Source organism: Macrosteles quadrilineatus, unplaced genomic scaffold, assembly GCF_028750875.1.
Source record: "Macrosteles quadrilineatus isolate MER2022 unplaced genomic scaffold, UCM_ALF_1.0 Scaffold_6__1_contigs__length_79288215, whole genome shotgun sequence".
Taxonomy (NCBI): domain Eukaryota; kingdom Metazoa; phylum Arthropoda; class Insecta; order Hemiptera; family Cicadellidae; genus Macrosteles; species Macrosteles quadrilineatus.
The window spans coordinates 63,227,305-63,371,483 of NW_026542599.1; the positions used below are offsets into that span (position 1 = coordinate 63,227,305).

Here is a 144,179-nt window from a genome sequence, read left to right on the forward strand (position 1 = left end):
GTCCGTTAGCACGATAACTCGAGCAAAAATGATCCGAATTTGATGAAATTTGGTATAAACGTGTAAACGTACATTTATTCATACGAGTTCGCGAACCAGCATGATCGGACCTTGGGAACGGGGTTTTATAAGGTAAAAATTGGTTTTGCTAATTTTTGGCCAAAAAAAAACATAAAATTTAGCAATTTCTTTCCAAACTATTTTGTAGAGCTTAAAAAAACAAATAATTTAGTATATTGAAGGGTTATTATGCGCCTAATGGTTATGGAGAAAATTACAAAAAATGTAAATTTTAAATTCCTATGTTATTCTTATGGAGAATAAGTCAACTGTTTGCTTGTTTATGAGCATATTTTGATCACAAAAATGCATTTATTTCGTACTAAACTATTACATTTTACAAAAAAAAACTTATTTACCCTCCCCGTTGCAGCAAACCTAGAGTACTCGTCAAACTAATGCTATCTAAACAGATAATAAATGTGAAATTTTTAAGGAGACTTTTTAGTGTATATATCCAATTAGGCAAATGGAAATTTGCTTAGTCTGCAGGTTTGCTGTGGTGGGGGTATAGTTAAATAAATTTTTAGTTTCACAAACTGAATGTTATGGCTATTGAACCGGACTATCTCAATTATATATTCCAAGAATAATGTTGAAATGTAATCAATTGAGAGGCCAGAATAATTGATTAGCAGGAATTCCTCAGCGTGGGTTAGAAGCAGTTGCCCAAAATAAGTTAGTAGTTTAAGGGGGAGTAGCGTTTAAAGTATAACTTGTTTAGAGTGTTATTCAAATTGATACTAGACTTCCCATCTCTTGTTCAGGAATGTAATTTATAGTTAACTAAACATATGTTAAAACATCAAAATTTTATTCTAATCAGGGATCGAAAACGTAGCTTGATCAGACTATGAAGATTATGCCATCATGTACTTTGTAGTGCAATTTATTTGATTCACATTAAAAGTCATAAATGAAAATGAAGTTATACCAAATTGAGCTCGAGTATGGTGCTTAACAATCTAAGTCTGATTTTCATGATACCAACCGAGCCATCGACACAACAAGATCACTTAAATAATAAGGAACTTGCCATAATCCAGAATTATGTCTTAAGATTTTTAATGCTTATCCTGATAATTATACCAATTCTTATATACCAAAGGCAAAAATGTGGTTATAAACTGTAGGTCCTTTAGTTGCCATTAGCTGTATGGGCTATTAATTAACAGCTGTGTCTAAGGAATATGTCGGCCTTAGTCACTAACAAGATTATAAGATCGCGCCACTCATCCTACACTCATATTCATTCATACGTGGCTTAAAATACCTACTTTGTATGGTCGCCATTTCATTGTAAAGTAAAAGTATGAAAAGTAAAGTAACGGATTGAAACTCGACTCATCTGTCTTGAACCTATCTTGTAATGAATTGTCCTGGCTAAAGAAACAGCTGATTATTTTAGTTAGTAACAAAGCTATCTTCACATAAATTTAACTGGGTAGGTATATGTTCAACGCTAACACTCATCTTTCACCCATAAAATATGTAACCTGGTGTTGTCGTTGTATAAATCAAATGAAATCTACAAGAAAATCCTTCAAGTTATCTGAGTGTTAGGACCAGCTCACTCGCTTCTGCTTATTTTCCAGGATTGGCAAGTCCACATGTCTTCTTTTGAAGTTCTGTGCGGAGGAACTCTGTTCTCCTCTTACCGTTATTTTCAACAAATCCCTCTCTCAGGCATCTGTCCCATCCAAAATGAAAATTGCCAAAGTGAACCCCCTCCACAAGAAAGGCTCCAAGGATGACATGGGCAACTTTAGGCCAATATCTTTGGTCCCTACATTTTCAAAGTTATTGTAGAAGGTTGTCTTAACACGGCTTATGGATCACCTGAAATACAACAACCTCCTTCCAAAGGGGCTTTTTGACGGGCAGATCTACCATCACAGCAGTTACAGAAATTGTTGAGCATATCATTGATCATTTGGAGGATGGCGACACTGTTGGAGGCACCTTCTTAGATCTAAGCAAAGCGTTCGACTGCCTGGACCACCAGCTCATCTTGAAGAGGCTCGAGACATTTGGCATTTGCAAAGCCGCACAAGCCTGGTTTAAATCCGACCTTTGTGGAAGACAACAGCTGGTGGAGATCAAGCAGGCCACAAAAGGTAGAGAAAATTCTGTCAGGTCAGAGGCTGCTAAATGTAGAAAGAGGCGTCCCGCAGGGTTCCGTATTGTGCCCCCTTATTTTTGCCCTATTTGTTGCCGATCTACCTTCATTTATGGAGCCCCACTGCCACACAGTCATGTTTGCAGATGACTCTGTTCTCTTGGCCAGCAGGGAGCATCCTGAGTGTCTGGAAGTTGAAAACTTTATCGCAATCAATCAAGCTATGGATTACTGCGCAAATAACGACTTAGTCTTCAACGAGAGTAAAACTCAGCAACTCTTCTTAGGAAAATTCAAAGATGTCGTTTCAAATCCTCCAACTATCCAAGTGGCTGACACCACCAAACATCTTGGACCCATTCTAGATAACGACCTTTGTTGGAATGCCCACATCAATTCCATTTGCCAGCGGCTCAACTCATCGCTATTTGCGTTCAGACGTCTCCACAAAGTTACCTCTCCAGCCACAACACGTGTAGCATACCATGCACTTTTTGAGACGCTTTTCAGGTATGGAATAGTGCTTTGGAGGAAATCTTCCAAGCAGAATGTCCAGCGTGTCCTGAAATTGCAAAAGCGTGCCGTAAAAATTCTTGGTGGCCTCCAGCAAGACGATAGCTGCAGGGATGTCTTCAGAATGCTGAAAATTCCAACTGTAATCGCCATATACATCTCTGAGGTCGTAAATTTTTCCCTCAACCAAGGCACTCCTAGAAATGCAAATATACACTACTTGCATTACACAAGGAACGCTGCAAATTTCAACTTGCCCCCACACAGAACTGCCAGATAAGCAAAGAAGCCATCTTACGCAGGAGCCAGGCTCTACAATCTTCTTCCGACAACAATCAAGACCGGCAATGCAAAGACATTGAAAAAAAGACTACTTACCTGGCTGATAGATAATCCCATCTACACCATGGAAGAGTTCTACACCCTCTGTGAAAAAAGACTGATGAAATCCATTTTTTTTGTAACATTTATGTATATTTCCAGATTTGAATTTGTTTGTTGACACCATTTCTAAGCTCTACACTTATGTAATAAAGATTCTCTCTCTCTCTCTTTAAGTTTAATTTATTTTGCGAGAATTTTTAGAGCACTAATATTGGAATTTGGCTGACTTAAATCAACGTTTAATATAGGAAGAATGGTTTATGGGGGCTTTCATGGGGTAAACATTGGTTTACCCCAATTTCGACTATAAACATAACATTTTGCAATTTCATTCCAAACCATTTTTTAGAGATTTAAAAAACAAATTTAGTTAGTATATTGAAGTTGTTTTGTTATAAGAAAATATTCTATTAACAATAACATTAAAAAAACTCTAATTACAATCTCTGAAGCACAAACCAGTACTCTTCTTAAGTAAACCCTAAGTAATATGCCTACTTATTGTTGTAATAAATAATATGCAATTTTTACTTTCTCCCCCATATGGAGAAAGTATTGTTTTTGTCAAAATGGAGATATTAGTTTTGAGTCTCCCTGGACCCAAAAAAGTAATTTCCAAGTGATGTATCTGTGTAGGGACAGAGCTACAGACTACACCTGTAATATCTCCAGGTTTTATTTGTTATTTTTCGAAAATGTAGATTCGGAAATGTAATGGTGATTTTCCCATAAAATAACCGGAAAATAAGATATTAATACAAAAATCTCACACTATTTTGATTGAAATAAGTATGCTATAGTCCATTTAAGTCTAAAATGAAATGATACAACCACCAATGTTGTAAAAATCACAGTTCTAAAGGTATTGCAACTTTTGTATGGTTTTTCCACAAAAGTATCATAACTACCACGACTTGGTCGTGGGTTGCTGATACCGTTGCTTATAACAATGTTTTACTTGTTTCAGAACTCAACTTGTATGGAGTCTTGCATTTCTTCAAAGCTCAAACTTCCAACCAACAAAGGTAAACCATCTAGTGGATAGTATTAACAATATATATACTTTAATAGTCACAAATTACTGGGTAAAATTAGTTAAATCCATTTCAATTTGGCCTTTTACCAATTTACTCTAGGAATGCATACACAAATGTTTCAAAGCAACCTCATAAGGCCTTCCCACACACAAACTCCACAATACTTAACCTTTTGCAAAACAATGTTATCACTTTCACACTGACACTCCATGTCAAATTTGAATGATCTCAAAGTTTATATATTAAGTACCTACTCGGCAAAGAATGTGTAACATAGAGCACAAAGGTTTAGGTTTTTAGGTTTTTTTTCCAATAGCAGGCTGGCCTGAATGGGAAAGAGTCCAAACTGGCACAAGAAAAAAAAACTTTACACTATACACAAACACAAAAAATTAGGATATTCACTTTCACTTACAGCATTTTCAACTAACGATGAGAGAGTTTTCTTTAGGTCTAATATGGTGGCCAGTGAGTTGTTGACAGTGTTGCCAATAGTATAAATTGAAATAAAACACAGGTTCAGTTGATCTTATAGTAGAACCTCGCTAATTTGAACCTCTATAATTTGAAAACCTCTATAATTAGTAATGTTCGTCTTTTCACCTCAGAAACCTCAAAAATAATATACCGATAATTCAAAGTGATTTTTACGTTTAATGCAGCCTCTACAATTCAAATTTCCACATACTCAAGCCTCTACAGTTCGAATTTGGTTGTCGTAATTCGAACTGTTACCTCCAAAATTTTAAGTCCACCTCTACAATTCAAACTGTGTTACCGCAAGCCTCTGTAATTCGAATCCAGGACAAAAATAGGCCTGTTGAAACATCTAAGCTTACTTGTTGGGTTGGATGTTGAAGTGGAGTTGGTTGGATGAAAGGTTTGGATCCAAGGTTAAGGTTTGGGGGTTGTCTAGACTTTGTAAACCATTGGTAAGATAACTCCCTTCTTCGCGGTTGTGACTGGTTACATTGAGGAGGCAGGGATCTGACTCAGGAAAGGGATGATTTTAAAATTCCCTTACAAAACAATTTACTTTATTTAACTATAAATTTAACTTACAAAAACAGAAACTAATAAACTTCCCATGGCTTCTCAGGCTTGACCAGCTGTGTGGGTCTGGGATGTTCGTATTCCTCAGGTTCACTCAATGTAACACCCTCCTTTTCAAGCTCTTGTAGAAAAGCCTCCACCTACAACACAACAGTCATATACCAGGCTTAATTATTTATGTTCATAATGAATCTGTATCTGTGTGTGCTGTGCCTAATGTTGTATTTTTTTGTATTGAATATTGATGATGTCATTGCTTATTGCTAACTAATAATTGTATTTGGAGACAAAAAGCCTGCAAATGAAACTCATGTTTGATAACTAACTACCTGTTATACTAAATTATAATAGTTGAGGTAAAAGGGGTAAAACTTAAGTCATATAAATCTAGGAGGTAATGATGAATACAATTTTTCCCTACACTGAAAAAGCCTTCCAGGCACGTTTGGCAGCTTGGTAAGGTTTCACACAATCAGATTGAATCGAGGGTATGTCTACTGAAAAATTAAAATTGAACACAGAAAAATGGCCTGACACCTACATCCCTGGCTTTTATACTTTATTTCAGCGATATCTCCATTATTCTTGAAATAACAACTATTTTTGATTGCATTCAGTAGGCTAATTTAAATTTTTTTCATAAATACAGCACTGCCAAAGTCCCAAACATGCTGGATTAGCAATTTCCAATTTTTCTAGTGGATTTGCTTTACTTAAATGACAATTTTCCCTGAGATTCAAGCATTTGCTAGACCTAACATGTCCTCAATAAAAAACCGTCTTATAGGTCCATAGACTACTTAAAAAAAGAAAACACCTGGAAAAACCCAATACCGGTAATCAAAATTCGAGAAACTGTACCCATTGGACACCATTTACCTAGGTTGGGTAAAAGATTTCATACAACCTTTGTGTACAACTTTTAGCAGGGTTAGGAGAAAATTGACTGTTCAAGTTAAATGAACCGACCTTCTCAAACTAAAAACTATTTGATCCTTTCCACAGGGGAGTGAGCTGGTGTAGTGGTAGAGCACAGCTTCGGTCCTGTGTCCAAATCCACCAAATTAACAAAGGATTTTATCGAAGCGATAACACCACAACCCCTAGATTTAGCCTGAAGTAATGAGAAAACGATCCTGAGCTAGGGCCTGGCGTCTTAGGACAAAAAAACCCATACGTCATGCAACCACTTTGGCCTGGGGCCACTTGTCTAGTTTTCCATTAGACAAGCCTAGTTCATACCTTAGTGTCAGGTTTGCGCTCTATAAAGCAAGCCACTTCAGAGATTCCGGTTTCATGACATCTCTGAGCCAGGACTCGAGCCAAGTTAACATATGCAGCTGTGTCACCCAAGCTGTAACAGTGTACTGATCTTTAGGTACATTTGTTTTAAACTACTAACTTGGTGCATTAGTCTCATATTACTGCTAAACTCAATAAATTTGTCAACGTCAACCAATTAAGTAGGAGTGACAATTTAGTAGCCAATATTTTCCCTTGTTTACTTTTAATTGGAATAGCGACAATACCAATGTATTCTCATTCTAAGCCAACAATAAACTCTCAATAACCCAACAATCATTGGACCAGGGGTGGGGGTTATCAAATGAAATCTTTGTATAAAAAGACTGAAAATAAGTAGCCTACCAACCAATAAGCTAAGAAAAGTCAACTTATAGGCTAGCAATTTATTATCTGCTTTTTTACTGGCAAGGGGTTAAAATTAATCAGTTTTTTTTTTACAAAAATCTCTTTAAACTACAAGCCAGTAGAGTTTAAATTACATCTGTGTAATCTTAAGAGATCTGCGGTAAATATAGGCTAAATGTTGTTCTTCAAAATAAAACTGGGCCAACCGATATCAAGTTTAAACATGAAGAAGTCTGCCATTATCTTTTTTCATCTTTGAATTACCACAGTGTTTTCTTAAACGGCTTTTAATACCAAAATGCTATTGCGCTTGAATTGCAGTCCAACTCTTGCACCATCAAGGAATCAGTGGATTGGCCATCGTTGCTCTGATAACTACCAGTTTATTTGTTTGCTTCAGCCTTAATAATTATGTTGTCCTCAAGGCTAGAAGTGACTTAATTTACGATCAGTGATCTGTTTGTCTGGAAAATCACAACTGGGAAGATTTGAGACTCTTATTGTGATAGATCAAATTATACTTTAGGCCAGAGGCATCAATTATTGATAATTCGTTGCCTATTCAATTATCAAGGGCCATAAGTACCCACTTTTCTGAAACTACAATGGCTACTGGTACACGTACACACCTGTACAACTGCTTGGCCAGGGCCCATTCCTTGGTTGAGGCTGAGACTACAACAGTGCCTGAGTTGTGGACTACTTCTCCCGTCACACTGCGAGCACTTCGGTTTGTCTTTACCACTAACCTGGAAGTAATCAAGCATTGTAAAACAGATATTGCGGAGTATAAGGAAATTTTAGTTGGTAAAAGCTCTTACATGACGGAACCTCCTTAATGTTTTGCTGATTCTAAAGAATAAGTTTTTTATAAATGGCGTTTATATATTTTAAAACTATTTACTATTTCAATAAGCAAGTGCAATGTTAGCATGTGATCAAAATCGATATTTCTGTAGGCTAAATAATATTTTGTATCCCCATCACATATTACACTTGTATACTAGTGGTATGTCTAAGTGAGAGTAACAAAATAACTTAATCGGGACACGAAAAGTGATCCGATTACACCAGGAGGAAAAAGGGATTAAGAAAAGTAATAAACTCATTTACATTTGTGATATTTAGACATTCATGTACGACCAAAAGAAATTTGAAAGATAAATTAAACATGTGACAAAAATATGTGGAATGAAAACTGATCAAATTAGGGTCAGAAGCAAAATAAATGGCGGTATACAATTAAGTTAGATATCAAAATGGAGGCTTGTATGTTGGTTTTTCAAAGATGAACTTTTTAGATAATGCTACTTAAAATTATAAGTCAGGCTAAATTTTTTTTGGATCCAACATTATTGTGTGGATAAAGTAAAGTAGACTAATTAATAATACGTAAGTGTAGACTCTGGAAATATTTAATGTATGCTCGTTACAAGAAAAATATGATCTTACTAACTTGTTCCAATATGTCTTCCCAGGTTTCTCAAGAAACCATCCAACTGGTTTGTGGGCTATTCTAAGTTTTTCAAGGTTTCTTGGGTTTCTATTGTAACAGTAAAATGTGGAACTGGCATCAGCAGCGGTCGAGGCAGATCTTGAGAAGTGTTTACTAAATTTTATCATTGTCTTAAAGGAACTCATGGTAGCAAACGAATCAACTGCTTCTGTTCTGAAAAAACAATGTACCGTATTGGATAAAATGAACAAAGGACTTCACAAGGCCTTAATTGAAACTAATAAATAAGCTCAAGGTAAAACATAGACCTTTATTGGTTGTGTACATGCATTCCTGGTCAACAACCAACGTAATGAGAAGTTTAAACGAAAATAACCATCTTTTCACAATTTGCTCAGTGGTCAGGCACTTGTTAGCTGTGTTTGATCAACTCTGTCGTGTTGGCACTGAACTGGCTGACTTGTTAACACAGAAGCAAGAGACATCAAATCACAAAAAGTTCTGTCAGTGCCCTTCAAGTGGTAGTCTCTTAGCAAAAACATTGAAAGAAAAAACACCCCTTCAGTAGCAAAGCTGCAGAATTTCAATTTTCCTGATTGAATTTTCACTTGAATAAGCTATGTCCTAAAATATGTCAGATTTATTAGGTACCCTAAAGCCTCGTTCACACGGGGCGAGTTTACACGCTACTCGCCGGCGTGTAGAAAGACGCCGGCGAGTCGGCAAGTGCGCTTGTAGTCGTTCACACGATGCTTTTTCCACTCGCTCAGTAGCTGGCTTGAACCAAATCCTCCAACATCTTTGAGTAACAAGCGCACAAGCACAAGCAACTGTGTTCACACTGGGCTACTTTACACGCCTACTCGCTCAAAAGCTGGCGAGTTGGCGTGTAAAGTAGCGGCAGCGTCAACTTTTTCCAGAGCTTTTTTACAAGCAGCTTTTGAGCGAGTACGTCGTTCACACTGAGCTATTTTACTAGCTGCGTGTAAAAAAGCCGGCGTGTAGCTTGTAAACTCGCCCCGTGTGAACGGGGCTATAAAGTCAAATTAGATTTTACGAGTAGCCTACTTAGCTTTTCTGCTGCAGGGAAGGTTAATCATTCAAGTGGTTTTAGTGAAATTATTATAGCTTAGTGTAAGGCAAACTACAACCGTTAATTTAATCACCATAAGATAACATTGGAATCCAAAAAACAATGTTTTTTTTATACAGTTTTTTTTCTGTAGGGTATTCTTTAACTGTGCAACAACACTACACTTAGGTACACATTTTTGTTAGCTGTACAAAAAAGGTTTGGAAAGAAATTGAAAAATTGTATTTAAATTACTACTAAAACCCCGTTCCCATAACCTTTAGGTAGAACCGTAAATCTTTTTTTTTCTTTTGAGGGAAAGCTGGGAAAATGTGTTTACGCAGACGGGTGGCTAGCCTGTAGTCAAGGAATCAAACAGGTTAAGGATCCAAAGACTGCCCACTAAAAACTTCCTCTACTCTTCGGGCATTAGCCTAGAAACACTTGTCGCACTTAAGTTAGTCACAACTAGGCAGTAGGGCTTGCTCCATGTCTAGCCGTTCATTTCTCACACGACCTAGACTGCAATCTGATCTAGTTCATTCTTTTTTACTTTAGATGACTAGGCCTATCCAGGTAAGAGCGATCCGCACAGCAGTCCCAGTTGTTCTCACCCTCCATCTATATCTCACAAAACAAATCAAATGACAGTACCCCAAGATGTAGAATGGCCTCCCAACGGACGTATCCCATCAAATAGACACCGTTTCTACCACGAGGCTAAGCTAATAGTAGGTCTAGGTTTATAAAATAACTTTTTTTAAACATTAACTACGTCCAATGAAAATAAGTTTAGGCAATTCTTTTACAATTTTGAACTGACGTAAGTTGCTGTAAGGTTGTTTTGTAGTAGCTGGGAATTACATTCTATTCCAGTCTAGAAGTGACCTAATTTACAATCAATGATCTGTTTATTCATGGACAGAAAATCACAACTGGAAAGATTTGTGAGTGAAGAGCCTTTTTAACCCTGATAAAAAATAAAACAAAAAAGCTTAAGTTGTATTAGTCCAAGTTTTATCACAATTTGATCTTAATCAAACGCCAAACTTTCTATAGGCCTATAAAATCCATGATGCAATGAAGTCTGATATCAAATTTTTGCAAAATGTTCTAGTAAGTTAGGCCTATGTTGATGGCTGGTGGGACAGTTTTATTTTATTACCTAACAAGAAACTGTACATAATATGAATTTTGTAAAATTATAATAGGTAAATCGTTGCCGGAATAGAAAACAAGAATTTGGCATGATATTTTTAGTGCTGTGTATAATGCAAATGCTTTGGTTAAGTCTAGACTAGGGGATATCAGGTTATGTGACTTTATAAAACCTTTATAAAACTAAGACAATAGGTACCTACATAATTATGATTACACTTCTCTTTTCCGTGATAGTCCTATATTTTACTTACGTTAAATATTATGTCGGTAAAAAATATTTGAGGGGTTTAAACATTCCCTAGTTGAGTACAGCTACAGCTGAGCAGACACTAGACAGCCAGCAGACGACGATATCAACATTTCAATTTCAACAACTGAAGCGAACTAGCGAAGCGAAGCAACCAGATGCTGCGAAACTCGAATTCAGCTCCAGCTGACAAGTAAGAAAAACACCGAATAATTGAGTCGACAGTGACAGACAGACAGCGAAAAGCCAAAGAGATTTAACTTTTCAATATTCAGCGGCGCGGCGCTAGTGCTGCCAACAACGACGGGGCTTAAGCGAACCACTACACTAGACTAGAGCATGCACCAGCGACAGCAAAGATCGTGCATTATTGATATTGATCTTTGAGAGGTGCGCCGACGCCGCATCTAAAGTGCTAAATGGGTTCCAAAATACAGTACAGACATAAAGCTTAGCAGATATTTTATAAGCAATGACTTGATCGGAAATGGTTGCGGTATTTGTAAACAACTTAATCATTTGTTTTGTTTATAGGGATCCCAAAAACACTTAAATAGATAGGTCATTAATAAATAAGTCACTCATTCTCTTTTCTGAATCTCACGTTCCACTTCCAACTGTAATAATACAGTTGCCATACTTACCAATGGCAATAATAAGTCGATGGTTGTAAATATTTATAAATTACAGCGTAACCGGATTGGGATATGATAATAATTTATTTTGAGCAAAGCTTGGTACCAACTTCTATACTGCTACATACACTTTTTCTAATTTTAAACACCGGATATATGTAACAATTATTAAATTACTACTGCTACTTAACTCAGGATATTGAGCTCAAATATACTCAAACTGTTTGTCATAATCCTTTATCGCATAAATCAAATAAATGTTAGGTTACTGATTAAATGAACGTATCAATGAGTATAGCATTACACATAGTATTAATAAGTCAACCCTATGTATGCCATTATTATCCAAATCCTGAATTTGTGTGTCACAAGCTTAATGTTTACATCTGTTATGTTAAGCAAAAGGTTTTATACGAAAAGCTAGTTTAGAATGTTAGCGTCGGCTGCTAGACTTTTTTAAATTTTAAACTAAATTTCTAAATACCCCCGCCGCAGCAAACCTGCAGACTTAGCGAATTTCCATCTGCCTGATTAGATTTAAACTAAATTGTCTCCTTAAAAATATCACATTTATTCCCTATTTAAACAGAATTAGTTTAATGAGTACTTAGGTTTGCTGCAACAGGGAGAGTAAAAAAGTTTTTTTTTATGTAAAATATTAAAAGGTACTATGGTTTAGTAAGAAATTAATGTATTTTCCAAATTTGATCAAAATATGTTCATAAACAAGCAAACTACAACAGTTGACTTATTCTCCGTAAGAATAACATGGGAATTTTAAAATTACAATTTTTGTTTTTATTTTCTCCGTAACAATTAGGCGCATAATAACGCTTCAATATACTAAATTATTTTTTTTTTAAGCTCTACAAAATGGTTTAAAAAGAAATTGTGAAATTTTGTGTTTTTAGGGTCAAAAATGGGAAAAACCTATTTTTACCCCATAAAACCCCCCATAAACCCCCGTTCCCATAGTCCGATCATGCTGGTTCGCGAACTCATTCAAGTTTATCCTGCCTTACACCTTCAAACCAAATTTTATCAAAATCGGACAAAAATTACTCAAGTTATCGTGCGGATGGACACACACATATATATATATATATATATATATCTATATATAGATATATAAAAATTTGAACGAATGGTGTTTTTGGCCTCTGGGGACATCAAAATGAAAAAGTAAATCGGTCCCGGGCTTAGGTCTTACCATGAGACCTACGGTAATAGCTACTTCCCTATAGGGAAATTCGCTAAAAAAAAACTGGGATTCTAAACTAAAATTATAGCTTCGACATTCCCTAGTTCTCAAAATTATCTTTCTTTCAACACAAAAATCGTGAAAATCCGTCAAGTGGTTGATTCAGAATCGTGAAATAAAAAACCCTGTCACGTTTTAATATTATAGATGATATGATGATGATGATAAAAGGCTTGATGACTTCATTACTTGGCACGCAATATACGCTTCTTCTAGTAGTATATTGCTGATCTGCAAAATTCACCGTATGCAGGAGCTTTTGGACGTCGTGCATCAGCGCTGAGCTATATTGGACGTCGTGCAACAGCCAAATATTTATTGGACATAGTGGCACTTGGACGTCGTGCAACTGGCAGAGGCTTTGGACGTCGTGCAAATGATAATATTTTACAATTCTATAGTGCGCTGTTTCACGACGTCCAATCTCATGACGTCCAAAGCTTGTAGAAAGACTATATTTTTTGCAGTTACTGTACTTTTGGACCTCGTGGCACTTGGACGTCGTGCAACAGTCAAATATTTTATATTGGACGTCGTGCAACAGCTGAAAAATTATTCTTTGGACGTAGTGGCACTGAATAATCTTATTGGACGTCGTGGCACTTGGACGTCGTGCAATGCATCCCTCCTAAACACGTAGGTTTATAGCGAAAATGCAAAGAGTAAATAAGTCTAGTAAGTCTTAAAATTGCATCCACATTCCAAAAAGACCATAAAATACACAGTTTTTCACTTTTTAAGTTTGCCGCCATTTTTCAATAATAGAATTAATATTTTTAACGAATTTTATGGTCTTTTTGGAATATGGATGCAATTTTAAGACTTATTTGACCTTTTATACTCTTTGCATTTTCGCTATAAACCTACTTGTTTAGGAGCTACATGATGTAAAATGTACACCGGAAGTCATTTTTTCATAGGCTGTAACTCCTAAACGAGTGGGTCTATCGAAAAAAATTTCAAGAATAAAAAAGTTTTTAAAAATTGGATGATCTATCCGAAAACATGATAAAATATAGGGTGTTCCATAAGAAATTTCAAAGTTGGCCGCCATTTTGGAAAATGGCGGATGAATTTTGAAAAAATAAAATCTTATTTTTAACTGCCACAAAAAATAAAGGAATGTCCCCCATTTAAAGTTTTTTCTAATTCTGCCGTTTTCGATATCCCAATGGTGGCCTCCTTGAGTTGATCACCTGTATAATAACTTTATAAAGTAGGTACGGTACAGTACCTATATGTTAAAGGACGCTATGATATACATAAGGCTGTGGTGTCCGGTTCGCTATTTTTGTAACTCAACACATGTTAGACTGAACTCAAGATGCTGTAATAAACTACTTCAATGCTTAAGCATGGTGTCTTATTTTAAATCCAAGTGAATCTTGATTAATTATAAATATTACCTAAGTAATATTGAACATTAAATGTATTCATTTGTGAAAGCCAAAGTTCTAATGCCATCAATATTTTTTTTGTAAAAGATGAAGATAATGGTGATAGGTATAAGGCAATTACAGACATCATATGCTCCTTTATTCATTGTTCACATTTTATGAAACTTGTTCAATAGGCCTACATGTTTGTTAAACTAGTTCACATGAATTAAATTTAACTAATTTTATGTACAGAATATAGTAATACGATTCATCCAACTTATTGTATACTTGTTTACAGGAGAGTTATTAAAAAGAAAGAGGAGAGGAAGCAACAACTTAGAGTTGCTCTGTCATGGTACAGATAGGATAGCTTTCAAATGGTGTGAAACTCCAGAACTTGAATACATAGTGCAGTATTCATTAGTCAAGGACACCACTTGGACCAGCACAGATCGAGTGAGTTCTTTAAGAAGAGCATGTAGTTTATTATAAAATAGTGTTCCTCATTATGTTTTTTTTCAGTGGCCAAATAACTCCCAGCTTAATATATTTTCATTCGAGGTCCCCTCATCCATCAATTTGCACATGAGGTAACATGGGCGGTTCCAGGGGGTTTTTTTGGGGGGGGGGCGGCATTCTTTCGGGGGTGTGGGGGGTATTCTAGTACTGGGCCAGCATGGCCACGACTACCAGGGGGTTTTGGAATACCCCCCATGTTGCGGGAGGGGGGTCCAGGGTCCTCCCCCGGAAATTTGTGAAAAATTATACTTGCAAAGTCAACATTTTTAGCACTCTTGACGAAGAAAAAGTTTAATCTCTTGTAATCTGAAAAGGAGAGTTTAAGTGCAAAACTTCCTTTTTTCAGTGATACAACTTTTTCTGTTCTTACCGGCCCTGTAATTTAACCTATCTATTTTTAAATGTTTTGTTTCGTAATGTCGACACGCATTGTATTCCTTCAACAATTATTTTTTTCAGAAAATAAAATAGTTCCTTGCTTACTACATTTTTGAGGTTTTTAGTGGTGTTAAAAACCATCAATTTTAATTTGCTTAGATAAACTACAAAAAAATATGTTAAGGTTCAAACTATAAACTACACAGTAATAAGCACTGTCTGTTATAAAAAATATATAAATTTCAAATCTTTATGTTAACAAATAAGTGTAGCAGAGCAGGTTGAGAGAATATGTTTGTGTAAAAGAGAGAGGTTCATACGACCTGCCGGCCTCAGTATCCCACCATTTCGAATGGTGGGCACGGCCCGCGTTTTTCCACCACACAGCGCGCCAGTATCCAGGGGAGTATTAACAAAGATTAAGCATAGTACTCCGTATTAAGTTATAACATAGATGGTATCTGTACGACATTTCCCAGCTGGGCGGGTGAGCGTGCGACACTGCGACGTTGTTGATGTATACACTTGAACGCACATATGTCTACCTGAGTGAATACTCTGTAGAAATGTCAGTGTGGTGTGATAGTAGATAGTCAGGTAGACATCGCCACCGTCACACTCGTAGTACTGTAATGGGTTGCTCAATCTTGAGTCTACACTAACCTAACTTAGAAAACGGCAAAGCAAAGCTTAAGCCTTATACGCTTCCATTACTTACCATTATAATTTTGTCATATGCTTGTGCTTAAGTGGAGGGATGATGCACATAGGTTCAATCTTGTAAAACTTTGTTACTAACTAAAAAACCGCAACAAAACAAATAATCAACTGACTACTGAGCCAGTGGGTAGAGCACGTGCGTTTCTTTATGAAGCCTGGGGGTATGTGGTTGGAGTGGCTCTGAACCGGTTTTGTAGGGGTGGGGGTACGCCGAAAATCAGTCTGCGCTCTTGACCTGTCTGAGTAACATCGCCGATGCTTTTTTTCAAAAACATTCGGGATGCCAGTTTATCTTAAAACTTAATTTGTTTATTTTTATGTTTACAGTGGTGTGAAAATACAATTTTTTTTAGGTACTTTTAAGTGATAGTTTCGTATAATAGTAATGCATTTTTTGTAGGTACTTTTTTTGCCACAAAAAATCTCTGGCTCACTAACGAGTAAATTTTGGAGTATATTAAAAAAGCCTACTCTAAATTTTTATATGTAGAATTTTATAAAATATGCTATCCTTCCTTCATATAAATATTTTCATATTCCTCTTAATGAGTTAAACAAAATTAGATATTAATTGAAAATACTCATCACACAACTGTCGTGAGAACAACCTGAACCGCCTCCTCACCGCGGTCCGAACCATGGCTCCTATGGCCCCCTCTCTAGATACTGCCACTGTGAGGTAACTAGTAGCTCATTCTCAATTTGCAAATGATTTATTACTGCTCCTTAACTAAACCTTCTTGATACCTATTAGACAATTATTTTAGTTTTGAAGCCTATAAATAGTAGCAAAAATGCAACAGCAGTCATAAAATAAGTTTAAAGGAGACATGATAAGAAACTGTGTGTGATTGAGAACTTGTGATAAAGAAACTTGATTCAGAGATTTTACGGAGCAGATAAAAATGTTAAAATAACTGATTAACGCCAAAGAAATACCGAATACCATTGATTGGGATATAACATGAATAGAAACTGAAACTGTAATTTTATTGTGAAAGACGAGGTATTTGGTCCAACTAATTTTTGTTTAACTTATTTTTTTAAGATAAATGATTGTGTTTGACATTTTAAACGCTAATAAAATTGATCTTGTGCTGTTACAGATGGACAAATGTTCCTTTTTGTTGGATGGTCTCAAGTCAAATAGTGAGTATAGAATTACTCTGAAAATAATTTTGGATCATCATACTGAAGAGGAAATATCACATCAGTTTAGAACACTTCCAGGTAATTTTTCATGTAACAAAGTGCTTATAATAAGTACCCTTTTATTTACCAATACATTCACTATAGAACAAAATAATTTAAAATATTTGATTTCAGAAACTTCTCTGTCCAAAAACATGTTTGATTTTATTTTTTATTGCTAATAATTTATTAATTCTTTGTAATGCACTGCTATGGGTGATGTTGTTTGCCCATCAGAAGGTGTAGTGCTGACACCAGTAGATGTCGTACAGCTGCAAGATGTCTGGGCTGATTCCCCTGCTTCAGCATCTGCCGAACTCTCGTGGAGCTTTGCGCCGGGTGAGTCTCTATTTACTGTCAACATGCAGACTTAAGGGATGCAATCTTTCTCTGCGCTGATGTACCTCAAAGCACAGAAAACGTACTACTATAACCCAGAATGCCAACCGCATGGTAAAAAGCATTAAGCGGTTTGAGAGAGCTTTGCCTGTCAATCTATAGGCAGCGCCACTAGCGTTGACATGCACTCAGCATAGCAACGCTGGTGGCGCTGCCTACGGATTGACAGGCAAAGCTCTCTCAAAACTCTTAATGCTTTTTACCATGCGGTTGGCATTCTGGGTTATAGTAGTACGTTTTCTGTGCTCAAAGTGGGCATGCAGTCTCTTACTCCGTACTGTAAATGTAGAATTAGCTTTACCCTCACAATCAGCAAACGGAGAAGTATAATCAACGTACGTAATATATTGCATTATAAAAAACATTTTACAAAAACACACATGGGTCATGGGTCTCCTACAAGGTCCTGGTTCCACCAAGCAAGCTGGTTCAAATCCATCACCCGTTCATTACTTCTTCCCATTATAATAATTATAGCCAACCACAACCCCTATCGTAGCTGGTAAAGATGTGGGGAATAGATTATCCTCTCAAGTATGAGTCATATTCTGTGATTAGATTGTACAGGGGTTTAATCTTATAATGGTCTTATAACTTGTTTTACAGACAGTTAAACCCCACCATTATTTTATGAAAATCCTGTATTTATGCACAATAAAGCAGAATGTAAAAATCTTTGTTTTTTTCACTAAGGTACCAACCATATGCTACGGCTTTACAAATCGTTGGTTTTTTGGATGTTATTGATAGGCTAAAAATTAAAAAGATACTTTGTTTGTACCACAGGTTTCCCATGTCACTATGGACTGGTTCTGTGGAAAACTGCTGCCATCTCTCATGCGAACATGTCTCAAGTCAAATATGTAAGAAAACATTGTCTCATCCAATCTTCAGCTTCTATTTTTTTGTGTTCATCTGTGATCTAGTTTGAAACTTTCCAATAATTTTTTGTTTCATTAAAACCATTTCAATCTCATAGTTTGCAATTAGACTGAAATATTCATAAATAATAGGTGTAATATGTTTTCATTCATCTTGTTACTTCTGAATGATTCACAAATTGTTAAAACAATTTAAAAGGGATTTTTCAGCTATTCAAATATAAGGTGCATCTTAAGTGCCACTATAGTTTCAGATCCTACGCTCAGGCCCTACCTGTATTTATCTTCTTTGCACAGGCTTTTTTATATCAATTATTTGCAATCAGATTGTTTTAGATACCCATGTGGAAAAAAATTTTCTGGGCCAGTAAAAAAATTTTCTGGCCCAGGTTCTGGGCACTTCCAAAATTGGCAAGAACTGGCCAGTACTGGCCAGAACCTGGGAAGTACTGGGCCAGAACCTGGGAAGTACTGGGCCAGAACCTGGGCAGTACTGGCCAGAACCTGGGCAGTACTGGGCCAGAACCTGGGCAGTACTGGGCCAGAACCTGGGCAGTACTGGGCCAGAACCTGGGTAGTACTGGGCCAGAACCTGGGAAGGACTGGACCAGAACCTGGGCATTACTGGACCAGAACCTGGGCAGTACTGGGCCAGAACCTGGCCAATACTGGACCAGTATCTGGATCATACAATAGTGAGAATTGAACCAATATGGAAGATGAATTAATAAGACACCTTTAGCAATAAACAATTTGTATTTGAAAATTACATATGCTAAAATACAAATTATGTTAACAAAAATCAAGGTTAGGTAATAAATTATTTTTTTGCAAAATTACAATAAAAGTTGTATGAAAAAGTAAAATCACCAAAAAGAATACTATTGATAATACCCTACAATACTAAATTTAATTTTATATTGAAAATGTAAAAAATTAAACAATCAAAATATCCAATGAATCTAATTTGTCGGGGTTATAATTATTAATCAAATTAATAATGTCAGATTTATAGTATTAACACAATGGTCTTTAGAATATAAATGTAGTACAGTAGTTGTCATAAAGTTTTTTTACCTGAAACAGACAAGTTACAACTATAAAAAATGGTGAGCTGATGTAAGTATATTTAAGTATCTCCAGAGCTCAGCTTGGCCTTTATGTTGGGTTGTCTTTAAGTTTGGGCTAATTCGCTTTCAATGTACATGTGCAGACTTGAACAACTCCATTATTTTTAATGTATAGCCGCATAAGCTGCACAGTTCTTAATGCGGGCTAGGCTATATTTATACTGAATTGAAATGAGATTGTACATATCTCAATAATTGAATTAAAACTTGATTTTGTAAAATAACCTGGCAATAGGCCTACACAATTTAGAATCAATATAGGACCTAATAGGTAATCTAGTTTTATCCCAATTCAGGTTTAACTTAAGCGGCCATCTTAAAATTTTACTGTAATAGGCTACGTTACTTATATAAGTATAATGAAAAATCATTTCAAAGGCCATAAATAAAGTTAAATAGGTAGGCCTACTTAAATACTCAGTTATAGGGACTTAAAATAAAAAGACTCAAAAAAAAATGTTATAGCCTATCTTTCTTGTTACCGTACTTTTTTCATGTTGGCACTTCCAAGGGTGCAGTTCCGTAGAGAACCTACTATATTCTGTAGTTATATTGTATCGGATGAGTTTGCTTTCATGTAAATATCCATTGTAACAATTGTATCAATATTGTTGTTTCAAGAAGACTTTTTCCACACATTCTGCGGCGGTTAGGTTGTTTTAGTTTAGTTTATGATAGTAGCAATCAAAGTAAAATTGTTGGTAGGTATTAGAGTTGATATTACTTTGGTTTGTTTAACAGATTACAATCACAAAGACATCAATTTGTAGGCCTATTCATATAGTTTTTTAATAAGTTTCATAAACTAAACTAGGTAGGTAACCTAACCTAAACGCCATAACTTACTGTAAACGAAAATCAATATTGAAATTCAATATTTATATCGATTGAAACATGTATTATGTATTATGTATGTCGATAGTTAGGCCTAAGTTATATCGAAGTAGACTATTTTAATATTTAATCCGTTAATGTAACCCATAATGGGTTCTCTGCCTTAGGCCTACCTTAGCACTTAAGCTAAGACCTATTTATCATATTATTTACATAATCAGGGCTAACTTAGTAGGCTTCTTATTATAAAATACAACAGCAAACATAACCAAACATCAAGTTAAGTTAAGTTAGTCCGGCCTAAGATAACTTACTTAACGAAACAATCTGTGAATAAAAATAGCCGCCCATTCAAATGAAAAACAATGTTTTTGTGTAGGCTCTAACTTATTCATTAGGTAGTTTTGCATTTTGATGTTTAAGCCTAAGTTACTTTTGATCTAGGCATAAGTTAAGTAGGCGGGTACAGTTTCTTAACTGGGTTATGCTAATATTGATTGAAACTATCGATTCGATTAGTAAGCCTTCATGCGATTTTTTCACCATCAGCAAGTTTGGTTGGTTAGGTTAGGTCATGATAGTTTAATTATAAAATAGGCCTAGATATATTTCAAAATCGATTATTAATCAATATTTTCCATTTGATAGTTTCAATCGGAAACTGTACCCAAATGTAGCCCCAAACGGAACCTACGCTGAACAAAAGTTAGGCTACCGGTACTAAAAATTGACTTAATTGCAATCGAATCTCATCATTAATTTACAAATCCAATCAAGGTTTGCTTTACTTGTAGGCCTAGTCATAGGCCTAGGCTATTAAGGCCTAAACTTACCGTACCGTACACAATTTGTGAGATCAAATAATGAAGTAACATACTGACTAAATACTTCACAACTCCAAATTTAACACTTCAATGAGTAGAAAATCGTTAAAATTGGAACTAGGCCTAGGCTAGTTTATTTTGTTGCACTGAATAAGGTAGGCCTAAGTTAAAGTTTACCTAGGCCTATACTAGGTACTGGACACATAAAAACTAAACCTAACAGCCACCTCAACATTAAGGCATATTATGAGTTTAATATGACAACTTAATAATATGACACTTATGCAAACCTGTGGTGCATTACTTACAACTTTTTGCTAAAATGAGGCCTGTGAACTCAGTTGTCTATAAACCTGATGGTTTGCCAAGTTCGACCTGATTCTTTGTCGATAATCCATTCTGATTCCACACGAATAGATATTTTTCACAGCAAATTAGGTAGAACGTTGTTCTACGATTAATATTAAGATATAACTAAGACAAGAACACCTTAGTTAGAAATTAACTGTTAATAAAGATGTCGAGACCAAAACTGAACTGACCAACTGACAGGTTGAGATTTGAGGTTAGTTAGTAACAACTCCGCTCCGCTCCGGCGTGCGTCACGTTGGATTGGATCGGATTTGATTTTGGAATGGAATGGAACTCGTACAAAAAAAAAATAGTTACCTTCGTCTTTGCTCTTCTCACTTCTGTCTTGTCCTCGTCTTAATTATTGTCCTCTTGTGTTAGATTTTTGTTGGCAATGCGTTGAGCTTAAAAAAACGTTAAATTGTGTATTCGTATTCATTGGTCAAAGGTCAAAGCCATTGCCAAACCCAAACCTTCAATTGGACTAACTGGACTGGATCCAAATCCAGAGAGGTTTAAAACCATGGTGGGGGGGGGGAGCGAGTTCAAGTTGAGTCGATATTATTGATGGTAACAGTTTTTACCCTTGAAAATTATCTTAACATGTAGGCCTATAAATTTTGTCTTGCTTTAAACTTAATTTTTCAATAAATATAGGTTTAACTAATTGTCGTAACCTAACGTTACGCTAGAAAAGTGGACAGTAATTATAAAGAACCACTTACGATCGCTGTTGGACATAGAAGAAGGAGCCGTGACGAATCATCCCACTTCAGGGCTCAGTGCACAGTGCAGCCACCCCGCAAAACATAATAACTCTTCCGTTACTAATAATTATAACTGTTCATATATGAAACTATAATGACTTCTACTACACTCGTCTTCCCCATAAAAAAAAGTCAATATCATAAATTCAAAATTAACTCAACTTTCAAAATAAAATAAATTCACTTTCAATAAAATGCAACCAAAATTTCTTCTTCCCATTATTCAGTAATAATTTTACAAGTCCAGCCTGTGAGGCTTTCGCACAGTCCGTGCAGACTTCCTCAGCGAGGGTGGTGGGCTGCACTGTGCTAGCGGCGACGCAGGAGTTGGCTGAGGCTGGGCTTGCCCTAGGCTCTCCCTGGGACTGGTCGTAGGCCTAGGTACAGGTGACATCATCATGGGACTGGTTGGTCGATCCTCCGGCGGGGGTGAATTCTTGGGTACTTGGGGTGATACAACGGGGTCCTTGGGTGATACAAAAATCTCCTCCTCTTCTGCATACCGAGCTCTCAAGTGATCCGCATGACAAAATCGGGGTTTTCCACCAATAACACTCACCAGATAGGTGACCGGACTTCTCTTTAGAATTATTTTGCCCGGAACCCAAGATATCTTTTCATTTCGGACAGTTTTGACATAGACTGCCTGACCTTCTGAGAAAAATCTGCTTCTTCCCCTAAGCCTATCAGCTGCATCTTTTTGTTCCCTGTGTTTTTGATCAATGGATGACTGGAGATTGGGTTTTAACATAACCAACTGAGTACGAGGCTTCCAAGACAGGAACATTTCTGCAGGGGTTAAGCCAGTAACTGTATTTGGAGTGTTGCGGTACGCAAACAAGAAATTATCTAATTTCATTTGAAGAGTGGTACGCTGAGAACGCTGATGTTCCTCAATCACTTGACGCAAAAGGTTTTTCTTGACCTCCTGAACACTTCTCTCTGCAGATCCATTTGAAGCCGCATGATACGGGGGAGTTAATGTGAACTTCACATTGTTGTTATGCAAAAAGGTCTTGAACTCTTGACTAGTAAAAGATCTTCCGTTGTCCGACACCAGTTCAACAGGCAATCCATACGATGAAAACAAGGTACGGAGTTTCTCGATAACCTTGGAAGAATTCATGGAACTCATGATAAATACCTCTAACCATTTAGAGTATGTGTCAATCAAAACTAAAAGTTGCTGTCTCGACTCTGGATCCTCCGCAAAGTCAATGTGTATCCTCTGCCATCGAGTTGATGTTGTAGGCCATTGCTGCAACGGTACTTTAGGTACCGAATTCCTAGTTAACTGACACGCAGAACAAGAGGCCACCACGTCTTCAATCGACTTCTCCATGCCTGGCCACCAGACATAACTTCTCGCCAGCATCTTCATGCGTGTAACTCCCGGGTGTTGATCATGCAACATTTGAAGCACAGATGAATACAGTTTCTTTGGAATCACTACACGAGAACCCCACAGCAAACAACCTTGTTCCACGGACAACTCGTCCTTCTTCCTTAGAAAAATAGCTAGTTCTGGCTCAACCGAGCTCGTCCAGCCGTACATCACAAAATCTCGGACCTTCGAAAGAATCGGATCCTTATCCGTCATTTTACCTATATGCAAGGCAGTAATAGGTGCAATGTCCTTGACAACACAGAAATTGTTCATCACTTCTGTACACACATCTACATGTGAAACAAAATTAGCATCCAGCTCTATAGGTTCCGCTTCTGCTAAGGGTAACCTAGACAACGCATCAGCGTGAGGGACATCCACTCCCTTCCGGTACCTAACCTCCAAATCATATGCTGATAGAATCAAGGCCCATCTCTGCAGCCTAGCTGCCGCCATACTAGGAACGCCCTTTTTAGAGCCAAAAATAGCCGTCAACGGCTGATGATCAGTCTGTAGAATACAGTGTCTTCCATATATATACTTATGAAACTTTTTGACTCCAAAGATCAAAGCCAGAGCCTCCCGATGTAACTGAGAATAATTCCGTTCACTGGAACTTAGCGTTTTCGATGCGAAGGCAATTGGCCTTTCCTGACCATCGATAAGATGAGATAGAACAGCAGCCACCCCTCTGGGACTCGCATCACACGTCAGAACTATGGGCTTTTTAACATCATAGTGAACTAACAAACTTGAGTCCAACACCCATGATTTACTCTCCTGAAAAGTCTTAGAACACACCTCCGACCACACCCATGGATGATCCTTATGTAATAAGTCATAAAAACAGCTTATTCTAGCAGACAGGTTAGGTATAAATGCATGATAATAATTTATTAGACCAATATAGGCTCGTAACTCTTCCTTAGTACTAGGCTCAGGCGCTTTACGCAGCGCAGTTAACAAACTTTCTTGTGGACGGAGACCATCTCGAGTAATCACATGTCCTAAATACTCGATTGAAGATTGCAAAAACTTACACTTTTGTTGGTTTACTCGAACACCAAACTCATCAAGGCGTTGCAGCACCTGCGCCAGACGGGCAAGCCCCTCTTCCTTAGAGCGAGCCGCCACTAAGACGTCATCTAAGTACGCCACCGTTCCTGGAAGACCTGTTAAAATTTGGTCGATGGCTGACTGAAAAATTGCAGGAGCTGAAGACAAACCATATGGTAGCCTTTTTAAACGATACAGACCCTTATGGGTAGCTAGGGTCAACAGATGTTGCGATTCATCCGCTACCGCCAATTGCTGATACGCATTTGAAAGATCAAGGCAGCTAAAAACTGAGCAACCGCCTAGAGTTGCAAAAATATCTTGAGCCTGTGGAAGCGGATAATGTTCCATTTCAATACACTGATTAAGAGTAATCTTATAATCGGCACAAAGCCTAACACCATTAGGCTTAGGGACAACCACAAGTGGAGTGCTCCACTGTGAATTAGTAACTCTGTACGCAACATCCTCTTGAACCATGCGGTCCAACTCACTCTCAACTTTCTCCCTTAACGCAAAAGGCACTGGTCTCGCCTTACAAAACTTAGGGACTGTCCCCTCCTTTAAGACAATATGAGCCTTAACACCCTTAATTTCGCCCGTTCCAGGCTGAAAAACTGACTTAAATTTACTCTTCAATTTAGCAATGTCCAAATCAGAACTGTGATCCACAGTGGCTTTACATGAAAACACATTTTGCCAATCTAACCTCAACTGGCCTAACCAGTTTCGCCCCAACAGAATCGGCTGACTCTTACTTTCTAAACTAACTACTGTCAAAGGCAAACTCGCCTGCTGATTATTATATTTAACATTGACATTCACTTGTCCCAGAACAGGTACATCATGACCTGAATAAGTAGTAAGTTTCACATTTGCTGGCCTAAGTTTGAGGTTAGAAAATTTTTCATAAAATATCTCAGAAGGACATATAGTCAAGGCACTGCCTGTATCTAGAATCATTTCTAAATATACATCATTAGCCACTAGGCCTACCTTATAGCCGTTGTCTGATCCTGATTTAAGGTTGTACAAACCTATCTCTGCCATTGGAACTTCTAGGCCTAGGCCTACCTCTTCCTCCACTTGATGGACCCCCATCCTAGGTGTCGACTTTTTACCATGGAAACTAGAAGATTTCTTGGCTTTACACACTTTCTTGAGATGACCTACTCTCTGACAACCGTGACACTTGCAACTGGCGAACGCACACGCACTAGGCCAATGACCCGCAGAACCACACCTCCAGCAAGAGTTTCTAGAATTTTGATTTTCACTACTCCTATGTATGAAAGTTTTAGGCCTATTTTGACTTTTCACCTTGATTTTCGCAATGTCCCCACGAGGTTGCACAAATAGGCTTGACTGCGATTCGGCCTGTTCCAGCCTGAGCGCTGACGCATAAGCTTCGTCAAAGTCCAATTCCTCCGACAACAATTTCTGCCGGATAGTTTCATTAGAAATGCCGGAAATCACTTTGTCCCTCAAAGCGTCTTTCAAAAAGGTACCAAATTTGCACGAACTAGCCAAATGTTTTATTGAAACCACAAACTCCGCTATGCTTTCGCCCGGCTTTTGCACACGAGAGTAGAATACATATCGCTCCGCCACAACCAACTTCTTGGGCGCATAATGTAATTTCAACAACGCTGCAAGTTCATCATAGGTCTTAGAATCTACCTCTACCGGTGATAATAAATCGGATAGGACCGATAAAACCCTGGGACCAATAACTGTAATTAAAACCGACACCTCGTTTTCCTTCTTGACATTGTTCGCTTTGAAAAAATGTTTCAGGCGCAACAAATAGGGCACAATGTCCTCCTCACTTGGATTAAATTCAGAAATCCTGCCAACACTAATACTCGCCATTTTTAATCATCTCAACTATAATACGCACTAAAACAACAACTGTTATCGCGTACTACCCTAACTATGATAAAAAGGTTTATTACCGACTGCGCCAAAATGTCGTAACCTAACGTTACGCTAGAAAAGTGGACAGTAATTATAAAGAACCACTTACGATCGCTGTTGGACATAGAAGAAGGAGCCGTGACGAATCATCCCACTTCAGGGCTCAGTGCACAGTGCAGCCACCCCGCAAAACATAATACTAATTGACTAGTTTTTACTTCAAATATCTGTATTTTATTACCTTAACCTCGGTTCCTTTATTTACATACTGTACTCTGTCAAGATTGATTATTGGTCTAGAATCTACAAGTACTAGCCAGTTACTGGTAAGTTCTGGCCAGTACTGGCAAGTTCTGGCCAGTACTGGTGAGTTCTGGCCAGTACTGGTGAGTTCTGGCCAGTACTGGCCGGTTCTGGTCCAGGTTCTAACCAGTACTGGCCAGGACCTGGACATTACTGGCCAGAACCTGGGAAGTACTGGCCAGAACCTGGGCAGTACTGGCCAGAACCTGGGAAGTACTGGGCCAGAACCTGGGCAGTACTGGCCAGAACCTGGGCAGTACTGGACAGAACCTGGGTATTACTGGCCAGTACTGTAGCAGTACTGGCCAGTACTGTACCAGTACTGGCCAGAACCTGGGCCAGAATTAGATTTCTACATGGGTAGTCTGTAATAGCATAGACAAACAGAATTAAATATAGTCCGACAGCAGTGCTGCAGTTAGCATAAGTTCTGGCGACCAACACTGGGAGTGCCTTGTAGTTAAGGCGCACCCGCTACGTAACTACATGGCGCTCATAGTAGTAGACGCCAGAACATATGCTAACCGCAGCACTGCTGTCGTTATACATTTAATTCTATTTGTCTATGGTAGTAGTAAGTATAGTAAAGAAGAGTATGATTTCTTCAACTACCCAAGTTCGTTCAGGTTACTTCTTCATGACTTAGCTGAAACTTATTCTGTGTGTCCGTCCCTCTTCGGTGTTATATGTTTACTAAGAAACTTGTTTTGATGAGGGTCCACAATGCTTCAAGAAACACAAAAACTCAAGCTTTACACTATACATATAAGTTAGAATATTTCACAGTCACTGACAATATTGTCAACCAAGGATTGAAGGTTTGAGCTGAGAAGATGATTGTTAGATCTTAACACGTTCGCTGCTACGGACGTTCTGGAATGTCAAACGGGCTACGGCGCCAGGAGCTAGGAACGTTCCGGAACGTCACCGTTCATTGATGTTTAACGTTACCATGGATCAGCCAGCTCGTCTCGAGCGTCCTATATATTTATTTGCAGCTCGTGGGGACGTACTTTTCTGACAATAAAAAATATAGTTTCCCAAAATCACCACCAGGGTCGTATAGAACAGGGCTTTTAATTGTCCCACCTCTTTCCTGCTAGATAGCGACACTAATTTACCGACTACAACCTGGGCAGTGCTGCTATCTATCAGAATCACTTAGTACTATGTCCAAAACCAGTTTTATTGCAGAACATTGCCATCCTGTACAACTACTGTTGTTTTTACTGTAATTCAGTGTATCAGCAGCAATGTTTACGTAGCGGCGAGCGTTAGTTCAGCTCCTGGCGCCGTCCCGGCATCTAACGGTCAGCAGCGAACGTGTTAAGACATCTCTCTTGCCAACTTAATTCTTACCTCCCTTGTAACTGCTGCTATAGTGACAGTGAATTATTCTAAATTTTGTATAGTGTAACTTGTTTGGGTTTTGTATGCTGGAATAAACTATTTTTCATTCAGATTAGTCCACCCAACAAAAATCATACAGCTAAAAAGTTTTTTTGGTAAGTTGAAATTCTGAATGTAAAACCCATGTCTATCTTTCTCTTGGTTATAGCCAGAACCCTTGGACCACATCCTAGTGTCCAATCTAGAGCTGGGCACCAGTTACAAGTTTGGAGTCCGAGCTCTACCAGGCCCTGACCTAGAGCAAGAGAGTGAGGTGACGTGGCTCTACTTTGATGTACCTCCTTGTCTCTACTTCTACCCTGGGAACCTCACAGTCTGCAGTGAGTGTCAACTAGACTGATAATGTACTAGATAACAATGAGATCAAATAAACATACAAGGGTCATTTTTAAGGCCTATTATTTCGTACCTTCGTAGTTTGTGTTTATGCTGACACGAGGCTCCTTGCCGCTTACTGGCATCATTTGTGAATAGAATGAAACCATGTGCAGCTGACGTAGGTTTTTTGTGTTTAAATTTTTTTACATGATTAAATACTGTAACTGTTGTTGCAAGCGAGAAAAGGTAAGTGATACATAATTTTACTACAAGAAACATCCGATGCCGACATTGATCGCTAGATGACTGAATAAGGTTATACCCTGAGGCCCTAAGTTAGATGGCCTGTGAATGCCTAAGGTTAGACACTTAGGTGACACCTAAGGTTAGATTTTGCCTTGGTCGCAGGTGTCGATAATGATATCTCCGTTATTGTGGCCAAAAGGAAATGTTCACGATTTTGCCGCGATCACTGGTGACAGTGATGATGTTCCTGTGATTTCGGCTCACAGGATATGTTCACGATTTTGCCGCGGTTGCGGGTGTCGATGATGATGTCCCCAAGATTTTGGTCCAGGGCAGACAAAATCCGTTTTTGTTAAGGCGAACTTAGGACCTCGAGGTCCTTTCTTACAGTTAACCTTGCATCTTACAGTTAACGTCATTCACGAGTCTTTTACTACGATCACTCGGAATTTTGATGGGGTGGGGGCCGCTTGAGTACAGGTACCCGAAATCCGGCACTGCACAGAAGACTAAACGGAAAAAGATTTTCACGGACATTCATCTGTAATTCATCTGGCGATGAATGTCAGTATTGGATATGTTTCTTATGGTCAAAAAACCTATGACTGGCCTTATCTTGCATGTGCATGCAACGGTATGGATGTAATAGTTAAATCAATTTTCTAAACACATGAAGGGTACACATCATCTACATAGCTGCAAATGGTTCCATTCAGTTTATAGATGATACCAATGAGCTGTGAGTAGTCTCATGTTGGCGTACACACGAACTACGGAGCTATAGCAATACAAAATAATGGCCCTTACTTAAAAAACAAACTTCGTATATTGTCTAGGGTTCAACCCAAAACACTGCAGTGGATTGTATTGTTCAACCAGAGATTTGATTAGTAATTTACAGAATTCACTTTTAATCAGAATTCAGTTTTAATTTATGAACTCCTTAAGGAGTTCATAAATTAAAATTGTTATTCAAAATGAGTTATGTAATCAGAAATAAATGCACGGAAAAACAATGAGAGCACTAAACAAATCCAACTATTGTACAGGACATTCTAAAAGAACTGCAAACTAAAGATGTAGCTACCAGTGATCACTGATGATGAAATAAAATGGCAACTTGTTATACCAACCAATATGCAATGCTAAGGTGTATATGATTTTTTTACTTTCAACCTGTGCTTACTACAGGAAAGACTGATTAATGAACAACTTAAGATTTACTCAACGCTGCTTTACCCAATCAAAAACATACAAAGTCTACAATTACGGAAGCGCTAAAACCATAGGATTGATACACAAGGCATGGCCATACTCTCAATGTAGAATTCATGGTGACGTAGCTGGATGTAGGTACTCCAATGATTTAAAAGACAAATATCATATTTTACTAATCTATGAGTGCTTTGTTTAGATTTAATAGGTACTAACGACGACCAGCGTTATCTTGTCTCATATGATTTATTTTACTTCACTAACAACTCCTGTTCCAGGACCTCAGGCTCCCACTGAGCTGACTGCTGAAGACCATCTGTCAGACTCTGGTGATTGTGAGCTCCATGTGCAGTGGCAACCTCCAGCAGACATACCTTACAGCTACAACCTCACCGTAACACAGTACGACCCCAAGGATACTGATTACCACTCTGTCTCTTACACTGTCTGTGGGGTGAGATGTTTCACTACTATAATTTATTATCTACCAATTAGGATAAGCATGCAGCTAGTGTATTTTCTATGAGTGAAGGATGAACTTAGGATGGAATAAGGTGCGTTGTGTTTAAACTTCTACAACATGCAGTTTCGTAGGCAAGCACTTGTTTCTAGGATTAAGGGAGTATTGTACATGAGTGCTCAGTTGTTAGTGCTTGCCGAGTAATCAAAAGGTCTCTGGTTCAATTCTGAGAAAAAGTGTGTAGTTTTTTGATGATTCAAAACTGGATCAGCTGTCCTTGATCACTGGGCTTTTAATAAATGGTCCTGACTAATGAAACAGCTGGCCATAGTAACAAAGCTACACAATGCACACACTTCATTCTACACTTATCCTTCACCTTCACCTTCACCCATACTGTATTTGGGTTAAAATACACACATAGATAGAACATCCCCATCTGAAACAATAAAATAATGATAAATTATTAAAAAATGTTTGTTTTCACCCCAGATTCATTTTTAAATAGAGGACAACAACACTTAAGGAGAAAAGGTCCAATCAAAATCCCTCAAATTATTCAATCCCTGTCTTTAAAGTGTTTGTCATTCCTTATTTCAAATTAAGCTGGCAAAGAACATACAAAAAATAAGGCAGATAGAACAATATGTGACTTTCTTGCCTAAAATGTGTAGATTTTATGAAACTGAAACTGTTCATCCAAGCTAGATATTTATATTAAACTAGCTGTAACCCGCGGGCTTTGCCCCGTTTAACTTCTTAATTTTCAAGATGATCTCGTTTGCATGGCTCAATCACGTCCTGGTTGAAGTTCGTTCGCTACGCTCACTCACCTTTAGATTGGAGCTCGTTCGCTGCGCTCACTTGCCTTAAGGTTAGCTCGTTCGCTACGCTCACTTGCCTTCAGGTTAGCTCGTTCGCTACGCTAACTCGCCTCCAGGTTGAAGTTCGTTCGCTACGCTCACTCACCTTTTGGTTGCAAATTGGCAGTTGTCATAAATGTAAAAGAAATAATAGTGCTGCACCCTGTTGGCAATCCTTCTAACTTTAAAGCTATTGAACATCATAGAACAGAACCAACTTGTTTAATTGAAACAGCTGTTAAGATTCATTAATTCCATTTCTCATAAGGTTAACATGGGAAGCTCCAGAGCCACTGGGGCGGAGCCGATTGGACGTATCACGAAATTGATGGTGTATAAACCTATTCCATGACATTCTACACGTATGTACCAAGTTTCGTGGCAATCGGTTCAGCGGTGTCCGAGTTTATCACCCCCAAACAAACAAACAAACAAATATATATACAAACATCCTCTTTTATACTTATAGATTTAATGTTTGTTACCGATACACTAGGTTAGTCATCTGAAACTAAGGCTTGCAAAAGCTGTATATACTCTTAAGTTTCAGTACGATATGTTTCTTATAAATGTGTCTAAATAGAGGTATGTCACTTCATGATTCAAAAGTCAATAATTTCTGTTGCAGAACTGCTCAGAAATGGTTTTGTCCAGTCTAGACCAGCTATCTGATGTGTTGCTGGCGTTGTATGCTGAGTCTCCAGCAGGTGCTAGTGAAGTTGAAGCATTGCATCTTACAGACATCTGCAACAACCAGTACATGGGTAAGGGTTATGTTAGTTGCTTGTGTTGTTGTGTTGTATGCTGAGTCTCCAGCAGGTGCTAGTGAAGTTGAAGCAATGCATCTTACAGACATCTGCAACAATCAGTACATGGGTAAGGGTTATGTAAGTTGTTTCATAAGTTCACAGAATCAAAATGAACTAATTGTAACTTAAAAGCAGGTCTGACTACTATACATGTAGAATGTCTGACTATTAACCACATGTTGATTTTTCAGGGTTTTGGCACTACAGTGTGAAGGAAGGTGTCTTCTCTGCCAGGATTGCTGGGCTTTTGTCAATCTTCTGCTTTCTGTTGATACTTTTTGCCACACTGTTATTTGTTTTCTTCAGGCAAAAGACACAGATAATGAATAAAAGAAGCGAACATGTTAAGGTAATGGAGTGAAAATGTTGTAACGTACGTTTTCAGGAAAAGCACTTTAAAAACTTGTTGTTCCATTTTTTGAAACTTTTATTATTTTTTTATTTCATTAACATTTGAAGTTTCATAAAATGTCCATGGTAACGCAATATCTATTGTGGTTTTTTTTATTAATAGAGCATCTTTGATGGAAAAACAAGAAATTTTGTCACGACCATCACGGACATAAAACTGAATATTAAAAATAGTTACCGTAATATTATTTTTATAACCATGTTTTGCTATAAATTAATTTACTTTTAGGGCCATTATTCAATAAAAGGCTCACTAAGCTTTTGGTATATTTGATCTTTCTACAAAAAAATGAAAAAACTCAAAAAATTGAAAAAAGCCAATAAAAATCTTTTTAAGTTTTTATAACTCCGAAAAACCTTACCTGAGACCCGAAAAATCTTTATGCTTTTATAGAGGTGTGCTTCTTTTGTGTATAAAATATTGAAATAAGATGATATTTTAATTTTTGAAATGTATATGATAGAAATCATAAACGTGATGGTCAGGGACAAGCGGTTTGGTCATGAATTGTCCGGAATAATCTAAATCTTTCTAAACAATCCTTAAACTATACTGTTAGTTATAATAAAAATATGTGTTTCAATTGAACTAAACTGTTCAATTTACAATGATATTTAAGTTATTGTCACGACCAAACACAGTATAATCCATAAGGCTGGATTGGTCGTGAAAAAAACCTGCGATGGTCGTGAAACGTTGGTCGTGACATTACGTGTTATTTGGCTCTGTTCTGGCGGTAGCCCTGCACCTCATGTTCGAGGATACAAAGTGGACTTCTAGGTTATACTAGCAATTGAAATATCTTATAAACAAAAATTAACACCATGTCTACTTCATCGAATGACTACTTACGGTCATGGACACACCAAAATTACAACAAACACAAATTTGCCTTTATTAATCTTGTAATTCCTCCTTTCAACTTGAAACGACCGGCACTACAATCCTGAAGTACACCCCGATAGTCTCTAAAACCAACTGACTCCATCGACGCCAGGCTTGCCACTGTCGTGCTCCAAAGTTGCAAATTTTTCCCTAATGGTAGTGACGTCAAATCGAGGGACAGACCTATTATTTAGTCATGGTAGTCATTTTACAATGAAAACAAAGTTATCATATGCTCCTTTTTCGTAAGTTTAATAACTATTGATGTAATAAAAATATGATATTATATATTTCGGCATGAATAATTATTCTAAAAACAGCATGAACGTTGCAAAATGTACCCTAGGGACACGTGACGGTCGTGAGTTTCAAAACTTTAATAAATACAAAAAAAAAAAAAAAAAAATACCTGGAACCTATTTAAAGCCAAATAATTGTGTGTAACATGTTGCCCCCATCCCAAAAAATATTAAAACACATCATGTCAAACTATATATTCAATACGAAATAAAAGGCCAGGGACATAAAAATGTATGTTTCAAAATTTTCACTCAATGACAGATTAGGAACAACAACAGTTGAAGTTTATGAATATGTATATTCTTAACACGAACAAAAACACGTTCAACTCTCTTCTTTGTGAGTTTGTGAAATTTTTATAACCCTACTGATGAACCCTTCCCCCCCTTCTTGACCACCCTACCCCGCCCTTCTTGACCACCCTACCACCAAAAGGGGAGGGGGGGTTTGGGGGTTCTTTTCTTCCCCTGATGTACCCTTCTAGGTACTGAATTTGGGACCTATATGAGAGTATAAACCTGTTTTAAGGAGAAGATTTCTTTGGTAAACAAATGTAATGATGGATTTTCGAAGTTGATAAACATATAGCAAAACAGGTTATTGCATAGTAGTGTACATAAAAAATTACAAAAACTACCCCTGTTGCTGCTCAAATGAGTATAATTAATTACACACAGTAGGCTATATTCATTTTCAGTAACATAGTTACTTAACTCCTTCCTATGGAATTATAGTTTACACTGAATTAAAGCAAACCACAAAGCATAACTAGTAACATCAAGGAAATGTTTATCTTCCCAGAGTCAATTTATACCAAATTGATACATTTCAGCCAATGAAAAAGACATCAAGAAGCAGTGAAGATAGTTGCGATGTTCCACCTTTTGAAGGGGACGAATATGAGATTCCCAAGGACAGTTTGCTGATCTGTGACATGATTGGAGAAGGTGCTTTCGGTGTTGTACATAAAGGCCTGCTCAGCAGACCTTCAGGGGCTCCTCTGGAAGTAGCAGTCAAAATGTTACGAGGTATGAAACAGTGATATTTTACTTATCTTGGGTTAGTCTCTGGTGAGATGGCCTTAAAGAGCCGTGATGTCACAGTTTCAGCTAATTTATAACTTTATCATATGTGATCTGATCAGTGCTGTGATGTTTAGATTGTTTTTATTAAAGGCCATCTCCTTATTTTAAGATGGCTTATACCTTCCGCAAAGATTCGTGGCGGCTGAGGGATTAGGACGGTCGGGTGGTGTCCCAGCCCCTAAATTAGCCCTCGCTCGACTGCTCTGGGTTTTGACCATGAGTCACCCACTAGGCTCAATGCATAGTTGGAAGAATTTTATTTTTTCACCATAAAGTGTATTAAATAACCCCTTTTTTGTAACCTGCGTAAAATAACAAGAACATTGAGCCCAAACACAAAATAATTACGACGATATTAAGTATACATTTGGTTTCGGTTTTGGTGTCGTGGTATGCTTAATATCATTGCAATTATTTCGTGCTTCCCTAGTAGCACAAATATGTATTTTATAAATATTTTATATATTTAAAGTTGTATTTGATAGAACCTCGAATAAAATATAAATATAATATATCTTTAATAATAGTTTGATATATTCAAATATATATTTAAAATATTACCAAAAAGCAATGCAAAATATAAATTAAATATAAGTTTTGAATATATAAAATATATTCATAATATATATTGATAAAACAAGTATAGAATCTATAATATACATATTTTATATGTATATTTTTCCTATTAAATATTTAAAAAAATTATGTGTTGAGAATATTTTAAATATATATATAAAATATTTTTGAAACTATTACATATTTAAATTATTTATAAATATATTTTGAAACACGTCAGATATTTTTTATTAATAAAATAATATTATATTTGTAGAATATATATCCTATAATCTTTTATAATTAACAAATAAATAATTTGCACCTTTTTGTTTTTCATAGTGTCTATCAATTTATACATGCATTTTTTGTATGATAATTGCTATTGTGAAAGCGTTAAAATTAAGTTAATAATAATAAGTACTCTGAATGGTGTCACTCTATCATACACGTAAAGAAAAAAATAGCATATAGTTAAGAGGCAGTATACATGTTTGACAGCTACATTCGGGTCAAACGAAAAAAGCGTTGATGGGGGTTTTTTTTTTATTGCAATATGTGACAATGAATGTGATCATAGAAATCTCGAATGATTGGCTAGAAAAGGGTGCTAGTGACTGGCGACCTTTTAAGAAACTAACTACGGTTGTAGATGACGTTCTAAAAATAATTATTTGATTTACATATGCCATAAATTACATAATATTTGTCATAGTACTTAAATTAATTTTTGTAGTTTACTGTATTTGTATTCGTGGAGACTACTCACTATTCACTACAGCACTATTCAACTCAACTACTTGATGCCAAAACATATTAACAGAATCATATTATACTGTAGTATCAAAAATATTTCAAGTATTGCAACCATTGCAACTGAGGGCCACTCTTTCACCATTTGAAAACTAAGGCTAACAACAGTCACAAGTAGCTCAGAGGTAAGGTAGGAGGCTCATAAGTTGGAGGACCCAGGTTCGAGACCCACCCGGGATGAAAAAATTTTATCCAGTAATTTTTTCAAAATTTGTTTTTATAAACTATTTAATCAATTAACTCAACTGATAATTGTGTTTTTCATACTAAATCTTTATTATTTTGTGTTTTTATGTTTAGGCCCCATGGGATGTTTGGAAGAGATATTAAATAAATTTTTTATTTAAATATTATTCACTAAAATATATTATTGGAACATATTTTTTAAATATTTAATAGATTCAAAAACATATTTTTTATATATTTAATATATTTTAAATATTATATAAAATTGACATTAATACACACTTGAGATATATAAAATAGATTTTAAATACATTTATTCATATGTATTTAATATATATTTGTGCTACTAGGGTTGGGCTCAATGTTCTTGTTATTTGATACAGGTTACAAAAATGACGTTATTTAATACACATTACGGTGATATACAAACATTTTACCGTACAGTACTGAGGGCAGTTTGTAGAACAATTTGATTCCCAATGAGTTATGATAGTTATTAGTTAAACTTAACATATTTTTTTGGAATTTTCAGTTTGCATTTGTATGTAGACTATATAAGTTGGTTGATAATTGAAATTACATTCATGGATTCAAGTAATTACTAACAGTAATTAAAACAAAAATGTGCTGATGAATGGCTCAAGTATTCAGATCTAAACATCTAATTTTAAACAAAAAGTGTTATATGAGAGATTATCACTGACTTTTTTTGCATCAAAAAGGTTTTAAATTGAAAACGCTCTAAAGCATGTTTAAGAATTTGAATTAAAACAGTTTTTACTTGGTCTTAGCATAGACAAAATAATTAAATAGAGACTGAAAGAAGGATCAAAGATGTGCCCGTAAGATCGTGCTCAGTGTTAGTTGATTTGCTGCTGTTGTCGATTCACCGTCTGCTACGAACACTAACCACACTTCCAAACAAAATGCTACCTATGTAACAGAACAACTTTTCAATATGGGTAAAGTACAAAATTCTGAAATTTCGTAATTTTAACAGAAAATCCCCTTTTTTATCTACAGAATATTTTAAAACACAGATAAATAACGGAACAAACTCCTACCACCCAGATTCCGGGGAATTTTCCAGAAGTTGGCAACCCTGGCTCCAAATACCAACTTGTCATGGCAACGCTTGCTAGCGCTTGACGCTGGAGCAGTGTGCGCCGAACTAGCACACTCTTAGCCGTGGTTGCCAGAATATAAGCTAACTGTAGCGCTGCTGTCTGTCTATATTTAATTCTTTTGTCTATGTCCCCAGCCAACCCGACAGCAGAGGAGAGCCGTCAGTTCCAGAAGGAGATAGCAGTGATGAAGACTGTGGGAAGACACAAACATATTGTCTCTCTGATTGGCTGTTGCACTCAGTCTTGTCGTCTGCTGCTCATTGTGGAGTTCTGCGCCCTGGGAGACCTTCAGAATTATCTGAGACAAGTAATTCAGTATTTTTCTTTGGGCTTGGCGGAAAATAAAAACTGCATCAGTGCTGATGATTTTGTTGAGATTTAAATAAAGAAATTTGTGTTGATGAATGGCCATTATTGTTACTCTACAATAATGGCCATCTAGGATGAGAAAAATTATTTAGGAGTAACACTTTTGGGGAATAAAAATTATGAGGGAATAAACAAGTTTATAACCAGTATATTTCATCGTTTTTCAGAAATAAGGAGGTTGTTGAAAAATATTTAAACTAAACATAATCTCTCTACCAAGTAGATTTGGTTGAGATTTTGAAGACATATTACATATAGTTAAATATATATTTTTTAAAATTTTTTCAACCAAAACTATATGGAACAGTGTATCATCTCAAACTCTCTAATGAAGAAATACCCATTTTAGTATGTAGTGAAAATAAACCAAAGTACGAAGACACACAATAAATCAACCAGTCTGATTCAAGCTAAGACAAAAGGGAAACTCATATAATCTTCATAAGCAAGTCATGTTCAAATCCTGAACAAAATGAAATAACCAATGAATATTTATGCATGCATATTTATGCAATGAATTTATATACATTTTTATTTTTATTGATTTTAACTAGTGTTTGTTTTTAAACTAGGAATGGAAGAAACAGACAGAGAACAATCCTACAGAAGTGTACACTGTAGGGAATATTCAGTACGCTGATATCATTACAGTGCAAAGCAATGGTAAGCCAGAGCGCTATGTGTGACTCAACTTAAATTTTAGTAGAAGATAAATATTGGGAAGTAGCTATTGGAAGTTTAAAATGTGCCGCAGTCATTTAATGGACTGCACTTCATAATGGTGTTTGTAAAGAATACATTTTACAGCACTCTAACCTCAAAAATCACACTTTCTTCATATGAAAGGTAAAAAATCCTAATTTGTGAGCTTAAAATCCGAGAAACTGTTGTACTGACCACTTAGGTTTTCATGTATAGAGTGTGGCTAGTCAATATGTCTGAGAGAAAAGTTAAAAATGACTGAGAAATTGTAGTTTACAGTAGTAACAATAACTATTGTTACTACTGTAAAATAATAATATTTTAATACTGTAAAATAATTATTGTTACAACTGTACTGTACTTAAGTATTGTTTTGTGTCAAAAGTAAGTTTAATTGGTATACAAGAGTTTACAAGCAAAAGTTTATTTTGTACCTTCATATTTGTCAACCAACAGTTCATAGAATAATCACTAATCACTATGCACGCACATTTGAATAACACTTTGAAATTCCTCATCTTGTACCAAATCATTTACCGGTACCACTGTTACAGGGAGTTATGCCAGACCGATAACCTTAGACAGAACCAGCTCTCCTGGTGTTGTATCAAATGCCTTGTATGACTTTCATGTCAGTAAGTATGTTTTTCAAATTTGTTCTGTCAAGAATAGATTAGATTTTTATGTAATTTATATACAAAAAATTGTTTTTAGATTCCAGGTTAATTAGTGTGTGTCAAAACAATTTTATAAAACAACTTCCAGAAAAATCTTAATCATTGTTAGTAAAGCTAAAGACTAAACTTACATTTGACAACTTATTACAGTTAAGTTTATTTTATACCCTGTTCACAAAATATTGGCGGTTTTAGGGATAGAAATCTATCCCCTCCACTTGATCCTACCTTTAAAACAACAGCTCAACAGCTGACGTCAATCAGCTGCAACATACAGTAGGTTAAGCATTAAAAAAAAGTGCTGGGGGAACTTCCCCTCGAAACCGCATTAATTTTGTGAATGGACCAAAATGTAGATACATTGACTATGTAGAAATTAATCTTAATACTTGCGCTTACTAAGGAGGACTAACATTTTTTAAAGTTTAGAGTATTTTTTTGTATTGTAAATCTCTGAATCACTTGTAGTACCGTTTTACTGTCGGAGTGATTCTTGTACCGGTAGTTAGGCTATCGGTTTAGACTCTCAAAGGGAGTCTTAATCAGGCCACAAAGTGTAAATTTTCGTTAATTTTGAAACTAGAGCAGAGTCTATACCAATATGTCGCACCACGTAGTCTTCGCACATATTACTTTGTAACAAATTGGCCAAATGTTCTTTGTGTTTTCATGTGTCATTGTCTTGAGCCGTGTTATTATCAGATAGAATAACTGACGTGTTCTAAATGAATGAAAATGGACCCCTTGTGGCCTGATGAAGACTTCATTTGAAAGTTCATCAATATATCTCTTAAGGGTACCCAGTAATCTGCTATTTTCATGGGAACTGTTTTAGTTTTTTATTTTGTGAACTCCTTTAATTAATTTGGATGAACAAAATTGTCAATCACAATATCAATATTGTTTTAGTGTTTTGTTCTCTTAGTGTAATTATTTACTTTCACTACAGGTTAAGCGTAAGAAAGGGCCATGTGGCCCTAACTTTTGCCTGTCTAAATAAACTATTCATTTATAATTTCATTTTTTTTATTTACTTGTTTGTTTATTCCAGGAAATAAGGAACATGAAAGAAAAAACTTGTCTGAACATTTACTATCATTTGCTCGTCAGATTGCTGTTGGCATGGTAAGAATCTATATATTAATTTGAAACTGTTTTTCTTTGTCACAGCTATTTTGAGAGAACGGATGGGCGTAGAAACTCGGTAGAGGTGTCTAAAGAAAGGTCTTGGTCTGTAGATGAGCCAACAAAAGAGAAACATTGTTAATTCCCTTGGGGCTCTGCCCCCGTGGCCTTTAAATTTCCATCCCATGTTATTCTTATGGAGGAAAACGGGTTTTTGTCACAGCTAATTTGAGAGAACGGGTGGGCGTAGAAACTTGGTAGGGGTCTCTAAAGAAAGGTCTTGGTCTGTTGTAGATGAGCCATCAAAAGAGGAAAGAGGTTAATTCCCTTGGGGCTCTGCCCCAGAAGCCTTTAAAGTTGCCTCTTCAGATTTGTTTACATTATGACCATATGCATAATTCTACACTACTTTTTAATGCAACAGCTGTTAATATTTAAATTGTGATTTATTGAATTTGTCAAAATAAAGTACAGTATTTGCAATGGATTTTTCTGATTTTAAAATTGATTTTCTTCTGCATTGTGTCATGTTTTGCAATATAATGTTCTATTACCAAATCAGTGGAAAATCCTAATATCGCAGTAACTTTTAAAATTATTTCTTATGGAGTTAACTTCTATTGTATGGGTTGGTTTCTGCCTTTTTTACCACTTCTTGGAGATTGTACGTAGGTACAATATGATATTCTTTGGCATATTGCATCTGTAGACGAAACTTGGGAACTGAATTAACACTTTCATTTATAATCGTTATTATAGACAACCTAATGTGGCTATGAGAGGGAAAAATTTATAGTAACACTAAAAAAACAAGGTCAGCTTTTTGAGAAAAGATAAGGTATTTACAAAAGATTTTGATTATATCTAACTGTTGTGTAGATCGTGATCATTTCCATAATCTTCGTGAGTCGCCTGTAATGCTTCGCAATTGCTCGAATTCGAGCAACAGGTACACTAGTATTTGACTTATTTAAATTGTTAAAGAAATTTTTAAACATAAAGATTACGTAAAAAATAAATAAACCCTGGATGGAATTTTACTTAGCCTGCAGGTTTGCTGCTTAAATGATCCTGAGCAATGTAACAGCTGATCTTAGTCAGTAACAAAGTTACACAGGTCATGTCACTCCATTGCATTCATATCCAGCCTAAAATACACACAGAAGTGTGTGTCACTGTCTCATAATTATTGAGTGATTGGTTGAAAAAAAAAAACTGTTTAAATATTAACTAGAACTTCAGTTGTAGAGAGCTACATTTAACGGTTTTGAATGTTTTGTTTGAGTCATGATCTTAATACAAAACTATCACTTTAATCGTACTACAGTCAACGTTAATCAGCAGCAACGTTACAACAATGTAAAGTCTTTTTGTTAAATGTGTCCTGACGTGTGTTTCAATTTTAAGTGTATGACGAATTTTAGAAAAGGATGAACCTGATGATGTGGTAGTCACCACGAAACATGTAGTTTTAGCCAGACACCCAAGGATATTGTAAGGTAACACAATACTTTTGACAAATAACATATGTTTAATATTCATTTGTTTATGTTGTGTTTGTAAATATTTACTTTTGGTTTCATAAAGATAGTTAATACCAAACTTTGACTTTTAATTTATAATCATGGCGCAGTCGTAAAGTTTAAATAGAAGAAGAAAAAGTAAAGTTTAAATATAAACAGTGGAGTTCAATAAACCGGATCCACTGAACCTATCGGAGGGAAACATTTCAGACAAATTTAAACAGTTTAAGGAAGAAATCGACATTTACTTTATTGCTAAAAAAACAACAAAAGAAAGTAAGGAAATTCAATTAGCCAGACTGAAAAATCTACTGGGGACAGATGGTTTGAAATTGTACAACTCAATAAAAGATGAGTCTGTGGTTGAAACTGTTGAAAACGTGATGAAGACATTGGAAAAACACTGTGTACCAAAACAAAATATGACCATGAGCATTCATCTTTTATTTTCAAGGAAACAACTACCTCATGAAAATTTTGACTCGTTTTACGCAGACCTCAGAAATCTAATAAGATGTTGCAAGTTTGAAGAACAGGAAGAAAAAATATTGAGAGCACTTATAATTCTAGGAGTGAATAATAAAGAGTTGCAGGAAAAACTACTAAGAGAAGATACAAGTTTTGATAGAGTAATCAACTTCTGTAAAGCATCTGAACTTGCAGAAAAAAATGTGCGACTTGTCAATAATAAAGGTAAAACAGATCAAAACAATTTTGAAGTTGACACGGTCGTGAATTCTAAATTTACAGATGGACAGGGCATGAGTGCAATACGACGTTTTAATCAGCAGCAGCAGCAGGGGTATAAAACGTCACAAGGAGGTTACGACAGACAGGTAGGCAAAACTAATAATTGTTATAGATGTGGTGGTATCCATCATGGAATGTGTCCTGCAATAGGAAGAATCTGTAAAAAATGTGGTAAGCCAAACCACTTTGCTAGTGTTTGCCGAAATAACAATAAATTCCTTGGTTCAAAACAATGTAATAATTTGCAAAATGTTTGTAATAACAGCATGTCAGTTGAAGACAATCATGAATCAGACATTAATAGCCTTTGTGTGGTTGATAGCATAAAAAATAAAAACGCTTGGTATAAGACTCTTGTGGTAGAAGGCAAAGAAATAAAATTCAAACTTGACAGTGGGGCAGATGTCAATGTATTGCCATTTTGCTATTTAAGAAATCTAAACTTGCCTAGTAAATTGAAGCCTTGTAACACCACATTGCAGTCATTTGGGGGGTTTTCCATTAAGCTTTGTGGTATAATCGATGTTCAAATTGAAACCGATCAAAAGTTTGATGTAGTTAGTTTTTTAATTGTAAAAAATGAAAACACAGTACCTATTTTAGGACTTGAAACATGTATTAAATTTAACCTACTAAAACGAATTGACAGTGTCAGAAATGAAAATGGTGGTAATACCGACCTAGAGAAAGAGAAGTTAAAAATCTTTGAGGAAAATAAAGATGTTTTTGAAGGATTAGGCTGTTTCCCGGATAAATGTAAAATCAAAATAAAAGAGGGCGCACAACCCACAATTAGTACTGCAAGAGGCTACCTCTAAAAATTAAAGATAAGTTTAAAGAGACCTTGGACTCTCTTGTGAAAAGAGGCATCATACAACCTGTTGAAGAACCAGTAAATTGGGTAAGTAATGTTGTGGTGGAAAAGCCCAATGGGTCCTTAAGAATTTGCATTGATCCAATAGAGTTAAATAAAAATATTGTGCAAGAGAAGTTCACAATTCCAACTTTGAATGAAATTTCTCCTATGCTAAACAACAAAACTCATTTCTCCATCTTAGATTTAAAGGATGGGTTTTATCATGTACGCTTAGACGAGGAATCAAGTAACCTTTGTTCTTTTGCAACTGTATTTGGAACATATAAATTTCTGAGAGCTCCTTTTGGTCTGTCTTGTATGCCTGAAATGTTTCAAAGGCTTGTAAGTAAATACTTTGGTGATATACCAGGGGTGTCAGTTTATTTCGACGATCTTTGCATAGCAAGCAGATCTAAAGAAGAAAATGATGAAATTCTTGAACAAGTGTTTGAGCGGGCTCGAAAGTACAATATCAAATTTAACTTAAGCAAGTTTCAGTACTGTAAAATACTTAGGGGTAAAATTTTCAAAAGAAGGGATGTCACCTGATCCTGACAAAATAGATTCAATCAAAAAATTAGTCAATCCAACTAACAAAACTGAACTGCAGAGAATGCTCGGAATGATAAATTATTTAAGAAGTTTCATTCCAAATGTGTCTGAATTAACTGCTCCATTAAGAGAACTTCTAAAAAAGAATGTAGTTTGGAATTGGACTCAGAGTCATTCAAAAGTACTTGAAGATTTAAAAACAATAATCTGTAGTTCTCAGGTTCTCGCACCTTTTGATCCAGATATACCTGTGGAAATCCAATGTGATGCATCAAAGGATGCTATTGGCTTTTGTATGCTTCAGAATGGTAAGCCTGTACATTTTGGGTCCAGATCAATGAACAATACTGAGCAAGACTATGCACAGATAGAGAAAGAACAACTGGCAATTTGTTTTGCTGTAAAAAAACTGCACACTTATATATATATGGTCTTCAGGATGTAGTAGTTTTTACAGATCACTTACCACTTGTGTCAATAGCAGTAAAACCACTTGGGAAAATTGTAAATCTATATAAATAAAATTAGAGTTTTGTCTGTACATTGCTTAGAATAATGAACTTTTTGGTTATTTTTACATTTCATAGGTCAGAGAAACCGAATCAAACCTTATCTCAATTTCTGTCTGTCTGTCTGTCTGTCTGTCTGTCTATCTGTCATTCTCTTGGTAACGCTAAAATACGCACTTTATTACAACTACTCCTCAATAACTATAGCACTGTCCCGCCTGAAACTTATTTTCCAAATACTATACATATATGAGATGGTTTTAGACGTATTTCATCGAATATGAGACAGTTAGATATTTAACAGTAAACCCTTGAAAATCAAGTTTTTGTCGATTTTTGACGTGGAATTTCTGGAAGCCCATGTTAACCTTATGAGAAATGAAATTATTGAATCTTAACAGCTGTTTCAATTAAACAAGTTGGTTCTGTTCTGTGATGTTCAATAGCATTAAAGTTACAAGGATTACCAACAGGGTGCAGCACTAGCACTATTATTTCTTTTACATTTATGACAACAGCTAATTTGCAACCTGGAGGCGAGTGAGCGTAGCGAACGAGCTAACCTGAAGGCAAGTGAGCGTAGCGAACGAGCTAACCTGAAGGAAAGTGAGCGCAGCGAACGAGCTCCAACATACAGGTGAGTGAGCGTAGCGAACGAACTTCAACCAGGACGTGATTGAGCCATGCAAACGAGATCAGATAGTAAAAATAAAAGTAAGCCTACCGTTATAGGATCGACCGGCAGACACAGAGGTAATTTAACCTTTTATTGATTGTCATACCGATCCGGAACAACAAAAAACAACATAAAATGAAGCTATGTATAATAGTTTGGCCAGCATATCTTAAAATATGCAAACCAACTGCTGTTCTTTATATAAGAAGGTTTCAACTGAATATTATAAGATCCCCGTGCGTAGAACGGGTACACAGCTAGTAACAGACTAAAGAGATTGAAACTAAAACTAATTGATTACCAGCTGAAAGTAAAATACTTACCAGGAAGATATATGTACATTGCCGACTTCATGTCAAGATGTGGAATAAAAACTATCGAACCCAAAGATGTTCTAATGGATGATTTCATTCACACTGTGGAAGTTCATGAAATAACTGAAGACGAACCTAGACTAAAACTTTTTCAATCCAAAACTAAGTCAGATAACATTTTGACCTCGGTAAGTGAGTATCTACATAACTGTTGGCCGGATCCAAAAGTACTTGAGGGTGAGATAAAACATTTTTTTAATATCAGACAAGACCTGCAGGTTAATGATGATTTAATTTATTATGGCGAAAGAATAGTTGTACCCAAAAGTTTGCGAAAGTTTGTATTAGATACTCTACATGAAACTCATTTAGGATCCTCTAAAATCAACAAAAAAATGAAACAATTGTTTTACTGGCCAGGTATAACTTCTGATGTAATAAATGTAGTGTCAACATGTAAAATTTGTCAAAAATTTGGGAAATCAAAAACCAGAAGTCCAATGATGAATCATGATATTCCAAACATTCCATTCAGCAAAATTGCAGTTGATATTGCAGAATTTCAACGAAGTTATTATCTAGTAATTGTGGACTATTACTCTCGGTGGATTGAGGCTCTGAAGATAAGTTCAAAAAGTAGTTCAGTTATTATTTCTAAGCTTAAAGAAGTATTTTCTAGATTTGGGATACCTAGAACACTGATTGCTGATAATATGCCTTTCAACAGTATCGAGTTTAAGCAGTTTTCTCAGGAATGGAATGTAACAATCATAACAACAAGTCCATACTATCCCCAATCAAATGGATTAGTGGAAAAATCTGTCGGAATAGTGAAAGAAATGTTAAAAAAATGCCAAGAAACAAAACAAGATTTGCAGTTATACTTATTAAACTACAGAAACAGCCCAATATCTAACCTTGAAGTTTCTCCAGCTCAGCTTCTTAACAGCAGACACTTAAGAAGTAAAATTCCAATGAGAGAAGAACTATTAAAACCCAAACTTGTTGAGGACAGCATCTATGAAAATATGATAGAAACTCAGAAAGCACAAAAGTCACATTATGATAGAAAGTCTTTAAACCGTGAAGATAGCTTTACTGAAGGGCAGGAAGTATGGGTTCAAGATGTATTCAATAAAACATGGGATGAAGGAGTAATAGAGAAGAAACTTCAACAACCCAGATCTTATTTAGTTTCTATTAAAGATAAGGGTATGAAGAGAAGAAATAATAGATTTATAAAAAAAAGATTAGGACTCCAAGCTCAAGGGGAAGATGACAAATAACATATGTTTAATATTCATTTGTTTATGTTGTGTTTGTAAATATTTACTTTTGGTTTCATAAAGATAGTTAATACCAAACTTTGACTTCTCTTCTAATTTATAATCAACTTTAATTAACGTTTTCATTGAGCTATGGATGTTCACAGGAGTACCTGGCCAGCAACAAAGTTGTCCACAGAGATCTGGCTGCTCGCAATGTCTTGGTCTGCAATGACCAGTCCGTCAAGATCTCCGACTTTGGACTCAGCAGAGACGTTTACGAGCAGAACATTTACTGCAAGAAGAGTTCAGAGAAACTTCCAGTCAAGTGGATGGCGTTAGAGTCACTACTACATCAGATATACACCACCCAGAGTGACGTGTATGTATGTTTGATTGGTTGGGTCAATTTAAAACCTCACTATCACCCTAGGCACTTCAAACAATTGTGCCCATCGCAAATAATAGGCTGTCCAAAAAATCTAGCAGATAATTTTTTACTTTTACAGTATTGATTTGCCATTTAGTCCAATAGGAAAATTCACTTAGTTCTTTTCTGATTTCTTTGTGTAGCCACTAGAGCTCGGAGAATATCTACCCTAGCAGACTGATAGATTTTACTTAAAGGAAATCTGTGTTCAATATTTTACAGATTTCTTTTTAAATTTATCCATAACTAATCCCAAATAAGATTAATTGATGCATGAAAATAAGATAGGAAAGTAGGAATTGTAATACTTATGTATAGTAAGTGGCGCTAAAGTAAGTGAAAGTGATTGGCAAAGAGGAAACCAATATTGATTGGGTGAACCTCATTTTCCGTCCCAAATATTTTGTATTCTGATTTTGGTAAAGCGACCCTGTGGCCGGTTGTTAGCTAGCTTTTCTTTTCAATTTATATTATAATGTATTATTGATTGTGCTGTGTCAAGTTAAACTAAATCCTTTTCCAGAATGAACAACGCAATACCTGTTGGTTGGCAGTGAATTTGTACACTAATGATTATAAATTATGTAAATGTAACACGTATAAAAATATAGAAAATAAAATAGAAAAGTTGGAATAAAACAAAAAAACCTTAATTTATAAAGTTTTGTAGGAAAAATTTATCTTACAGTGAATTTTGTTCAAACCTTTATTGTCTTTCAGTTGAATTCAATTGGAATTTACTTAATCCAAACAGAGTTATTTAACATTTTGTGTGCGTCTGTATGTTTGCAGTTGGTCGTTTGGGGTATTACTGTGGGAGATAGTGACTCTCGGAGGCAACCCTTATCCTTCCACTCCGACCAATCACATGTTCCGATTGCTGAAACACGGCTTTCGCATGGAACAGCCACCGACATGCAGCAATGAGCTGTGAGTTGACCATTGTTTCACAACTGTCACTTATCTTAGTTTGGAGCATATATTTTAAACTATAAGGGGCAGATAAAAATTAAATGAATAATAATAGAGAAGAGAACGGGATTTTTTGTTGCTATACAAAACTAAAGTAGGCCTGCCCTGCTTGCACAAAGACAAAGTTTAAATTAGCTAAAAACTGACCTATGCTGCCCATTGCTGAAAAGATCTATTTGATATTTCACAACCAGAGACAATGGGGATTTTATTGTTTTTCTAGTAACGTGGGCAACCATATATCTTGAGAGCTTTTCAATGGTTTGAAAAGGACCCATCATGGTTTGTCCTTAAACCATGAAACTTTATATAAATTGTCCTGACTAAAGGAAGTGCAGTCCTTTTTTTATCTTACAGATTCAGTTCATTACAGAATACAGATTCATTTCATTTACCTACAGGTATGCCATCATGCTATCCTGCTGGAAGGAGAAGCCAAGTGATCGGCCGACGTTTGCCTCTCTAGTACGACAATTGACTGAGCTACTAGAGGCAGCGTCTCCTCATCAGTATCTAGATCTCAGTCAGCTCAGTGGTAGCTGGGGTATGTAAACATTACTTTTTTGTCCGGGATGGTTTCGCAAATTACTTCAGGCTAGGCCTAGAGAATTTGGAATGATAACTTTTTTTACATAAAATCCATACGTTATTGGCAGAATTTGAACTCGGGAGAGCAAAGTCTCACACTCTTACCACTAGACCAGCCCCAACCCCCCTTTTACCCTGATTGCAATACAATGCTCTAAGTGCAGACAAAATTCTGTTAAAAAACATGACAGTAGAGTCAAAAAGAGATATTTCTTTGTTTAAAACAGGAAACTGTTACTATACATATTATTTTCAAATAAATTAAAATTAATACACGATATTTTGTCTTATACATTTTTTTAAATCTATAAGACTGTAGTTCTTCTATGTATTGACGTGTGTCATTGTTTTAAAAAATACGTAGGTTATTCATTGTGATTCCTGTCAAATACAACATTCAATTATGTTTTAATGCAATATGGATATGTTAATGACCATTATTTAATACTGTCTCGTATTTTAATACCCTTTCCTATTCAATAGTATTTTGCGGATTAACCGCGAATTTGTTTGTTACATTACAAACAATGTAAGCAAGACTGATATTTTCCAGGTCCCAGGAGTGACAGTGAGAGAGACAACACGTGACTATCTTGTCAAGTTTGGAACACTTCGACCAGACTTCCCCTCGCCCCGGTTACATGATGTTTTACCTTCAATAAATAGTTCCTTTTTGTCTTAAATAGCCATTTCAATACTACCCAATCCTATCATCAATAACACAAATTTATTACAAAATAAAATGTATCGGGAATCTAACACATTTTTTCCCATTCGCTTGACACTAAAATTACACATCCACAATTATGGAAAAATGCCAGAGGAAAACTATGGGGTTATCTATAAGGGAAAATCACAATCATTGCTATAACTTTTATACAGTAAATGTTACAGGGTTGTGCCACTTTGTTCAGAGTTAAAAGTACTATAAAATATAAATATTTTAAACTTTAATCAAAGCAGTTTTTTGTGAAATTCTGATTTTTCTGTTAATTTATGAGAAAATCATAGTTAGTTAAACATAAAAGTTTTAATTTTAAACAAAAGGAAAAAGTGCCTAGATATATAATTGATTAATACCCAAATATCAAATTTAATTCAAATTGGTGTATCGGTACCCATCGACACACACACACACAGACATCATTTTGAAAACCACTTTTACGGGTTCAGGGAATCCAAAATGGATATTTCCGCCCAAAACTGTAAATGTTAAATTTTTTTTAATCAATACTTTCTGCATCTATACTATATGACGTAGTCTAAAAGGGGAGAAAGTAAAAAGATTAAGAAAACCCAGATAACAAACTTTTTTATTTTGAAATAATAAATATAAAGCAATGTGTAAGAGGTACAATAGATAGCTCATCTAATCATCTTCTAGCAAACATTCCAAAGTCAATTTGTCTAGGATGAGGTTTTCAACTTGAGGCACCATTTCCAAGGAGCTAAAACAATATGAACTATTACAACAGTGATATAAAAGTGTATCATCACTGATTCATTAGAGTTTCACTGCTATGTTTAAGATCCATATAGGCAAGGCTGTTTTAAAATGAATAGCAGCTATATAGATTTCAGTCTTTTAACACAAATTTGTTACAAAATAAAAGGTTTCAGGAAGCGCTTTCTCCAATTTGCTTGACGTTTACTATTTATTCATCTATATCTATACTATTATATAAAAGTCTAGTGGTGTCTGTCTGTATGTGTGTTACTAATAATAGGTGCATAAACTTTTGAACTGACTGGGCTTAAATTTTACAAAAATATAGCTACCATACCAAGGACCATTATAGAACTATTCACACTTCGATACTGACCGTGGGCTTTGCCCCTTTGGCTTTAAAAGTTCTGAGGTGAGGATTTTAAAAGTAAATATTAATTGGTCTACATGGCTGCCATGAGAACACATACAATGTTTGCAATTTACTATACCACCCAAATGGGCCAAACGTAAACAAGCTGAACTGTCAAACCACATTAATTCACAATTCCACAGCTGGTTTATAAATAGGCATATAGCCTAATATTCTCTACAATCATGTGACATGTTTATTTATTCTTATATTTTATGGTTCATTGATTATTGATTTTATGAAATAAGTAAGATTGTATATCTGTTGCTGTATCTAACCCTAATTAATTATTTAAAATTTTGTTAATGTGAATGATTGTATTGAAAGGTTTTGGTGTAAAAAATAGTGAAATTAAAAAGTTCACATTTACTTGAATCATTTTAACATTTTTGAACACTTAACATGTGTTTAGAGTAGGGCACCTTAAAAATTTAAACTTTTCTCAAGGAGATATAATTAATTGAATTGTAGGCTATATTTTTGCCATATTAAAAGATAATTATTGTTCACACCATTTGCCTATTCACAAACTTTTAAATCATAATTTCATATTACTACCAATAGATTAGTTATGATGTTTTCTAATCCAGAGATAATTACTACCTATCTATATTATAACTTTTGACACTTCCTGTAGATTTCACATTCTATTCTAATAATGAATAACTTTTTACTAGGGTTTCATGGTCATTACATGTATATTTTCAACCAAGTTCCTCTTAACTTAACCTACCCTTGACATAAACATTGTTTGAATGCCGTTAAATTTCATAATTTTAAGCTGATATACAAATATTTCAATTTAAAAACAACAATAAAAAACTACGTTGTATATGCACTTGCCTTTGGTACATGAATAGTAGGAGCTATAAATAGTATAGTCCAGTAAAATAAGACATTTTGGTATGCAAAAGGTCGGGTAGTTCTGATTTTTGGATATGTTGTTAGTATTGGGCCCATAACATAAAATCCAAGTTATCCACCTCGAGATACTGCCGCTCGCCGCGGGGCGCGCCACTTGTTATCGAAATATCAAAAATCTGACCATTCCTGTGGGTTTTCACTCGATCTCGCGAACAGTTGATTTTACCGAAAGTATTACTTTATATAATTAAACGAGGATAAATTTGTGACAGTTTAAGCCCAACAGCAAGTATGTAGCGTAAATAATGGTCACAATACAGACCATCAAAATAAATAAATTTTCCAAATACGTATAAAAATTGTGGTTTTTTCAATATGTCCACAATATAGTTAATTGAAGCAAACACCGTATTGATTTAGAGAGTATGCCAGTTTATTTGCTATTAGGGATGGTCAAGTCTCGAAATTTCGGGAAATTTTAATTCTCGTTACACGAGACGAGATTTCTTTTTGGCCGAGATTTTTATCGAGACGAGAATAAAAAAAAAAAAAAAAAAAAAAATTAATAACGCCTGCAGAAAGTCAATGCAATACCCGCAATACAGGAGTGTGTTGTAGTTGCGTTTCCTTTGCGAAGGCGTTTTTATTTTATAAATTCTTTCAATGTAAATATTCATTTAATTATTTTAATAATATTACTTTAATAACATTTGAGAAGTTTTGTTAAGTGTAAGCAGTGTGAGGAATTTTTTATTACTATAAAAAGTCAAAACAAGTAACTATTTTATAAAAATTAATATTGCTTTTATTTTATGATTTATTTTATTTTAGGATAAGTTGAACTCTATCCTAACTGATATCACTATGTTTCCTAATCGTAGGCTTTTTAATAAGTTAGGCGTGATTAATAAAAAAATGTTATGCTGATGTTTTTTAATAAAATATTGTAAATATTCTTGCCTATTATCATTATTTTTGTATTTAAACAGTCATCTAACAATGTTACAAAATCAGGTAAAAATTTTGAACGCGCATTTCCCGTTGTGTATGAGAAGGGAAATCCCGTCTCGATCTCGTCTCGAAATTTTATGAGAAATAAAAAATCTCGTCTCGTCTCGTCTCGAACTAAAAATCCAATCTCGTCCATCCCTATTTGCTATTAATAGAAAATAAATGAAAGTATGAATGAAAATATCCCCACCTCAGCAAACCTGCAGACTAAGCAAATTTCCATTTGCTTGATTTGATTTTCACAAACCTATTTAAATAACATTAGGTTTAACTGGTATGTACCTAGGTTTGCTGCTAAAGGGAGGGTAATATAGTATATAAAATAATAATAGTATGATAAGAAACAAATAAATTTACCCAATTTTATAAAAATGTGTCTATAAATAAGAAAAAAACAATAATTAAAATCTTTGCTATTGGAATAACTTGAGGTTGTTTAATTTTCTCCGTAACCAATAACTTTAAAAACATTTTAATGTACTAAATTATTTGTTTTTAAACCCTACAAAATGGTTTAGAGACTCATTGTAAAATTGTATGTTTTGAGGGCCAAAAATACGAAAAACCCGTTCTTAACAAAAACCCCATAAAGCAACCGTTCCCATGGCCTGATCATGCTTCGCGAACTCGTTTTAATAAATGTAGGTTTACATGCCGAAAAACAGACCTTCAAATATACCTTCAACGGCAAAACTACTCTTTCCAAAGCTGTCAAATGTTTATACATAAACATTTAAGCTAAGCTTTGGGTACAATACTTTCACATGAAAACAAAATAAAACAGTGTAACATAGTTAACAGTTTATTGAGGCTTAAAGATCAGGCAAATGAGATCTTCCAATCACAATCACTCTACAGATCTTCCATGCAGCGGGTAATTTTTCCACGCCAAGTGCGCCCATCTATACAGGGCATGCTGAATATGAATTAATTGAAATACATGATTGATATTGAAGAACACAACAAATTCACAAAGATCGGAAATTTCACTACAAGACGTACAGACGAGTTCTGGTGTGATACTGGTCTGATACTATTGTTCAAATGGATAAGTAATAATCATTTCGTGCTGTGTAGAGTATACTTCAACATTTTAGTTTCGTACGTTGGGAATAAGTTGCGTACACCTATTTGACCTTGAACATAGTTTTGGTAATAAATTATAATACGAATAATAAAATATTAATGATAAAAATGAGTAAAAATAGCTTGCATGTCTGCAGGGCTACAAATGGTTCGCATATTGAGGTGTGATCGTGTTAAAATAACTTTTATTTTATTACCTTTCATTTAATGTATCAGCATAGCCTTCTCTATGGTATCAGTCGTTAAACAGTAGTTTGTATCTAGTACAATAAATAAATAAATTTTCTAACTAGGTAAGTTTTTTGCAGACCCTGTATAAAAAAAAAAAAAACTAAAGATTTTACTAAACTGTATCCAAAAAAGTTATTATCGTCCGTTAGCACGATGATTCCCAAAAATCATCCGATTTAATGGAATTTGGTACAAACATTACTTTTATTTGTGAATCAAGAGATGGACTTTTTATCATTTAGTTTGTATTGTAAGTGACTTAGCCTATTGCTTTTGCTTAATGGCTTAATGAATCATTGAATCATCTAAACGTACATTTATTTATTAAAACGAGTTATTAAAAGCATGATAGGCATGATAAGGCCGGCCATAGGAACGGTTGCTTTATAGGTATTTTGCCGGTAAGAATATTTTTTTTTTTTCATTTTTAACCCTCAAAACATACAATTTTACAATTGTATCATTAAAGAATTTTGTAGAGCTTAAAAACTAACAATTTAGTACATTAAAATGTTTTTTACAGTTATTGGTTACGGAGAAAATTAAAAAATGTAAATTAAAAAACCTCAAGTTATTCCAATAGCGAAGATGTTTAATTATTGTTTTTACCTTATTTATAGAAACATTTTTATAAAATTGGGTAAATTGATTTGTTTCTTATCATACTATTATTATTTTATATACTATATTACCCTCCCTGTAGCAGAAAACCTAGGTACCAGTTAAACCTAATGTTATTTGAATAGGTTTGTGAAAATCAAATCACGCTACTGGAAATTCGCTTAGTCTGCAGGTTTGCTGAGGTGGGGGTATTTTTATTCATATTTTCATTTATTTTCTATTAATAACAAATAAACTGGCATACTCTCTAATTCAATACGGTGTTTGCTTCAAACAACTATATTGTGGACATATTGAAAAAACCACAATTTTTATACGTCTTTGGAAAATTTATTTATTTTGATGGTCTGTATTATGACTATTATTTACGCTACATACTTGCTGTTGGGCTTAAACTGCCACAAATTTATTCTTCTTTAATGTAATAATATAAAATTTTCGGTAAAATCAACGGTTCGCAAGATTGAGTGAAAAACAATAGGAATTGCCATATTTTTTTATAATTCGATAACAAGTGGCGCGCCCCGCGGCGAGCGGTAGTATCTCGAGGTGGATAACTTGGATTTTATGTTATGGGCCCAATACTAACAACATATCCAAAAATCAGAACTACCCGACCTTTTGCACAGCAACCCCATTTTTTCTGACAGATTTACTGGACTAGTAGGTTTGTTTAAGTAGTAAGAGTGTTAATGTTTTTGTTTGTTCACATAGTATATAATGATGTTTTTATAATCAATGATAAGTGAGCAATGCTTTTTAGAAGCAAAATCACATGTTTCATTTCATTCAAAAACCATAATATTAACCAGATGTTGTAAATTAATGTCTGTCTATGTTTGATTTTATCATTTAAAAGTAAGTAAAAGCTTTGAGTTTTTTATTTGTTTTAATGTTTGAAAATGTTTTTTTTTGTAACTTCAACCAAGACGTGATTGAGCCATGCGAACGAGATCATCTTAAAAATACTGTCATTAATAACCATGAATGAAAATAACCAATTATAATTAAGCTAGCATAACCATAGATAAAACAAAAAAATATTTTTTTTTTACAGCATTTATTTCTGGTTCAATGTAGACATTATACACAGAAGTGTTAACAAAATTAAAAAGAAATTAACTATAATAACATCGTGGGTTCGCCCAAACCTGGTACACCCTGTAACATAATTAATTTAGATAATAATTTAATCGTCTTTAGGCTTCATTCATCCAATAGATCTTGAGGGAGCCTTCGACGTAGCCTCCTGTTCTCAGTTGCTTCACCAAGATGAAAAGTTAATGCACCAGGAACATCGTTTAAAGATTTTAGAAATTTTGAGGTGGTTTTTTCAATAAAGGCCGAGATAGACTCCACTCCTAGTTCTTCATGTATATGCCTGTTTCTAACAAACCAGGGAGCATTCACCGCTATTCTTAGAATTTTGTTTTGAATCTCTTGAATTTTGAAGAGTTTGTTTTTTGATATAGCTAATCCCCAGATAGGAGATGCATATGTAATCAAGGGCCGAATTATTGATTTGTAGATTAGAACTGTACAAGCTGGCTTCAGAGTAGATTTCCTATTGATTAAAGGGAAAAGCTTTGCAAGGCGTGCATAACCTTGGGACAGTTTTTGATTAACGTGGTAGTTCCAATTAAGTTTTTTGTCCAGCCATACTCCAAGATATTTTATGGCCTGGTCATCAGGGTTCCAAGGTAGAAAGTTACCATATATTTGAATTTCATGTGGCAATGTATGTTTTTTCAAGGAAAATATTTTTGTCTCACATTTAGTTGAATTTAGGCGAAATTTCCACTTGTAGAACCAATCAATGAGAAGATCCACAGAGTATTGCAGGGAATACGTGGCCTCGTGGATGTCGGAATGTTGGCACAGGATAGCAGTGTCGTCGGCGTAGAGAGCTAATGAGGCGTCTTCTGGAAGAGGGATGTCTGCCATGTATAGATTGAACAATACAGGGCCCAAAATTGAACCTTGTGGAACTCCTGCATTGACTCGTCGTACAGATGATTTGGAAGAACTAATTTTAACAGAGAAGGTCCTGTGACAGAGAAACGATTTTACAATACTGGTTAAATATTTTGGAAATCCGAAATTAATCAATTTAAAGACAAGACCGTCATGCCATACCTTATCAAATGCCTGAGATATGTCAAGAAATGCCGTTACTGTGTGCTGTTTCCTCTCAAACCCTTTGACTATCGTTTCATATATTCGTAGGATTTGATGTATGGGCGAATGTTTTGGCCGAAATCCAAATTGATGAGCAGGAATTATATTTGCAGCATCCATGTAACAGGCAATTCGTTTCAAGATGATTTTTTCAAAGACTTTTGAAAGCGTAGAAAGTAAGCTGATTGGACGGTAACTCGATGGAGAAGACTTCGGTTTATTGGGTTTATGAATAACTGATATTTCCGCATGCTTCCAAATAGAAGGGAAGTAAGATTTAGACAAACATGCATTAATAATTGATGTGAAATATGAAAAGCCTTTGTTGGTGAGATTTCGCAAAATAATATTAGGAATAAGGTCATGGCCAGGTGATTTACAGAGTGGAAGTTTTTTAATTACTGCTTTAATTTCAGATTGGCATGCAAACTTTATTGGTAGTTCAGCAGATAAAAATTGTCCATTCAAAGTTTCTTTCACCATCTCATCGTCACCATAATCAGCAAGATCAGTGGGTTGAAATGTAGTTTCATAAAAATCTGCCAACAGTTCACACTTCTGTGAATCAGTCTCACAGATTAGGTTGTCTTTTTTCAACGTAGGTATGATCAAAGGAGTACTTAAAAGACGTTTAGTTGCTTTCCACATATTTGGGTCACTCGGATGAATATCAGAAACATACTTCTTATAGTTGTCTATTCTAAATTCCTCGAGTTCTGTTTTCACTCGTCTTCCCAGTTCGTTGAGTTGCCTTTTAAAGTGTGGTAGACGGTATCGCTGCCAAAGTCGTCTAACTTTATGTTTTTCTCTAATCAGACGCATTATTCTCATCGGAGGATGATAGTAGTCGTTATTTGGCGTGGATCATGAGGGATTTAAGATAGCTTTCCTGGCACAAGTTTTCAATGATTCGGTAAATATGTTTACAGAGTTTTCTATTTCGATGCAAGACGATAATTTAGGCATACCTTCTAAACATTTATCCAATTCTGCACTGAAAATTTCCCAATTTATCTTTCCATTAATTAATCGTTGAGGTGGACAACTAAATTGAGGTTGCGTGAAGAAGGTTACTATAACGGGAGAATGGTCAGAGTCCAGCTCGGGTAAAACATTTTGAATGATTGGAGCTGTAAAGTTTTTGTGCAAAACCAAATCTAGTATATCTGGTTGATAATTAGGTTGCCATGGGAAATGTGTTGGTTCTTGTGGCGCATCAATCATTACGTTTGAGTTATTTGTAAGTCGTAACAAACGGTTTCCATTTGGGTTTGTGGTTCTGCAACCCCATATCTGATGTTTACAATTTAGGTCCCCCATAACAACAGTCGAACAATTTTCTGCAAACAGCACCTGCAAGTCATTATTGTGTAGCCGTTTGTTCGGGGGTTTGTAGACAGAAATTAAGCGAAAGTCTGCACCATGACTTAAATTAATTTTTACACCAACAGCTTCTACCGAAGATAAACGAGGTAAAAATATATTATGATGGTCCAAAGTTCTTCGCACAAAGATTGCAACGCCACCTGAAGCTATTTGATTAGGCCTATCTTCCCTGTATATAGAATACCCATTAATTTTGAAATTTTCCACATTGGTCAGGTGTGTCTCAGTAATGCACGCAATATCGATGCTATGTCTAACCATAAACGCGATAAAAGTAGCACGTTTATCTCTAAGCCCATTGGCATTCCAGTTAAGGAGGGTTAAATTGTTAATTTGAAAATAATTGACCTGATCCATTTGAGAGAATAGAGCTTATCACATTACTTATTATCTTTTTGAGAGTAGGAATGAACGATTTCACCACATCTAGGATTATTTGTTCAAAGTTTTGAAACACAGACGTATCAGGAGCATCATCAGATTGTTCTTGTGAGAATGAATTATTAATATTGCGGCGGCTCGTAGCAGCAACTTTAGCAAATGAAACTCGTGATGTGGAAGGTTCCTGAGGCAAAAAGTTTGTATGAATCTCAGGAAAATGAGTAGCAGAATTCAAATCAGGGGGAGAAGGAGTATTTTCTTTTTTCTCAGTAGCGTTTTGATGGCGATTGCGAGGACTACCCCGATTTTGATCCTTGTTGGTTATTTTCTGGTATACTTGACAGCCTCTGTAGTTAGCTGTGTGGCTTTCGCCACAATTAACACATTGAGGAGCTGCAGTTTTTTGTTTAGGACATTCAGAGTAGTGATGTTGACCAGTGCACCGCACGCACCTTGGGTCCAACTTACAAAAGTTCTTCGTGTGCCCATAGCGTTGACATCGAGTGCATTGGGGAATTTGCCTAGATTTTCTTTTCATTTCGACACTTACAACTGCAAAACATATTGTGGTTAAATTAAAGATAGCTTTGCCGTCGTCGTTGTTTTCTAAGTCTACTGCACAAAGAGGGAGTGGAAGTTTGTTTTTGTTGAGTAACCTAGTGACTCTAATGACAGGATAGTTTTGATCTGTTAGCTCAGTTTTAATTTCATTCTCAGATAATGATGTAGGGACGTTCCTGACAATCACTTCTAGTTTTTTGTCATGTAGGGGTTGAAAAGTATGATATTTAATGTTAGAAGAATCATAAAAGGCTGTCAAATTTCTAAAGTCATCTATATTAGACAAGTTCACTTTAAGGGACTGCCCTCGAACTTGAGTCGAAAAAGTTGCCTTTACCATATTTCGGACATCTTTTATTATTTCTTGGTGGTTGTTTACGTTGTGCAAAAATATAGGAGGGATTTTTAACTTTGGGTCATTTACTTGGTTTTCCAAAGTAGAATCATCCATCTCGCGTGATTGATCCACGCCATTGCCATTACCATTAGAACTATAAGAATGTTCAGATAGAATTTGATATTTATTGCCTTTACATAGTTCACTTGAATCTAAAACATAGCGTTTCGGTTGAGATTCAGAGGAAGAAAAGGTAAGTTTACGTTTTGGAAAGACAAAATCATCATCAGGATCACTTACATTTTCATCAAAAGGCATAGCAAGGAACTCGTTTGTTTGTTGCACATTATACTTAGCTTTGTTTACATTAGTTGTTGACATACTCCCTTAGTAGATTTCTCATCCTTATGGAACAGCTGAAGACAATTTTATTGTTAGTTCATGTTCGGTTTATGTAGAGGTCGTGTTTTGTTTACAATTTGTTTCCCGTTATTACAGCCATTTAAAACCTCGTTTAACCAAATAATACGATCTAATCATAAAAAATGACTTGTACCCTAGTTATATAACCAAACAGTAAAGCACAAATCAAGAAATTAACCCTAAAATAATGGAAACAAAGTTCCATCGACACTAGCGCCTTTGTGTCACGTACATGAACTAGACACGAAAAACGTGCTTCAAAATTTACAATGGGATGAGAAGTCTACTTGTGTTGGTTAGTCTATGGCATAACCTAGCATTAAGAGCAATAATAACGAATTGGTTATCCTTTGTACTATATGTGTTTCATTAGTTGTCGTACGTATTTTAATTTAGTTATAAGCACTTCATATACAATAAGACAATTAAACGTTACGGTACTTAAATTATAAAATAGTCAAAGGCAAGACAACGTCTGCCGGGTTCAGCTAGTATTATATAAAAGAGGATGTTGGTTTGTTTGTATGTTTGTATATTTGGCAGTGATAATCTCGGACACCGCTGGACCAATGGCCACGAAAATTGGTACATACGTGTAAAATTTCATGGAATAGGTTTATACACCATCAATTTCATTATCCCTCCAAACGGCTCCACCCCAGTGCTTCTGGAGTTTCCCCGTGTTAACCTTATGTGTACTTATATTTAAATGGAAGAAACTTAACATCTGTTTCAAGGTTTCAACAAAACAATTTGATTCTGTTATAGTATTCAATATCATTAAAAGTTAATGTTAATAGGTTTATCAACAGGGTGCAGCACTATTAATTGTTTAAATTTATGTCAACAGCTAATTTAATTTGTACCAAGCAGAAACAAAAAGCTGTGATTCATGGAATGGATGAATTTTTTACAGTTATGTTTATGTGGCCAGTTTATATTAATAGGTAGTAAATTAATAAAAAAATCTATCTATATACAGCAGATCTAACATAATAATTGTTCTCTTCAGTGTTCTCAAGCTGCTTTCCATTATTTTCAAGGAACCAAAATTGACTCTTCTTTCATCTTGACCCCAAAATTGCACCTTGAACCCGTTGCAAGGCACAGGTATAGCGGCTAGTAATGTTATAAATATTTATAATATACAACATACACAAATATTATACCCTAAGAGTTGTTGATGTTATGGAATGGAGGGGGTTCAATACAATTACTAATCAGGTAATATATAGGATGGAGAGGACACAGCTAACTCACCTGATGAAAGGTTGCAGATGAGTCAAAGAACACATAAAATCACACACATAATAATACTTAATATTTCGCCTCTTTCAGAGGCTTCTTCAGAAGTAGGCCTAGATGGTAGTTACAAGAACAACAGTTTAAAATAGGGTGACACAGTTTGAATTCAAAATGTCTGACAGGTTGTCCAACTGACACTACACAAAGCACTAAATACAGGCACATTGCAATATTGTATTTGGGTGAATCTCACAAAATGGTGAAATATGATGAGAGGTAAAAAATTTTTTTTTTATTTTCTAAATTAAATCATTTTAGCACATATGTATACATACCTCATTGGGAAAAACATAAAATAAGCAGCAAAGCTGAATTTTACTTGTAAATATTTTTCTTAGATTTTTTCAGATGGATCGGCATGACAAAAACGCCAGTCGTTCACGTTTTTTAAATTCTAAAATAAATTAGTAAACATTATATTTACTCAACTCTTATCATATATAATGAAACTAGGGATCTTAAAATATGAAGTATGTGAAATTAAAAGTTCAATTTATTTTGTTAACCTCAAATATTTGACAATTTAGTTCAAACTTACAGAGTTGGTACAGTTTTGCAGACGAAACTTTACTATAAAAACCAAACCCGAATAATATAACAAAATCCTTCTGTTGGAAATTGTTTGTCAGTGTTAAAAACAATAAAAAACAGCAAATAACAAAACATATGTGTTACTGAAACTTAGTTATCACGATTCTCGTATGCGTGAACGACTGGCAATGACCGTGAACGACTAGCGTTGCCTGTGAGCGACTGGAACCAGCTGCGCCTCAAGTTATTCAAACTGCTTTGGATACTATAATAAATGAACCCATGTAGCCTAGATGTACTTATGATTGATTGAAATAAAGAAAACCAGTTCAATAGATATTTTGTTTAATTAATCTTGTAATATATTATGTAAAAAAACCTAAAACAATACATTTTTTACCCTGAATATTTTTTTAAGAAAATTGAAAATGACACAAGGTAAGAAAGTTGTGGAACAGAAGTTACATTAACAGTCAAAATCATTAACAATAAAAATCAGATAATTAGATATCATAGGTTACAACAAACAAAACAAACAACAATACACAATACACAAACAATACAAAGCACACCTAAACAATTCGAAAATGTTAGCCAAAAAATTGAACAAGATTAAACGAAATTTGCAAACTGAAAGCAAATGTTACTTGTGTTTATATTTAGAAAAATCTGTAAAAACTCTGTAAAAAGAATACAAAGCACACCTAATTTTTAAGAAAATTGAAAATGACACAGGTAAGAAAGTTGTGGAACAGAAGTTACATTAACAGTCAAAATCATTAACAATAAAAATCAGATAATTAGATATCATAGGTTACAACAAACAAAACAAACAACAATACACAATACACAAACAATACAAAGCACACCTAAACAATTCGAAAATGTTAGCCAAAAAATTGAACAAGATTAAACGAAATTTGCAAACTGTTTAGCAAATGTTACTTGTGTTTATATTTAGAAAAATCTGTAAAAAACTCTGTTCCCCTTTAGTGAAATTGTAGGAGGGGGGATGATGCAGATGATTTGCTCCATTGTTACTGAAGGAGAATCCGATTCATTGGTAAAAAACATGGTACTGTCTTTTTCACAGCCTTTTAGAAACATCACGTCCACTTCATTATTTCGTGATGTACTTTGGCAAACGCCAAGATAATATTTTTCTTTGCTTTTTTTCCCCATCTTGTACTTAACGACTATGTGAGCCCCAGACACCACCTCACTTTCTTTCACTTCACTCGAGTACTTTTTCATTATATCTTCAATGGTGAGTGCTGACTGGGATTTTGACGTGGTCTGCTGGTTAACAAGGTGATCTTCTGGCACGTCGTCTTCACAATCTGAAGAATCAGTATATACCTCTTCTACAGAAAGTTTTGAGTTTTTCGTCAAACGATGTGGCCTGGCTGTGGATTCAATATCACAATCGAGATTGATCACTTTATGATGATAGTGTGTGCAAATCTCGTTTGCAGCACAAGTGAAACAGGACAATAGCCTACTTTGTAAAGGACCCCTCATACACCAGGTCACTTGGTGCACTTTCATAATTCCCTGGATAGGGGGAACTTTCAAATCTGCTACAACGTTTTTTAAGCGGCTAACATCTGTTGGAGGAATTTCAACTAGCATGATTTTATGTTCTTGGAGTGAAGTTACAAAGTCTTTAGCACAAGTTATGTCCGTGCCGTGGAGAACTTTCGCGTCTGCTCCTCTCTTCAACGTCCCCCCCACTCCGTCCATAGGACCTTTCCCGTGGCCTGACTCTGTGAAATTCCACGAGATCGTTTTCAGATTGTCAAAATACTGAGGCATCAGGGTCTTGAAAAGGTACATGTTGTACCGGTTCCTATATTGGCTTGAGGGGCTGTCCGAGAAAATGTGGATACTCGATGTGTTTGGAAACTCTTCGGCAGATTTTTCCAAAACTGGCCTCATATGAGCCCAAACGGCATGGGCCTGATGGTCTAAACTGTCAGACACGCTTGCAAAACAAAGAGATTCGACTTTTCCATTTGAAAAGGCGTATCTCACGCCTGTATTCAGACAGATTTGCTTTTTAGAGGCTCCAAAATGGGTGGACTGCACCTCTGAGGAAAACTTAGCGACATAGTTTTCGGAAAAATCTATACGAAATATTAGTTCATTAGATTTTAGGTTGTCTTTCAGGGATTTCAAAGATGCTTGTTGGTGTTTTTCATAAAATAAATGTTTTTTAAATTTTACAAGTTCTTCTTTCAAATATAATTCCAGTTCTTGGACTCTCTTCCTCTCTGTAGATTTGATGGTTTTCTTGATTATTCTCCTTTTGTTCTTTATAATCTTCTCTTCGTTTATTGTTTTCCACATTTGGAACTTCACGATAAAGTCTTCTTCATATTCAAAGTCCACGGTTTTATCTTTACATGTCTCACAGTGATTAAGCATGCACTCTTCGCTGTCGGGGGAACACACAATAGCCTTTACAACATCTCTTACGTTTTGCTGTTTGATAACCTTAGTGTTTTTTAAGGCTGAAATCAACAATTGCACATTTGAGTGCCTCACGCAAGCACACGTCTCCCTGTCTGACAGTTTAGGGAACGTCACCCAGAACGGACGAGATCTAAAAAATGTCGACCGTGAAATCTTGATTTGTGTTTCATTTACAAACATTTTGTGGAGATTGGACACGGTGTCCTGCAGCACTCGTCTCTGTTTCTTCACTGCCCCCTTTCTGATTACATCTTTTTTGCCGGGGCACATACGGCTGACCCTGTCGTCTTCAAAAAATCTTAACAAGGCATCAGAGAACTGCTGCCTTACAGATTTCTTTTGTTTTCTTTCATAATGAAAAGACGAGTTATTTGTTTCCCTCTTCCGGGAGTACGGCACTAGACTCTTAAAGTACTTTTGCACTTTGTACTTTTTGAGTACGTCTTTTCCAATCACTTTTCTTACTATTTGGTTTTTGACTTTACTCCCTTTTACTTTTTTTGCTTGGCTTTCCAGCTGTTTGCGTAATGTGAAACCTAGAAAAAGTTGTTTTTTAACATGGGGAGACACTCTCTCCCCTCCTAGTGTTTCATTTACCATTTTCATGGGCGAGGGAGACGAGGGATTAGTCTTGCGCTTCTTTTTCTCCCTTTGAAGTCGCTTCTTATATTTTTCAATTTTCTTTTCTAACTCCCTAATTCGTTCTTCTTTTTTCTTGACATCCCTGTACACTTTGGCCTTATCCCTTCGAACTTTCTTTCGGCCTCTCTTCCTTTGAGCGCTCTCTTCCTCTGCAATAGAGGATGGAGGAGACACAGGTGGAGTTAGGTCTCCTCGGTCCTGTTCTATTTTTTTTAGTTTTTGAACCCGGTGCCTCTCGCGCCAATATTTTCTCATCTTCCTCTGCTCCCTCGGGTTCATATCGTCAATCCTCTTGATTTTTTTTTCGGCTCTTAGCCTTGCCATTCTTTCCCGGTCGTATTTCTTTTTAGCTTCAATTTCTTCTTCAGACTTTCTTTCCTTACGTCTTCTTTGTCGATTCCGTGCAAGCTCTTTCTGTCTCTCATATTTTTGCTTGGCGGAAAGGTTTGAGTTCCGAGCCATTTTTCAAGTCGTGCTAAAAAAAAATATATACAGTGTTACCCGATATTTATTACAAGTTAAAAAAATGTGAAGATCAGTTTTTTAAAGCCAAAAAGTTAACATGTACATTTGATGACTTAGCTATTTACATAAAACGGTAAAGCCTTGGTTGTGTTGAATAAAAAAATTAACATGATAATTTTAATTCATATGAAAAGTCACATAATATAGGCCTATGTACATTTGCTATAATAAAAACAACTTAAAATGTATTAATTAACTATGCAAATAAATTATTACAATCATTTTAGGTATTGAAACATCTTTTCATCCATGAACGAAAAAAAAATTATGTTGTATTGTTTTTTTATATAAAAAATTTGGCATTGATATATATATTATTCGGGTAACACATTATTGATATTTACATCCATTATTCTTTCAAAATTACCTAAAATTATAGCTAAATGTAAGTATTATGCCAGTCGTTCACACTTTCGCCCGTCGTTCACGTGAACGACTCAATTTTCCAAGTCGCTCACGTGAACGACTGGTGCGTGAACGACTGGCAAATATTTAGTAAAATTGAGGTTATATAGGTGGCATAGCAAGTATGGCGGACCACGTTTTAGGGTTAGGTTTGAGCCTATAAACACTATTGAACAATATGTTACTAATACATATTATCTAAATATCTTTGGATTAATTAGCGTGAACGACTGGAAGCATATTTAAGGTACTGTGAGTTTCTTACCTTTAAATCAATATTTTGGAGAAAATCTCTTCATTTAAACTCACAAAAAAAACTAGTATAATCTTCCTTTACAGATTCTTCACCAGTGGACCGCCAGTTCGTTTCACTCCGATCCGTTATTTCAGTTTGGCGCCTTTTTTAGTTTAGACGTCTTTGACCTGCTCTTTCCCTTGGGACTGTCTTTTAGGATTACGAAAAAAATGTTGGATTATAATTTTACTCAGTTTTAGTAGTTGTATGATTAACCAACGGACTTAAGGGAGTGTTGAGCTGATTAAAAGGTTAGAACTGTTCTTTAGTCAAGGTTTTCTTTGTTGATGAAATGTCAGATGGCGGGTGGTGGACAGTGAGCGACTGGCAGACGACCGTTGATAACCTTGCTAAAATTGCTAAATAATAAATCTGTGTAGTTTAAATCTATGGTTAATGGAAAGGAAGTAGGGTAAGAATAAAACAACATAGTTTTTACTTAGTAAAGTCTCTTTATTAATAAACTGTGCAGCAGGGACTGTAAATGTGTCATTTTGTGAGATTGACCCATTTACATATAATATGTATATTGAAAAGCAAATTAGTTTTGTCCATGGAAGTAAATACTTAAGAGTTAGCTGTGAGGGTGAGGATATAGGATATTATCTAATGTTGAGGTTAGGTGGGGTTCTGGAGTTGGTCACAAACTGCTAATTTGCCAAACCCAACTTCAAAAAGCCTTCGAAAACCGAGGCTATCCTGGCACTCTCGTAAAATCTCAGATCCAAGCAGCTCAGAATCCACGTCCTACTACAAAGAAAAATACCAACCATCTTCAAGTAAATTTGATAACCACTTACCACCCTGGCCTGCAACAACTAAACAACCTCCTCAAAACGGGTTTCAAAATCCTAGAGTCCTCCAGCCAAACCAAAAACCTCCTTTCAAGAGCCCCTTCCATAATTTATAGGCAACCCCCAAATTTGAGGAATATGCTAGTCCACCCAAAACTCCCAAATCCATCAAAAATACCATCTGAGAAACCAAGACCGGGCTCATACCCATGCAATGAAAACCGATGTAAATCTTGCCAGATACACCATCCTACAGAAACTTACCAGCACATACCATAATAAAAATTACAGAATCCAAGGCCATCATACCTGCAGCTCAGAGAACCTTATCTACCAGCTTCAATGTTCACTTTGTCCAGCCCAGTACATAGGCCTAACAACCGAGACTCTCCGAAAACGCATGAACGGCCATCGACATGATGTTAAAACTAGCAAAGAAAAACCAGTTGCACAACATGCCTTATCCCACCAACTTCTATTTGATGACTGTTTCACCATAAAAGCTCTAAAATCATTGCCAAAGAACCAATGCAATAGTTCTATGCTCAGAAGATGGGAATTGGCTTACCAGTTTGTGACCAACTCCAGAACCCCACCTAACCTCAACATTAGATAATATCCTATATCCTCACCCTCACAGCTAACTCTTAAGTATTTACTTCCATGGACAAAACTAATTTGCTTTTCAATATACATATTATATGTAAATACAATATTGCAATGTGCCTGTATTTAGTGCTTTGTGTAGTGTCAGTTGGACAACCTGTCAGACATTTTGAATTCAAACTGTGTCACCCTATTTTAAACTGTTGTTCTTGTAACTACCATCTAGGCCTACTTCTGAAGAAGCCTCTGAAAGAGGCGAAATATTAAGTATTATTATGTGTGTGATTTTATGTGTTCTTTGACTCATCTGCAACCTTTCATCAGGTGAGTTAGCTGTGTCCTCTCCATCCTATATATTTATTTAATCCAAGCTAAATGCTTTTTCCTAAAAACATAATCAGGTAATATATAACTGATTTACATTTCTTAGTATGCAATGAATCTGATACTAGGAGGATTAAACATTAAAGAGAGGACAGGCTGTAGTTTCGTTGAAGCCAGCGTACTGGGGAGGAGAGGGGTGGAGGGGAGGCAGCACTACTCTCCCGCCCCCCTCTCATACTGCGTTGTATGGGTTACTGCGAGATTTGGTAACAGAAATATCAATTAACTATTTAAAAATTAGACTACATCATGCTACAAAAATTTAAAAATTAAATTCTAACCGTAATATTAGGAACTTATTGAGAGGAAAGTCATATTTATGAACCAATAGTACGTTCAAAGGTGAGTAATTTACACAAAACTCAAATCATGAGTTCAAATACACAAACAGTACGTATGTGTATTTGAACATTTTTTTTAAAGAGAAATAAAATAAGTTTTAATCCTTTAAAAGAATGATAAACGCACTTTGGCACCAGAAGACGCGATGATTACCGAGTACACTTTTTACTCGAAGTTTCTTTGGGCAAACAGATCAAATATAGTACAATATAATATTGCAAAATCAAGAATTTGATTGCCAAGAAATTGTTTAAATTTTTATATTTGTAATTCCTAATTGTAATGGCTGTTGGTGTAAAAAAAGTTAGAGCGGCTTTGTATTTTTTCTTAACTTTTGCTATTTAAAATCACCTGCCTAGCACATAAATGCATTAAAACTAGTAAAAAATTGTATTAACAAATCGAGAAAACTATGAAAAATGAAAATTTAAAATGTATTTCACCACCCGAATGAAATTTTTTATTTTAACCTATAATTAGTAAGATTGTTTTGTAAACAGAAAAAATAAAAAATAAAAAAAAATATTGTAATTATTTTTCTAAATATCAATTTTAAATATAGGTAAATACTAAATATTTTTTATTTTGAGAAACTCTTAAGGAACACGAATAAATTGTTAATTTGTATAGATACATCAATTTTTGTTTTTAAAAACGTCCAGGCCAATTCTTTCAACTTTGATCTACAATAATAAATAATAGTTTTTATATAATTCATGGGATGATAACTTTCAGGCTTTATCAAACTTTTTGACAAACAATATTTTTCAAGATTTTATTTTGATCGGTGATGTTAATGGCCGTGTAGGTATAGAACAAACTTTACCAGAATATTGTTTTAACCAAGTGGAATCATTGTTATTTAGACGAACCCGAAACTCCAAAGATTTAATTGTTAACAATAAAGGAAAGAGAATTTTAGATCTGTGTGAAAATTTAGGGTTAGTTATACTGAACGGTAGGTCAGAGGGTGATTATGGCGGGGAATATACTTTTATAGGTGTAATGGGATGCTCTGTTATTGATATAGCTGCGGTCTCATTATCTTGTCTAGATATCATACAAGGGTTTAAAGTTGTTGAACACACGGGCTCTGACCACCTGCCAATTGAAGTATCCTTATCGATAGATAACGACATTTGTGTGAGGAGAAGAGATGAAAACATTTTACCTTTACTCCCAAAATTAAAATGGACTCGACGTGATAATATTTTATATCAGGAAAAGGTTATTCAGAATATTGCTAGGTTTCATATATCGTTGGACGACCAAAATAATGTAGATCAAATTGTACATATTATAAAGGAGTCAGCCCATTCAAAGCAAAGTGCGACTAGTAGTAGCTGTTCTTTAAAACAACAACACAAACAAACATGGTTTGATTACGAATGTTTAGCGTTGAGAAAGCGGAAATTTAAGAGGTTAAACATATTTCGTAGGACAAACTCGACAGCTGACAAATCTGAGTACATTCAAGCATGTAAGATGTTTAAATTTGTATGTAAAAATAAACAAAAAATGCACTTGGATAACACGATTGCCAGTTTAAATCACAGGACTGACGCGAAAACATTTTGTTCGACTTTAAACAGTTTTAAATACGGGAGTGATAGGTTCGTGGGTAACATTGCACCACAGGATTGGATCAACCATTTTAGTAAATTATTAAACCCGCCACGATTATCAGCTGGGATCTGTTATGCGGAACCAATGATAACAAACGATGTTTTGGACAGAGATTTTAGTATGTTAGAGTTAAAATCAGTTCTCGCGAGATTAAAAGATAATAAAGCGCCGGGCCACGATAGGGTGCCCTACGAGTTTTATAAAAATGCTCCAGATTCACTGCTCACTAGATTATTGGGTATTTATAATAACATGTTTAAAAGTGCAGGGTAGTGGAAAGTTTTAAAAAATCTATTATATTCCCGCTGCACAAAAAGGGAGATGTAAATTCTGTTGAGAATTATAGAGGACTTTCCTTTATTGACTGTGGTGGTAAAATATTTACGAGTTTGCTGAATTCTAGACTAAATGTGTGGTTAACTCAGAATAATATATTGACAGAGTTTCAAGGGGGGTTCAGACGTGGATATTCTACCATTGATAATATATTTAGTTTATCATGTATGATTAATTTAAGTTGTGCGATTAAAAAAAGGCAAGTTATTTTGTTTTTTTGTAGATTTTTCAGCAGCCTTCGACACTATAGACAGAAAGGCCTTAATTTATAAATTATTTAGTATAGGAGTCTCAACCAAATTTGTCAAGCTTCTTGAAAATCTTTACGATAGAACCAATGTTTCTGTATGGTGTAAAAACGGCATTACAAGTAGTTTTGAGTCCAAGATGGGTTTAAAACAGGGTTGTAATCTTAGCCCTACTTTATTCTCAATATTTATAAATGATTTGCCAGAATTTTTAGAGGGCGGATGTTTATTTGGAGGTCAGAAAATAAATATCCCAATGTATGCGGATGACATAGTTTTAATAGCTCCCACGGCTGTTGTACTGCAACAAATGATTGGAAAACTTGAAATTTATTGCAATTTATGGAACCTTCAAGTTAATACTAATAAATCCAAAATTATGGTTTTTCGCAAAGGAGGTAGATTGGCAAAAAGTAATAAATGGTTCTATAAAGGCAAAGAGGTCGAGATTGTTAACTCTTACAAATATCTAGGGGTATTGTTCACGTCAATGCTAAGTTGGGAACAACATTTTAAGATGAAGTCCTCAGCTGCAAAATTAGCCATTAACGCCGCCTGGAACAAATTAATAAACAATGACAGGGTGCATCTGTCCTCAAAATTTGTGTGTTTTAACGCTGTGGTAAGATCAATATTATGTTATGAAGGCCAGGTATGGGGATACTTAGAGAGCGAAAAGATAGAATCTGTACAAAAGTTATTTATTAGGAAACTGTTTCAGTTGCCTAATAACACGCCAAATTACTCACTGTACTTGGAAACGGGTCTAGATAAATTACACATTTATTCTCTCTCAATGAATCTTAATTATATAATAAATATATTGGGGCTACCACCTGAACGTTTACCAAGATTATTAGCAGCTGAAGTGTTAAGAAAAAATGTAGATTGGTGTCGAGCGTGGAGAGCATTAGGAATCAAATATGGCGTGCAAATAGACCTGAATATACATACGATGGAGGAGGCGGGGAGTGGTAGGTTAAAGTCTCAATTAGTTAGTGTCGTAAATGCAGCAAGAGATAGCTGGAGAGCTGAGTGTCTAGGCAGAGCGCGTACTTCAGCTTATCATTCTCAATACCTCGTCGTTGACTTTGACCTTGGCAACAATAGCTTCTTGGAAACTGGTTTAGACAACCGAACCATTTCTTGGATAATAAAATGTAGAGGAGAACTTATAGATCTCAACTATAAACCGTGGATTGTCGACAAAAACCACACATGTTCCTTGTGTAATTTAAACGAGAATGAATCTGCTTTACACTTTGTGGCTAGTTGCCCGGTGTTCAATGACTTTCGACTCTTGTATTTTGGTAAACAAAAAATACAATATGAGGAGTTTGTGGATTATTTGAATGGGAAGGATTGGCGGGGCCTTGGAAGTTTTTTTAAAAATTGCATGGAAACGTAGATGGGAGTTAGTTAGGGAATTTAATTTTTAAAATTTTGTATTACAATATGTTTAGAGTATACATATATGTGTATGTATGCATACATGTGTATGTTTATATATGTATGTATATGTGTTGCATTAAGAAGTGTTATTTTATTTTGTTTTAGTGCTTAGTATGTTGATTATGTGGAACAATTTTATTTCATTAATATTGAATGGACATTATGAGGACATTATGCCAACCCAGCAGACGGTCGTATGACCATTGTTGTATGTGCATGAATCAATTTATCGTACCCATTTCATGTAGCCTACTGTACATAATATGTATTTAATAAAGCACTTTCTATTCTATTCTATTCTAATAGTTTTTATAGAAATGATTGACACCTTTCGATAGGAAATTGAATTTACTTTAAGAATGCCATCGGTGAACAAGACAGGCGTTTTAGTTTAGCAGCAATTTTAATTAGAAACAGCGCACGTCGTGTTTTTTCCTATCCCTCCCATGTTATAGCCGGGGCTTTTTGCCACTCTACAGCTCCGCGTGCCCCTCTAGTGTTCTGCTAAAGCTGGCTTCACCGCAACATGTGTATTCCTATTCGCGTGCCCTCTCCTTAATGTTTAATCCTCCTAGCTCTGATAGTACCTTACTTTTACTTATTCCTCGTATACATTTCACAATCAAATACTTACCATTGTGAACAGTAGTTTTTACCTCAAGTCAAATATTTGCACACAAGAGAACTATAAATTGGTAGAGTTTTACCTGGTTAGTGTAGGACGAATGCTGATGTTGTTTTCTTTGATGTCATCAATCACTCTTGGAACCTCAAGATTTTTGTTGGCTTTCAACTTGTCACAAGCAGCCAGAGTATCCTTCAGCACCTCAAAAAGCTCATCTGAAAAATATCAACATTATCAAGTGTTTGTTAACCAGTTAATTTTTAATTGTAGAATAAGGAGGATAGCAGCTGGCTTACCCTGAAGAAGTGTAGTTAGGCCATTGAACATACAGAAGAGAATCATCAATAATCAATATCATAACACTTTTCTTCTTCTTGATAAAGTCCCTCATGGGACGAAATATTGTGTTCAGTTTCTTTTCAGTATTTGATATGGCCTACCTGCACTTCTTCAAGGTAAGCTAGCTGCTATCCGCCTTATTCTACAAATCAATATCCTAGCCTAGAGCCTTTCCTTGAACAAAACTAATGTCAACCAGGTAATTAATAATCTATATATATAAAATCCAATGTATGTTTGTCCTTTATGGACTCCGAAACCGCTCGACAGATTGTAATAAAACTTTCAGGCATTATTTATTATTATTCAAGGATGGTTTGTGTGAAGTTTGGTGCAGATCCGTCAAAAGGGCTCCGCCCCAGTGGCTCTGGAGTTTCCCATGTTAACCTTATGAGTACTCATATTTAAATGGAATTAAAGAATCTTAACAGCTGGTTCAACTAAAAAATTTGATTCTGTGATGTTCAATAGCATTAACAAGTTAATAGGTTTACCAACAGGGCGCACCACTATCATTTTTTTTAAATTTACGACAACAGCTAATTTGCAACCAAAAAGGTGAGTGAGCGTAGCGAACGAACTTCAACCTGGAGGCGAGTTAGCGTTGCGAACGAGCTAACCTGAAGGCAAGTGAGCGCAGCGAACGAGCTCCAACCTAAAGGTGAGTAAGCGTAGCAAACGAATTTCGACCAGGGCGTGATTGAGCCATGCGAACGAGCTCATCTTGAAAATGAACAAGCATTGACATAAAACCATATTAGGACAGGACGACGTCTGTCGGGCCAGCTAGTGATCTATAAAAATTAAAAAAAAACTTTCAAATAGTCTTCAAATTTTATCAAAATTGGACCACAGGTTCTGTACACATTACTTCAAAAACCACTTTTTATGGATTCAGTCAAGTTGTAACTAAGTGTGAAAAATAGTTGATTAGATATTGATACTCACTGACTCCACCCTCTGGAAGCTCTATGTTTTTCAGTTTCAACTGATTCTGACTCGATTCCATCTTTTCGGTCACTGTTTCTAAATATTCCTTGAAGTTGGTATTTTTCGCAGTTTCTGAAAAAAGTCATATTACCCTTAAACCTAGTTGTCTCGTAAAACAAGGTCCTACATTTTTCTCCATTTTACTGTAACTTAGTTGTATAATTGACTTTTAGATACTGAAGAAGACATCCCATCACATTTTGTGCAAGGCAAAAATGTGCACAAAAATAATGCAATTTTTTTCTAAGAGCTTTGACAAAATTAGTTGTCCTTGTAACAAATGATTTTTTTTAATTTTTTTTCTAACTTTATACGATAGTACTGTATATGTACAAAAAGTAAGTCTTTATCTACAGAACTTGCACATTTTATTGTTTATTATAACATTTTCTATTTTATATATAACATAAGTAATACAGTAGACTCCCTCTTATCCGGACTCCTTGGGACCGAGGCCAGTCCGGATAACGGTTTTTCCGGTTAAGCCGACATCCCCAAAAACTCATTAAAATGGACAGTTTACGGTGATATTCGACTTAAATTTAGGAGAGCATTGTATTTAGACATGTGATCACTGGTCTCAAATCTTTCCCACGAGAACAGTCGTTACAGTACCACCCACTTCCTGCCGATCTAGTCCGGTTAAACCAATGTGCCGTTAATAATTGTCGGTTAAAGAGATGTCATTTCCGTCGACTGTAGTCCGGTTAAACCGATGTCCGGTTAAAAGGTGTCCGGATGAGAGGGAGTCTACTGTAGCGTAATAACTCTTTTCTTACAGTTTTATTGATATTGTAATGTTTTATACTCCTCATTGTCTGGTTTTTGTATTCCCGGAGGTAACTTCCGTGAGTGCCCTTTGGCGTTTGAGAATCAATAACCTGACAGAAGGTTAAGCAAATCACTTTGAAAAAAAAAAAAAAAATTGAAAAACTTACCCAAAACACGACCATAATTAGGGTTTTTCAATTTATACAGCATTTCAACTTCTTTATTAAAGGTTATATTTTTCAGCCTCTCTGTTGTTTTCTGTAAAACATCTTGGTCTTCTGTGATTCTTTTTTGCATGGATGCAAGTTTATTCTGAAAAGAATAAACTTTAATTATAAAAATGTCTTAAACTAGTAAAATATATAAAGTAGCTTACCTACAATTTTCTTTTGAGCGAATTTCCTGTATAGAGATTATTAGTAAACTTCTAGGGTATACACTATTACCTTAGATTTTAGGGTTAAACCTAGACCCCGGACCAATTTACTTTTTTGTTTTGATATCCAAAGAGGCCAAAAAAACCATCCGATCAATTTCATATATATGTGCCCATTAGGATGTTTTCCTATTTTAGTACCGCAACACATAAAATGTTTTAATATCTTTCCAAACCATTTTGTAGAGCTTAAAACCCAATTTTGTTGGAATAATGAATAAATTTTTATTCTATTCTTATGGAGGATCATCAAACTGTTGTAGTTTGCTTGTTCATAAGATATATGTTCATAAAATTTAGTAAATTCCTTTATTTAATCTTGTACAGTAAAGGCCTACTACAAAACTGTTGCAAAACTTATGACAGCTAGCCTGACCACACTACTGGACCGAATTTCACACGGTTTGTACCAAATGAAAGATATTTTCCTGTAGATGCGCAGAATCTCTTTATAAATTAAAATAGACTCAAAAATAAGCAAGAAAAATGAATTTGAAATGTAAAAAAATTAACATGGGCCTTATGGGTTGCCATGTTGGTGACAAAATAACAACAAAATATAAACAGAAAATCCAAACAAATTCCAATCACATGTTATATTTACAGCGTGGGGTGAAAATAGAGAAGTTTGCATAATATGTTATTTTGGTCAAGTTTTAGACTACAAGGCGAGCTCTAGTCTATTATATTTCACAAAAAGAGAAAAAAACAACATTATTACCCTCCCTGTAGCAGCTAATCTAAGTTCTTGGTAAAGATAATGTTATTCACATTGAGGATCAATCCGACAAGTTAAAGGATATACTTAAAGGAGAAAATCCAATCAGGCAAATGGAAATTCACTTAGGCTTCAGGTTTGCTGCGGCGGGGTTATTGTTTATTCTTGTAAGATTTGTGATTTCTTCACCATTGGCAACAAGGCACAGCACCAAACTCTAGAGACAAGACCAACAAGATGGTTTTTATAGATTATATTTTGTATGATGTTGTCTGGTCTAATTTAATGACAGTAGGCCTAGATACAATCAATGATGGGCCTAGTATTGTAATGTAACGTAGTGTGGTTTTTTCCTCACAGACTCATATCAACACTAAAATCAGGAACTAAATAGGGAATATATGTTGTGCTTTATCTTAATTTTATACCAATTCAATTGACAGCAACAAGAAAAAAACTGCTTTGGACCCAAGCACTAAGCGATGTTCACAAATCTGACCTATAATAAATTAAAGTACATAATTTAACAAAATTATGGCAAAATCCTCTGATAAATCGTCACCCTTTAAGGGAAATGTTGCTGAATACATTTAAGCTACTTACATTCACTTGGGAAACTTTAGCTTCTGCTAGTTTCCGTTTGAACATGGTCTGTATGTACCTGGTGTACTCAAAGTCCAGTTGATCAGCAAGACTAATGTCATTGTCTGAATTCTGCAACAATGTTACTTTTACTTCAATGCATTCTTTTGCCCTTGAACCACAATCTACATCTACGTCTTAAATCATTATGCCATAAGGAATAGTAAAAATAAGTAGGCCTATGTATTGCAATTAGAGACGGTTCATTCAACGATTTATTCATTTTTAGCATGGATAAAACACACTCCCTTCTCATTCTTGAACAGCTGAAGCCAATTTCATCCTTAGTTCTGTAAGTTGCACTGTAGAGGTTGTGTATTTACAATTAGTTTCTTGTTATTTCAGTTATTTAAAACCTCGTTTAACCAAATAAAACGATCTTATAATAAATAATAAGAGGTGGTCTCCTAGTTAGATAACCAAACAGTAAAGCATAAATCATGAAGAAAATAACCAGGAATAAATTTAACTCCTGACAAAGACATCAAAAGTACATTAATGAAATTAAAAGACTTACTTCAAACTAATAATAACATCACTTTTGATAACACAAATTGTACATCTTTAAACTCACATATTGAATTGCAAAACGAATATGTTTCCAAAGTTTTGGTCCTTTAGATATTTAAGTTTTGGTTTTGCCACATCGACAATGTGATGTATACTTACTGAATGAGTTTTTGGAGGTGGAGTTGAAGGTCGTTTTGAGGAAATAGATGGTTTGACTGAAACAGAGGGTAAGGAGCATGTACAAATTACTCATAACATAATGATTGAATTTAAAATAATAGAATCATGAGTATAATAATTACATAATGTAGCCTAAAATAATATGCAATGCAGTAATTAGTACTGTTATGCTACAAAATAGTTCTTCTTATATAATACAACTGCAAATTTATTTGCTAAGCTATTATTCTTAAAAAGACTGGTTTATTTATTGTTTAAATATAGGATGGAGAGCCAAAGTTATCACTAGCTAGTTGCCTGACAAATGATAAAGAAGTTATACCAATCATGAAATTAATAATGTTTTAATGTTGTTTGAAGGTTCTTTTATATTTTGTAAAAATCAAATCACAGTGATATGCCATAAAAACCAAAGAAAACACTTTATCTGTAGCCAAACAAAATTATTCATCTGTGGTCCTCTCACATAGGCCTATAGCTCAATGATTAACTTAATTTTATCATGTGCTTTAAATGTATGTTTGTGAGTTTTTATAATGAAAAGTGTGTTTTTTTGTCCCATTAATCTTCTGTTGAGTAGAAGATGTAGAACAGTAAAAATGAATCATAATAAGCCCGCACTCTCACTAGGTTACAGTCACCATGTCGCAACCACCCGTCAGCCACTTGACCTTTAAAATTGCATTGCGACTTAAAATTATGGAGCCTTCACACTATTGGGTCGCAGCAACCCACCTCGGTGGCAGCGAACTGGTCGCCAAGGAACTACGTCACTGGACGGTGGCTACCACCGTTATTTTTTAGCAACTCAACTCGTAGCGGGTCAATGTAAAATTCCGGGTCCTTCACATAAGGTAGATCAGACCTAGCTTTCGGATATGCGCGCACAGCTTGCTTTCTCGTCTGACTGCCATCCCCGTACACCTGTTCGCAACCAATGTCTACTTGCTTGAAGCTGCACAGAACATGGGGTGAAAAGGAAAAAAAAAACAAGAAATTAAATGTTCCATCCTAGTGAATGAATCATAGGTTACAAAACAGAGAACAGCACTTTTTTAGCGAGAAGGTCTCTGCCACTGGGTGTCAACCACCATGTGTGAAGAAAAAGCGTGGCAGTAACTTGTACAGGACGGCCGCTGACCCTAGTGAGATGGTGGCCAAAGGTAATAAGCTAATATAGGTTTAATTGTATTTTTTACAAATAAAACTTATGGTCACCACTATTTTGTAAAGATAGCAAATGCATTTTGACTTTAAACTAAATTATGCATCATAGGCCTCCTTGAGATAGGATATCCTGTTGCTTTATAATAATAGTGAGGAACGTTCCTCAGCTTTTTGGTAATAGGTGACATTACAGAGATGTAAGATACAGAGGAAACATCTAATAGTAGGCCTACATTTAAGTGGACCTAGCACTATTTGCTGTTGTCAAAGGGAAAATCCAACACTGGCTCCCTCGCCCTCAAGTACTACAACCCTCACGGTGTATTAATGCTATGTGTCCTGTGCTATAGGAATATCCAAAAGAGCTGGCCGCTCATGTTCTTCCTTACTCGTCACAAGTATCCTTCAGACACTACAATAGGTAACTTACTAGAGCTAAAAAGCGCATGGTCTTCCACTTCCCATAAGCAAGTTTCCTTTGTCTGTATACTGCCAGCATTATTTCACTTGCTCGTTTTAACAGTTCAGATGACTTTGGAAAATGATTTTGTATCCTCACTATTCCCAGTAGGCCTAATCATTACCAAGGTACTAGGATACAATTCAAAATTTCTATAATTGACAAATCAACTATAGTACGTACAAAATTTGTGATAAATTTAGTTTCCTTTATTTTTTCGTAAATGAGCTTCCTGTTAATAGGAAGTCAGGATCGGCGTTATTTCAATCTATTACCAAAGTACTTATTATGTGACTCAATAATAGTATAAATTATCATAATAGAAAATATAATGCCCACCTCTACTTGTAACAGTAGCAGGTACTTCGGTTGGCAAGATTCGTGAGACATCTGGGGAATCCGTTCTTGCAGATTTGTCATGGGTAGGTGTGGATGCCTTTCTTGATAAGGGAGGAGGTCTTGAGCTGTAAAACATCAACCTTGATGCATTCAACACATTAGAATGATGAGTGGACAATTGTAATGAAACTGTAGCCTACTGCATAATATACGGTAATCACTATGAGTTCTCTGTTACCAACTCCTTCAATGACCTATGTCAATCATATCGGCCTAGACGACTTGTCAGACAGTTTCAACATGAAAAAGTATAGGCTCATCAATTAAAAAAAAAAAAAAAAAATTAAAAAAAAAACAAAAAAAAAAAAACATAAGATACATAGGTAGTGATAAGCTAATCATTAGTTCACCTAACAAATCTGAAGGTTATAGCTTACCATACTGGCACAAGGGTTACTACATAACGAAATTAATGACATGTTTGAAAATGTGAAAGATTTACGGTTAGGCTATTTAATATTTAATTGTTTAGCCTAAGTTAAATAATTTTTATTAACAAGAATAAGGGAATAGGTTTCCTAGAACTCGCCCAAAGTATGTTTGGACTAAACAGTTTTTAAGTACAGGTAATCATTAGGCCTACAACTTACCCTGGTCTGCCAGTACGACTAGGATCACTAAAATTTGAAGAAGCAATTGAATTTCGGATTTTACGACTTCCATCTGCAATTTGAGTGAGGGACTGAGGCGGTATTGTCTTAGTCGTCTTCTTTGCTGCTGTAGTTTTCTTCATTTGTCTAAATTCCTTTATTATTCTATAGCTACTTTAACTGTACAGAATGAAAAATTGATTATTCTACTTGCTGAGTTAAGTTTGATTTAAAGTATCGTAGAGTAGCTTAATCAAATAGACCTAAGTAAGTTTGGTATTTCGCCAGTAATTTGGTATTAAATGACCTAAAGTAGTATTGAACTTTTGTCAGGTAAAAGGTAAAATTCAAGCTCAGATACCTATGCATCATGTAGAGGCAGTGTATAGAGATGGACAATTTCCCCTGATCTCATGAAAGACAATACAAATTCTCTGAATACTTTGAACGGCATGTCAATAAGTTACCCAAGTTCTTTAATTAACAGCTGTGTCTAAGGAATATGTCGGCCTTAGTCACTAACAAGACTACAAGATCACGCCACTCATCATACACTCATCTCCATTCATACTTGGCTTAAAATACCTACTTTGTATGGTCGCCATTTCAAAGAAAAGTATTAAAGTACCTATTAAGTTACAAGTTATTATTGGCTATGCCTACCTAGGCTGTTCTTCTGATCCAAAAGATTTGTATTTATCAATTAACCTACCAGTACCGTAAGTCAGTAGTTCCTAAAACTTATTTTAGACTACCTACTGAAATAATGTTTTAAGGGCTGAAACAGTATAAGCTAACTAAAATTTCTGGAGGGAGGTCAGCTAAAGATTGGAGGTGTATATTTATTTACCTATTTATTATCAGCAGTTCGACCATTTTACAATAGAAAAGTTCTGGATGTTGAAAAGTGTCATTTGATTAGGGTGTAAAGGTATTCATTCGTCTATCTGATTTGCTCCAGGAGGTTAATTAGCAGTGGGTGCCCGTAAACGTATGTAAGTTAAGCCAGTTAATTGACAGGATGTGTAGGGCCTAAGTTAGATTCTTTCAAGCATCATCTGTATAGCCTCAATAGGATATTTTTGCTACATTTTAGGCCTCAAACGCCTATCGATGGTGTATAAGTTTTCCCTCTGTGAGCTTATTTTATAATTGTAGCCTATTTTCTTTGTCATAAAGGGTCTGTGAAAACAAAGCAGAAAACTCAATGATCGAAGGCTGAGTTAAGATTTTAACACTTCATTTATTATTATATAACAAAAGTTAGTTTGGAATAAGTAGGCTAACTATGAACTATTACTACATAGAAAGATTAAACAGGAATTTGTCTATCCCGCGGGCTAATGCAGGAGGGGGAAGGATATTGCAAAACCGCGACTCCCGGACACTTCTAATTCGACTTATTGCCTGTACTTAGTGATGCAGTTTTAAAAATATTGGTTATTAATCAATATTTTCAATTTGATAGTTTCAATCGATATTAGCGTAGGTAGCCCAGTTAAGAAACTGTACCCTAATTATTGCGAAGAGTGTTTTTAAAATGTAGGACTCCAGGATTTACCATTTTGTTGACCCAGGTCAACAAATTCATACAATTGACAAAATAACTACTTAGGATAGAGATGTTAACATGCAACTTGGAACAAAGGTCATGTATACTATACACGTAGCCTAGGCCTACGTAAAATTTGGTACCGTAATGATTAAACAATTTTTACCAATTAACTTCGGGTACAGTTTACCCTTAACTGGGCTATGCTAATATCGATTGAAACTATCGAGTTGAAAATATTGATTAATAATCGATATTTTTAAATATAGGCTATCTATTATAAAATTAAACTATCATAACCTAACCTAACCAACCAAACTTGATGATGGTGAAAAAATCGCATGAAGGATTACTAATCAAATCGATAGGTTCAATCGATATTAGCATCTAGGCCTAGCCCAGTTAAGAAACTGTACCCCTTAGGCTACTCCTAATCATATCACACCATCAAAGGTCCTATTTTGAAAGCTAGCTATCATAAACTGTGGACCTAAATCAATGTAGGGTAGTAGGGGCCTAGATGAAGGATGATCTGCTAAAGTAAATCTTACAATCTCAAACCAGCATTCAGCGGCAACATATTAACTAACCTTGAAATCCTTTTCAAACAATGTTTTGTAGCGTACTTTATTGAGAATTATTCATGACTTATCCACGGCAAAAACCTACTAAAACAACATTAATTCATAATTAACTACAGCAACGCTATTATACCAATACAACTTCTACAAACAAATACAATCCAACACCGACATAAACAATAAACAAAACAAAACAAGTTTGTTTGATAGAACGACGTTTGGTTTTTTGCGGTTTTTTGTTTTTTTTTTGTTGGTTTGAACAAGGCCCCACTAGCAGTGTTTCCATCCGCAAGAAAAAAATATCCCTGGGCCAACGTCAAAAAATCCCTAGTTATCCCTAGTCCGTGTTCTAATAATCCCTCCAATTATCCCTCTTCATCAAATCTAGATAACTTATTGTTTTTGCAGCAATACCAATGGATATCATGTATAGCCACCTAAAATATGGTAACTGGTGATAGTATTCTTCAATATCCCATATTATTTATAAAGTAATACTATATAAAAAACATTTTTGTACCATTAAAACCACGGCCATCTTTAACTCCAGGCAGGTCGCGGCCTAGTAGAATTGGCAACGCTGCAAGTACCGTAGTATTGTTTAGCGCAAGACGCCCTATAAGTTAACATGGAAATAAAACATAATATTATAGAATCGAAAACCAAAGCAATATAAATTGAAAATCTATTTCTGTACATTCAATGTGGAGTCAACATTTTCATAGCCCAGTAACCAAGCTTTCGTATTCTTAAAAAAATACATAAATAGCGTTCTCCAAACAAACACCTTTTACAACACTATACTAGCAACGTTGCCACTTCGAAGGCCGCGGCCTCCGGCCTGGAATTAAAGGTAGCCATGATTTAAAACTGTCTATGTTGTACAAAACGAGATTAATTAACTAAAAAATGAAACAAATAGTTATTTTTAAAATTTTATAAACTAATAATTTTTATTTATAAGTATTTACAATTGTTTCAAAAATATTACTCAAGTGTCAAAATTTCAAACTTAATTGTCTTTTTCAAACATGGCCACCATGCCTTGGTGAAAAGGTTACACCAAGTTACTTACTAACCAAAAAACACCACAGAAATCACCGGCAAACAAAATCAAAACGAAAACAAACATTCGACATTGACACAGGGCACAGGGCTACTAAGAAAGTAACAAATTACAGTAATCTAGATCCGCCATTCCATTCCACCGACCGACTCCAGCCCTTTGCTTGTTTCGTGCAGTGTTGCTGTTACTCTTCCCCTTGTGTGTTCCGACTTTGAAACACTACGTCACTACCACGTCAAAGGCCTGAAATCCCTAGAAAATCTAAAAAATCCTTCAATTTCGCTGATTATCCCTAGTTATCCCTCAATCCCTTTTCAATCCCTCGAAGGCCCTAAATATCCCTAGAAAGGGATTTTTATCCCTCAAATGGAAACACTGCCCACTAGTTGAACTTTGAGTACGACGATCTTTATTTTTCTGCAGACTGCTTACAAAAGTTACAATCAACAAAAGGCACAATCAAGTAACCATGCAGCGGCGAAATGTGTTAATAATAATATATGTATGACTATGACTGGGCTGGAATATTTTACGTTTGTTTTTATTCCCCATCTTTTCAACAGGCTTGACTTATGTTATGTTATGAATAACATAAATAGATCATAAACTGAGTATGTTTAAACCATGGTTCAAAAAGGTGGTTCAGTACGGTGGCAAGGGGTTTTTGTTATCCTGTTTCTGTGTACATTAATTTTATACACAGGAAAATATATTTCTAACAATATTCGTAGATTTTCCTTGCGATGCACACGAACTGAGAAAAAAGGTTTTAAAGCAACATGCTTGCCTATTAATATATAGAATTCGGTAGTGGGTCACCCGCAACACCCTTTTTATGGGTATGTCATTCCCCACCGCTTATTTGAGCATGATATGGTAGATCCGGCATTATAGTTTTTGCATGAGGAGGTTCCTTTGACGTGCTTTTGCGAATCTTTTGAATTCAACCATACCCTTGACAATGTATGCCTACGGTCTTATCTCGTGTGTGGCAGTGTGTCCCATTCCGTCCCGCCTGTATTTGATTTCTATGGACTGGAAGTAGCTGCCCTTTTATCTCTCCCAAGGCCATGACTGAAACCAGTTACTGGACGAAACTGTTTCGTTAAATGTGACATTTATTGCCTTACCGTGTTAATGTAAATTTTTACAAACTTTATTCCATAACAAACAATTGTGAATCTGGTTAAGCCTTGAGCTTTATAGAAGAGGCTGAAGGATTTTTGTTGTAGAAGGTTTGAAGTTTGGAGTAGAGGGTTGTTTGCTGTTGGTTTCAATTAACATCATTACCCTAATCTGAAAATAGAAAACTTAATTTTTGGTACAAATAAGTACCCTGTAAATCTATATTATAATTTCTAAAGTACCGTACGTTTTTTGTCGGTACCATAACTTCCTGAATTCTTCACCAATTTTCATAAACGAGGTGTCATTTTAAAGCTTTTTTACCCAATACGCTAGGAAAGTAAACAAATTACTACTAATTTTTAGTAATTTTTCAGTAGTTTTTCGTAAAAACTATATATATATATATATATATATATTCATTCTGCAAGTAGGCCTAATTTAAACTTGAAATATTAATTTACGTTATTCGATCAGCTGAAACATGTGGATCAAATTAATCAAAACAAAAGGATATTTATTTCTCAAACCGGAGTGTCAATAAGTCTCAAACAAACAAACTTAATCTTAATCTGAGCTTTCTACGATAAAAACCCCGGATATGAAAAATTATTATTCACTTTAAAGAAGTCCAAACAAGAACAACTCAAAAGTAAGTACCGCGCTTCTTTAGCTTTTATATTTCTGTCGGTATCTAGCAAACATTCGGAGGAAATGTTACAAAAACGCACAAATCTGGGGTTTTGGACGTTTTTAGTTTTACTTCCTAGATAGGAAAAGTAGGTACCGATATCGTTGTCGAAATGTAAGTAGAAACTAAAAGTGAACAACACATATTGGTAAAGCGAGTTTAGCTACATCTGTAAGTTAAACTTCTGTTACGATCACAGCGAAATCAGATAGATCTTCCAAGATTTCAGCAACATCCACGATCACCCACTGCATTTGTGATGTTTTACTTTGCACTTTACACAACTGTCCTTGAAACGTCGTGAATAAGTGAAAGCCATTTTGTAAGCTATTGGTGACGATGATTAAACAAATGTAGGTAAGTTTCCCAGCACTAATACAACACTGGTTCACGGCATTTCCCCCGGTTATCATAACTCAAGAACAATCGTTGCACTTGCGATTAATTAAACCGGTGTAAGGCTCAACGTTTTTAATCTAACTTGGTTTGGATGTGCTAACAAAACTTGATTGGAAATGGTTGAGGTATTCGTAAACAACTTTTAATGTAAACATATCAGTGACAGCTCGAAGTGAGAACTAATCCAAACAGCTGATCGTTATTTCACAAAATGTAATAGTAAACATTAGGAGAAAATTTGACAAAAATCGAAAGAAATTGGGTTTTTGATGGTTCGTTATTTTGTTTTCAAAGAAGCGAGGCCATGTTTTTATGGCCAAAGACACTCTCACCAATCCAGTAAATACAGAAAAATGATTAGAACCTTGATCGGTAATCTAGTTTTCTAGGTAAGGCCGCGTAAAATGACATTTTGGCGTTACAGACGGAGTCACAGAATGGACAAACAGACAAACAGACATACAGACAGAAATTGAGATAAGACTCGTTTCGGCTTTCTTAGGCTATGAAACGTAAAAATAACCAAAAACTGCATGATCTAAGCAATGTACAGACAAAACTCTAATTTTATTGATATAGTAGATTAAGATTTTAAGAAATTATTTTCGGTGTTATTTAATTATAAATGAATATAGGTAAGTGTTAGAACAATTAATTTCCTAAACAAAGTTGGAGGTCGTAAGGCGCTAAGTAATAATAGGAGGGTGTCTGATAACTGAGGGTTCAATAAGAAAGTATAAAAAGAATGGATCATTAGGGCGGTTAAAATGACTTTTCTTCACATCTCAATCTTCATCAAGGGTGAGGGTTCGACTATCACAATGGCGTCATTGTAGTCTTTCAGCTATTGTGTGATTTGGCATCTTGTATAATAATGTATTTATTAATTATCCTTCTGTAACATAACTCTTAAAAACCAACTCTATATTTTTTCATCGTCTAAATACCACTTGTTATTCAACGAAATTTATATCAAAAGCAATATGCTTTAGTTTTAACTAGGTGTACAATGCAGTTGTCTGCTTGCAATATTGAGCGGAGCTAGCATATCAACCCAATACTTTTCTTAAGTCAATGTTACATATGTTTCTCGTAAACGAGATATATACTTGCAGTTTCCAATACCAATGGTTATGGTAAATTTGGTTCACATAAATGGAATGTCTATTTTACAGTATCCAAAGTCAACTATAACTCTGATTTAAGTAAATTAATTGTCTACTTGCAGGAACCAAAGTCTATGTTTCATCTGGTTCTCATAAATAGTATCCAATGTCGATTATATATTTGGTTCGTATGAATAGAACGTCTATTTTCAGTATCCAAAGTCAATGGTACACCTTAATTGTTCACTTACATGGAATGTCTGTTTACAGGTTCTAAAGTCAATGGTACTTCTAAAAGAACATATATATGTAGAATGATACTACATGGTACTTCTAAAAGAATGTATACATGTAGAATAATACTACATGGTTTCCTGTTTCAAGATCGTACATAAAATAAAGTACTCTTTTAAACATTAACTTTACCATACTGAACCGCAAAAAAGCATAATAATTCAGTAAAATTCGAGGTAAATCAATTCAAACAATCAGTTGCAAACAATTTGTTGTCAAGTCTTGCTAAGAAATATAAATGCACATTGTCCTTAGAAGATTGGGAGGTTGGTTGTTATCGAGTTATGACTATGAAAAGAAAACTGCTTGTGTATCAATATTATAGATTCAGCCAGAACAGAAGACAGTCATGTGAGAACTAATCATAACTTGTCACTCTGATTGATGGAGAAGTTTACCATGACGAGTTTTCGAATGCTCGGGGATGTGTTCACCATTCAGTGCTGTTTTTATGGTAAATTTAGTTTTACTTGTCATTACAATTATCATTTTTCAATCATTGTTTAGAACTAAAGATGAATGGAATATTGTGCAGCAATTTCCGATCACGTTTTTAAGCAAATCCAAAACTAATAGAGATTAATAACCGTGTGGCTTACATAACGGGTTTGATTGATCTCAAGTACAATAATATGTAACTGTAAATTAAATTTAATAACTAGCCATCATCCAGGTCGGGAACCAGAGTGTATAAAGATGTACTTGAGTTTTGATAACCGGGAAAAACGTGAATCAGTGTTGTACATGGGGAATCATTGGTGCCAAAAACCTACAATCGAGGGCGTTTCGAATGCTGTTGTGTCAAGTAAAAAATCACAACTACACTGGGTGATCGCGATGTTGCGGATCTCGGAAGATCTTCGCGATTTCATTTTGGTCGTGACAATCGCTTTTCCAATGAGTCACATTCGGTTTCGACTCACCACTATTCCGCTGCTATCGCTAGACCATATCGCCAATAGGCCCAATTATCTACGGAAAAAAATCGATGACGACTCTCGATCGGTACCGGTACTTTGTTAAACTAATCATTGGTTGTCAAATAGAACAAAGCAGATGTATATTCGGGTAAAATTTAATTGCAAAGCATTTGGTTTAGCTTGAAAGTGTCTGATATTGTGTTTTTGAGTGTTGTACGTAAGTATTTCTATAATAGGTTTGCAGGCATAACTGGAAAACTGCAAACTTAATATGCAATTAATTCATCTGTTGATCTGAATATAATAAGGTTTCAAATGACGACAATATTTCGTCCATAGAACGGGTACATAGCTAGTATAATGTAATCAAAATTGGAAAACGTAGTTTTTACTCACACCACACATACAGTCATCACTTCAAAAACCACTTTTTTGGGTTCAGGGGAACCCAACATATCCACCAAAAATTCAGACTCGAAATCTTTGACGAAAAGAATACTTTCTCCTAAGTTACTTTGTATAGGGGAGAAAGTAAAAATGACATCAAACGATTGCACACCAGCTTAGTTAATCTCATCATAATCCGATCTAGAAAGTAAATGTTTAAATAACTATTTTACCCAAAAGACCCAACAGATCAGGTAACTTGTAATTTCAGTAAACTGAACTTGGACAAGAAGTACTAATTAAAGGCTTTGACTAATTATCTATCACAGGCTCTGTCACTTGATTCACATCACTTTACCTATCATTTTATGTATCGGATTCAATACAATATATTTCACGTGAAATATCGAAATTTTGATAAAGTGACGAATGTTAATTGGGAATTAAACATAATTTCTCCATCTTACTAATTACTTTTAAAATGTTTTAAACTGTTTTTCGTACACGTAGCCTTACAGAAATCACTATTAAGTTTACAATATCTATGACAATTTATAGGATTAATACGTCCAAATGATCCTAGTTTTCAAGCAATGCTGAACATAATAACTCATGAACTTTGTAAAAGTATAAAATCATTGGAGTTATTGTGAAGTTTTAAACCTTGTAAGGTATCCATGCACTCCTAACAATCACACAACTTGTAAAATACATCAACAGAAGAAAGAAATCCAGGTATGGCTTATAGAGTATGCATAGTTAGAACAATAATTTAATTATTTACAAGGCGATTTCTCATGCTAGTATGACTTTCTTTTTTGTTATGAGGCGATCTTGGTATGCTTAATTAGGGCTCAGAACTACTTAGTCAAGGGAAAGAAGTAGGCCTTGGTGGGTATTGGTGATTTGAACTAGGCCTCCAGGTCTTTCACAAAAATTTCACACCCAAACAAGACCAGCTTACTGAATGAGTGTTGTCAGTGATCCGTGGCCATTACATTATAATAGTACATGGATCTAAACATTAAAAAGTGTGTAGCTATATCGTTTGGCAAGAAGAAGTCTCAGTCTCAGTTCGTATATAGTCTGAGTCAATCTAATCTTGCAAGGGTTAATGAAGTGAGGGATTTGGGCGTGACCTTAACCTCCTCCCTGTCATGGGAACGTCATATTACCTCTAGTTGCAGAAAAGCCCTTCAAGCCCTGGGATTTGTTCTTTGAAGCTCCAAATATTTCCAAGACGTTACTCTACTCAAAACCCTGTTCCTGGCCTTCGTATTACCACACCTAGAGTTTGGCTGCTGTGTTTGGTCACCTCACCAAGACTATCTCAAGACCGAACTTCAAATGGTTGTTAATCACTTCTTGAGAGTGGTCGGTGTGAGGTTGGGCTACAACTACAGAGAGGTACCCATCCAAGAAATCTCCAAGGCCCTTCAAATCCTTCCATTGGAGTCCAGACGTGAGATCCAGGACATCTTGCTCATTTACAAACTGGTCAATGGCTTCATCGACTGTCCTGGACTTCTCAAACTTCTGAACTTCAGGGCAGGTAGATCTTCAAGATCCAAGGACCTCTTCTCTCGTGAGCATCTCAGCACCAACTATCATCTCTTCAGCCCACTGCCCAGAGCCCAACGTCTCGTCAATGCTCTACCTGATGATATTGACCTTTTTAATATGTCGCTGGTGGTTTTTAAGAAATGTGTGGTAATTTCCAAGTGGTGAAGTTCCTTCTGAGTTTTGGACCTGTGCCTCTCTGTGTACCTACGCAAATTTTTCTACTGCCCTTTCTGGTTTTTTTTTCAATTGCACGGCAGTATTGGTTCGGTTTTTCTGATATGTTTGGGTTGTTGCTTTGCTTGGTTTGGTTATGCATAATTATTGTTTCTGTTTTTGCACTCAAATGTCATTATCAAAAATTTTCTTAATTTAGTAGATCATTATTGTGAATTTTGCATGTTTGTCAACTTATTTTTTTTTTGCTATTTATTGTTGTTTTTTATTTATTGTTGTAAGTTATTTATTGTTTTCTCGTAGCTTGTTACTGTTCTGAATTGTATCACATTTGCATCTTTTTAGTTTCTTTAAATTGTATCTCTATCAATCATCTATGTATTGGCGTCAGCCGTTGAAATGATAAATAATAATTAATAATAATAAATAATAATAATAGTAGTTAGGATTATTTTTCATTGTTGATTTTCTTTAGCAAATTTCCCCTATAGGGAATAAGATATTACCACTAGACCTAGACCTAGGACCGGTTGAATAAATGTATAGTGCCTTTAAGCATGACAACTCGAGTAAAAACCATAAAATTCTTATTTAAATCTGCACAAACGCGCCCTACTTGACGGGTTATGGGAACACTGATTTATAAAGTAAAGATGACGGTTTTATATTTTATTCCAAAAACATAAAACTTAACAACTCTTTTGTACCATGTTGTACAGATTAAAATAAATAATTTAGTAAATTGAAGCGTAGTTGCACGCTTAATACCCAAAGAAAATACAAATAATCATACACTATTAATATGAACACAATTTATAAACCTCCCTGTAGCAGCAAACCTTAGTACTCGCTAAAACAAATGTCATTCAAATAGGGGGAAAAATGACAGGTTTAATTAAATGACTATTTAAGTGAAAATCCTATAAGCTGAATCAAAATTTACTCAGTCAGTAGGTTTGCTGCAGCGGGGTTATTTTTAGTAACAATTATTGAACTTTGCTAACTTGATTGACTCATGCTCATGTCCGAGTTATAAGATCAGCTGACAGACACAGATTAGATAACAGATGACAGCTGAGGACTATTGTGTTACTGTCCTACCGTCTCTCTTGATGTCACGTTGATGTCAGTGATAAGGGCAATAACCTTGCGATTATCATACGAGAGGACCTGAGTGCAAACTGCGAATTTTACAACGATCCCATAAGACCAATTCAATCATTGGTCTTGTGGTATCGTTGGTATTTTAATAGGGCAAAAAACTCGTCCCCATAGCATATCGAATAAAGCAAAACCCTTTAATATTTCAAAGACTTTTTAAGCTGAAAATATTTACATAAAAAATCATAGTATGAAAATAAAAATAATATGAATAATTATACAACATTATAAGCTTATTAAACATATCAATTTACAATATTTAAATATGTTGATTATTATTTACACCATAAAACTGGTATTGTAACCTCAATCAGGCTACAATTATCAATAAAAGTAGTCTATTTAGAAATCAATTCTTAAAAAACTGTTTCGTATCTTGTTTACAATATGAATACATACAATTTGAAAGCTCCGAATTCAAAGAAATCAAAGGCTAGGAGGGCAAAGTTGTAAAGAAATTATCTTTTTAATCATCATTAGTCTATTCATTGAAGTAGGATGGGCGAAAAATGGAAGTTACTGACAAAATCCTTGATGTATCAAGTATATAGATTATATCTTTGGACGAGCCTATAGTGGATAAACTCTTGTAACTTGGGTTAAACTCGAATTTTTATGTGACAATGATAATAGTGCGCTAGATTAAAATGGGTTTTATAATAACACGGCGATAGCCTAACTGCTAGAAAACAATCAAAACTCTAACTTTGTTTTCAAAGTGTGAGTAGGAAACAGACTTTTGGTTAAATAAGTCAAGACAACCAGAATTATTGAATTCTGTATTATGGAATTGATATTCCATTAATGTATTTGGGGTTGTATTTGTTTTTTGTTTATCAAGCTTTTGTTCGTACATGTGGACTGATCGCTTTTTGTGACTTTGAAAAACTTATTCTAATTTAAATTTCTGTCGTAATCCTATGAAACTCCTAGATTCCTATGATTACTTTAACTTTAGAAATTGTTAGAAGACAATCGGTTCTTAGTAAGTTTCCCGCTACAGACCACCCGATACTCTGTGTGTAAACACCCATTTCCCCCTTTCTTAATGGGAAAATAATTACAATAACACATTAGAAATTCAGTTAAAATGCATAATACCGTTCACGCAATATATGTCCAATAAGCTTGAATTAATATAGTAATATAAAGTACTCAACGTGTTTTTTTGAGAATGACTTTGCAATTCAGTGTGCATTGCAAACGTTCTCTTTGTGACACTCAGTAAAGTATTATTACTTTTATAACTCAGATTTATTATTAGATCTCTAATGTTAAGCACTAAAAAACTAAATTAAGTAGTAAAATCATCCCACAAATTCAATTGCGTGATCAGTTAATCATGTAATCAATCATACTTCACAGGGTTTAAACAATGGTTTAAACCCATAATGTTGGCTTTCTTTGGTTAATAATGGTCATTACCGTAATGATAATGGTATTATCAAAGCCCACGGATATAATGGTATCGGTAATTGAATTATCCTCTTGAATTTTGTTTCAACACAACTGCTTTGGAATATGAGTTAGTTTTGTCCTGTGATTCTGTGATGTGTTGACGATATTACAGATGACTTATTTTGGAGATATTGGCAATGAATAATGAAATGTATAACTAAATTTAAATGTTCAAAAAGGCCAATATATGATAACAACAGATGTATATTGTTTCGTAGAAGGAAAAGTGGTAATGGCAGAGTCTTACGTTGCATTCTTACCAAGCTGAAAATTAATCCTCAGGTGTTAAACTAAAGAATATGATGAAAGGAAAAGAGCTGTGACGAGTTCAGTAAAGATATGACAACAAAATTTGATTTGTTACCCATCAAAGCAATTACATCATTGGTGAGGGCTTGTACTGATTATACAGTATTGGTATTTAATTTCTGCGAACTCTTAATTGTTTCGTGACTGAATTTATTGTATGAAATAGAAATACGTTTATCTTTCTGTTGTGGAAATTAATTCGGAAAAATACCAAACTGTTAAATACTTATTTTAATAGACAATAAAAATGCCGGTGCGATGGGTTTGGTAAGAGATTAAAAGATGGTGGTAACTAAATAGTAAATAAAAACTTATATCCAGCTGATCATAATAGCAAATAGTTATTTGTGTAACTAGTGTGCAAAGAGACACTTTGGACTCGCGTTACACTTCTATATTTCCTATAGTTACACTAATCTCCTATATTTCCTACAACATTAAAATACTTAGTATTTTAAACACTACTAGCTGTAACCCGCGGGCTTTGCCCCGTTTAACTTCTTAATTTTCAAGATGATCTCGTTCGCATGGCTCAATCACGTCCTGGTTGAAGTTCGTTCGCTAGCTCACTCACCTTTAGGTTGGAGCTCGTTCGCTACCCTCACTCACCTTTAGGTTGGAGCTCGTTCGCTGCGCTCACTTGCCTTCAGGTTAGCTCGTTCGCTACGCTTACTTGCCTTCAGGTTAGCTCGTTAACTACGCTAACTCGCCTCCAGGTTGAAGTTCGTTCGCTATGCTCACTCACCTTTTGGTTGCAAATTAGCTGTTGTCATAAATGTAAAAGAAATAATAGTGCTGCACCCTGTTGGTAATCCTTGTAACTTTAATGCTATTGAACATCATAGAACAGAACCTAGTCTATGACAGAACCAGCTTGTTTAATTGAAACAGCTGTTAAGATTCGTTAATTCCATTTCTCATAAGGTTAACATGGGAAACCCCAGAGCCACTGGGACGGAGCCGATTGGACGGATCACGAAATTGATGGTGTATAAACCTATTCCATGAAATTCTACACGTATGTACCAAGTTTCGTGGCAATCGGTTCCCGCGGTGTCTGAGTTTATCACTGTCAAAAATATCTATATAAATAAAATTAGAGTTTTGTCTGTACATTGCGTAGAATCATGCATTTTTTGGTTATTTTTACGTTTCATAGCCTAAGAAAGCCGAAACGAGTCTTATCTCAATTTCTGTCTGTATGTCTGTTCGTCTGTTTGTCTGTTTGTCCATTCTGTGACTCCGTCTGTAACGCCAAAATGTCATTTTACGCGGCCTTCTCCTAGAAAACTAGATTACCGATCAAGGTTCTAATCATTTTTCTGTATTTACTGGAATGGTGAGAGTGTCTTTGGCCATAAAAACATGGCCTCACTTCTTTGAAAACAAAATAACGAACCATCAAAATCCCAATTTCGTTCGACTTTTGTCAAATTTTCTCCTAATGTTTACTATTACATTTTATGAAATAACGATCAGTTGTTTGGATTAGTTCTCACTTTTAGCTGTCACTGATATGTTTACATTAAAAGTTGTTTACAAATACCGCAACCATTTCCGATCAAGTTTTGTTAACACATCCAAACCAAGTAAGATTAAACACGTTGTGCCTTACTTAACCGGTTTAATTAATCGCATCGGTTTAATAAGTGCAACGATTGTTCTTGAGTTGTGATAACCGGGGAAAATGCCGTGAATCAGTGTTGTATTAGTGCTGGGAAACTTACCTACATTTTTTTAATCATCGTCACCAATAGCTTACAAAAAGGTTTTCACTTATTGACGACGTTTCAAGGACAGTTGTGTAAAGTGCAAAGTAAAAAATCACAAATGCAGTGGGTGATCGTGGATGTTGTTGAAATTTTGGAAGATCTATCTGATTTCGCTGTGATCGTAACAGAAGTTTAATTCACAGAAGTAGCTAAACTCGCTTTTCTAATGTGTTGTTCACTTTTGGTTTCTACTTACATTTCGACAACGATATCGGTACTTTTCCTATCTAGGAAGTAAAACTAAAAACGTCCAAAACTCCAGATTTGGGCGTTTTTGTAACATTTCCTCCGAATGTTTGCTAGATATATGTACCGATCATCGTTTAGAGATTACGTAATCTTTTAAATAAGAAACCTTTGTTTGGATGAAGGTGGTTTCTTCAAACTGTCATTAATGTGTTAACATTAAAAGTTACTTACAAATAATGCTATTAATGGGAAATAACTGAAATTTTCGAAAACTTAAAAAGAAAAATCAAAACCAAGGGAGATTAAGAACTTCGGTACTGCACCCCATCAAGTGAAAGTTTTTTTTTAGCAAACCATAGTGAGTTTTAAAGCTTTACGTTGTTAACGTTACATGTTACATGTTTTGTGGCCTGTGTATTTATTTATTTATATGTTTGCCAACGGATTAACACCTATAATACAGTTTGATTAGAAGGACAGTTTGAATTGGGTGTAAGTACTATAGTTATTTTCTTAAATATAAACGTTGGTTTTTGGTACTGCTACTTTTCCTTAGAACCGGTGGTAGCAGTAAGAATCATTTTTACGTACAAGCATATTACTATTTACAACTAGCCATTTGATGACACAATAAAAACTTTCAAATAGCCTAATTGTTTTGTTTGCAATGTTAAAGCGTAGGAAATCCCCTAATTCAATTCTGTATTTGTGTGTGTATGCTGTCTGCTGGTAACGCATTAATGTCCTGATTTCTCATTGTTTCGTGGAAAAGACAAGATGTTTTGAGCATTAACATTAAGCACCTTTGTTAATGAAAATTTCAACCCGAATAAAGTGTGCAGTAGTGAGGTTGAGGTAGTATTTTAACTACTTTTAACCAGTGTGAAAAGTAACTTTCAATTACAGGCCTACCTTAGGGCTATGCCTCATAGATCTATACAGCAATTCCTTTTATCATTAGATATAAAATATGGACTAACACGATCGGGTGACATATAATTAATTGTGAAGCATTCGTTTTGGCTTTGAAACTGTCAGATATTGTATTTGCGAAGGTTTATATGTATTCCTATACAGTAATAGTTTTGCCAGCATATCAGGAAATATTAATATGCAAACCATCTCCTGTTCTGAAAATAAGAAGGTTTCAACTTACTACAATATTCCCGTACGTAGAACGGGCAAACAGCTAGTATATATATATATATATATATATATATATATATATATATATATATATATATATATATATACAAACATCCTCTTTTATACTTATAGATACAACATGTTTTCAGGTAAGGTTAAATCCAAACGTTGAACAAAATAGGAAACGCTGCACCAGCTGATCGTAGTCGAGGTATCTTTAAGTGTTGCAAAATTATTTTCAAGCGTACACGGACTACATGCCTAATAAGCACGCTATTTTGTGTTGTTTGGTTGGAATACTGGAGTGCCGAAAACAGGAGTGTGGCAAAAGTAAGTAAATGCAGCAATTAGCAACTTTCTGTACTATAATCAGTGCAAGGTAGCCCACTTTGTCAGGTGACAGTAGGAAAACTATTTATTACTCATTTTACACCTCTACGTTGTTTACTATGTTCTTTAGTAAACAACATAACTAACACAGCATAACAGCATCACAGCACACAGCATAGTAAACAGCATAACTTGATTGTATCCAAGTTGTGGCCTTGATTATAATGATTATATCTAAGATATTTTGAGAAATTTGATTACAGATAATTATTATTAAACTACCAGTAAGTATCTACTTCATAGTACAAGCTGTAAATATACAGTAAGTAATAAATATTCCGATATAAGATTTAACAAAATGTGTTGGACCATTGAGCAGAATTATGGTGCGTGACTTCGAAATTGTCCGATATTACTTTTAAATTGGCAGCATCGAATACTTACAACTCAAAACCTTTTATTTCAGTTGATGAAAACTGCAAGTTTGCAATATTGTAAACAGCTACATAAATGTTTTACACACACATACATAATAACAGCTATTTATGGAAGCGTAATTACATTGAATTAGTTTTAAATTCGTAAAAATGCTCTGCAATATAATACAAGTTTTCTACGCTCATAAAACATACTTAACATGGACTATCCATGAAACTGACTTACGCTTCTCAAATTAGTTATAATCCTCTATTTATGCAGCATTACGAGTAAATCTTATATAAATTTGCAAATCCAACACCCACACTGCTAGTAAAGTAAAATACAAAACTTCAATTTCACTGTAGAGGTAAACTTTTCAGTATTTTATGCGGTTTAAAATATTCATAGTCTGAATTTTTCATAAACGACAAACAAAGATTCTTACACAACAGCAAAGATCGTTGGCTGGCAAAGTGTTCTTGATATTCAACATCTTATTAAAAGTTCTAATTGACCTGTCAACCTTCATGTCTTAAACGTATTGAATTAAGTTATAGGCTGAAAGTCATATTTAATTTAATTGGAAATTTCAAATTCAATTAAAACTATTCCTCTAGAAAGATTACATCCCCATAGTTTAACTAATTTACTATAGTAATATATCTATTGGCCACCAAACTATTGAATTACTATTGCTCTTTTCTGCATATACACGATTGAATTGAATTATGCTAGGAACTATCATTGCTTATTAAACCACTCAATTTAGAATCAACAATGTACATAAAATTATTATTAAAGAACTTTAAAAAACTGCATCACCCACATAACTTATTTAATCGGTTATTCATTTATATTTCAAATTGAATAGATCTGTTTCAAAAGAAACGATACAAGAGGAAGATACTTATAGCTATTTTATGCCAAGTAAGAATGGGAATGGGAGATGAGTGTAATATGAGTGGCCTTGTAGTCTTGTGACTAAGGCTGACACATTCCTTAGACGCAGCTTTTAATTAAATTAATCGTATTATTAGGAAAGGGAAGGATTTTGCCATCAATAAAACCTAAACGTATTTCAAATATGTAATGCAATTTTAACAGCACAAATACTCGTTACTATTCAATTAAGTACAGACACTTTGTTTTAAAAACACTTTGTTGTGAAAACACTTTTTCTCAGTAGATAAAAGTGAAATAAACCATGTTTTGGCATTTCTAAGTTGTCACGTCTCTGAATCAGAAGTGTCAGTTCGCTTTTGATCTGAGCATAGAGCTGTCATTTAGTTGTGGCAGCTTCTATTTCCCTTTTGCCTTTGCAATACTTTCATGTATTCATGAATGTTTTTTTTTTATGTTGAGCTTATACATACAGGGTGGCTGAAAAGTAACTACCACCCCCCCTTAACTTTTCAACCATTTGAGATATTTGAAATCCGTTTGCGGCAAACTTCTAAGATGTGAGGGGCTACAATAGTTATGGTAAATTTTGAAAATTTTACCTTTAGGGGTAGCGGGGGTAGGGGGTAGCTCAAAATTTTCAAATGGCAAGTATAGTCGAGTTTGGTATCATTTTATAGGTATTGACGAAACAAAACAATCGACGTAAAGAAAACTAAAATTGGCCTACTAATAACAAAATGGCGCCCTAAAACAATTTAAATCTACAGAACCATGAGGAGGGCTGAAAAGTAACTTGCACCCCCCCCCCTTAACTTTTCAACCATTTGAGATATTTGAAATCCGTTTGCGGCAAACTTCTAAGATGTGAAGGGCTACAATAGTTATGGTAAATTTTGAAAATTTTACCCTTAGGGGTAGCGGGGGTAGGGGGTAGCTCAAAATTTTCAAATAGCAAGTATAGTCGAGTTTGGTATCGTTTTATAGGTCTTGACAAAACAAAACAATCGACGTAAAGAAAACTAAAATCGGCCAAATAATAACGAAATGGCAGCTAAAAAATACTTTTAATAAATGACATCCTTATCAGAAAATTGCAATTTGGTGGTAAAAAGGCTAATTTTAATTTACTTTCAATTTGTATCCAGCCAAAGTTTTTTTTTATTTCGGATCATTGCTAATAAGATGCGTGGTCAGTAAACAGTGCCTGGAAAATCCCAAACTCCATAATTGCTGTTATCAGTTATTCCTGTCCATTTTCCTTTTTTGTTTGTTTGTCGAATTCTTTCTCTAGGTGAAAGTTCAGTAGTACAGTACTGAGAACTGCCCATATCGTACATAACCAAACTGCAGGCCTACACTATTGCTACTTTTTGATTGTTGTATGTTGGTTTGTAATTTGTCATGGTTTTTTCGTTAGAAGAAAGAGTGCAAATTGTTTTACTGTTTGGGCAAACTGGCACTTACAGTGGAGCAACTGACGCCTTTAACGAAAGGCATCCTGAAAATCAAATCACTAGAAAAGCTGTGTCTAATCTAGTAAAAAAGTTTCATCGTACAGGGAGTGTTGTGGATGAGCCCAGATCCGGTCGGCCCAGCACAGGTGAATTAACAGAAGCAGGAGTTTTAGCAGAGTTTTCTGTTAATCCTCAGCAATATGCAAGAAGAGTTGCGCAACAACATAATATAAGTAGGTGGGCAGTGAACAAAGTTTTAAAAAACCACAAATTTCATCCATATAAGATCACGTTAGTCCAGGAACTGTCTGAAGATGACTTTGATAGAAGAATTGAATTTTGTGAATTAATGACACAGAAGTTGGAATCTAGAGAAATCTCTACTTTCGAAATAGTTTTTAGTGACGAGGCTTCATTCCAACTTAACGGACACGTTAACCGGCATAACTGTAGGTATTGGGCGCAAGAGAACCCCCACTGGTACCGAGAAAGTCACACTCAACACCCGCAGAGGCTAAACGTTTGGGCTGGAATCATTGGTAACTTCATCATAGGTCCTTTTATCATAAATGGTAATTTAAATGGCACAGCATACAATAACATGCTAATCACACAAATAATTCCAGCTATTAACAACTTAATAGAAACAACTGCAACACCAGATGGAAACCCAATTTTCAATAGAGATAACGTGTATTTTCAACAAGATGGAGCTCCTCCACATTATGCTAGGGATGCAAGGGATACACTGAACATTGAATTTCCTAATCATTGGATTGGTCGAAGAGGTAGTATTGAATGGCCAGCCCGATCACCGGACCTAAATCCATTAGATTTTTTTCTATGGGGCCATTTAAAGTCAACGGTTTATACCTCACAGCCAAGGTCCCTCGAAGAATTAAGACTACGGATAGAAACAGAATGCAGAAAAATAAACAATCAAACTTTCCAAAATGTAAGGAACATGTTTCAACAGAGATTGTACTACTGCATGGAGGTACAGGGAAAGCAATTCGAGCATCTCATCAAATAAAAGGTAATTTTTTCTACCATTTCTTAAAAGACTTTTTAACGAAAACTTTCATTATCATGGATGATTGGATTTGAATTGTTTTAGGGCGCCATTTTGTTATTAGTGGGCCGATTTTAGTTTTCTTTACGTCGTTTGTTTTGTTTTGTCAAGACCTATAAAACGATACCAAACTCGACTATACTTGCCATTTGAAAATTTTGAGCTACCCCCTACCCCCGCTACCCCTAAGGGTAAAATTTTCAAAATTTACCATAACTATTGTAGCCCCTCACATCTTAGAAGTTTGCCGCAAACTGATTTCAAATATCTCAAATGGTTGAAAAGTTAAGGGGGGATGGTAGTTACTTTTCAGCCACCCTGTATACAATCATTCAGAGCTAGTATATCATGTTAATAGAGTATAAATGTTTTATGTAAATTATGCATGCACATGATGATAGAGGTGCCCCCCCAAAGCCAGAGGAGCAGCCCCCCCCAAGCCAGAGGAGCAGTTCCCCCAATTTTATTCTGCCCTCTATTTAAACCTCCCCCCATCAATTTACTTGGCAATTTCTCCTTACCACTTAAAACAAAAAGTTCAAGTATTTAATAAGGTTGGGGCAAAGAAAAATACACTTGCTGACAATAAAAATAAAATGCTGGGATTAAAACACTAATGGACGAATTGGAACTTTTTCAATACATAGTTCAGAATCTGCATTTTCATCCAACATGTTCTCAGTATTGCAATAGACAACGTCTTTAAAAATTTCAACACTATATTCGGTGCATTACTCTACTCCAACACAGTGCTGTACAATTGTATATTATTTGGAGTAAATTTGTACAGGGTCACTGTACCCCCTCTGGACACCCCTGCATGTTAGTACACACACAAAACAGATCTTTGCGCTAAGATTTCAGATCAATAGGTAGATTCGGAATTCGATCATTAATTTGATTGAAAACTGGATACAAAACTATAAGCATTTTCATGCTCTAGCTTTACTAAGTATACTTTGGCTTGTTTGGTTAATTTTAAAGTGAAAATTAAATCGGTCCCGGGCCTAGGTCTTACCGTGCCACCTACGGTAATAGCTACTTCCCTATAGGGAAATTCGCTAAAACATTTTTTTCTTACCTGAAGCATCGAACATAAGTAAATCAAACCTGATAGGAAATAAATTGGTTATCTTTAAGAAATAATTTATTGTAGTTAAGATTCAATCAGAAAAATTGAAATTCGCTTTGAATGCAGGTTTGCTGCGGTGGAACTATTAACTTTTTTCCACCTTGTTAAAAGTTTCTAAATCAGTACCTATGCTACGTGTATGCCTAATATAGCTTGACTGACACAATCGTACCGCAATTATTGTAAGCTATTCGTGATATGGAATACGTATAACTATCATGTTTTGTATTGTTCTTTTAACCAGTATTCTAACATATATAGTAAAACGAATACGCCTCGAAATAACGATTCTAATACTGAGTGTTTATATGATAAATCTGATCAATTGATTAATTAGAAGTTTTCTTTTCTGTCATAACTATAAAATGGTATTACTCATAAACCATCACTTCCTGTACGTCTTATGTTCTCTGGATTGTACTAAAGGGTTGTAGAGGGGTTTATGGTTATGGTTTGGTCACCCTTACCTTCCTTTCTTACCTGAGATAAAAGAGTTGTTAGCTTTTATAACTAACTACTTCCTGTACTTTTCTCCTTGACAGTTTCAGAGCTAACCAAACCCTAATAGTACAGTAGTTCGCTAGTGCTGTCGATATGTAAACTTAAGAGTTTGGATTTTTGCTCTCATATAACCTGTAAAAAATGTGTTTAAACTTGAATAAGTAAAACAAAACCTAACTGATAAAGAAAATAGCCAATGCATGTGTTTCTTTATTCATAAACTTAGCCAAGACATTATTTGTCTAAGTAGTTTGAATAGCAAGGAAATCATAAAGAAACAGACAGACTTGAGTAAACAAATGTTTCAATGTATTTTGTGAGACAAACCTCTTTTGTAGTATAAAATAGTTATTTAATGTTTTATTACGTATACCGGTGATGTAAAAAATGATATTTTCCTTACGAAACATGGTCTGTTTACATGTATGGATTATTATGTAATATTTCCTAACACAATATTATGTGTGACGGTCCGCTGCACACAATATGGCGACCACCACATGTGTTCTTGGATTTGTCCAGTTCACGCAGAACTTAACAATTATCACAGTACCGTGTGTAACCCACATCTCTATAAATTATTTTCATTTAATCAAAGTTTCAATCTGATATCCGCTTAAGTTACATGCTCATTTAGTTTAATATACAGGTTTACCATTTTTGAACAGTATTACTACAATTACCAATATTTAGCTTCTTATGTCCACCTAATACCTTTGTTCAATGTTAAGTTAACATATAAGATTTATATAAGATATAAGTTTTTTAATGATTATTTATTACCAAATAAAAAATAACCAAAATCGAGCAAAGTATTCAAGGCAAAACTTAAAGAATCCTTTATTGTCATTCGGTGTATAAGATGACAAAAACATGTATTGAAAATAAGCAGCGACATTCAAACAACAGTTCTTGCACTGCGATTGTTGTTTCCCACAATGCAATGTTTGTAACAAAACGCTTTGTTTTCTAACATGATGTCTCCTAACGAAGCGACGGTTTACCGTAGTTTTCTCTCTTGTTTTGTCACGGTCTTTTTTTATTTTCTAATAAAATTAAACGGATTATTTTGTCTTCAATACACATATGCTTACATATAGTATCATCTCGAAAACTAAACTAAAAACTTTAACAAAAAAAATTGAGAAAATACCAAAATCAGAACTGTCAACCTGTAAATTGAAAAAAAGACTTTTAGAACTTAATGTGGAAACCAGACGAATTTTTTCCTAAATATCTGTCTCAACACGTGTTCACTAGAAAATACAGATCTCATTTCAAACAGATCAAAATACAGGACACCATTTTAACAACATTAAATGGGGAGCGAGCTGGCGTAGTGGTTAGAGTGCGGGACTTCAGTCCCTGAGGTCCCGGGATCGATCCCCACCTAGTCACCAATGGATTTTATCCAAGTGAAAATGCCGCAACCCCTAGGTCTAGCCTGAAGTAATGTGAAAAACAATCCCAAGCTCGTGCCTAGCGTCCTAGGACAAAAAAAAAAACATTAAATACAATTACAATCCGGCCTAAAATAAAGTACCCATCATCCTTACCTGTATTTTCTTTTCAATTATTGCGAGTAAATAAAACTACCAGAGTATGGTAGCTTCAATGTACAGTATGACACTAAAATTACTGTACTGAAACAGTTAAATTTATTTATTTCGTTTTGTGCAATGCAAAGCAGCCCTAAGGGACATAATAGCCAGCTCATGCATTGAATTTAAAACTCCACAGGGCGCAGTTTTTTTGCACTAATGAGTCACTATAACATTTTACTTATGCCAGTGTACGTATTTTAGAATAGGAAGGTATTTGAAGATATTTGTATTACCTTGATATAAATATATTAGATGTTATAATCTAGAATTCTACTCCTGGGTAAATTATATCAGTGTACAATAGGACAAAGGAAATTCGCATTCTCTACAGGTCTGCTGTGAAGTGCGTATTTATTTTCATAAATAAATATTATGCTAATGTTATTCTGGAATGCTAGCTTTTGTTTGGTACGAAGGAATTTTCGTCAACGAGTATTGCGATACTCGTCATGCTTTTAGTGACGAGATTTTAACCCTACTATAATGCACAGTTTGCACATTGGTCACCATCGTAGTGATATACAGGGTGTCCCGTAACTTTCTGGACACATGTATATAGCGTTATTGCTTAGGGAAAGACAAACACATTTCACTATGGGAACATGGGTCTGTTTTGCCTAGTTTTTCGTCTGTCTGTATTGATGTGTTTTTTTTTTACAAAATATTAATAACTCATAAACGGTTTGAGATACAGCATTGAGATTTTACAAAAATGTTTATCTTATTAAGACCTATTTTTGTTTACAATTATACTAAAAAAGCATGAGCCGTTTCAAAATGGTGGCCAATAAAAATATTTGATGCCAAATTCCACGAAAACCAACATGAACTATATGTATCCTCGGAGTTAGCTTTATTTTTGTCCAATTTGAGCCCAGTCAGTTCAGAAGTTTTTGAGTTTAGCTCAAAAACAAACACAGAAACACAGACATACACCACCTTCTCTTTATAGATATAGATAGTAGATAGATGAATATATAACAAGGGTTGAATTATTAAGATGCTTTGTCACTGTAACAGGACACCTGGCTATTTAGCGAGAATAATTTATTAAGGCCCAATAGGATAATCGGTAACAGATTAAAAACACTTCTGGCCAATCTAAGGATTGATATGGCAACGTCATGTTGTTCAGGTGAGCTTGAAACAATTCTGCTTCCAAGGAAGTAACTCAACATGTGTTTTTTTAATTGATCAGCATTTTCATAAAATTAAAATTAAAGCTAAAAGTACTTGGTGGAACTGCGGGTTACCCTTAAAATGTAACCTTAAATTGGTAGTCTCCCCCATTAGATCTCAAGTGGAGGCAGTTTAGTCTGAGATAAGAAAACATTTAAGTTTTCAGATCACGTATCGCGTTGGCCAATTTACTCACATACAAAGTGGAGCTGATTTCTATAGTTCTTAACATGCAGTGTCTTTTCAAATAAAACACTAATAACACAAATAAACACTAATAAAACAGTTAGTGAGGAGTAGTTAAAAAAATGTGTTTCTGTTTTTAACTATTTAACTAGTTTTAAGTGAAATACTAGTTTCCCTCCATTTCATGTGTATTTAGTCAGCTAAAATAAGAAAACTCCAACAAGTTACGATATCGCTGAGAACATTTTAACATTAAATTTTACTTCAAAACCAATGAACTTAATTTACTTCATCAGTACCTAAATGAGCAATTGTTGTTTGATTAAAATGTGGGAAATTTAATCTATGCCAAAGTAGGCTGTCATACCTCCGTGTGTAGTACAATTTTTCCATCACAAACTTATACGATATACATTTAAGATGCAATTGTATCATCTTATAGTCATGACACTTGAAATATCCTTGGGATTGTCCATCTTGTGTTAAACATAATGAATAGTAGATTGGAATAAAACATCGATACCTTAAGTAATTATACATAGACAAAACTCCCCCATATTACTCATTATTATTCGCCAGTTTACTTACGTACTGTACATAAATTAAGTGTTGGTTGGTTTATTATATTAGCTAAATACCAAGACGATTGAATACAAAACACCAATATACAATAATGTCATTATATCATTCGATTATACTAATTGCTAGGAAATATATTTAAAATACTATAAAAGCAATAGTGACTAAACACAACGTTGTATAGTTTAAGTTTAGCAAAGAAATCAAGTTTTCACAAAAATGGTTGAGTATCATCCTGTGTATGTTAACCGATTTTGAAAATTGCAGTTTATAATGAAATCCGAACCACATTTTTGCGTTGTAATCAACAAATTGGTCTAATTATCAGAATAGTGCTGCGGATAGTCGTAGTACTCAATAGTATCTATAATCTACGGGGTTTGAACCATCTTATCATAAAATAGTAAAATATAGTTACCTCAAATAGGCTATGAGCTTCATTCAAAAGAAAGCCAAATATGTATTTCCATTGTGCTTATTGAGAGCTGAAGTGCTGTTTACGATACGACACGTCGTAAAATACAAACTTTTACGAGGCGGGTGACGTTTACGATGACTTAATTAAGTTGCGTCTCAGAGGATTCTGAGATTCTTACTTCTTCTTAAGAATAACTCTTCAGCTCAGTCCTTTAGAACATACCTGTTATAAGTATAGATTACTAGTTTACCCCCTCGTGGCTTTCTCACGAAAATTTAAGTTAAACATTTGTGACCACTTTAGTTAAACTAAGAGAGAACTACTTCATTTACAACAATAACTGTCCCACTACTAGGAGCTTTCGACTGCTGAACTGCTCACTCTGAAACCACCTAGATATTTTTTGGATAGAAAACAATTCCCGCTGTATCTCCTTTCACGTAGGCTTACATGCTTAAACTTAATTTTCCAATAGTACTGTTAGATCTCCCATAACTTGTTGGAAAGTTTTATTTATCTTAAAGTAACATTAAGTAACAAAAACCTTGCACCATGTTTTGTTGTGGTTCTTATAAACCTCAAAGGCCCTAAATAGTTACAGGTCTATAGAGTCTATGATGTTTTCACCAAGCGGAATGTACTCACATAAAAGTGTCTTTTCTCAACTTTCCAGTAGAATGAATTATCAACACTGATTCCATGCGTAAATTCTCTACGAAAAAAGCTAATACTTTTTACATAATCCACCAAATACTAGGAATGTAAAGCCACACACTCATCTGAAATTGCATCAGCTCAGTAGGCCATTTATCAAAGGTCAGTAGTTCCTTTAACCAGGACTATTTGTATATAAGCCCAATGATCAAGGACAACTCAATTGTCTTCAAAAACTCAGCCTAAGTTGGAATTCACTACGAGAGTAGCAGTAAAAAAATTCACCTTTAAACAACATTAACTCACCACCAAAAACAATGAACTTTAAACAAAGGATAGTTTAGTTTTAGTTGACTTGAGTTAGTTCGAAACAAATTTTAAAATGAAACCTCCTCGTACATAAATGCCTTTTATTTATAATGTGTCTGGGTTATATATTTTTACTAAAACTAATTTTTTTTGCCTAACTGATGAAAGCAAATCAAGTATCATAAGTTCATATGAGTCTGCTTACTTCAGTTTGCCTCAAGCTTGTGTGTGAATCACAGGCAACCAATTATCGTTTCACCCTTCGGCTCCATACACAGCTATTCATAATTTATACGGTTGCTTGTATAACACTTGCAGTATTAAGCAGTAATTAGGGCAACAAGTGTTGGTAGACTACAGTATGGATACTTAAACTTAACTCAAGTTTATTTTCAAACATGGACATTTCAATTATGCATAGAACATGACAATTAGATTGGCAATCGGGATGCACATGTATGCATGAGTCCTTGCCCAACCATCGTCACTTTTGTTATTGTGTACAGTCCTACTTCCTAATAGTTATACAAGAGTCTAATAGTCCCACAGTATAGTACTAACAGTTCTAAACCATTCTACAGTTCAAAATAAATACCACACTACGATATTTATCTCGAAACTATCTTGTACTCGCACTAATTTCTATCTCGTAACAACGCTTGCGTAGCTTTGTGCACTCAAAGCCCTGGCAGACTTCTTATAATGTCCTGTGAAACATAATTTAGAATTATAAATGTTATAGAACAGTTACACACAGTTCAAAGAGACTTCCATTGGTTTATTCCTTGAAACGCCATAACCTCATTATCAGTAGTTACAACAAACAAGTGTTAAAAACCTTACCTTTGCACACAACAGATATAGAAACTATTCAAATGAATACCTTGTATTAAAATGGAATTAAAAAATTTTAACAGTTGGTTCAACTAAACAATTTGATTCTGTGATGTTCAATATCATTAAAAAGTTAATAGGTTAACCAACAGGGTGCAGCACTATTATTTTTTTAAATTTATGACAACAGCTAATTTGCAACCAAAAGGTGAGTGAGCGTAGCGAACGAACTTCAACCTGGAGGCGAGTTAGCGTAGCGAACGAGCTCCAACCTAAAGGTGAGTAAGCGTAGCACAGTAACAGTAAGCACAGGTGTGTATTAGTAGTAGCACAGTAACCTGTAACTTAATTATCAGCTGTTGTACAGTAACCTGTAACTTAATTATCAGCTGTTGTACAGTAACCTGTAACTTAATTATCAGCTGTTGTACAGTAACCTGTAACTTAATTATCAGCTGTTGTACAGTAACCTGTAACTTAATTATCAGCTGTTGTACAGTAACCTGTAACTTAATTATCAGCTGTTGTACAGTAACCTGTAACTTAATTATCAGCTGTTGTACAGTAACCTGTAACTTAATTATCAGCTGTTGTACAGTAACCTGTAACTTAATTATCAGCTGTTGTACAGTAACCTGTAACTTAATTATCAGCTGTTGTACCTGTAACTCCATCATCAGCTGTTGTACAATAACCTGTAACTTCATTATCAACTTCCAGATTGAAATCGAAACTTACGGGCTACGGTAGTATCCGTTTTTTTAACTTTCAATTTACTTCCGTGTAAAAATGCTGGGATACGAAAGATAGTTTTACACTAAATTTGAGTACTAATTCAAAAATTAAACAAGTTTATCTTTAAAAATAACGTAATTAAAATTTGTTTGCCAGAACTCATTCGTAAACAATTATTGTAATAATCCATTATTCCCTGAAAGGACATTGCAATGATGTTTATAGCGCCAAAGGGATTCCCAAATTTTAGAATTATTTCAATGCGTTTTATTACAATTTAGTTTTTAGTTTTCATTCATCCCTTTTATAAAAAAAATATTATTAATCAAGACTTCAAATGTTGTGATAATATTTAAATTATACTTCAAGAATATTACGTATGAATTATATAATATTAAATAAATTATAACATAATTTGTTAATTAAATCGACTGCTATGTTCATAACAAATAATAATAATAATAACAAAAACTGTGACTATTTTAAACTAAACATGCAAATGCTTTGATTTAATTCGAACTATATTGTAATTCAACAAACTACTTTAATATTGTGGCAAAGTGATAAACACACCGATTCCAGAGTGTAAGTATAAGAAATTATTGGAATTATCATTAAATAAGAAAAGCAAAATGTTAATTCCTTTTAATTTCTATCAATAATTGTAGGCCTATATATTTCCAAAATTATAGGCGAAAAAGCATAAAATTACACGTTAAAGTAAAAAATATAGTTTTGTAAAATCAAGCAGAAAACTATTGCTTGGTATTTGTACGCTGCAATCAAATAAAGTTTATAAAACAATAAGAAGAACGTTTAGGGTATCATATTTATTCCGCTGTTGTAGATATATTCTCAAAGGATTGAGGTAAGGTAAGGTTACGATGTGAGAAAGTCATAAAATTACATCTTCCAGCGAATAATGCGACATATAGAGTAACGATAGCATGGGGGGCCACGACTATGTGGATTCAATGTACCTTTGGCACCATTTTACAAATAATATGAGTTTTATTGACGTGTTTGGATTTAAAATGTATTTGTTCAGAATAAAGTAGAAATATGCATTCCATTATTTTATGTCACTCAAAATTGGTTTAAAAAAGGGTGGTTCTAGGGGGGGGGGGGTATAAATTCTTTACTCGTAAATTTAAAGTGTGCTTTGCTTCAAAATTTAACAAAAACAAAAATAACAGACAGCAAGTACGATTTGTTTTTATTTGAGATTTAGTATTGTATTTGGGTGATTATGCACAGTAATTTAAAGTTCTAAAGAAGGGCGATCACGTGTCTACTGTGTAAGTATTGAAATAAAAGTGTTTTTAGTGAAACATTACTATCTCTGATAATTTCACATCTGACTAAGTTTATATTTAACAGGTCAATATTAAATAAAACAATTTATTTTGAACTCAAAGTGGTTTCTCCCAAGGCATTCAAAATTGTTCGCTCCGCAACGAGATTCTAACGGATTAACCTCCTTATCAATAAAACTGAAATAATGCTGGCTTTATTTGCGTATTCTAAATTTTAAGAAAACAATATCTACAAGAGAATTTATTATATCAAAACAAACTTTAAGGTAATGCGACTTTCCCCCAAGGAGCTCCAAAAGTCTTAATTCTTCCAGGTTTAATCTTACCATAATACGTAATGGTATTGAAACTACAACTATCATGCGTAGCTGAATGATTAAATTAAGATTTTAGTATTAATTTTGTTTTAAGAATTTCAGGAGTTTTTCAAAAACTTTAACAGTAAAGTGTTGTGTAAAACTACATCGCAAACCAACATATATTTAGTTAGGTATTGTTTCAAATTAGGTATTTAAACTATAAATAGTTTGTTGAAAGTTGTAACTACTTGGCAAGTTGTATAGAAGCAGCTTTATAATTTATGTATGGCTTCTGTGTACAGCGCCATGGGCTTGCGATGATTGGTTCCTACAATCAATGACTACTACATAATTGATGTTATAATTCACAACCCAAGGAAGCAATGTCGTTGTTTTGGTCTGATATAACACAGTATTAAGTTTGATGGCAAACCAAGCAAATATAGTACCGGTAAGAAGTATTTTTTTATAATATGCTACCATATTCTGAGCTCATGATTTGAACCCAATTTCAGGTTATAGGAGCAGTTCAATTAGACTGATAATGTTATAATATGTTAAACTTTGTATAATTTAAATCAATTGTAAGACACATTCGAAGTAAATGCTTTTGAGAGCCTACTACGTTAGCTTTTGAGTGAAATTGCTTAAATGACATATTGGATTGACGTAATGCTATACAAGATAAAGGACTTACGATAACGTAAGTTCTAACTCTAAGATTTAAACAAGTTTTCAGCCGTATTAGCTTTAAACTGATAAGATCTTAATGAGCTTAGGATAGCTTAAGTTTACACTTAATGACTTCAGAGAGCTAAATAAGATAAAGTTGTTAAATTCAGTAAATGTGTCGTTATATACTTCAGGGGGGGGGGGGTTCGAGAAAATAATATGAAATTATCATTGCAATTGATTTGTTCTGTAATTTGGCTAAAACAATATTGTGCTGTTAGTTAATGCAACGGAATATAAAGTAATAATACAATACAAGAAAAAAACTTTAGTTTTCGTTATTTGAATCAGGCCACCCATAATCCAATGCGAATATAGTGAAAATTTGTAGCGTTTTAAGATGTAAACTTTTGAAAAGTGTAAATGCTATTTAATGCTTTAAGCAAAAGAAAATTATATAGCATGGTTAGTTTTATATATCAACAAATGTCTAAATATCGAAAACATTTTAAACTAAAACTACACGGAGACAACAAAAAGTATCAATGATCAATATTAGTGATGTTGAAACCGAAAGAGTTTTTAAGTACGAAAAGCAAGTAGGTACAGTAATGAGTAATCTTCTGATGAACTATTGTTGCGTAGTTCAAGAGGGACCCATCAACAGCTGTCAAGTACTTGAAATCTAACTCATTGTCCTTACAGCTCTTCTTACGTCTGTTCGTAAAGTGTATGAGCCTACAAAAAGACAAACCTTGTAGGTAAGTGCGATCCAGGCACTATGTCAATGAAATATCTAGGTAAGCGTTACACTTTTATCCGTAAATGTAAAAGTATTGGGGAAAAATCAATTATTCTATGAACCATCAAAAACTCGAAAAGTGCTAAATAGGTTGAGATTATGTAAGGAAGTTTTACTTACTTAGTTTTAAGACATCCAACATAATCATGATTGCATTTCTACATTCACGTACCCAAAGAGGTAAGAATGTGTTTCGCCACCACAGAGAGTTTATTTGTCATGAAAACATTATCCAAATGACGATTTATTTACAAATAATACATACATTGGTATAATATCGAAAACATTATAAAGTAATCATAGGAAAATTAGGAAAACTGAAAATAATATTACATTAAATTAAATACTATATAAATTTACAAATAACGGAATTTGTTGCAGATTTATATCTCACAACTATTATACCATAAAAATTACATAAAACATATTACATTATAAAAATTACATTATATAAAACACTTTGGACGTACTGCACCAATACTAGGACAATGTTTGAGAATAATATCTTAGTCTGCAGTGAGTAATTTATATTTTCCTACAGTTACCTAACAATGTACATGTTCTGTCACTGATTTGAGAAAGCAAAGTGGCCAATTCGCTCATCAGTGAGACAATGTTAACATTGTCTCACTCTAATTACTTTGTCTCACTCCAGATTTGCAACGTGAAGGCACGAAATAAAGAGCACGTAACATGCAGGCAACGTCGTATGCGCGCGAAATACGTTGGCAGCACTGGCTGTAAATCAGCTTGTCAGCTGTTGTATTTGTCACTTCACATTATATGTTATATTAAAAGTTCACTGTGCAAAAATAGGTTATGTTTCTTCATAAATTATGGTAACAAATTATGGTTTTATGGTAACTGTAGGAAAAGTATAATGTGCAACTCGAGTTCAAAGTACAATTGCCTCACTCGAGAAACCATTCCTAAGGATAAGGATTTCTCTCGAGTGAGTCAATTGCTCACTTTTCTCACTAGTTGCACAAATAACTATTCCCATCCATATATTATTAGACAATATTATTTAATTCAACTTAAGCAGTTGGAAGGTTTTCCAAATGCTTAATCTATCATACGCGCTCTTTAAACTCTCATATGTCTGTTAAAGCAATACAAATTTAATAATTTAATCTAAAATAAAAAGTACAATGAAAAAAGAAACATTAATATTTTACTAAAAAATATAAACCACATATCTGTTAATTGAAATAGGGGATATATGATACAACATAAATATTCATTGCAGTCCTACAATAAGTAAACTAAGTTTCTTATGTGAGTCGACAAAACTATAACCAAAACAACGACAAATTGACTACCGGGAATACCATTCACAATAATGTTTACAATGTACTGGCTTGTACGTGATCTGACTGCATCGAATAGGCGGAGGTGAACGGTGTTACGCCTTGTTGTGTGACCGAATTTGTATTTGTTTGGACTAAGAACATCCAATAGTGTGAAAAACAGTTAAACAATAAAAAAATAAAAAACTCAAACACTGCTAATTACAAAATTCCAATTCTACATATTATCAATTGTAACAAAATTCTTAACGAAATTTAAAAATCAATTTAAAGTAGACACTCTTTGAATATGTATGCATACACGTAAAAAAGTGCACAATCAAAATGCTATATAAGCATTTCTATACCTTAGTTTACTCGGAGTACTAGGGGACCGAACCTTGCTCTGTTGTGATTAATTGGGTTTAAAAGTGATCAGACACATTTTATCATTTACAAAATTATATTTATAACAAACCAAAAACATTTAATCGCTGGAATAAAATATGTAATGAGTGTCTAATTTCAGCCGTTTCATAGATCATAGCATTTAGATTATTTTGCAGGTCCGTGACTTGACTAATAACATTTCATTTTTTCAAACCACTGACATAACTGTACACTTTCATAAGCTGAAAGCTCATAGTTTTTTGACGTTTTGAATTTATAATGGGCAGTAATAACGAAATGCTACGGAATAGTGTGTTTACGGCTACCTGTTGGCAACGGGGAGTAGATACCCCCGATAGATTATTAAATTATTAATCTCCTTTTATTCTTTGATGCGTGACTTGGCCGAGGTTTTGAGAAATTTAGTGAGATGTATGAGCTGGTTGGAACTGGCTCGGTTGTAGCACAGAAAACATACTATGTTGTCTGTGGTTGTAGACGAAATGGTGAAATTTGTTTCCTGACGATCGATTGTAGCTTCTCTCCCTTTCGGATTATGTATATTCGTTCGGGGTCTTCTGCGTTTCTCTCATAATCTTGTATATTAACCTTGAAAACATTTAACAGTAATATGTATGTAAAGCAAACTGAATAACGTTTAGTCCAAACTATACGTTATTTTTGATTATACGTAAATCAAATTAATGATATTAAAAATAATCTTGATCAGCTGTTTTTGTTAATTTCAGTTACAAAAAGGTATTAACGATACCATCGACACTTTCAAGGGCTGTAGGACGGAAACTGGATTTTCCCAGACTTGTGACTACAGTAACTCCAATGGATTTCTCGTGGCCAAATACCCCATATTAAAGAAAAGAATCAAAAATCCTCGGAAAGAAAAAAATGTTTGCCCGTATATGCAGTTGATTTAGATTATAGGATACATATTTTTTTAAAGAGACAAATGCAGTTTATCTTCTTAAATAAAACCGAGTGGAATTTAAATTAATAATACACAACAATAAATCTTCTTTGGACAACTTAATTTCAATTGGTGAACAAACAGATGGGCTCGCATTGGACTGTCTTTTTTGAGTAATAGGCCTTCTGTTTGTTTAATTTCCTTAATAAATAACCTAAGGCATGGTACTCCAGTATGGTACCTTTTTCTGTAAATTCTTCAAAAACATATATATTTTTACTTACCAAAACATATAAGAATAAGATAAACTAGAATGTTGACGTAGTAATTTCAACGTCTTGTTTGGGGAATACCGTATTTACTTAGTGAATAACTAAAGGCAAAGGTACTTCAATAAGGTAATTTTCTCTGGAACTTCTTAAAAAGTATATATATCTACTATTGATAACAAAAACAAAAGAATAAGACTGACTAAAATGTGGATGTACTACATTTTGATTACTTTATTGCAAAAGCGGTTTACTGTTGTCATCATTTTATTGTGTTTTGAAATTTAGCTTTTTATATAAATTTTTTTATACGTTAACACAACAAAACCTCTTCAGATTCAAAGGAGCGTGGATCTCTAGGGAGCCGTTTCTGGCGCCGAATCTCATTTAAGAGGAGACCAGTTCAGTGATCCCTGAGAAACTGTCAAGATTTTATACTGTGACCTACAAGCTTCTTTGAATTAATTTCATACATTTGAAAAGAACAATGACCAGTAAGATTATTAAAGTTGAATCGGTGTTTAATGAGTTAAAAAATATATTTTTTTATTTATGCTATTTTTTGGTAATACATGTACGTGCTAGTACGAAAGGCAATACTCAATTGGGAGTTTTAAATAATTTTTTCCATACTGACTTCATTATTTACAGGGTGCACAGTAAGTTTAGCTTTTACAGGCCAACGTCAGATTCTGATGACTTATCAGGATGCATAGAGGTCGATTATGAGACTTCATTTGACTAACATACTTACTCGCACATACTCATAAAAATACATACTATAATACTCTACACATAATCATTGTGCACATACCCATTGACACGAGAATTTCACATCACATAATGAAACGGACGAATTAGAAACTCTGGTCGAAATAGTAATACTAAAGATTTGGTAAGAAACCGCATAAGGTAGGCCGACTTATAATCCTAATTTAATTTTGTGTGGTATTTTAAAAATGATTTATTTCAGAGGATTGTTGCCGAACACTAACCACACATGACATTTGTGTTCTGGCAGGCTAATTAATTCTCGTCTACTCGTTTAGGAGCTACAGCGTGTTAAACTTTGAAAAATTAGCTTGCCGTGTGGTTATAATCATTATGTCATTAGCTTTTTCAAAGTTTAACACGCTGTAACTCCTAAACAAGTAGGTTTAAAGAGAAAATGCCAAGAGTAAAAAAGAGGTGTTCCATAAGAAATTTTTGAAACATTGGAATTCATATTTTTAATGTCATTAAAAACTAGTTGAAGTTTCCCATTTAATCTCTCTAAATCTAATAGTTTCTGAGATGCCAATGGTGGCAGAGTTAAGTTGTTCACCATAGATGGACAAAATTTCAACTATCATAGATTGATGAAGAATGTAGGTTCTTAAATGTCTTAAACATTAAAATCTTTCGACATGAAGAAAATCATCAAAATATTACAAAGCTTTATTGAAATGCAGAGTTACGATGTGAAGTCCGTAAAATATCAGCTCTTCTGTATACTTCGAGAATAGAGGTCTCTTGAGATATCTTGTATAAGAGAGTGATGTATAAACATAATGTATCAATTTGAGTAGTACTATAAATGTGGTAAAAGGTTTGGCCAATTCAGCTAGTGTTATTTTTTATACATAAACCTCTCTAATTTGAAGAAGCTCCCCTACAAACTAACTTTATTAGGTATTCGACTTATCGTCTTTATACACACAAAGAATTCATATTTCCCCTAATATATCACAATGGCTTACGGATTGGCTATTTAATTTTACTAAAAGGATACTAACATCGATAGCTCAGTAATTACTTATAGCTTATAGAAGTTATATATAGTTAGTAGTATTTATATTTTGTCGCTGTATTTTTTGTTGTTTTGCATATTACCATGTTGAATCTGCTATATTGAAATTCATTCTGGCATGTGCATACATACCTGATTTAAAATTTTTTTCTAGTTGTTATTGTTTGATACTCTTTGTTATTGTTATATTGGTTATCATTGTAGTACAATGCTATTTGTCATGTTATTGCTATTGTATTTTCGTCAAAATAGTTATCTAAAACACTGCTTTGTTTAATATTTGTAAAATAGTGATTCCGTATGAAATAAATAAATAAAAGCCACGCGTGAGTTCTGACGTATTATATAAGAATATTTCAATGCTCCGTACATAATAGCTTACTGATTTGTTAGTTCAATACAGAAGTTCCTTTAGTGTTTCAAAAAAAAATAAGTCTTGTTTTACTGCGTTTAGGTGATTATAATACTGATAATTATTTTGCGAATATCTTTACAACCACTAAATTGTACATTTTAAGGACTCGTTATCACTTGATATGAGAAATGAGGTAAACGTGATACGTGATCTGGAAACTTGGTACTTTCTTATCTTACTAAACTGGATCCACTCGTAGCCCTAATGAGGGACACCATTTAACTTTCATATCTGCATGTACTTATCACTAGATTTACCAAGTAGATTATCTCATTCAACGGTGGTATCTTGAAAATACCCCCGCCACAGCAACCCTTCAGACTAAGTGAATTTCCATTTGCCTGATTGGATTTACAGTAAAATGTCTCCTTAAAAATATCCCATTTATTCCTTATTGAAATATAATTACTGTAGTTTAATGAGTACTTAGTTTTTCTGAAACAGGGAGGGTAAAAAAGTGTTTTTGTTGTAAAATGTCAATAGTTTAGTAAGGAATTTCAAAATTAGTATTTTCAAAATTTGATCAAAATACGTGGAATTTTCTCCGTAACCATTAGGCGCATAGTAACGCTTCAATAAACTAAATTATGTGTTACCACGGATACTACAAAAATGCCAGTATGGATCATAAACATAAACAAATGACGTTTTAGCCCGAAAATAAACAAAAACTTCTAAATTAATAGCATTAGTTAACATATGGTTTTATTTACTTTCGGGCCAAAAACGTTATTTGTTATGTTTATGATCCATACCGGGTCGCACAATTTGTTTTTCAGGATTAATTTTGCCAACAGTGTCATTTAGAGGCTTCTGATTGACTATAACGAAGGTTTAGTAATTGCAAAATTATTTTTGTTCATAGAATAAAATTATAAATGCCTCAAATTCAATTTTATATTTTTTTATTATGAAATTAAACCGTCATAACCTAACCAAACCAACCAAACGTGCTGACAATGAAAAAATCTAATGAAGGTTTATTAATCGAAAAAATAGTTCTGTTCATAAAATAAAATTATAAATGCCTCAAATCCTATTTTATAATTTTTTTTATTATAAAATAAACCATCATAACCTAACCAAACTAACCAGACTTGCTAACAATGAAAAATCAAATGAAGGTTTAAACGAAAAAAATATTTCTGTCCATAAAATAAAAATATAAATGGGTCAAATTCAATTTCATAATGTTTTAATTATAAAATTAAACCGTCATAGCCTAACCAAACCAACCAAACTTGTTGATAATGAAAAAAATCCAATACAAAAAAATAGTGCTACGAATGGGATTCGGACCCGGAACTTTCAGATCATCAGCCCAGCACTCTTTCCACTACACCACCGAGGCCGTTGGGATCATCCGTATCGTTGCGGTAATGATGTTCCCTCAGTCAATCAGAAGCCTCAAAATAATACTGTAGGCAACACTAATCCTGAAATAAAAATTCAGCTACCGGCACTTTTATAGTAATCGTGTGTATCAGTATCCATAGCATTGCAATAGAATTGTTTTATTGTCACAGCTGCCTAACAACTATTTATTATTATTTTTGCTGTTTCCTCAAATTATTTCTCCACATAACCTTAAAGTTGTAGTTATGCTGACTATCAGTGTGCATTATTATTGTGGTGAATAGTATAGGGCATAGTGTGGTGAAATAATAATAGCGTTCGTACCACGGACCGAAATGGCTTTGCAGCTCTCGATCGTTGTTATCGACTTCGTCTCGAACTTAAAAACTATCTTGAGCCGGAAAAACCAAATTTTCGGTCCTAGCACGATTTTTGGCCCTAGGTACGAAATATACTATTTCCATTGTAAATAATATCTAAGGGGGATTTTATTTATACTAATTGTGTTGGAAACGTTCCGATTACTGTGTTATCCTACTAATATTTTAAGTGAGAAAGTTTGGATGTATGGGTGGATGTTTGTGACAAGTAAACACGAAAAATACTGGTCGGGTTGGACTGAAATTTGGTGTGATAATGATTCTATGATTCTTATCTCAAAAAGTCATTTCGGGCTCCACCCCAGTGGTTCTGGAGTTTCATGAGTATTCACATTGTAATATAAATAAAATAATTTTGTCAGCTGTTTCAATTACACAAGTTGGTTCTATGATATCTTTGACATCCAATAGTCAACGATGATATTAAATAGCATTAAAAAGCTATAAGGTTTACCAACAGGGTGCAGCACTATTGTTTTTTGCATTTATGACAACATCTCATTTAAATCAACTAGCAACAAAAAGCTGTGAAAAATGAGAATTTCACTTGTCTTTTATTGTTTAGGTGCAGTGGTAGAACATTATGACAATGGTAGATGTGCTTATAATATAGCACATATTTTCTTAAACCTTGTCCTCTCCCATTGCAAACGCAAAGCACGAGTATAACCTGCAATACGCATTTTATACTTATAAGCCTACCCCGTACGAAAGACGGGCACTCTGCTACAAAACAAAAAAATTAGATTTAAATAAATTAACTGCTAGTAATTAGTTATTTTACCACAGCCAAGGGTAATTAAATGTCGCAAATAAACCCCAAAACGTATACGCACGACTAAATTAATTGAAATTACAAATTTGGTTATCAAAACTGTGAAGTGTAATTTTTATGTATCGTCCTAAGGAAGCATAGCTAAATTTTAACTCTTTTTCAGTTTGAGTTAGTTAATAGTTACAGTATTTTTGACATTGTAGGCCTATATTAATTTAAAACTAGAGAACCTGGCGCACGAAATCTTGCGCAATTTAGACAAGGGAGAAGAAGGATTTGATAGATTTTTTTTATTTGGCGTTTTCTCTTTTCTTGGTTTTGTTGCTAAAGCTGGTGATGGTAAAAGGCCTAATTGAGTTTACAGTTTACCTGCCTATTTTGGAGTTTCTTTTGTGAAAGTCAGTAAAAGATTCTCTTTTGATTAATTGATGATAACCTAGGCCTAAATGATAAACCAAACCCCCCTCGTTCCCACCACCACCTCTGGCAGAAGTCTGGGACTTATTTGGCGTGAAAACTCTTCTTTGCATACCGTACTCAAATGTTTACTTTAAAATCTTTCAGTCCTAACACCCTTACCCTAGAACTTGAATCCGTAAAACATTGCTAGCTTTGTACAACGTCATCAAATGCTTCCCAGTCATGCTTCTATTTTCTCTGGCATGTCCTGATAATTTCATGAAGACTCCTTTCATTTTTTTGTTCATTTCCTCCACATGTTTTTAAAATTTATATTTTTACCTTCCTTAATCAAGCCTGGCGACTTATCAAGATTCCTGTTTCACACAATAACGGTGTTTTCCAGAATCTTTGGGACCCACCCTTCTTAACTTCCGATATAATCAAATATTCTTTTTGAAGGTGAAAAACATGTTTATAACTAATATCAATAACTTCAGATCATTATTCTAGTACATTTATTCTATCATAAATACAGAAGAATGTATATGCCATCTCTTACAATAGATACAATTACATAAAATATATTGTTTTTCGGATATTGATATTCTCCACTCATTAAATATCATCCTTTTATTTAGTTTCAGTAAAACAAAGATCTTACAAATCACAAGAATTACGTGTAACTGCTGTACTGTCAGTTCACTTTAAAATTCACTGAACCCTAATAATCTGTTTTGCAGTGAAACACAAAAAAAAAAGAAAACAGTGTACATTTTTACCTCTTCAAATTCTTTGTCATGTTTCCATTAAATTCAATTTGAGTATAACCAGCTGTTTCAAATCTAATATATAAAATTCTCGTGTCACAGTGTTTGTCTGCAAACTCCTCCGGAACGACTTCACCGATCGTTATGAAATTTGGTGTGTAAATTCTGTAGGTATGCGAATCGGACGTAAACTATTTCCCGTTTCGAAATTCTTAAAAGGGCTCCGCCCCAGTGGCTCTGGAGTTTCCCATGTTAACCTTATGAGAAATGGAATTAATGAATCTTAACAGCTGTTTCAATTAAACAAGTTGGTTCTGTTCTATGATGTTCAATAGCATTAAAGTTACAAGGATTACCAACAGGGTGCAGCACTGTTATTTCTTTTACATTTATGACAACAGCTAATTTGCAACCAAAAGGTGAGTGAGCGTAGCGAACGAACTTCAACCTGGAGGCGAGTGAGCGTAGCGAACGAGCTAACCTGAATGCAAGTGAGCTCAGCGAATGAGCTCCAACCTAAAGGTGAGTGAGCGTAGCGAACGAGCTCCAACCCAAAGGTGAGTGAGCGTAGCGAACGAACTTCAACCAGGACGTGATTGAGCGATGCGAACGAGATCATCTTGAAAATTAAACGTAACGGTACTTTCTTTCCACCGGTCTGTCTTAGGGGAAACCTATAACTTAGGCGATACGAAGTTCGCCGGGTCAGCTAGTAATAGTGTAAATTTCAAAGTATTCATCTGTTCAAATGTAAACAAACATGTTCTCCATAAGGATAACATGGGAACTGGGGCAGTGTCTTGATAGAATTTCTAAGATTTTTTGATAGATGGCAAATCTACGTGCAACCATCTATCCAACGACACCCCAAACTTGGTGATCGGATGCATAGCAGCTTCAAAACAATTATGACAAAAATATGCCTAGCGTATTAAATATAGATATATGTCTTAGCGTTATTTTAAATTTATACCTTGCCAATAATGAGTGAAGCTTGTCCAGTAATATGTAATATTGGCTTATCAGACGACATTTACATAATTAAAAATCCCCCCCCCCCCAACATCTTAATATTTATTCAGTTTCAGGACATGTCCCTCAATAATATTTTTGCAAGAGAGCGTAATGTTTTGCAGTGAAATTAAAGTAAATTAAATCAAGTAAATATTTAAGAAATTTACTCGGTGATAAGTAACACTATACATTGAATATCATACTTTCTAAATTCTTATTCGTTATAAAATTAAAATGATATACCCAGTAGTTAATTTTTTTATTTTAGTTTTTTTAAAGCTTAATTATAATTTAAAAGTAATTTTACAATCTTACCATTCACAAACTGGTAAATGTATTCTATAGATTGAAAGTGCTGAGTTTTTTTAATTGTGTAAGCGTGGATTTAGATATTTAATAAGTTCTAATTTTCATTTTTTATTTATAAAAAAATGAAACAGCCTTTGTCAAATTGTTATAATTGGCTTCGCAGTAGGCTCATGCTTATTAGACCAATATTTGATTATCAGCTTATTTATGCGTAAAAATTAAACTTAAGTGCGTCAATGCCTTCGATAAATTGTTATCTGCTTTAATTTCCCGAGTTATTTTAACTTTTGTCGCCTCATTATAAGTTTAGAAGTTGTTAAACTCATGCATTTTATCAACAACAATAATATTATAAATAATTAATAATGTATTTAAAACGTTGATTTAGCCATTCATAAACAATAATTCCGGTTGAACTTAGTTCACAGAATTAGTTTTACAAGTTTGTAACAATTACAAATGTAATGTTTCAATGCCACGTGCCCGCTACACCAACTATCTTTTCTAAAATAACTATCCATAACTTTTTTTTTTGTTTTTTTTTGTTTTGCTTTTTGTATAGTTACTATTATGGCTATAACACATACTTCTAAACGAATGAATGCTATTAAGTCAACTTGTAAACGTGAAGTTATTTTTAAATTAAAATATAAATATATTATGTTAAATATTAACCTTTTGTGAATAAGTTGTGAATAAATCATAGGCTTACTCTACCCATTACAAAAAAACTGACACTAAAACAACTGGTCTTAGTTCTGATATTTTTTAAAAATCTACTTACTTAGGTCCATTTGTATTACCTTAGGTAAGAAAGCCCATAGTATTTTAAACATGCAAATATATTTGTTATTACCCTTAAAGTAGTTAAATGTGCGTATAAACCTTCAATTCTTAAAATATTATTCTAGAGTCTCACAAATAATATAATTATATACTTATTTATTTCTTCAAACATATCCAAGACATAATTTCGATATCGGAGGAGCCTTACAAGTTGGACTTCAATTGTCTTGTTAGGCTGGATTTTAACATATGAATTCATATTTGTACATTATGTATGTTCAGAGTATTCTTAAGGTTCTGGGACGAATTAACACGTTTAAAACATGTTTACAGCTGTGTACGTAGTTGTGCCTTAGAGTCTCTACACACGTTTTCCTCACATATCCTTCCCAATTTGTTGTAGTAGTTAAACATAAAAATCACTTAAATATAAATTGAAATGCAGCTAAATAATGTAAAGAGATTTTTTTTTGTGATCATAACAACCATTTTGATAAACAACCAAGGAAAAATACTCATGGTTATTAGCTGTAAAAATAAATAACTTCTTGATCAGCATTGTACGTGTTATTAAATTTACGGAAAGTAAATAAAAGAAACGTCTTATAACACTTAAAACATATATTTACGCTTATACTGTTACTCACAAGACGGTAAATATACAAAAACGATGGTAAGTGGTGATCGATTTCGATTGGACACTCCAATCATCATCAGACCCAATAGGCGAATGACAAGAATCTTGAATGGCGTCCCTACTTATACCCTATTGGCTACCGGAAGCACCGGCCAATACATTTTTATAAGTACAACTGGAATCAAAATGTATTTGTTCATTAATCAACTTATTTCTATCTTTACATTTTTCCTTATAAATATACAATTCTTCCCAAGCATTCATTACATATCCTTTCTTACAATTCTTTAAAATATCTAGACTATCCTCCATTTTTCCTAGTGAGTGCCCATTTTGTAACAGGTGTTGTGCGACATTTGATCTTTCCGGTTTGTTGTTCCTCCACGCAGATATGTGGTTTTTGAAGCGGTTTACGAAGTTCACAGTCTGTCCAATGTAGAAGCTATCACAATCGTTACAATTGAGTTTATAGATGCCCGAAGTGTCAAATTTGTTACAATCTTCTATTTTTGGATGCAGTATTTTACTCATGGTGTTCTGAGTCCTGTAGGCTATTGAAACTCCGTATTTCTTGAATCTGTTAGCAGTCCTTTGTGTTGTAGTCCCCGTGTAGCTAAATGTGATATATCTGGTGCTTTCCTCTTTTATCTCTTCTAATGTTGTTCTGCTGTGTAGTGTATTCTGTCTATCAATTTTTCTCCTCGTCTTCCTTGCGATGTCCTCAATCGTCTTGGTTCGAAATCCATTCACTTGGGCTCTTAATGGAGATTCTTAATGGTGTCCAGTTCTTTTTTCCTATTGGCTTGGCTAAGTGGGATCTTATAGGCTCGGTACAGCATAGATCTAAAGGCTGCGGTCTTGTGGATTGTCGGATGGATAGACTTGTTGTTGATTGTAGTGTCCGTTTGCGTAGGTTTCCTGTAGATGTCAAACTCTATCTTGCTGTCTTTTCTCTCTAATGTGAGGTCCAGGAAGTTGATCTTTTTGTTTTCTTCAAACTCGTTGGTAAAGGTGAGGTTTGGGTGGTGGCTGTTTAGTGTCTGCATCATCGTTTCGTGCTCCTGCTCCTGGGCTTGTCTGAAGATAACAAGAATGTCGTCTACATATCTAACATACAGTTTTACATCATGATTCTTTCTTAAATTCATTAACATTTCTTTTTCCTGGTGCTGTAAAAATATTTCTGACAAAATTGCCGAAAGTGGACTTCCCATAGCTAAACCATCTGTTTGTTCGTAAAATCTATTGTTAAATCTAAAATAATTTTGCTTCAAAACAGTCACAAGCAATTTTACAATCTGATTGACATATTCATAAAGAAACATATTTGACATATTTCTTTGTGCTCGGAAAAGAAGAATATATAAAGAAGACGGAAGATTTCATCAAAGAAAATAACTTCAAAGAGCTGAAAAAGGATCCAACGCAGAGGTACCAAAGAGAGCTGTCCGACGTCGCGAAGAGATGCACCAGAGTGATTCCCGAAGAATGTCGATAGAAGATGAACATCCTAAATTCTAAAGCGCCCGTGATGAAAGGGATCCCAAAAATACACAAGAAGAATGTACCCATCAGACCATTAGTTAACTTTAAATGTGCTCCTACCTACAATGTTTCAAAATTGTTAGCAAGTAAGCTCAGCAATGATTTAGAATTAGAATATGTATACAATGTAAAGAATAGTTATGAATTTGTTGAACGTGTAAAGAACATAGATATAGATTCGAATAGTAGGCTAGTCTCATTTGATATCGCAAATCTGTACACAAACATACCTGTATCAGAAACTGTAGATCTTGTTAAATGTAGGCTTTTGCAGAATAGTTTAGACGATGAATATGTCAATCAGATTGTAAAATTGCTTGTGACTGTTTTGAAGCAAAATTATTTTAGATTTAACAATAGATTTTACGAACAAACAGATGGTTTAGCTATGGGAAGTCCACTTTCGGAAATTTTGTCAGAAATATTTTTACAGCACCAGGAAAAAGAAATGTTAATGAATTTAAGAAAGAATCATGATGTAAAACTGTATGTTAGATATGTAGACGACATTCTTGTTATCTTCAGACAAGCCCAGGAGCAGGAGCACGAAACGATGATGCAGACACTAAACAGCCACCACCCAAACCTCACCTTTACCAACGAGTTTGAAGAAAACAAAAAGATCAACTTCCTGGACCTCACATTAGAGAGAAAAGACAGCAAGATAGAGTTTGACATCTACAGGAAACCTACGCAAACGGACACTACAATCAACAACAAGTCTATCCATCCGACAATCCACAAGACCGCAGCCTTTAGATCTATGCTGTACCGAGCCTATAAGATCCCACTTAGCCAAGCCAATAGGAAAAAAGAACTGGACACCATTAAGAATCTCCATTAAGAGCCCAAGTGAATGGATTTCGAACCAAGACGATTGAGGACATCGCAAGGAAGACGAGGAGAAAAATTGATAGACAGAATACACTACACAGCAGAACAACATTAGAAGAGATAAAAGAGGAAAGCACCAGATATATCACATTTAGCTACACGGGGACTACAACACAAAGGACTGCTAACAGATTCAAGAAATACGGAGTTTCAATAGCCTACAGGACTCAGAACACCATGAGTAAAATACTGCATCCAAAAATAGAAGATTGTAACAAATTTGACACTTCGGGCATCTATAAACTCAATTGTAACGATTGTGATAGCTTCTACATTGGACAGACTGTGAACTTCGTAAACCGCTTCAAAAACCACATATCTGCGTGGAGGAACAACAAACCGGAAAGATCAAATGTCGCACAACACCTGTTACAAAATGGGCACTCACTAGGAAAAATGGAGGATAGTCTAGATATTTTAAAGAATTGTAAGAAAGGATATGTAATGAATGCTTGGGAAGAATTGTATATTTATAAGGAAAAATGTAAAGATAGAAATAAGTTGATTAATGAACAAATACATTTTGATTCCAGTTGTACTTATAAAAATGTATTGGCCGGTGCTTCCGGTAGCCAATAGGGTATAAGTAGGGACGCCATTCAAGATTCTTGTCATTCGCCTATTGGGTCTGATGATGATTGGAGTGTCCAATCGAAATCGATCACCACTTACCATCGTTTTTGTATATTTACCGTCTTGTGAGTAACAGTATAAGCGTAAATATATGTTTTAAGTGTTATAAGACGTTTCTTTTATTTACTTTCCGTAGCTGTAAAAATTCCGAGTTTGTTAACATCCTATTTAAGATGTTTTGAACAAATTTTTGCATAGGATATTAACTTCTAGGTAGCTAACGTTTATCTTAAAGATCATTTAACAAACATGAAATGAAACCTATGTAGAGATATATAAAAAAAATAGTTGCATTCACAAATAACATCTCATTATTAATATAAGAAAAACATTATTACATCAGAAAAACGAATAAATTATAAAACTGTGACAAAACAAGAGAGAACATCTCGTATCCCATCACTTCGTTAGGAGACATCCTGTTAGAAAACAAAGCGTTTTGTTACAAACATTGCATTGTGGGAAACGACAATCACAGTGCAAGAACTGTTGTTTGAATGTCGCTGCTTATTTTCAATACCCGTATTGTCTTCGTATATACTGTATTTTCATACGTTTTCGTTCCCCTTATGTTATTCATATTATTATAAGAATTTGTTTGATTTTTGTGTGCAGCAAATCGACCCCTAAATATTTATTTTTATAGGTATCAATTTAAAGCTCTTGTCTTACAGATGTGCCTTTTGCGGGTTTGTATGATATTCCATGAAAGCCCTTCGTCCACACATGTTTGTATTTATTCTAATATGCTTGGGTTTATACTACATAGAGTTGTATTAGGGCTTTAAGATTTCGTAATTTGTGTTGAAATCTGTTGTCAATCATCTGCACATTTTCAAGTTTACATTTGTTACAAACAATGACCAAAACAGATAGCCATGATACAATTGCTTTTACATCCAAATCTAAACGAATATGGCGTTATCTGTAGTACCTCAAATAAGGACGCCACCTAGGTATGAGTAGGCTTAAGTATCCCGTCGCACTTCTTGCAAGCCTCTCTTATAGGGCATACAACATTCTTACATTTCCATCCATATACATTCTCAGTTGTTTGTAGTTTTAGAAAAGAAATCATCATCTTTATCAACCTCACTATCATCCAATGCAATACAATCCACAGAAACAATATTCAGCTACAAAAGCACAGGAGAAAATTCTTTAAAAACACCTCTTTACAATAGTATCAGATTCTTTAACGTGCTGCCTGAACCCCTTACAGTGGAGGAAGACACCTACAAATCTATACTTATTTAATACGCAAGCAGGATTTTTGTGACAATTACTCCTCCGAAACTACTGAACCGATTGACATGTTTTTGGTGTCATTGGAAATAGCGTAACGTGAAGTTGTGCAGGAAACTTTCTTTTTAGGTAAATAATTAGAGAGTGAGGCCCTGGGGTCCTTTAAAGTTTCGTATTTCTCCATAAGATTAACATGGGAAACAAACATTGTTTTGAAACTCCAGCTGTTGTCAGAAATTAAATATTACATTTGCTTTGACATTTAAATGTAAACAACCAGAACTGTCAAATGCCTGAAGAAGAACACAAGTTGTTAATTGTAAACAGTCAATGTGTAAATTATCTATGTTGTATTAAAAATTTGTATAGTTTTGGATGTTGGTTTGTGTTTAATGATATAAGTTATTAATTATTGAATTTTATTTTAAGGATTTGGCATATGAGTATGTCTATGATAAATAACTCAATTTCAGAGTTCTGCCAGTTATTGTCTAACTCTGACCTATAGAGTTTAAAGTAACCTACACCGCCTACACCTTATTGTCTACAAATTGGCTAAATAACTTAGGTACGGTACTTCATAAGAGCTGACAGCATTTTTACTTTGACTTAAATTGTAAGCTTACCTTTTCCCGTCCATGGACAGTTTGATAGTTAAACATTAACCCTTTAAACTGGAATAGGACTGTTATGTAAATTGTGAGTATTTTTATCAGTTAATAATCTTTTAGTTGACTCTTTTAAAATCATCGGAAATTATGACTGTTATTAGTTTTTAAACAAGTAATTTGTTTTTTTGTAACTCCTCAACTCATGTACTTATTTGAAATTGCTCGATTTCGAGCAACATGTACACTAGTTTGGGGTTAAATGCCTACTAGTAGAACGAGCTACCGACTCTATCAACGGTTTTTTAAGTTGCCGAAAAATTAAGACATACTGTGTTCTGTTGAGTTTTTGTATGTTTTATTCGTATTATTCCGTATGATAAACTTTGTGACGCTATATACAGATTTTCTGTTCACAATAAAGATAATTTGGTTTGAGTAATGGGTGTAAAATGGAGTGGAGTGCCTTGTTTGGGTTTGTTATTAAGCTTTTTTGTTAACAGCTGTTTTATTAGCCAGGGCCATTTTATTAAAAGCCCAACGATCAAGGACAGCTGGGTCCAGTTTCAAAAATAAAAACAAAAAAAAAACTACACAATTTTCTCAGGATCGAACCGGCAACCTAGTGATTACTAGGCGAGCATCATAAATAAAGTAAATCGCCATTTCCCATACGATACCTCGGGAGACTTCTAATGTAGCGGTATACAGAGAAGCTGTCTATTTACGATCCCCTCATGTCGTAACTCTGCATTTCAATAAACCTGTGAAATATCCTCGCATTCTTTTTCCTTGTATGTCTTTTAGATGCCATTGTTGAACAAATAATTTAGAATCTTAGTTTATTTAAGATGCAGAAAGCATTTTATACTGTGTATATGTTAGGAGTGTTGCTTTTTAATACCAAGTAGGCCTACAATGTTTTAATAATTAATTTTCATCCAGTAATAATACATTTTAATTCATCAAGTTTTTCTAAATGTCTATAAAGAGTTAATGTCATAGTTATTGAAGTAAAACATACAATGTGCTACAATGATAAACTTAATATCCTTTTCAAAACGATGAAACAATAGTTTTTTATTTCCTTCGGAAACATTAGAGGAAACATCTTAAAAGTCTGAAAAAAGTGCCAGCTGATTCTTATTCCACATAAAGAGAGATTTTTAACACACACAGCTTAAGTATTGAAAACAGTTGATTTTGCTGCAGCATGACTACTGCAGCCAAAATTACGATTTTTGTTCATGTGTTGAAGCAATAAAGTAGGTTTTCTACCTGACCCAATAAAGAAACACCTGTCGATGACATCAAGTGTGCGTATGAAAATAGTCCCGATTTGCAAATAATGAACTATCGTATCTTCATGAAAATTAGTTAAAAAAAAGTTAGAAAATTAGTTTGTAGTCGGTTAATATGGTACATTGGTACACCCCTTTATCCACAATCAGAGAAATTGTAATATATGAGAACTAGCTTACCCCATCGTGGCTTTCGCTCACGAAAGTTTAAGTTAATGTGATCACTTACGTTAATTAAGCTAAGAGAGAACTTCTTCATTTACAACATTAACTGTCCTTCTACCAGGAGCTTTAGACTGCTCACTCTGAAACTACCTACATAATAGTATTTTGGCCAGATAACTATTCCCACTTTATCTGCATTCACGTAGATTTTACATGCTTAAACCTAATTTTACCATAGTACTGTCATATGTCCCATGTTATTGGGAAGGTTTATGTCTTATCTTAAAGTAACATTTAGTGACATAAAAACCTTGCACGATGTTTTATTGTGGTTCGTATAACCCTCAAAGGACCTAAACAGTTGCAGGTCTGTCTATGGTGTTTAAACCAAGCAGAATGTACTCACATAAAAGTTTCTTTTCTCAATATGTGGCTTTATAGTATGCATTGACTTAATAAACAACGCAACATTAACAAATAATGAAATTAAAATGTAGAAAAATTACAAAATACACGTAAAAACCATTACTCCATTCACTTTATAAAAACATGATTGTTTTTACTAAAAGAACTCTGAAAAAATAAAATTATGTCTGCTTTTTCTTTGAGATGTAATGTAAACAGCTCATCTGATCAGCTGCTTTATCAAAACTGTCAACCAAACATAAACAAAACAGAAACCAAACCTAAAACAACTTATTCCTCCATGTTAGCCTTATGGGAGAAAACCCATCTTCGATGGAAGATATTTCCCAAACTAATATCAATCAATCAATCAATCATTAAGATGGGGACGACACTTAGGTGCGTATTTTAACCCAAATATGAGCGAAGGATGAGTGTAGAATGGTGTGAGATGATCTGTGTAGCTTTGTTACTAACTAAGATCAGCTGTTTCATTAGCGAGGATCATTTATTTAAAGAAGATTTAAAAAATGAAGACCTTTGCAAAACTACAGATCAGGGCAATTTTATTGACACCTAAATTTTTAATTATTTTATTTTATTAATTTTAATTTAATTAATTTAATTAACAGGAAACTGCTTTTCACGTATAATAAGAAGAAAACTATTTCGGTAGCTAATCTACAAGGTAAACTATGTAAGAAATCACCATATAGTTAATTATCTGGATTTAAGATGGGTGCAATACAACGAAAAATGTAACTCATCAAACTGGCAAAAATGTTTTGTCGTGACACACACACACACAAATACACATTTACACTTTTCTAAGTATACTATTAATATAAATACCTATTTTAGGCAGAGTAAGAGAGGAATATGGATGGGACGGACTGTGGGTTTGTTAAGTAACAGTAGACTCAGTCTCTATTGTCAGCTAATCCTTGTTACACTGGAGTGTGAGTAAAAAAAAAAAATAATTTGCAGTTATAATTACAGTAACCTTATCTGGTAGTGGTGAATTGATGACACAGAGTGGGAAAATGTGAATAGAATAAACACATTTTTAGTTTTCGGAACAACTTAGCTAATCATGGTTCGTTAAATTGCGTCGTCTATGAGTATAAGATTGAATCCTAGTTCCGAAAATAAAATGTATGCAAATTGTACAGTTTAGGTTGTTTTGTGTGTTTCTTTTCGTGAAATAAACCAGACGCATTCTATTTCTTCTGCCGAGTTTCAATGACGAAAGCCAACGAATATGAATATGTAAGGAGACAAACAGCCTAAGGTTAGTCAAGTTGGAGGTATTTTGCCACACAATATTATGTGTGATGGTCCGCCGCACACAATATGGCGACCACCACATGTGATCCTGGACTTGTCCAGTTCACGCAGAACTTAACAATAATCACAAACGCATGTGTATTTTACATATCTGTTGTACATTATTACAAAATAAAATTATAGAATCTCTAAGCTGTCACAAGGACGATGAGATACATTGACAATACAGGCTATATTTATTCTGGTCGAGTAAAACAAAATGTTATCACATTTTTAAAAGAAACTTCACAAAAAGCTATTTAAAAATAATTTTTCGTTGAGTGTACGAATCTTTACGACCTCCTACGTGATAAATTAACTCTTTATTATATAAAAGCTAGAATGAAACTTGGTTTTCTTTTGTTATGCTAAACTGAAAACAATACTCAAATTTAACATCATGCCTACTTGTATTTAAACGATGCAAATATACAAAAAATCTTTATAGTATTAGGCTATTGATTTTCAACTACAGTATACTGATTTCGAAAGAGTCACTAATTTACCATTGATTTGTATTTCTTCCTTAAAATACATGTTTTCGCCAACAGCAAGTAAAGCCTCTTTAAGTAACAATGGCTCATCAGAAGATAACTCGAACGGTTGAATGTCTGCATCATCTTCATCACCATCAGGATTCTTCATCCAACGGATTTGGTATTTTGTAAGACTCCTAAAAACCATCATGCTTCGGCCAAATTATAACTTTCATGAGTTTAAACCATATTAATAAAAAAGTATACTGTATTGAATGTTTAGGTATTTTTCTAGTTTTCCGGTTTAGTTCTGCTTAATGTTTTAGTTCTAAGTCAAAAGTAGTATTTTTCTGAAAATGTATCTAACACTTAAACATTTTATATACCGTACAGTAAGTGCATGGCTTTGCGTGTATAGACACGTAGAACTTTGTTTTTTTAATAATTTTATGATTTAGCTTTTTTTTTTGTAAATGTGTTCCTTTTTTAGTTGGTAAACAATGTTTCGAAAATTTAAAATTAAAATTTAATATATTCTTATGCTTAAATATTGTAATAGTAAATTGTAAGACTTTTCTTGTCATCACTGCAATGAAAACCTGTACAAATGCTAGTTACAAATGTTGAAACCACAAGGCTCAATTGGTAGAAATGTTCAAACACTTTGTAAACAGTAAATGCAGTAACTTTTGAGATTAGGTCAAGTCCTTAAAATCAATTTATTCTTTTAATATAAATTTAATAAAATATTCAGATTTTAAAATTGTTATCTGCTTTTGAACTTTAAAATAGCTTTGAATTAGAAAATGTCACTCTAACATTAAAGTTGTATGATTGACATTAACTTTGTTTCCAAAGAACTTTGACCAAGAATGAATAGTGGCAAGACATATTCTCATCTCTTAACCCTTCAAGTCTTATTCAATCGTTTTCTTTTTGATATTAGGTGCTAATCCTTATGAGTCTTTAGATGTAAGCTGGATAGTGTAGTTGTATTCTTCATTGTACCTTTAACATTAATGTTTATCATTAAAATAATTAGTGAAACCAATGAAAAAATTGAATAGATAAAAAAATTTATTAATTCAAGTCAGATGGCAGATAATAGATAAGATATCAAAATAAATTAATTTAATTTCAGATATACGATTATATAATACAAGTTGTAATTGAGTTTTAATTCTTCACAATTAAATTAAACGCGAATTTCAACCTATAAGACATTCAATAACTTTAAGACATAAGGGTTGACAGGTCAATTAGAACTTTTGATGATGTTGAATATCAAGAACACTTTGCCAGCCAACGATCTTTGCTGTTGTTTAAGAATCTTTGCTTGTCGTTGATGGAAATCGTTAAACTATAGTGGTTTAGTCAGAATCATATTAGTTAACTTTTTAGATGGGGTAATGGTTCATAATAATGTACTTCTTTTTGTAAAACAGTCCTATCAATCTAATTGTAGCATATTAACATAACAGTTTTATTGAATTCCGAGTCTTCCGGTTGTTACAATCTTTAATCAGCTTTTGCAGATTTAGCATTGAAAGAGTTGTTCCGGAATGTTATAGTTTTGTAAATAGTCACCGTTCATCTAAGATATTGATTAAATGTCTATGGTGTGTAATATTTAAAATGATACACCACCAAACAACAGTGATGAAACAGTATAATAATTGTGAACTTGACTGTAAACTCAACATGGGCAGTAACATGTGATACGTCGCCATATTGTGATGCAGTGGACTGTTGCAGATATTGTGGTCATCATCAAAGCTTCATTCAACAATTCTATTATATATTTGAATAACACTTTTGGTTAGTCAAATATTGGTACTGGCTAAAGATAAATTTTACCTAAGTCTATTTTTCAATTGTTTTTTTAAATTGTTTTTTTTGTTTTTTTAATTTAATTGTTTAAGTAAGCTAACAATTCACCCCCCACTATATTATACACTCAAGAGGACCCAACAATTAATTTCAAATTTCTGTGAACACCCCACTCTCGTCATTTTCCTGTTAGGTCAGGTAATTATTGGAGCATTCAATTGAAATCAATCACCTATTACCATCAGACATATACAATTATACTGTCTTGTAAAAAAAGTAAGGGTAAATATATTTTTTAAGTGTTACTAGACGTCTTTCAATTAACATTCCGTAAACACTGACATACACACTGCTGATTGAGAAGCTATCAAACCTTGATACAAAGACATTGCAAGGTTCTATGGACTATTAAATAATAATAACACAATTATAAATTAGTGTACCGGCACTCTAGGTGTTTTCAGCCTTAAAACAATTTATGAAGGATGTTAAAGGATGTTTAATATAAGCTTAAGAAACCCCCTTTAAAATGCAATATAGGATTTACTACATAATCGTGTCATGTTTTAGTTAGTGACGTCCTAAGACTGTGTTCACTGTTCCCAAGGCAATACTAAAATAGTATAAGCCGTCATATGTTTTACTATTTCGTAAAATCACTCTTTTTTATCACCTCTTTTCGATGTGATTTTACATTTAACAATTTCCTTCACCATATAAAATTAATACATTGATTGTGCGTTTTACTTTTCTATTTTAGATCGGAGATTGAATGTTTATGTTGCTCAATTGGCAATCAAAAGACCGCCGGTTTGATCCTGAACAAGTTAGTAGTTGATGTTTTGAAACCGGGCCTACGTTTCATTGGGCTTTTAGTCCTTGCTAGGGAATATCAGGTGTTAGTCGGTAGCTTTTCAGTAGCAAAGCTACACAGACTATCTCACTGCTTACGTCATTCTTCCTTTATTTATATCAATCTTAAACTTCTCACTCAAGATTGCGTCTTTGTCTTAAAGAATTGAATTAAATTTACGGTTATTCTATTCTAGGTAAGATAATAAACAACAAAACGATGGATACGCCATATTAGCTCCGTGAGACATCCTCATGAATAAAATCATAATGAATACTTCTTTTATTTGGTACTTATTTTTTTTAATTTTCACAGATTAAAAAGATATGATAAACGTTCAATATAAGGAAAGTAACTTGTGTGTAGCTTTTTCATGTGGGTTAGAAAATCTTTTGTTGATAACGCTGCTTTGTTGAAACAACAATCAGGCTATAGAAACTATGGTTCAAAATTTCTTGTAGTTTTTTGTCCCCCTGATAGATATCCTACATGCCATTTACCTTGATTTTAAAAGTTTTCCCTATGAGATTATTTTACAATATAAGATTGTAAAATAATCTCATACAATCTTATATCATTGATGATGGAGATGTTTCTTTAAGAAAAAATAATACATAAAAATAAAATTATAAGTGGCATGAGACACACAATACTTACCTCTGAGATTTATAATGTTTAAAGATATAACAGTCGGACTGTTCATAAAAAGGGTAACTCTTAATGTAGCCGTCAATAAATTGATGTGAGTATAGCGTTAAAATTAAATCTATTTTTTTAGTATTCCATCGAAAATACAGTACAATTTATTCACCTTGTTTAATAAGTCGGATTTTAACCAAACAAAAGATTAGTCCAAAACAGCATAATTAAAGCAACAGAGCAATGTAACCTAAAGGTAAAATACCCCTGCCACAGCAAACCTGCAGACTAAGGGAATTTCCATTTACCTAACTCGATTTCTACTAAAATATTCCCTAACAATTTTCAGATCTATTTCTTATTTAAATAACTTTAATTTTAGGAAGTACTACAGGCAAGAAATTGAGTTGTATTTTTTCATTGCGATGTTGGTAACTTAGTATGAAATAAATCAAATTTCCAAATTTCTCAGGTCTTGCCTTGAGTACTACGGTAATAGCTAATTCCCTATATGGGAAATTCACTAAAAGAAGCTAAAATTACGTAATGATTCAAACACATTTTTAAAATGTCCTAAGAAATAGAGGGTAAATGTGACTATTAAAGAAAATTCACTTTTATATGGAGAGAAATTATTAGATAGCATTACAGTTTATAAATTCGAAATTGTTTGATGTGGTTTTATTTTACATCAGAAAAAATATTTTTATTAATATTATTAAGACCTGTGGATTATTAAAAACTATGAAAACTGTGTATTATCACTGTTGAATTGTGTTGGGGAATTGTAGCCTCTCAGCATCAAAGAATATTACCCATCCGAGAAAGTTCATTCAAACCGTCAACATACAGGCATATGGGTTAATTATACATACGTTATTATGAACAAATAATCATTTAAAAAACAATTAATAATGTATAACCGTTTATCTACAACACGAAGGGAGCCTCGTTGGAGAGTAGAGAAGCTCTCTGAGGTTTGATTATTAGACACAGGTGCTGCTAAACACCACAACCTTCCTATATTGGATTAGAATCAAACTCAGCTTAACATTTGACTGTGTACTAAGAATATAAATTATCTTGTCCTTTACAAAACAAAAATCAGTTCAGGATAGTTTTTAAGTGCTCATCCTTATAATTATCCTACAAAATAATACGTAAATATACTTGAATGGAGATTATAGTTATTAGACGTGACTGTTATGAAAAACTTGTTAATTTCGTTTGAATGGCACTGTAGAATTCATAAGTCATTATAAAATCTGTCTTAATCCAGATACAGTACTTCGAAGTAAGATCCACCCACACCAATGGGGTAGGTTATTTAAAATATTTGTGATTAGTAGTAAGCAAACTTGGTGGGGTTGAAGTTGATTTATTATTTTAGAAACCAATTATATAGCTCGATCAAATAACTTCATAACCATTACACAAAACATCATTGAAATTGGAAACATTCATAGCCTAGTTGTTATTCATCCCCTAACAAGACAGTTGAAATCGGGTGTATACGCTAAAGGTCGTATAGTTGCGAAATTGAGTTATATATAAAATCCTCATAAGACTTTGTGGCAAAAGGTTTTACAAGTACTTTATGTTTATGTGAGGAAACCCTATTTTTAAAATAGTGAAATCAAATTATTTCAATATAATGTACATAATCACCTCTAAAGTTTTTAATGAAAAAACTGTTTAAATACTTTAAAACTAAGATTATTTCTACTAATAACAAGACAATTTTAACAGCCATTATGTAATACATTCCAATTTCATTAAATTTTTTGTTATAGCAAATTACATGAACTGATGTGATTAAAGTAGAGATTATTCACGAACTTCTTGAGAGCGAGAGGAAGCTCGTTTTCTCTAATTAGCTTGAGATAACTGTGATTATAGAACAACTTTACTCTCACGTGTAGAATCTTTCAGGAGCGTGGATTGGAAGTGATTAATGTCAAGAGTACTTAATGTTTAAATGCACGAAGAAATAACTTAACAACTCTGTAAGACACTTCCCTGAGTTATCTTATATAGAGTTGTGAGTTTATATAAAGGAACATTTTTGTGAATATAAAAATAAAAAATTTAATGATGGTAATTAGCATTTTCAATTTGTCTGATTTAGAGTTGGTGTGAGGGAGGGGCTACAAGTTTAGACATTTCGAAAAATACATGACAACATTCACATATTTATAAGTTATATACAGTACTTTATATACAGTGTGGTAGAAAAGTCGCGGAACGGTTTAATATATTTATAGATAAATTGGGCTAATGAGACATAGTATATCAATGATAGCCATATATGACTACTCTTTTAAAATATTATCACTTTTTATCCCTAATGGGCTGCTATTTAAAAATATTGTCTGACCCATCATGGCCCGTCCCCCTTAAGGGATAAAAAAGTTATAGTAGCTTAAAAGAGTAGACATTAATGGCTATTATTGATATACCAAGTCTCATTACTTTATCTATATTGGTAAAAAATAAATCAAACCGTTCTGGGACTTTTCTACCACACTATATTTAGTGGTTCAATACAGAGGAACAAATATAAACTTTCTCTTCCAAAGAAAGTATGACTTGCTTTACAACGAGTATAACGGAACATTTTAAACTCAAACACGATAATAATTGATTATTAACTATCGATTATTAAAATGTGTAAATGCACAGGGCATACGTTAATAATTAAAAACTGCGTCTGGACATTATTGGTTAAATATTACAATGTAGTTTAACCACACGAAGAGTCTGGTTCAGATTATCAAGAGCCACAGGTGTACCTAAGTGTTGTAGACTTACAGATATTGGATTGGAATCATATTCAACTTAACATTTATATTAAGATGTTGTCTTGAAATATTTATTCTTAATGTAGTATACTCAGTGAAAATGCATACCAGAGGTAGTGCAAGGAATGAAAATACACAACCAATTTAATATGTAAAAATTACTAAAAGCTTGTAATTTTGTTTAAAAAATATGTTGTTAGGAAGAACGTACTATGCAACACACCATCACAAAGAAAGCGTTTGTTTTGAATTCGAGTTAAAGTAAAAAAATGATGGAATACAGTATCATGGAGGAGGTGGATATACGGAAATGACAATCACCATACATTGGAATATTAAATATGAGTTTTTGTCCAAAAGCGCCAAAGTCACTCACTTTGTGCTTATCTTAAAAGTGATAATAAAAAAACGTATAACTACTGATGCATCTGGCTTGTTGTTTTCTCATCTTCTTTGAAAGAAACTTCACTGACTTAGGACGCTTGGAAAAAATAATTATTCTTCGACAGTATAATAGGATTTTGGAATAAGAATAAATTGTTATAATAACGGATTCACCTTGTATTAAAAAAAATAATGCACTTATTACATTAAAACCGGCAAAAGCTGACTTAGGCACTTTTGGAATCGACCTCCTCGCTAATTATTAGGATACTTATATTTAGGTGGTGAACTCTGTTTCTTTCAGTATAAAAAAATACAAGTTTAAAAATAATGGTTTTTAGAATAATTTAGCATAAAAATGCACAATTTGGACTGCTTAAAACAACTAGTACAGGTTAAAGCACTGTTTTGTTGAATTAGTTATTTACAAATTATTAAAAAATAACAACAAGGTTTTAGAGCTTGAAGGTTGCGGTTTCACATCCTGAGTAAAATTTTGCAATTTTAATGTTTTAGTTGCCTCTCTATACTTGAATATGAAAAAACTGTTATTTTTTATACTATTTCTTGTTAAGTTTTATGAAGTTTAATTTAGTTTTCAACAATACTGGATCCCTTCGTAGGATATCCATCCGTTTTTAAAATAGAAAAATCTTTAAGTATGATAAGTATTTACTAACTTAAAATAACACAATTTTTGTGGTCATAATAAGATTCCTGCCGAACACAACAGTAGACGGTTAAGAATTGGATGATGTTATTTAAAAGTCGTAGCGGACAATTTCGTAGTCACGCACCATAATTCTGCTCAATGGTCCAACACATTTTGTGAGATCTTATATTGTAATATTTACGAGCTGTGGGCCCGTCCTCCGTACAAGAATCGAACAGTCACTCTAACTAGCTCTTCTAATGGAGATCCTAGTCTGGAGATGTCTGTCATTACTTGGTCTTCCAAGTGGTCGTCTACCTTGTGGTTCTTCTTCTTACGCGCCGTCCATATTTGCCATTCACTTTTGGACAGTGCTCCTATATCTGGGTGTTAATACACTTCTCTTAACTCTCTGTTCTTTCATATTCTCGCAATGGAATTTGAATTGGTGTACATTTTTTAATGTGATTAGTTTAATAATGTTTATTTTCCTATCATATTTTTTTTAAATGTTATTAGGCTACAGGAATAACACAGCCATGTCCTAATTTATCCCAATGGCTGATATTTAGATACAAATTATAAACAAATCTCCTCAAGGTTGGTGAGGGAAGATCAATTCTCAGCTGTGGATGCTTTGGCTAAGTTTAATTGTGTGGTGACGACCTGCCTTCTCATCCCCTGGCTGCGAGATAGCATTCATTGCTTGAATCTCCCTACTTTATTACGATAAAAATAATTAGGTAATCATCGAAGTTGAAGTAGATTTTGATCATTTAGTTTGATGAATTATTTCATGTTACGTATGATAATCAATTATACATCCATGCTCCTCACCCAATTCAGGAAACTATGTTAGTATACTCCTAGTGATAGTCCTCGATAACGGCGGAATTACAAGCATATTGTAATCATATATTTTAATGAGAACGTAAAGCTTATAAGGCCCACTGTTCTTTCCGAATTGCAATAACAAAGTACTATAAGTATTGTTTTATACATAATAAAAACATCCTATGCATACTAATGTATAAATTACATGTAGGCTAGCTTGTAGCAGATGTAAAAAAGTTTGAGAGAATTGAAAATATTAAAGCTGATATCGAAAGTTATGAATATAACTTGTGAGGCGTTTGGATTAATTTCTTAGTTCATAGAAGTTGAAACTTTAGATGGAACAAGTTAGTAATTTTTCAGAAAAGAATTCAGCTTTTTTAAATGTACAAACTACAAAAATATTCAGCAATTTATTTTCAAATGTGCAAACTACGTACAAAAATATGAAATTGTGCACAGTTTTATATCAACAGAACAATTCTTACTACAATACTACATATTTCGTTGTTATAAAACAAGGATTAGTTACACGACCATTACAATGAAAAGGATTACAATCCTAAACCAAATAGAACACAAACATTACGATGTAAATTGCTTTGTGAGTTTTAGTTTCGTTCCGGAAGTTACTAGCCTACGTTGTTTTACAACTGGTCTATTTTGTGTTGGCGCCGATGGAATTGCTTTACACTATGTGTCTCTTGTACAACACGTCAAACATTTGCATCCATACAGTTAAGATACATTAATGTACATATAATAATAATTTATACACGATTTGTGTTGGTTACTTGTCCAGTAGCTTAACCGACTGCGGGTAACGCGGGTTTGAACTACGACATAACTACTACAAATTGTTGGAGGCGTTTGGATCACTTTAGCTTGAAAGAAAATAATTGTGTCACGTGGTAATAATAAATGCAACATGCATTGAATTTGACCAAGGCATATTTTGTTGCCAGAGAAAATTATCAGTTGATAGCATGAAATTCAATAACAATAATTAGGAACGGTATTATTTCATATTATCTGTTTTTGTTGCCAACAGCTAAACTGTATGTTGTTAAAAGAAAGGAAGTGTCTAGTTTTGTTAAGACACGTATTGTTGTGTTCGTAAATGTGTCATCGTAAAACAGCTGTTTGAAGTTACTTCAGAGCGTAAAATCTCTGCCGTTGACACCGTACTAGGTGTTATTTGAAATGTTATTATTTCAATTTGTTCGACGAACATGTTTAAATATTAGGAAAAGTAATACTTGGATGATCTTATAACTAACATTTCATTTGTTAACCAATGAATTAATGATATCCCCTTTAAATTGTAGGGTTTATCTATCACAAAACCGATCGATGCTGGGCGATTCTGGATCTAAATACCAAAATTTTTCATGGTCCCATCAATAAATGATGCTTCCTAATACAATTTTGACGTTAGATAGTAACAACGATGGTTTGAATTGATCCAAGTATTCCGAATATGTCTCGCTGCACAAAATAAGAAAGGAATAAAGTAAATGCTAACAGGATCTGATTTTCAAAAATAAGACTTAACTATTTCTGTCGGATTGGAAATTTTCTAAGTCTACAACATAGATGTACAGACAAGTGACTACTTTATTACCTTTCGAATCACTCCGTCATACTTAAAATGATAAACAATAATTGGGATATTGGCTATACACATAGATCATCTGTGATTAAACGAGGCTTTGAAATACAAGTTATTGGCACAATAATAAGCAAATGAACTGTATTTATCAATGTATTGAACCATATTTGTATCCTAAGTAGTTTTTTTCTCGCGATTAAATCGTAAAGTTGCATATCATTAAACACAGTAAAATCAAAACAGATATCTTAATATTATTTATTTAGTCTTGAAACTTCATTATCAGCTGTTGTACAGAAACCTGTAACTTCATTATCAGCTGTTGCACAATAACCTAACTTCATTATCAGCTGCTCTACAACACACGGCAATAACTTATAAGTTGTTTGTGTCTGAAGCCTGCAGCAACGATGGTAATTAACCTTCTTAGTACCTAGCGGCAAATCTGCTCACAACATATGCAATAATTGACTTCGCAGTGTAACCAGAACCTTAACACAGCTAGATTTATGTTAATTTGATAACCCCTTGTAAATACTACATGCTTCAGTGAAATAACAGACTGCTCGAATTTTATTTCATTATATAATCAATTATAGCCCCTGAAATATTCCTATCTTAATTGGTTTTATCCACTTGCAATTATATTTCCTCTGGTCTTCTCCAAAATCTTCACTCGATCTTCCTATTTCTCCCATTACAATTAATTGGATATGCATAAAATACAATGCTGAGTTTAGTGAAGTGTGCTGAAAATTGAAGGCGTTGTATAAAGTTTAAATAGAGAAGCGAGCTGGTCTAGTGGTTAGAGCGCGGGATTTCGGTATCAGGGTTCCCGGGGATCAAATCCCGCCAAATCATCAATGAATTTTATCAAAGTGATAATGTCACAACCCCTAGGTCTAGTCTGAAGTAATGTGAAAATCAATTCCGGGCTCGTGCCTAGCGTCCTAGGACAAGAACAATAAATATAAAGTTTAGAACAGGCTTCACAATTAATTCGGTAGATTCGTGATTTCTCATATTTGTTTAGTTGTTGCCTTGTCTTTGTAGTCTTGTAGTGTTTGTATCAAACTGATAGTAAATGTAGTTAGGCCTACCTGGTGTTTATCGTAATTGTTGAATGTCCGTGAGCTGTTGTGTAGGATATCTTCCATTACGACTGCTACTTGGAAGAATATATTTAATTTAAATATTAAAGACAAAAATTGTTTGGATTTTAAAATATACATTTCTTTACTGTTCATACTTTTAGATTCAAAAGAACACATTGAATTTAAGAGTAAAAAGGTCTAATTAAAAAGCAAGGTTGTTTATTAATTGACGGTATTACTTCTCGGTAAACAGTTCTAATAGTTGCTTCACCACTGGTGGAACAACAGAAAATGTTGTTTATTATGCCACTGAGGTTTCCATTTACGAGCAATGTTGTTATTTTTAATTTATTTTCTGTTTATATTCTAAAGAATAGGAAATATTACTTTTGGAGTTGTTTTAGTTTGCGTTCAAAACACATTTGGTCCGTAACAAGACCACAAGATTGCGCCACTCATCCTACACTCATCTCCATTCATACTTGGCTTAAAATACCTACTTTGTAGGCCTATGGTTGCCATTTCACTAAAAAGTATTAAGTATTAAAGTTTTAAAATTTTCCAATATTAGTCTTATCAGATTACTATAAAGACGTGAATCTAGCTTCATTAATTATGTAGGTTAAAGGTATATTTATATTGATTGTCTTAAATATTAGTTATTTGCATTTAGTCTATCTTTAATTTAACTATGACTATCTATTGTTTCTTTACATTCAGTGTATTAAGGTTCTTTACATTATGTAATATAAATATATGCACTATGTTATACAGTGAGTAGATCAATTATATATTGTTTTTACACTTAAACTATGAAGAACCCAAAAGTGAATTAATTATTGTCTGATTCACACTTCATCGCTTCTATTTAGGTTTGTACTTAAACCGTAGATTTTGATATTGAATATTTATCTTGGTAGGTATGAGTAATATTAATGTTTGTACCCAAACGATTCTTTATTCTACCCCTTCTTTCTTTTGGTTCTTTACTACTTCCTTAAGATGGAGAAAAACTTGATAGAAAGTTGCCACTCAGGTGTAAGTATAAGAAATTATTTGAATTATCATTAAATAAGAAAAGCAAAATGTTAATTCCTTTAAATTTCTATCAATAATTGTATATATTTCCAAAATTATAGGCGAAAAAGCATAAAATTACAATATTTTTACCTTTTTGGTAGCCTAAGGTGTCCAAAATTACTTAGGCCTATCTCCTGCTAGACGCAGGATACAATCATGTAATTCATGCGAAACGCGTCTCGCAGGAGATAAGTAATTTTGGACAACTTAGGCTTCCAAAAAGGTAAAAATATTGATAATAAATAGGTGTCTAGGCCAATATCTACGAATAAAATTACACGTTTAAGTAAAAAATATAGTTTTGTCTAACCAAGCAAAAAAAAAACTATTGCTTGGTATTTGTACGCTGCACTCAAATAAAGCACACAAAACAATAAGAAGAGCGTTTAGAGTATCATATTTATTCCACTGTTGTAGATATTCTCAAAGGATCAAGGAAAGATAAAGTTACGATGTGAAAAAGTCATAAAATTACATCTTCCAGCGAATAATGCGACATATAGAGTAACGATAGCACGGGGAGGCCACGACTATGTGGATTCAATGTACCTTTGGCACCATTTTGAAATGTTTACGCGTTGACATGTAGTGCTTCAGGAATTATAATTTATTCACTATCTGAGGAGAAACTTTGCTATGTTCTACTTTACTGATGTATTTTAACTTGATGAGGGATAGTTTAAGAAAAATAAAGTTCTTAGAAATATGATTGTTCGTAGTACTAAATGAAAAAATACGATTTAAGTATGCTTTGTAAAAAATTCATGACTTAAACAATTGACTCAGAACAATTAAATTAGATACACTACTGGTCTTCTGGTGAGAGCAGTGTCAAATCAGTATTCACACCATGTACAAAACCAGAAGTTTCGTCTATGATGTGGCATCCACATGTGGGAACGATTGGACTCAAGTACAAGATAACACCAATAATGTAAAGACGGTTAAGCCTAAGAATGAAAATTGATTTATTAAAACTTGCTTTTAAGTACAGCTTTTGTTTAATACTGAAGACACATCCTAAGTATTTTTAGCAAAGCTGTAGCCAGACATTCACTTAAAAAATCAAAGTTGAATAAGTGTTTCGTGCTTCGGTGATGGGGGAGAGCTTAGGGTGACTTGGCCAAGTTCAATTGTGAGGTGGAATGGACCTTTATCACTGATATATCAGTCCTTTCTGGCAACTGATCCTGTTATTCTATAAATGTATATGGTTAGATTAGATATAAATCATCGTTACCAATTTAAAGTATCAAAGATCATTGTTCGGGGTTTTTAAATTGAAAATTTGTTGTGAACTATTAGTTAACATATAAAGACTACACAATTGACTTTACCATACTGATATATGTTTTCTCCTGAATAATCTAACTTGTATGTTTTAAAAATCTTTTAATTATGAAACCATTTCTGGAGAATCAGTTAAACTAGCTATTGATCATTAATATATTCATGGTTAAGATATTTCACAATGAAACACTTAATGTAATTGCCATTCGACAGTCTGATCTTGAATCTTGAATCTGACAAGAAATACTTGTTAATTCAAATTAATCAATAATTCGATTGATCAAATCCGTTATGTAAGTAAAACGTTTTT

The 144,179-nt window shown here is 34.3% G+C and overlaps 3 protein-coding genes and 1 long non-coding RNA gene across 6 annotated transcripts; 1 reads left to right on the plus strand and 3 right to left on the minus strand.

Annotated features, from left to right (window-relative positions):
• Positions 1 to 5,133: 5,133 nt before the first annotated feature.
• LOC128996201 (39S ribosomal protein L18, mitochondrial-like) lies at positions 5,134 to 10,872 on the minus strand. 2 transcript variants are annotated; one of them, XM_054421343.1, is made up of 5 exons: positions 10,757 to 10,872; positions 8,273 to 8,485; positions 7,446 to 7,565; positions 6,409 to 6,520; positions 5,134 to 5,306 (listed from the first exon to the last, which is right to left on the minus strand). In XM_054421343.1, the coding sequence occupies exons 2-5, from the start codon at positions 8,455 to 8,457 to the stop codon at positions 5,187 to 5,189; spliced, it is 537 nt and encodes a 178-aa protein (XP_054277318.1). In that variant the 5' UTR covers positions 8,458 to 8,485; positions 10,757 to 10,872; the 3' UTR covers positions 5,134 to 5,186. The 2 variants fall into 2 exon arrangements, with proteins under 2 accessions (XP_054277318.1, XP_054277319.1); XM_054421344.1 differs by having other exon boundaries at positions 8,273 to 8,480; positions 10,757 to 10,850.
• Positions 10,873 to 14,132: 3,260 nt separating this feature from the next.
• LOC128997572 (tyrosine-protein kinase receptor torso-like) lies at positions 14,133 to 49,331 on the plus strand. Its single transcript, XM_054423211.1, has 18 exons — positions 14,133 to 14,151; positions 14,326 to 14,483; positions 16,751 to 16,874; positions 17,073 to 17,174; positions 18,021 to 18,097; positions 28,243 to 28,414; positions 30,152 to 30,327; positions 31,825 to 31,960; positions 32,197 to 32,354; positions 34,435 to 34,630; positions 37,503 to 37,675; positions 38,310 to 38,400; positions 38,994 to 39,074; positions 40,168 to 40,241; positions 46,854 to 47,068; positions 47,909 to 48,046; positions 48,490 to 48,632; positions 49,230 to 49,331. The coding sequence occupies exons 1-18, from the start codon at positions 14,133 to 14,135 to the stop codon at positions 49,262 to 49,264; spliced, it is 2,268 nt and encodes a 755-aa protein (XP_054279186.1). The 3' UTR covers positions 49,265 to 49,331.
• Positions 18,853 to 21,518, minus strand: LOC128996202 (uncharacterized). Its single transcript, XR_008491029.1, has 2 exons — positions 20,918 to 21,518; positions 18,853 to 19,192 (listed from the first exon to the last, which is right to left on the minus strand). It is a non-coding gene; the product is annotated as an uncharacterized LOC128996202 (long non-coding RNA).
• Positions 49,332 to 49,969: 638 nt separating the features above from the next.
• Positions 49,970 to 81,728, minus strand: LOC128997168 (uncharacterized). 2 transcript variants are annotated; one of them, XM_054422761.1, is made up of 9 exons: positions 81,550 to 81,728; positions 79,408 to 79,562; positions 78,758 to 78,882; positions 76,771 to 76,826; positions 76,063 to 76,173; positions 74,473 to 74,617; positions 73,493 to 73,606; positions 72,288 to 72,420; positions 49,970 to 50,124 (listed from the first exon to the last, which is right to left on the minus strand). In XM_054422761.1, the coding sequence occupies exons 2-9, from the start codon at positions 79,548 to 79,550 to the stop codon at positions 50,046 to 50,048; spliced, it is 906 nt and encodes a 301-aa protein (XP_054278736.1). In that variant the 5' UTR covers positions 79,551 to 79,562; positions 81,550 to 81,728; the 3' UTR covers positions 49,970 to 50,045. The 2 variants fall into 2 exon arrangements, with proteins under 2 accessions (XP_054278736.1, XP_054278735.1); XM_054422760.1 differs by having other exon boundaries at positions 79,408 to 79,587.
• Positions 81,729 to 144,179: the final 62,451 nt, after the last annotated feature.

Excerpts from the sequence above, each read along its gene's own strand:
- LOC128996201 (XM_054421343.1), bottom strand. The coding sequence starts at position 8,457 with ATGAGTTCCTTTAAGACAATGATAAAATTTAGTAAACACTTCTCAAGA. Across the intron at positions 6,521-7,445 it reads CTGGCCAAGCAGTTGTACAG|CTTGGGTGACACAGCTGCAT; the intron begins GTGTGTACGTGT and ends ACACTGTTACAG. Across the intron at positions 5,307-6,408 it reads AGCGCAAACCTGACACTAAG|GTGGAGGCTTTTCTACAAGA; the intron begins GTATGAACTAGG and ends GTTGTGTTGTAG.
- LOC128997572 (XM_054423211.1), top strand. Across the intron at positions 28,415-30,151 it reads TGGGAACCTCACAGTCTGCA|GACCTCAGGCTCCCACTGAG; the intron begins GTGAGTGTCAAC and ends CTCCTGTTCCAG. Across the intron at positions 32,355-34,434 it reads AAAGAAGCGAACATGTTAAG|CCAATGAAAAAGACATCAAG; the intron begins GTAATGGAGTGA and ends GATACATTTCAG.
- LOC128997168 (XM_054422761.1), bottom strand. The coding sequence starts at position 79,550 with ATGAAGAAAACTACAGCAGCAAAGAAGACGACTAAGACAATACCGCCT. Across the intron at positions 74,618-76,062 it reads CTAAAGTTTCCCAAGTGAAT|AATAAACTTGCATCCATGCA; the intron begins GTAAGTAGCTTA and ends TATTCTTTTCAG. Across the intron at positions 73,607-74,472 it reads TAATTATGGTCGTGTTTTGG|AAACTGCGAAAAATACCAAC; the intron begins GTAAGTTTTTCA and ends GACTTTTTTCAG.